At 45.9% G+C, this 143543-nt stretch overlaps 1 protein-coding gene and 1 long non-coding RNA gene across 5 annotated transcripts in view; both read left to right on the forward strand.

Moving 5' to 3' along the window:
- Positions 1-959: 959 nt before the first annotated feature.
- On the forward strand, positions 960-68095 carry LOC102148711 (uncharacterized). The gene is made up of 5 exons (XR_011428940.1): positions 960-1261; positions 2496-2693; positions 55931-56021; positions 56107-56311; positions 67614-68095. It is a non-coding gene; the product is annotated as an uncharacterized lncRNA (long non-coding RNA).
- Positions 68096-100960: 32865 nt separating this feature from the next.
- LOC102148661 (NACHT, LRR and PYD domains-containing protein 1b allele 3) overlaps positions 100961-143543 on the forward strand; it is a 49416-nt gene continuing 6833 nt past the window's right edge. The window contains exons 1-14 of one of the 4 annotated variants that reach the window (XM_023623219.2): positions 100967-101244; positions 111215-111246; positions 112467-112511; positions 120060-120101; positions 120385-120414; positions 120626-120832; positions 123543-123587; positions 123965-124012; positions 124368-124414; positions 124524-124573; positions 124845-125062; positions 125165-125415; positions 126569-126703; positions 129604-129742. In XM_023623219.2, coding sequence (XP_023478987.1) covers positions 101213-101244; positions 111215-111246; positions 112467-112511; positions 120060-120101; positions 120385-120414; positions 120626-120832; positions 123543-123587; positions 123965-124012; positions 124368-124414; positions 124524-124573; positions 124845-125062; positions 125165-125415; positions 126569-126703; positions 129604-129742 — 1321 coding nt within the window. In that variant the 5' untranslated portion in view covers positions 100967-101212. Of the gene's footprint in view, positions 101245-111214; positions 111247-112466; positions 112512-120059; positions 120102-120384; positions 120415-120625; positions 120833-123542; positions 123588-123952; positions 124013-124367; positions 124415-124523; positions 124574-124844; positions 125063-125164; positions 125416-126568; positions 126704-129603; positions 129743-143543 lie in introns of all 4 variants that reach the window. The other 3 variants (XM_023623222.2, XM_070243037.1, XM_070243038.1) reach the window with 3 other exon arrangements.

The raw sequence follows: 143543 nt of genomic DNA on the forward strand, positions 1-143543 counted from the left end.
GTCCTTCCGGGAAGGCACAGGAGGCGTCGCCTGGGAAGTGGGCGTGTCTGCCCTGCTCTGGTCTCGGGCTTCGCCTCCCGCTCGCTGCCCCGCGTTCACGCCCCGCTCGCTGCCCCGCGTTCACGCCCCGCTCGCTGCCCCGCGTTCACGCCCCCCATGCTGCCCCGCCTTCAGACCCCGCTCGTTGCCCCGCGTTCACGCCCCGCCCGCTGCCCCGCGTTCAGACCCGGCTCGCTGCCCCGCGTTCACGCCCCCCATGCTGCCCCGCCTTCAGACCCCGCTCGTTGCCCCGCGTTCACGCCCCGCCCGCTGCCCCGCGTTCAGACCCGGCTCGCTGCCCCGCGTTCACGCCCCGCTCGCTGCCCCGCGTTCAGACCCCCCATGCTGCCCCGCTTTCACGCCCCGCCCGCTGCCCCGCGTTCACGCCCCGCTCGCTGCCCCGCGTTCAGGCACCGCTCGCTGCCCCGCGTTTACGCCCCCCATGCTGCCCCGCGTTCAGACCCCCCATGCTGCCCCGCTTTCACGCCCCGCCCGCTGCCCCGCCTTCAGACCCCGGCACCGGCGGTCCCCTGAGCCGCAGACGCGCTGCAGCAAGCTCTTGCACGCCTTTACGCTTTCATCTCTGGTGACATACTTTCATAACGTTGTCCGTTTTTTCAGTGCAAACGCTTCCCCGGAGCAGCCCTGCTCACTATAATCCATTATCCAGGATAAAAGCCATGTACACTAACATATAATTATAAACACATACATATATATGTAAATGTTCAATAAGAGGCCGGTAAGCGTTTAACATTTCAAAATACAAAGTGAAGTCTCACATTAACTCAAATACAAGGTAATTAGCTTTCCTTTAGCTTAGGTTAGCTAAATCAGTCTCTAAGACAAAAAACAAAACCGGAAGTCCATTCACACTTGACCGGGTCTCGGTCAGCTGTCCTTTACCCGCTCCCGGCGGTGTTCTCACGACGTCTGCAGGAAGGGGCGGAAGTTACTCAGTGACACCGTGCGTGATCGTTAGAATAACGCGCGTGGACTCTTCAAAGGACTGCTAAGTCTTGCTAAATATATCTCATGGAAACTCAAGATTTAGTTGCTGTCAGACCTTGAGGTTCAATTCTAAAAAGGCACATATTCAAAGACAAGGGGAGTTTCTTTCTGGCTTAGAAACCTCCTGTCTCCGGCTCTGAAACCATTTTAGCAGCGAGATGACTCTGCAAGTTGGAACCAAATAAAAGGGAGGTGACTCATTCCGCTGTGAGTAAGTATTTCCTTTTAAGCTATGAAGAAAGACAATTTCAGCACTTACATAAAATTGTGATACTTTTCCTTCCCAGATTAGGTGATTTTTTTTCTGCCAAGTTAGACAATGTCCAAAAGCAAACTAAATAGCTTAACTCCATTAAATCTTGAAAAATACTGCAACAAAATCACATCGATGGGATATTGTCAGAGTCCCCAGATTCTGGGCTTAGGGATGCGATTTAATGTCTTTATTAATGTGTGTGTATAAGAATCATAATGATGATAATTTATTATGTTCTCTAATATTATGTTTTTGTCATACAATAAGTGGTTAATGTTTAAAATAATAAATGTCTTCACACCTTGCTGCAAAACATGGTGAGAATCCACCTTAGTCCAGAGCAACACATTGAAGGACAGCCAGAGTTGCTCTTCCCAATGCGCCATGCATATTAAAACCATACATCTTCAATCACTGAAATGTGTAAAGCCAATTACTGCATTTGTAAGCCTGGAAAAATTAGGAACAGTGACCTCATGTAATAACAAGAATGAAAAAGCATTTATGAACAGGTTTTCCAGACCAGAATTTTAAGCAGTCACGTTCCTCAGGCAGCATTAATGCTGTGGCCATGGATTTTCCAGAGAACATTTCACTTCACCGTCATTGATAACTTAGTTCAGCCTCTTTCTATTATTTGTACTTAAATATATAAAGAAATCTTTTCCCATTCTTCTTTCTTTGGATTTTCTCTTCAACACCCACACAAATCCATGAGTCATAAATGAGCCTATGAGGATGAATGGTCCCCATCACACAGGAACACTCTTTAGCTATGCATGTGAATTTAGATATTACAGTTGTCAAGTAAGTTCAAACTGCAAATGAAACAATGTCTATGTGAATTATCTTCACCAAAAACAAATTATGAAATTGGCCATTGTCTTTATGTTCTAATATAACGAAACAGATTTTATATACAAACACAGCCTTTTCTGAATTCTCACATACCTGCTGTGAAATATGTTTACCTCTGTGAGGCGGGATTTGGGAACCCAGCTTCTTGTCTCAGCTCTCTGCTTCCTGATTGGATGATTTAACTATGACCCTCCATGAGGCAGACGTCATGTGTGTCTGCCTGCCCCACAGAGTTGCTAAGAGGGTGGAATGTGATAAATCTTGTAGTTGTGTTTTGTGTACTGTAATGTGCCATCATAATTTTAGGATGTGTTTGTTACTGTTTCTTCAGCTAAATTAATTGTATAGCAGAAGAATGATGAGGCAGTGCAATGAACTGACAGTCAGACTATGAATTTGTCTGCTGCTGCAAACGTATTTAATGCTAAACGTAGTCCCCAAGGATTTGATAATGAATATGATCCTGTGATACCAAAAGGCATAATTGATCACCGTATGTCAAGTCCAATTCAAGCTGTGTGATACTGCGGTGAGTAAGTAGCAAATGTCCACTACGGAGAGAGCCATTGCTCTTGCAGCTGAACTCTATTTACTACACCCAAGGGTGAGCTGCCCCTGCAAACTCCATCTCAATGATTCTGCATCTTACAAAATCTTACAGATGTTACGCCATTGATCTTCATAATAATATCTCTGTTTTAGAGGTGGGGAAATTGAAGTCTTCAAATAACTTTCTTATTAAACTATGTATTAAAATTTGGTCATTATTATTTTATTTGGACAAAAGTTGTTAGAGTATTTGAATTGTATTTTTGTGTCTGTGTGAGGAAGATTAGCCCTGAGCTAACATCTGTTGCCGATCTTCCTCTACTTTTTTGTGTGTGGGATGCTGCCACAGCGTGGCTTGATGAGTGGTGTGCAGGTTCGTGCCCAGGATCCGAAGTAGAGTGCACGAATCCAACCATAATGACACTGGGCTGGCCACAAATTGTTTTCTTTTTCTAACTTATTAACTGAAATATGGTTTACCAAACATAGGGGTAAAGGTGTAAAACATAAAAAATTTTTGCAAAGGATAATAACGTATGTGGTAAACATTTCAACAATATTAAAGAATATGTACCAGAAAGCTAGCGACCCTGCCAGGGCAAACCCCCAGATACCCAGTTCCCTTCCCGACAAGAATGCACTTGTACCAATCTGGCGTGTCTACACTCAGATGCTTAAGTGTGTGCAGCATTTATGCGTATATTCTTTTAGAAACAGAATACAAAGGGCAGCGTAAGAAGCATGCTGGTTCACATCTATTTTTACTTAACAACATACCTTGGAGGTAGTTCCACACCAGTTCCTATAGATTTTGCTCCATATTTTTAATAACATAGTAATTCATTCCCTGTTCGGATGTATAATAATTTATTTAACCAGTTCCCTATTTATGAACAATATTTTGCTGCTACCAACAAGACTGAAATCCTTGTATATACATCCACCTGCATAACATTTTAAAAGGAAAGAATGAATTGATACTCACAGCTTTCATGAACTATAAATACATTATAAGTAAAATAGAAAGAAAAGATTATCCATAAATATTTTTAAGATTGGAAAAAGCCTCTAAATTGCTTTCTAGCCAAATAAGAAACCAAGAGTGAATGCTATAGTTTGGATAAATTTGACTCTATGCTGGTTAACACTTGGCTATCCCAGCTGACCACGCAAAAGTAAATGATTCGGGGCTGGCCCCGTGGACGAGTGGTTGAGTTCGTGCGCTCTGCTGCAGACGGCCCAGTGTTTCGTCAGTTCGAATCCTGGGCGCGGACACGGCATCGCTCGTCAGACCACATTGAGGCAGCGTCCCACATGCCACAACTAGAAGGACCCACAACAAAGAATCTACAACTATGTACTGGGGGGCTTTGGGGAGAAAAAGGAAAAAAATAAAATCTTAAAAAAAAGAAGTAAATGATGCTGCAGTCAACTTCAAATGAAACGCTCGTGTTTAGACAGTAGTAAAGTTCCCATAAAAAGTAAACAAGCCAAAGTCATTTCAGCAAGCAGAGGGGAAGTCTGTAAGAAGATGACAGTCAGCTTTGCTAAATGAAAAGAATTGGGGGATTTTGCTGTTTGTGCTTGCTTTTGGGGCTCTTCCGTGGCAAGTCTTGGGACATCATATAATTTTACAAAGATGATGTCAGGCGTGTCATTTTCTCTGAAGTGGCTCAAACACTGGCAGGAATGTGGAGTTAAATCTGGCAACCTGAGATTTGCAGGAGACTCTTGCATTGTTTTAAAACAACTTTGCTGAGATATAATTTGTATACCACAAAATCCACCCATTTTAAGTGTTCTTTTAATGCCCTTTAGTAAATTTAGTGAGCTGTGTGCTCATCACCACAAGTCAGTTTTAGGCCATTCTCAGCATCTCAGTGAGACCTCTTGTGCCTGCTTCAAGTTCATTCCCACCCTACCCCAGCCCCAGGCAGCCAGGAGCCTGCTTCCTGTCTCTAGAGATTTTTCTGTTCTAGACATTTAATATAGATGGAATCATACCCGTTGTCTTTTGTGACTGGCTTCTTTCACTGAACATAATGTTTTTGAGGTTCTGTCACGTTGTAGCATTATCAGTATTTTGGTTCCTTTTTATTGTTGAACGGTATTCTATTGTATAAATGGACATACGCATTTTGTTGATCCGTGGTTCTTGCACTGTGAAGGGAAGACTAATAGAGTTTGCCTATGGAGGAATCTGGTCTTCATTCACAAAGATAGCATATCTCAGCATCTCTGTTTTCAGGCTGTCCCATTTGCTAGTGGAAAGAAAGAGTTCAGAAAACCTGGGTTGGGGAAGTAGAGTCAGAATAATTTTTATTCTTGTTTTCAAACTGCCTGTCCATTCATTGAAGTCTCAGCTGGGAATGTTGGCAAGGGCCTTCCTCTATAAAGGGCCCACTGAAGACTGAGAAGAAAATATATTTTTCTAGTTTTTAAAAACTGAAGTTTTGTATCTATAATAAGGCATCAAAATTATTGGAACAATGTTGTCTTAAAATATGATAGCCAACTATTTTACCAACTCTTTGGATCACCTCTTTCTCTACCTTACTTTATTAATCTATTTATTCCCTCTTCCTCCTTTGGCTGAACAAGAGTAATGGACTCAGCTCGGAGTGAGAGCAAAAAGGAAGCAAGGGAGGTTAATTAGAAAAAGCAGAGAGGTGAGGTTTGTGCTGTGGATAGAATGAGAATTGAAATGAGGTGTGGGCTGGGCTTCTCCATTTTGTGGGCTGGCACTGAGGTTGGAGTTGAGAAAGGTGGATCTTATGCTTGATCTTGTCACTCAATCACCTTGAGGAATTTGCATAATGATTTCGCATCTTAATTTTTGCCTTTGTGAAACAAACATTGGCCATCCCAGAGGCCATGGTGGCTTCCTGGCTTCCAGGGGAGGAGGACACAGTCCTGCAAATGAGATTGGCAGGGGAGGGGCCGCCTTCCCAGTGTTCCCATTCTCCTCACATGTCAGGTCCATGGCAACAGAATGGAGAAGGGACAATGCCAAGTGCCAATAAGACTGAGACCCTCCAGGGCATTGTCACAACATTCAAATTTACTCTGAACCACTCTCCAAGATCCAGGGGAAGCCAGGCTGACTGATGTCGCCCTCATCTATGGCTTCATGCGTGGCCTCAGTTTCCGTTGCATTTTCTACGTGGTTCACCTACTGTCAGTCTTTCTTCTTTGGTAGATACACTGTTTATTTAGCTTTTCAGGAAGAGATATATTTTGCCTAAAAATAAATTGTACTCATTATTATTCTGGCTGATTCCAGGATGACCCTCTTTGCTAGTGGACACAAGACATTCTGGGTTCTGGTCCTGCTGGATCTTACCAGCAGCTTCCTCTTCTGAAAAATATGTTTCCCAGAGCTTTCGGAAGGAGCAGACGCGAAATGTGGTGTAAGTGGTTGTGAGAGACTCTGAAATTTGTGGATCACTGTGAAAACCTCAGCTATTCTAGTGATTATTTATCTTGTCTCTGTTACTTTTATGGCCGGGAAGGTTCTGAGGCCTGATGCGAACAAAGTGAAGTTCTCGAAAGCTGAGTTGACTTACCGCCTCTTCCTTTCCACAGCCAAACCAGTGTGATTTCACAGTGATGCTAATTCCTTTCATCGGCGTAACGGCCAAGTTTCCTACCATGGACAGGGTCAGGGGATGCATGTTTGTGTGGATTTCCTGGGAACGAGGCAGCCGCTCACAGACGCGGGATGAGAGCCTGCATGAGGCTGCTTGTTTCTGACTGGCCTCGCCTCTTCTGCCTACTTAAACAATATATTGTTTTCTTCTGATATGAGAAGTGAATAAGTGCTTGTAAATAATTCAAACAATCCAGAAATGTATAATTTAGTAATTCAAAAGTCATCTGTTATTTCTTCCTCATAACTACTGTTAAGGGTTTGTGGATTATTTCTCTAATGTTTTTTTTATGCACATACTAAATATGCATTAGTTTTCAAGGGTAGGACCAATTTAGACACACAGTTTTGCATCTTGCTTTTTCGTTTTACGTATGAGAGTTTTTTCTTATCTTGTTGAAAGCTGTCCTGTAGTGCATGGATGTGCCACACTTTAATTAGACCCGTACGGAAAGATATTTGGGTGGTTTCTAATATTTCAATATTATAAAAAGTGCTGAAGTAAATATTTTTGTTCATATTTCTTTGTAGGCTTGTGGAAGTGTTTTGGTTGGATACGTTCCTGGCATTTCTGTATACTCTTGAATAATGGCAAATTTTTAACCATAAATAAAACAAAGTAGGTTGAATTTTATTATTACAGTAACAACTGGGGAGTGAAGGAAATTTGGTCAAACTGAAGCATGTCAATAAAATGTGTAGGTGATTTTTCACGCTTCTTGCTGGCTTCCACAGTTATGGAGAACATAACAATTCCTAACTCTACTGGCTTAAGTTTTGGATTCCTTGTTAATAAGGGAAATGGATCTAAGACAAAAGGTGGATCTGGTATGGGGCCAGCCCAGTCGTGTAGTGGTTAGGTTCATGTGCTCTGCTTCAGTGGCCCGGGGTTTGACCTACCACTGCTCATCAAGCCACGCTGGAGGCATCCCCCATAAAATACAGGAAGATTGGCATAGATGTTAGCCCAGTGACAATATTCCTCAAGCAAAAAGAGGAAAATTGGCAAGAGATGTTAGCTCAGGGCCAATCTTCTTCACCAAAAAAAAAAAAAAAAAGGGAGATGGATCTGGTCTTAGACCTGATGTGATTTTATTCACTATTAGGGAGTCAGTGTGGCACAGAAGATGAGAAGCAAGGCTCTGTGGCCAGCCTGCCTCATCTCACATCCCAGCTCTGCTGCTTGTTTACCTTAGGATTCTCATTTATGAAGAGGCAATGATAATTCCTACTTCGTAAGATGAAGTAGGCATTCAGTGAGTTAATACCTTCTAAGACTTCAAACAGTGCTGATCACATCAGAAGTATATGTGGTCTTGTCTATGATTAGTACCAGAAGTAGCTCACCATTTATTGAGTACATATTCTGTTCCAAGCACAGAGCAGGCACGTCATGTGTATTGCCTACTTTAATCCACACAACACTCTACAATACTCTAGGTATTACCATCTCTACTTTGCAGAGGAGAAAATCGAGACTGAGTTTAAATAAGCTGCTAGGCTCTCTCCACCATTCGGGGGAGGAGATGAAAGTACTCTCTGTGTAAGGTGTGGTCAGGACATCCAGGGCTTGTAGACGAAAGTGGCAAGAAGAGGATTCCACGCTAAACTTTCCAGAGCCAGCCAATGACATATGCAGAGAGAGGAGCAGAAAACCACGTTCTTCCTCCCGTAGCTGCCGATTAAGAGTGCTATCAACAAACTTTAGCCCCAGATATTTATAAGAAAGCCCCATTTGTGTATGATGTTGGCTGTTGTGAAAATAAGAGTTTTGTGAAGTGACGGTGCAAGCTGTAGGCTTCATCGCTCCTGCTTTTGCTCCCGTTGTTTCCTCAGGCTGGAGTGATGTCCTTTCTCCCTCGAAATCCTTTGCTTCTCCTTCTGGTCTTTGAAGGTCCAGCAGGTGCCACCTGCTCTGGGAATCTTCGCCACTGAGAATGTGCTGCTTCTTCCTCCAAGTTCTTGCTCTTCCATGAAGTCACAGCGCTTGCGGTGGTGTCTGCTCGGTAGGGAGTGCTTCAGTCATCCGTCTCCTCTCTTTCGACTTGATTACTTTGAGGAAAAAGTCCATTGCTTACCTTCTTTTTCACTCGACACATCATTCTTAAGCCTCAGTTATGTGCTAGTCCTTTTGTGCATTAGATCCTGTCCCCTTCGGTATGTTCAAAGACGTTGCTCTTGCAGTTGTCTTTTTTTCTGTCCCACACCATTGATTCCCCTCTCTGTGCGGGAGCACTGCCATCAACACCCAAGCATGCCGTAGTTTCTCTCATGTTAAAAGAAAGTGCTTCCCTCAAATCAAGCTTGCCTCTAGCTGTAGCCCCATCTGTCTGCTCCCCTTTGCGGAAATGCTCCTCAGAAGGGGCGCCCGTACCGACATCTCCCTTCTTCACCTCCCAGCCCCTCTTTAATCCACTCCAATCTCATTAGTCTTTCCTCCCCATCACCTCCTGAAACCACTCTAGTCCAGGTCACCAATGACTCCCTCTTGGTCAGTTCTTCACCCTCGTCTTCCATGACTTCCTAGCCACATTGGACACAGCTGACTATTTCTTCCCTTTTGAAAGAATTCTCTGAATTTTTACAAACCCATCTGTTTTCTTACCAGAAAGTTCCACGTCATATCTTTCCATCATAGCTCCCTGCCCTCCCACAGTCCATCACTCATTCGTCTTCATCATCTCTGGTCCTAGGACACAGTGTCTGGTAGGAGGAAGACGGTACGAATTTATATGAAGTTACTTCATACAGACATGAGAAATATGCATGCAGGTGCATTTGAAAAAGCAGGTGGATTAGCCAGAAATTATTTAAAATTGTTCTATCTAGGCTTTAGTGGCAACTGGAGTGGAAGGAAAGGGACGGGAGCTTTGCTCTGTAGTTGTAACTCTTGAACTTCCTAAATGTTTTACATATGCAAAAAATAAACTTAGGACTACAATAAACAATCCTAAAGATTAAATAAAAAGGAAACTGTATTGATAACTTTGGAAAGAAAAGATAAACTCAAATAGTTTGTGAAGGTGGCACTGTGAGCGCATATTCTTGCTGGGGCGCAGTCTAAGAACGAAAAGAATGGCAAAGAAAGTTTGGACTTTACAAAGGGTTTGTGGTTGCTAGTGGTATTGGCGCCATAATTCTGAAACAATTTTGTGTGTGTTATGGAATAGATCAAATTAATGCACACGTTAATGTTTTTATGAGCCAGAGTTTTCACTATGGCTAAAGAGAGAGATGCAAACATGGAATAGGGGGAAAGCCAGGGAGAGCTGTGTTAGATTTGAATGGGAGATATGGAATAAACCTGTGTGTGTGTTTTCCTGGTGTTTATACTGAAAAGACCAAGAAACAGGGACACACATCTGTAGACAAGAGCCCAGACCTTAGTTTCTGAATACCACTCCCCACCAAAAAGAAACAGTGTTCCTTGGGAAAATGGCTGACTCCATGCCTGGGCAGAGAAAATACAAGGTAAGCCTGGAAAAATCTATTGTGTCGGAAAGTAAGAAAATGCTCAAAGACTAATGGGGTCATGTCAAAAAGCACAGCTTGAAGGGGGTCCCACAAGCCAAATCTGACAATATTTGCATCAAAAAGAATAATGACCACAGTGGGTGATAACATATTGAATACAAAAATGTATGAGAGTATGATGATAATAAATAAATAAGAAAGATAAAGGGGAAAAAGAAAGGAAAGCTTTTCTTTACAGTAGAATGCCAGTTAAGAAGTTAAAACATTCGAATTATAAAATCATTTTGCAACCTCTGATTTAATAATTGTGTGAAAGGGTTTTGGGAAACAGAATATTCACATGGTCTCACAGTATCGCCACAGATTACTTAGTAATTTCAAAGGGGAAAAGTATCTTTACAAAGGAGAGATCTGGCCGTCAGCCTTAACCAAATCATCCAACTTTGTACCACGAATAGTGAACGACCAGCATTATGGTCTCCCTGGTGTGACGCAACAAGAGGTACACAATGTTACCTACGGAGTGTTCTTGCCAAAAACATTTAATCAGAATGTAATCATAAGGAAGCAATCAGACTAATTCAGAACATGAGACCTTCTACAAGACAACTGGACTTGTAAAGAAAATCAATGTCATAAAAAGCAAAACTAGGGTAGGGAGACATTCTAAAATAAAAGAGACTAAAGAAATACGGCAGTTAAAGAGACTACTGCAAAAATCTTTTTGGAGACAATTTGGGAAGTTTGAATATGGACTGTATATTAGATATATTATTGAATTAAAATTAATTTTGGGGCGTAATGGGGAAATGGGGAGTTATTGTTTAATGGATATAGAGTTTCAGCTTTGCAAGATGAAGAAGTTCTGGAGCTCTGTTGTGCAACCATGTGCATATACTCAATTGACATTGAGGTGTGATAATGTTCCTTTGGTCACATAGGAAAACGTCACAGATAAGGAGGTGCGTGTCCAAGTGTTTCGGAATGAAATGTAATGCGAAGTGCAACTGACTTTCAAGTGGTTCAGCAGAAAAAAAAAGTATGTGTTTTTGTGTTGAAAGAAAGATGAGTAAGAAGCAAAATGTTAACAAATGTTGAATCTGGATAATGGGTATACAGATGTTCATTATTCTGTTCTGTCCACTTTTCAATACATTTGAAAACTGTCCATTTAAAAATGCGGAAAAAACCCACAATTACTCCAAACTGCATCGTGTTTCAATTTTCATTTCTTTCATGAATGAGGTTGAATATTTTTCTTCATGTTGACTTACTAATTCCCATTTTAATTATGCAGCTAGTCCGATAAGCTCTTTGCTCTTCAATAGGGTCTTCATTGTTTCTTACCTACTTCCATAAGCTGTTGGTAGATGTAGTTATTCGAATCCCAAGACCTATTGCTGCCGATGTCTGCTTCCCAGACCGTTTTCCTGTAGTATCGAAGAGCCTGGGTCTAGTCTGGGTCCTCTTCTCTGTGCATTCCTTCCAAGTGATGTTACTTAATCTCAAAGCTTATTGCATTTAAATATTATTTAAAAATTGATATTTGTTAACTGTAATTTGTATGTAGCCCTCTAATTTAATAGATAATTAATGAGAATAACTTTTCACAATAATATGAAAAATAATTTTGATGAAAATATATTCAAATGTTGACTGCTTTAAATATAGTTACATTTTATTATTTAATCCATTAAATCTTTGCTATTGATGGAACATAAATTCTGTGAACTCTTAAATATAAAACATAATTAGTGATTTTGCTGAAATGAAGGCACAAATAAATTTTATGGAATAAACATATAATATTTTGTGAACTACTTAGCTCTTTATTTTATTCATCCAAATATCGCTGGCGTGTTCGTAGACTATCCAGACTTATGCAATACTAATGAAATTCAGTTATCTTTGAATTTTTGACAATTTTCAGTCATACTAAAACCATAGCTTTCACATTTTTAAAATTTTTGCCCTTATGGCATTTTATTTGTTAAGTAGATAAAATATATTTTATTTTATAGTTTGCCATCTTTAAATATAAATTCCAATGGTTTAGATAGTGATATATGGGCCTCTACTGTAATACTGATCCACACTCCAACATTGTTAGGGGCTGACCTGGGTGGGAACACTTGCTATTCCATTGACTTCAGGAGAACAAATAGTAAAGAGCATTAGCCCAGAGGGACAATGATTTACTTAAGGTTAAATCTATGTATGTTCTGTTTCTTGTTATAATAAATTAGAATTTTTGTCTTTCATGTTTTCCGAGAACGTTAAGAAGATCTTTAAGGTATTCAACTATTAACTACAAAAGGCTTTTGTGAACCTCCTAGCAATATAACCTTTAACCATGAGCCTATGATGACCACAAATCTTGTCAAATATGTTTGTGAAGGAAGATGGTATTTATTGGAATATATTTGTTACAGAATATTGAGTTGCTCACTCGGGTTGTATAAGAACTCACTCCTGTGGTGCCATTACCTGAAGAAGAGAACACAGGAGGAGGAGGAGGTCTGGGGAAGGAGGAGTGGTTAAGGTGAAATACATTCGTTTTGTACTTTTGGAGTTTTAGGACATATGAAAGTCCAACAGGACATATGAAAGTGGTTGCCTATCTTGAGCTTATGAGGGGAGTCTAAGCTGGCGATGTAGATTTAGGACTCGTCTGCATTCAAGAGGTAAAGACTAGGGGTTTGTGCAGGGAGAGACTAGACAGCCTAGGGTGAAAAGAGGAGAGGTCCCAGGCTGGAGCCCTGAGGGCAAGACCAAGAGGTAAGGAATGGGGAGGAGGAGAGGAGCCAACAAACGAGGCCAAGAAAGCAGCCAGAGAAGGAGAAAGAAGCCTGGGAGTGGGGTGCTGCAGCAGAGGAGTTTCAAGAGAGAGAGTGATCCATCATCTCAGCTGTCAACATGTGTCGAAAAGAGAACGAGGACTGAAAATAAATCACTGCATTTGCTAAGCGGGAGGGAACAGGAGACTGGAAGCAGGTGACAGCACAGGAGGCTGACATCTTGAACCATGAGATCCCATAATTCGTAGCCTGCTTATGATCCCATGGAAACAGGATTGACCAAAGCAGAGCGGGGAGAGTCACCGCTGAGTGAGGGCAGACCCATTGCCGCATGCTCCACGGTTATGTGTCAAATTCCAGGGTTCACACTATACCTGCTTCAGATCCTCAGAGATGGGAGAAGGCAGTCCAGAAAAGCTTGAGATTGGTTTTGAGTTGGCTTTGAAAGAGTGGCAGGGTTTGATAAAATCTTGGCTCCCATTTATAAATGTGGGAACATCTTGGAACCCAGCTGCCCTGAAAAAGCATACTCTTGTTAACTAATAAGCACTTCTTTTTAAATTTTAAAATTTTTTTATTTTTCCTTTTTCTCCCCAAAGCCCCCCAGTACATAGTTGCATATTCTAGTTGTGGGTCCTTCTAGTTGTGGCATGTGGGACCCCGCCTCAACATGGCCTGGTGAGCAGTGCCATGTCTGTGCCTAGAATTCAAACCGGCGAAACCCTGGGCCGCCGCAGTGGAGCGCAAAGACTTAACCGCTCGGCCAGGGGGCCGACCCTTAATAAGCACTTTTTTTGTCCTAGGAACCTCAAGAATATGAAAATTTGGGTGAAGAAATTTGGAAAAATCCAATTTATTCTTTCCCATGAAGTCCTGTAATATCAGTCAGATAATTCCAGCTAAGAGTTTTGATACTGAATGATGGATTCTGCTCGCGCAGCAGCGCTGACAGGCAGGGTCTGTCATTGCTCCCATGAGATAAAGTATATGAGGGTGCCTCAGGAAGGCCGTGAAGACCATGGTAAGTTATCCCTGTTTAAATTCTAATGACTATGTGTGGAATTGTGTCCCCCCAAATTCATATGTTGAAGCTTTAACTCTCAATGTGACTATACATGGAGACGGGGCTTTTAGGAGGTAATTAGGATTAAATGAGGTCCTAAGGATAGGGTCCTAATCCAATAACATTGGTGGCCTTATAAGAAGAGGAAGAGAGCTCTCTTTCTCTCTCCACGTGCACATGCTGAGCGCACAGAGAGGGCAGCCTTCTGCAAGTCAGGAAGAGAGCGCTCACCAGAACCCAACCATGCCCCATCCTGATCGCAGACTTCCAGCTCCCAGCGAAAATGAATTTCTGTTATTTCAACCACCCAGTCTGTGGTGTTTTGTCATGGTGGCCCCAGCCGACTGAGACACTAATGAAAGGAAAAGCAGCAGCCATCTTGTTATTCTGTTAATAGCTTTCATTCTGCCGTAATATTCGACCAAACATCTGAGCAACGGGCCTCTTGCAAGCTTATATCTCTTCCCCACTGTGGCATGGAAAATTTCCTCACACTACAACTCAACTTAAATTTTAACTTGCCAATTAAGAACATCATCATCTCTTCCATTTAAAATAAGCCCCTTTGGAAGACCCTGTCTCCTTCAGATAAATGCATGAGCTTTCTGATTACCTCCTGTTTTAAAATGTACTTGGGATTTGTTTTAATCAGGTATGCTAAGGTTATAGACATGGAGACAACTGCCTTCAGAGAAGAATTTATTACTTACAATTCCCAAGAGGAGGGGGCACATCACACCACACTGGGCCGCATGGGGAAAGCTCCAGGGTCTTCAGGAGGCAGAAGGAGTGAGAGGAAAGCATGGGCCAGAGCCCTTACTGTGGTTTTCATGGGAAAAAATGGGTGAGGTGAGGTATATATATATATATATATATATATATATATATGGTGAGATATATGTATCTCCTGTTGGTTCTGTTTCTCTAGAGAACCCTGACTAATAAGTAACAGACCTCCCCTCCTCCCTCGCCATGACTCCTCTCCAAGATGATATCTGGGAATATTGGAGGCTTAATTGACTTTGTGGTAGAATAAGGGGAGAAGATGACTCTAGGTTCACAAGTATCCTCTGCATCCTTGATGGTCTTTGTTGCTGGTTGTCTGCTTGGGACAGGCTCTAAGCTGATGCATGCAGAGGAGAAACTGAACTCATTGGGTCTTCTGGGCCATCGTGTTAGCACATGCTTGAAGCCTCTGGCTCAGCCGTTTGTCTCCATTGTGAAGTCCCCAAACTTCATAACCCAATCTTAGGCTCTGCCAGAGATTCTGGAAAATCTCTAAGCTCTGCGTCAACCAGGTGTGCTATGTAGAAATGACCAAGAATGAGAATATGTTGGCTTGATGTCCCAGAATATTGTTCACCTTTTGGGTCCTTTCCCCTTCAGCTGCGAGTGTGTTGAAGGGTGGGGGCACACAGTCAAAATGGGGGAGCTGGGCTTCAGCCTCATGAGGCCTGAATGACTTGTTGCCTCAGTTTGCAAAAGGCGGGTACTTACATGGATATTAATTGTGAAAAAGCATTGTCTGAAGTCTCTGGAGAGATGAATGTCTAATAGAATGAGCAGACACATTACCTGAGATAGTTCTTAATGGAGCAAGGTATTCATTTGGTCCATTTGGAGTACTTAAAGGCAAAATGAAATTATAACCAGAGCATGTTGACTGGCCCCTCCCCAAATCACACCTCAGGCAGGGATCATGCTTATTCTGGAAGATCCCAATTTGCTGAGGTCCCCTGTTTCAGTAGAAAGCAGAAAAGGATGTGGTAGCAGCATATAAGAACCTCATCTTAGAAGGTTTGGGTTTAAATCTCTGATAGAGAAGGAAAAATATTTATTGTTCCTGTAGCTGTAACTGACTTTAAAAAGAAATAAATGGAAAGAGAGTGATTTGTCTTCTGTTTATAGTTTGTGTGATGGACATCTGTTTTTGGTTACCCACTCAGCCCCATTTCCTCTTCTGGTAGCATCACCTTTGTTTCCTCTTGGCTTGTTCACTCTCCACTGAGTGCGTCCTCAGACAGACAGGTGACAAGGTGCCCTGTTCTCCCCCGCCAAGGATTGGGGTGGGGGACAGTGGGTCAGGCAGACTGTCCGATATCCATGCTGTGAAAAATGCAGCAGGAAAAGAGAGGGAGAGTACAGGGGTGGGAGCACAATTTAAAATAAGGTGATCAAGAATGGCCTCATTGAGACTGAAGATTTGCCTGAGACTCTCTCAAGATAAACCCTGCTCCACCCACCCACGGTCTTCCCCATTCAGTTGACAGCATCTCCATCCTTTCAGTTGTGTGGGCAAACAGCAAAGAAACACACACAAATGACCAGCGACATGGACTAATCCCTCTCATTCATTCACACCCCATATCCAGTTGGTCATCATATCCTGTTTACATTTGAACTACATCCAGAATCAGACCATTCTTCAGCATCCACACAGCTACCAGAATGACCTAAGCCACCACCATCTCTTGCCTGGACGATTACAGTAGCCTCCTTGAGGGTTTCCCTGCTCCTGTCCTTGCTCCCTGTAGTCTATTCTCAACACCACAGCCAGAGTAACTTCTACAGGTATAAGTCAGTTGATGTCACTCCTTTCTCAAAATCTTTCAATGGCTCCCCATCACACTCAGAGAGAAGGCAGTCTTTACCATGGCCAACAAAACCCTAAATGACCTGGTTAGCTACTCACTTCCGTAATATCTTTGTCATGTTCCCCTTTGCTCATTCTGCTCAGTTTCATTTACTCTCATGCCTTGGGGCTGTTGCACGTGCTATTCCTAGTTTCTGGGATATTCTTCCTCAAGATATTATGTGACTCACCCTCTAAACTCCCTGAAGTCTTGTGTGTTTTCTGCAGACTCATTCAGCTGTGTGGGCACAGGTAGAATAGGCAGAGTTGAGTTGAGATTGGCCATGGAATTTAAACTAGGTAAAGAGAGAAGTGAGGGGAAGAGGAGGCTGAGGGACAATTAAAGGATGATAGAATAGATGGATTATCAGTCCAGAAGAGGTGCCAGAAAGCAGGAAAATGGAAAGATGGGGGATGGTGTCAGAGAGCAGATGAGGCAGGGCCTGTAGTTGTTGGTAATGATGTGACTGGAATATGACTCTGGACGTGAGCAGCCAGGGTAGGGTGGAGGGCAGATCATTGGATGAGAAGAAAGAAAAAGAAGGGCCAGGGCTTTGGGAGGATTATCTGAGTAGATATGGAAATCCCTGAGAAAAGGCAGGAGCAGGGTTGGGGAGAGTGACAGTGAGCCAGGAGCTGTAATCTTCAAGGTCTGAGGGAGTGCCCCAGAGTTGGTAGATGACTGCAACAAGGAGAGGCGTGGCCGGTCCCTCCAGATGCCCTGGGATTCAAAGAGGCAGGAGGGTGCAGATGGTGAGGAGGGAGGGAGGCAAGAGGAATCCCCTCCCCAGGGCCAGGGGTGTTTGGCCTGTGAGAGGGGAGTGGCTGCCACTAAAATGGGCTACAGGGGAGCAGTGTCCTCAGGGACAGCTGGATTCTTGGGAAAGCAAGATGGTGAAGGCTGCCTCTAGAGAAGAGGCTGGGGATACAGGGAGAATAGCTGATGACTAAGTTTCCTGAAGACCCAGGGGAGGCCTTTAGTATTTCGGGACTGGGGGCGCCATGCAGAGCTGTGGGAGATGCAGAGTTCTGGAAAGGAGGTGACCTGGAGTTGCGGGTTCTTGTAGAGGTTATGGGAAGCATTCCTCCAATCTAGCTGCCATTGTATTGTGACGAGGTCTGGCAATGGAAGGAGAATCGTGCAAGGCACTTCTCCAGGGAACATAATTCTTTAAGCAGAATCCTTTGTCCTCCTCTCTAAAGCCTATTACTGATTAACGTCTTCCCTCTGTCCTGGAAGCCTTGTAAAAACAGGCAGAACTAGCAATAAACATATCTCAAAGAACAAACAGCAGCCCCCAAGGATGAGGGGGTCTATATTCCGTTAATTATATGCTCGCTGCCCTCCTAACTTCTCTGAAGACCCTGAAACTATGTAACCTCTTCCTAAACAATCGATATGTATGCTGCACATCTGGTATGTAGATAACCACCTTTGATTATTACCTTTAGTCACGCACTGCCCCTCATCTATTGTTCCCATGACAATAGTTAGACCACCTCGTGTGATTTTTCCCTATATAAGTGTACCCTGTCCCTGAAATAAATTGGACTTGCTTGCAACTGCGTCGAATCTCACATCTAGCACTTACACTTTCGCCAACGCCGTCTCTCCCGCGGGAACCTGGACTCTGCTGAGGCTGGACCCCGGCAAGAGGTGACATAAACAGGCATAAAAGGCATAGGAGATGAGTAACGGTGGCAAAACCTAAGTTCCTTCCACTAGTTGAAACTTGAGAAAAAGATTTTTAAAAATTCTGCAGCTGGAGTGACTCAGCAAATCAACTACTAGCCTACTATTATGAACAAAAATAACTTTTTAAAAGTTTGCTTTTAAAAAATATAAAAGTAATACATGATCACGATTAGAAAAAAGACAACTCAAATAATTTAGAAGAGCATAAATGGGAAAATAAGAACCCCCCTCCCTGTCGCAGTCCTTCCCCCGACGGTAACCCCTACTGACAGCCTCCCGGGCATCCTTGCAGCCATTTCCTAGGCAGGTGCCAGCATACACAGTATGCAGCTTTTAAACAAATAGGGGGGAGCGTTATTGCTTTACAGATTGGTTTTATCCTTTAGCAATACACTTGACACGTTTTTCCTACATATATAAATTACCCCATTCTGCTGCATACAATTTTATTGTACACAATCTATAACCAGTCCCCTATTATTGGACACATAGAAGATTTCCAGCTTTTTTGCCTTATAAACATTGCTTCCATGAACATCCTTGAGCATAAATCTTTGTTTTACTTCCAGTTTTATTTGAAAGTACACAACAGATATCATACTTATGTGTACACTACTGTTACATGTTAATGTTCTACCATAATTGCTTTTAATCTTCACATTTGCTAGGTACCACCACCTTGCTCTTCAAAGCAGTTGTACTAATTCAGACCCCCACCAGCAATTATAAGAATCCCCTCATCCCCACGTCTTTGAAAACACATGGTATTTTCAGACTTCTATTTCGCCAGTCTATTGGGTAGGAAATTAGGTATGGCATTGCTTTATTTTCATTTTCCTGAGTTTCAAAAACTTCAAATGTTTCTTGGCTGTTTGAGTTTCCTTCTTTATGAATGACCTACCCTTCAAATCTTCTTGGTTATGTGCTCTTCCAAAAAGATGTAGGATTAATTTGCCAACTTCTCTGAAAAACCTTTGTCGGACTTTGTACCTAGGGTTCCTCGCCTTCTTTTGTTAGCGATTGCTCTAGAGATTACACTATATGGCCTCAACTTTGCACTGTCTTTCCAGAGTTCATACTGGATCACTTTGTAGAAAATGTAACAGTGTTGCACTTACAGAAGTCCAGGTACTCTCTCCGTGCTTTTCTTCTAGATCATCTATTTATTAAATCTACATTTATAAACCTTTTTTATTATAATAAATCTTGCAATTTTTGTTTTAAGTATTACTGTGTATTTTAAAGGAATTAAGGAGCTAAGAGGAAAAAAAACCTTTTATATTTACCCATCTATTTACTATTCCCAATGCTTTTTAGTCCTTCCTGGAAATCCTAGTTTCCAGATGGTACTATTTTCCTTTACTCAGGAGAAATTCTTTTAGCATTTCTTGGAGGGGTGCAGCTGGTGAGAAATTATCTTGTTTTGTTTTTTTAAACCTGAAATTATATTTGGCCTTCATTCTTGAAGGATATTTTTCTTGGATATAGAACTCTAGTTTTTCTTTTGTTTTCTTTAAATATGGTTATGTGCCACATAATGGCTTTTCAGTCAACAATGGATCGCATATATAATATGGTCCCATAAGATTGATACCATACAGCCTAGGGATGTGTTAGGCTACACTGTCTAGGTTTGTGTACGTACACTCTATGATGTTCCCACAATGACACAATCGCCTAACAACACATTTCGCAAAACATATCCCCAACGTTAAATGATGCATGAGTGTACTCTAAAGATATTGTTCCACTTCCTTCTGCCCTTCAGAATTTATGATTCAAATCATCAAAAACTTGAATCATTGTTCTCCTGTAATGTGTTACTTTTCTTTGGCTGCTTTTATCTTTGGTTTCCAGCAGTATCACTATAATGCGCATGGTGTAGTTTTCTTTATATTTATCTTGTGTGAAGTTCAATGAAATTATTTAATCTATTAATTTATGTTTCAATCAAATTTGGAAAAATTTTATCTATTATAGTTTCAAATTTTTTTTCTGCCCCATTCTCTCCTTTCCTTCTGGGACTCCCAAGGTATGCTTGCTTGACTTTTTGATATTCTACCGCAGATCCCTTAGATTCTATTATATTTTTTGCCATGTTTTTCTGTTCTTCACATTGGATAATTTCTATTGATTTATATTCAAGTTTATTCACTTTTCATTGTCATTATCATTCTGCTATAAACTTTAAATTTTAATTAAAAGCTTTGTTTCTGCCAGTGAATTTTTAAAGTCACATATCGTTGTTTTCAATTCTAGAATTTCCATAGGTTCCATTGGTTCTTTTTAAAGTTTCTATTAAAAATTTTTAAGTTTCTATTCTGTTGCAATTTCTTATTTTTTTCTTTACAAGGAGCATAATTAACATAGCTGTTTTTCAACCCTTGGAGAATACTGGAGTTGGTTTCCATTGATTGTCTTTCCTCTTAAGACTATCACATTTTTCTCACTCTTCATATATCAAGTAATCTTGTACATTGACTTTTTTGGTGGAGGGCAATTAACTTGACTGGACTCAAGCTGCAAACTCTGTCTTTTGGTTGGTAGCTCTAGTCTCAGCTCAGTTCTCTGTCTTTATGTGGGCTGTTTGGGTCTGCCCCATGATAGCAGAGAATTAGGTGCAACTGACACTCAGAATCTGGGGTCTCCTCCATTCACATTCTCACCTTTTTGGATTTCCCTCTCATTTTCCAATCAATGCCTGTAGCTACTCTAAGCTCTGTCTTTGGTTCTTTGGCCCACAAAGACTGTGTTTTTCTATGAGAGTTTTAGTCATTTTGTGTAGCACTGACCACCATGACCTCAGGCTAAAAGCCATAAAAAACACTTATTATTGTCTTCTTCCAAGTTTTAACTTTCCTTCAGAATATATCAGCTTTTGTTCTGTCCAGTGACTTCAGATCATTGTGTGTGTGAGTTTCTCCAGAGTTTACACCTGTTGTCTGAGGGAAAGTTAACTCTAGGAAAAGCTCCCTTGCTTTATTATACTGGAAGCAGAAGCCCTCATTCTTGTTTTATTTTGCATTTTTGGATTAGAATGTGGTGGAATATCTTTTTACATATTTGTTTATATTTATATAACTTTTATTTTTGCTTTCTTTTATTGTGGTCAAAATAGTTTATAACATTGTGAAATTTCAGTTGTATATTAATATTTGTCAGACACCACATAAATGTGCCCCGTCACCCCTTGTGCCCACCCTCCACCCCCTTCCCCCTGGTAACCACTAAATTGTTCTCTTTGTCCCTTAGTTTGTTTATATTCCACATATAAGTGAAATCGTACAGTGTTTGTCTTTCTCTGTCTGGCTTATTTCGCTTAACATATTGCCCCCAAGGTCCATTCATGTGTTTGCGAATGGGACGATTTTGTCTTTTTTTATGGCTGAGTAGTATTCCATTGTATGCGTATACCACATCTTCTTTATCCAATCATCAGTCGATGGGCACCTGGGTTGCTTCCACTTGTTGGCTATTGTGAATAATGCTGCCATCAACATAGAGGTGTATAAGTCTCTTTGAATTGTTGATTTCAAGTTCTTTGGATAAAAGCCCTGTAGTGGGATACGTGGGTCGTGTGGTATTTCTAGTTTTAATTTTTTGAGAAATCTTCATACTGTTTTCCATAGTGGCTACACCAGTTTGCATTCCCACCAGCAGTGAATGAGGGTTCCCTTTTCTCCACAACCTCTCCAACATTTGCTATTTTTTGTTTTGGTGATTATAGCCATTCTAATGGGTGTAAGATGATATCTAAGTGTGGTTTTGATTTGCACTGACCTGATGGTTAGTGACGTTGAACATCTTCTCCTGTGCCTCTTGGCCATCTGTATATCTTCTTTGGAAAAATATCTGTTCATATCCTCTGTCCATGTTTTGATTGGGTTGTTTGTTTTTTTTGTAGTTCAGTTGTGTGAGTTCTTTATATATTATGGAGATTAATCCCTTCTCAGATATATGATTTGCAAATATTTTCTCCAGTTGGTGGGTTGTTTTCTCATTTTGATCTTGGTTTCCTTTGCCTTGCAGGAGCTCTTTAGTCTGATGAAGTCCCACTTGTTTATTTTTTCTTTTGTTTCCCTTGTCTGAGTGACATGGCGTTCAAAAAGATTCTTTTAAGTCTTACCTTCAAGTCTTTGGTCCATTTTGAGTCTATTTTTGTGCAAGAGGAAAGATAATGGTTTACTTTCATTCTTTTGTGTGTGGCTGTCCAATTTTCCCAACACCATTTATTGAAGAGACTTTCCTTTCTCCGTTGTATGTTCTTGGCTCCTTTGTTGAAGATTAGCTGTCCGTAGATGTGTGGTTTTATTTCTGGGTTTCAGTTCTGTTCCATTGATCTGTGTACCTGTTTTTGCACCAGTACCATGCCATTTTGATTACTATAGCTTTGTAATATATTTTGAAGTCAGGGATTGCAATGCCACCAACTTTGTTCTTGTTTCTCAAGATTGCTTTGGCTATTTGGGGTCTTTTGTTGCCCCACGTGAATTTTAAGATTCTTTGTTCTATTTCTGTGAAGAATGTCAATGGCATTCTGATTGGGATTGCATTGAATCTGTAGGTTGCTTTAGGTAGCCTAGACGTTTTAACTATGTTTATTCTTCCAATCCACTAGCATGGAATCTCTTTACATCTCTTTATGTCTTTATCAATTTCTTTTAGTAGTCTTATAGTTTTCTTTGTATAGGTCTTCCACCTCCTTGGTTATGTTTATTCCTAGATATTTTATTCTTTCTGTTGAGATTATAAATGGGATTGTATTCTTGGGTTCTTGTTCTGTTAGTTCATTATTAGAGTATAGAAATGCCACTGATTTTTGTAAGTTGACTTTGTACCCTGCAACTTTGGTGTAGTTGTTGATTATTTCTAATAGTTTTCCGATGGGCTCTTTAGGGTTTTCTATACATGAAATCATGTCGTCTGCAAACAGCAAGAGTTTCACTTCTTCCTTGCCTATTTGGATTCCTTTTGCTTCTTTTTCTTCCCTAATTGCTCTGGCAAAAACCTCTAGTACTATGTTGCATAAGAGTGGTGAGAGTGGGCATCCTTGTCTTGTTTCTGTTCTCAGAGGGATGGCTTTCAGTTTTTCCACATAGAGTATGATGTTGGCTGTAGGTTTGTCATATGTGGGCTTCATCATGTTGAGATACTTTCCTTCTATACCCATTTTATTGACAGTGTTTATCATGAATGGATGTTGGATCTTGTCAAATGCTTTCTCTGTGTCTATGGAGATTATCATGTGGTTTTTGTCCCTCATATTGTTAATGTAGTGTATAAGATTGATTGATTGGTGGATGTTGAACCATTTCGGTTCCCTGATATGGATCCCACTTGATCATGGTGTATGATCTTTTTAATGTATTCCTACATTTGGTTTGCCAATATTTTGTTGAGGATTTTTGCATCTATGGTCATCAGTGATATTGGCCAGTAATTTTCCTTCTTTGTGTTATCCTTGTCTGGCTTTGGTATCAGAGTGATGTTGGCCTCATAGAATGAGTTAGCAAGTATTCTGTCTTCTTCAATTTTTTGGAATAATTTCAGAGGAATGAGTATTAAGTCTTCTTTGAATGTTTGGTAGAATTCTCCAGAAAAGCCACCTGGTCCTGGACTTTTTTTTGAGAAGGTTTTTGATTACTGTTTCAATCTCTTTGCTTGTGATTGGTCTATTCAGATTCTCTATTTCTCCTTGATTCAGTTTTGGGAGGTTGTAAGAGTCTAAGAATTTATCCATTTCTTCTAGATTGTCCAGTTTGTTGGCATATAGTTTTTCATATTATTCTCTTATAAGCTTTTCTATTTCTGTGGTATCTGTTGTAATTTCTCCTCTTTCATTTGTAATTTTATTCATTTGAGCCTTTTCTCTTTTTTTCTTGGTGAGTCTTGCTAAGGGTTTGTCAATTTTGTTAGTCTTCTCAAAGAACGAGTTCCTTGTTTCATTGATCCTTTCTACAGTCTTTTTTGTTTTAATTTCATTTATTTCTGCTCTAATTTTTTTTTTTTTTAAAGATTTCATTATTTCCTTTTTCTCCCCAAAGCCCCCTGGTACATAGTTGTATATTCTTCGTTGTGGGTTCTTCTAGTTGTGGTATGTGGGATGCTGCCTCAGCGTGGTCTGATGAGCAGTGCCATGTCCGCGCCCAGGATTTGAACCAACGAAACACTGGGCCGCCTGCAGCGGAGCGCGCGAACTTAACCACTTGGCCACGGGGCCAGCCCCTGCTCTAATTTTTATTATTTCCCTCCTTCTGCTGAGTTTGGGCTTTGTTTGTTCTTCTTTTTCTTTTTGAGAAAGCTTAGCCCTGAGCTATTATCTGCTGCCAATCCTCTTCTTTTTCCTAAAGAAGACTGGCCTGGAGCTAACATCTGTGCCCATCTTCCTCTACTTTTTATGTGGGACACCTGCCACAGCCTGGCTTGACAAGTGATGTGTAGGTGTGCACCCGGGATCCAAACTGGCAAACCTGGGCTGCCAAAGCGGAATGTGTGAACTTAACTGCTGCACCACTGGGCCGGCCCCTGTTCTTTTTCTAATTCTGTTAGATGCAGTTTAAGACTGTTTATTTGAGTTTTTTCTTGTTTGTCAATGTGGGCCTATATTCTATAAATTTCCCTCTTTTGCTTTTGCTGCATCCCATATGAGTTGATATAGTGTGTTTTCATTCTCGTTTGTCTCCAAATATTTTTTGATTTCTCCCTTTATTTCTTTGATGGCCCATTGGTTGTTCGGTAGCATGTTGTTTAGTCTCCACACTTTTGTTCCTTTCCCAGCTTTTTTCTTGTAGTTGATTTCTAGTTTCATGATATTATGGTCAGAAAAGATAGTAGATATGATTTCAATCTTCTTAAATTTATTGAGGCTTGCCTTGTTTCCCAATATATGGTCTATCCTTGAGAATGTTCCATGTGCACTTGAGAAGAATGTATATTTTTCTGTTTTTTGATGGAGTGCTCTCTGTATATCTATTAAGTTCATCTGGTCTAGGTTTTCATTTAATTCCACTATCTCCTTGTTGACTTTTTGTCTGGATGATCTATCCATTGATGTAAGTGGGGTGTTGAGGTCCCCTACTATTATTGTGTTGTTGGCAATATCTCCTTTTAGTTTTGTTAATCGTTGCTTTATGTAGTTTGGTGCTCCTGTGTTGGGTGCATATATAAGTGTTATGTCTTCTTGGTGGAGAGTCCCTTTTATCATTGTACACTGCCCCTCTTTGTCTCTCTCTACCTGTCTTATCTTGAAGTCTACTTTGTCTGATATAAGTATGGCAACACCTGCTTTCTTCTGTTTGCCATTAGCTTGGAGTAGCATCTTCCATCCCTTCCCTCTGAGCCTATGTTTGTCTTTAGAGCTGAGATGTGTTTCCTGGAGGCAGCGTGTTGTTGGGTCTTGCTCTTTAATGCATCCTGTCACTCTGTGTCTTTAGATTGGAGAACTCAGTCCATTTACATTTAGAGTGATTATTGATATATGAGGGCTTAATACTGCCATCTTGTCACATGTTTTCCGGTTCTTCTACATTTCCTTTGTTTCCTGTCCTGTGTATGTTGGACTACGGATTTGATTAGGTAGTTTTCTATGCTGGTTTTCTTCATTTTATCCTTATTTATCATATATGTCTCTCTTCTAATTATTTGTTTAGTAGTTACCATTAGCTTCCTATAAAAAATCTCGTAGATGAGGCAGTCCAATAAGATAGCCTCTTATTTCCTTAAACTAGACCGACTCCATCCCTTTCCTCTTACCCTTCTAAGTTATTTTTGTCACATCTTATTCCATCTTGTGTTGTGAGTTTGTGGTTAAAATGATGAAATTATTTTTATTCTCGTATCTTCCTTTTCTTTATCCTTGAGGTTAAAGTTAAGTGTTTACTAACCTGATCTGATAGAGAGCTGCCATTTTCTGATAACTGCCTACCTATTCATCTCCTTGCTCAGGGCTTGGTAGCCCCTTTCCTGCTCAGGGCTTTGTAGCCCATTTCCTATTTAGGTATGAGGGCCTTCTTTAGGATTTCTTATTGGGCGTAGTCTTGTGACCATGAACTCCCTTAGCTTTTGATTAACTGGGAAAGTTTTTATTTCTCCATCATATCTGAAGGAGATTTTCTCTGGACAGAGTATTCTTGGCTGAAAGCTTTGTCTTTCAGGATTTTGAATATATCATTTCACTCTCTCCTAGCCTGTAAGGTTTCTGCTGAGAAATCCACTGAAAGCCTGATAGAGGTTCTTTGGAAGTTATTTTCTTCTGCCTTGCTGCCCTTAGTATTTTTTTTTTTTTTTTTTTTGTCATTGACTTTTGCCAGCTTCACTACTATAAGCCTTGCAGTAGGTCTTTATACATTGACACAGTTAGGAGATCTGATGGCTTCTTTCATGTGGATTTCCATCTCCTTCCCCAGGTGTGGGAAATTCTCTGCTATTATTTCTTTGAACAAGTTTTCTACTCCAGTCTCCTTCTCTCCCTTATGTTGCATTTCCTGATTGAGTCAGATATTTCTCTGAGAGCTTCTTCATTTCTTTTTGGTCTCAGTTCTCTCTTCTCCTCTCTCTGAAGCATTTCTATAGTACTGTCCTCTAAATTGCTAATTCCGTCCTCCATATTGCCAGCTCTGTTGTTTAGGAACTCAGATTTTTCTTTATCTTATCCATTGTGTATTTCATCTCCAACAATTCTGATTGGTTCTTCTTTGTAGTTTCAATCTCTTTTGTGAAGAAGCTCCTAAATTCGTTAATTTGTCTTTCTGTGTTTTCTTGTAACTCATTGAGTTTTTTTATGATAGCTATTTGGAATTCTTTGTCATTTAGGTTACAGATTTCTGTGCTTTCAGAGTTGGTTCCTGGGTACTTGTCATTTTCCTTCTGGTCTGGAGATTTAACATACTTTCTCATACTGCTTTACAGTGTGTATTTTTGCCTCCTTATAGTGTTATTATCTGGTCACAGCTGCCACGTGCTGCCACTGTGTGGGGATCAGAGGCTGTGTATTCTGGGCCCAGCACAATCAGGAGCTCCCCAGCTCTGGCCACTGTGCTTTTCTTACTGTGCAACACTCTGGCCAATGGCAGATATGAAGCACTGGGCAGGGGGAGGTGTGCTCTCCTTCCCTTGTGCTTCCCTCAGCCTCCACCTCTCTCTCTGTGCAGAGCTCTGGGTGATAGCAGGACTGGAGTACTGGGTGGGGGAAGGAGCACTTTCTTATATCTGCATGCCTCCCCCAACCGATGCCTCTCTCTCCACGTGGTGCTCTGGGTGCTCACGGGGCTCCACCAGCTGCTGCTTCTCTTTCTGCTCTGTGCTCCTGTCAATCGTGGGGCTTGAGCACCAGGCAGGAACAGGCCACCTTTCCTCACTTGTGCACCTGCCCCAGCTGTGGCCCCTCTCTCTCCGTGGAGCTCTTGTTGATCAGCTGCCACTTCCTTTGGAGGATCCAGCCCCACCACCACCTTCAGATGTATGGCTGTGTGGGTCTCTCAGACATCTTTTGTGTTGTGCCAATGTCCTCTGTGTTTGAATGTCCTTTTGGTTGTACTTTAGAGGGGAGAGTCCAAGGGAAGAGCTCACTCCACCATGATGCTGACATCACTCTTTGTATTACTTTTTAAAATGAGCTATCTGTTCATGTCTTTTGACCATTTTTCCTTTTTTTTTGCTCTTTTTTTTGAAATATAAGAGCTCTTGTTATGTTAAGAATCTGTTGTACTTGTCACAGTTATTTTTTCAGATTGTTATTTTCTTTGTTTATTTTTTGCCCATGAACAAATTTAAATTTTGTGTGTAGTCACATTTATCTGTCTTTCATGTGTCCTGGATTTTGGTGTCATACTTACAAATTTCTTCTCCATCAAAGAAATATACATATTCTATGTATTTTTATAACTACTTTGCAAAGTTTTAACACTCAACCGTTTGATGTAGTTATAATTTATTTTAGTGTAAGGACTTAAGAGGTGAACAGTTTATTTTTCCAACTCTCTAGTTAATTGTCCCAATTTGACTTAGATAATTCATCTTTCCCTTACTGATCTTACAATGTCAACTATATCACTTATTAATTTCTTATATATTTTTTAATCTTTTTCAAACACTGTTCTGTCTATTCCCAGGTTATTATAGAAATTAACTTGGAATTATAATATGTTTATACTTTCTCAGTACCACCAGACTCTTCATAACTTAGCTTCTTCATTTCTGAATACTTAATTTAAATCATCCTTTGATTTCTGGATTTCATCAACAAATACATAAAATTATGTATACTGCAGTTTCAGTTCCAGACCACTGCAATAAAGCAAACATCACAATAAAGCAAATCACAAAATTTTTTGGTTTCTCAGTGGGTACAAAAGTTGTGTTTACACTAAACTGTAGTCTATTAAGTATGCAATAGCATTATGTCTAAAAAACAAAGTACATATCTTAATTTAAAAATACTTTATTGCTATAAATTGCAAACCATCATCTGAGCCTTTAGTGAATTGCAATCTTCTTGCTGTTGGAGGGTATTGCCTTGGTGCTGAGGGCTGCTGACTCATTAGGGTGATAGTTGCTGAAGGTTGGCTATGGCAATTTTCTTCAATAAGACAACAGTGAAGTTTGCTGCATTGATTGGTTCTTCCTCTCACAAACAATTTCTCTGTAGCATGTGATGCTGTTTGATAGCATTTTACCCACACTAGAACTTCTTTCAAAATTGGAGTCAATGCTCTCAAGCACTGCTGTTACTTATCAACTGTTTATATAATATTCTGAATTCTTTCTTGTCATTGCAATAATCTTCACAGCATCTTCACCAGGAGTAGATTCTATCTCAAGAAACCACTTTGTTTGCTCATCCATAAGAAGCAACTTATCATCTGTTAAAGTTTTATCATGAGGTTGCAGCAATTCAGTCACATCTTCAGGCTCCACTTCTAATTCCAGTTCTCTTGCTATTTTCACCATGTCTGCACTTACTTCCTCCACTGAAGTCTGGAACCCCTCAAAGTCACCCATGAGAGTTGGAATCAACTTCTTTCAAACTCATGTTAATGTTGGTATTTTGACTTCTTCCCATGAATCAGGAATGTTCTTAATGTCATCTATAATGGTGAATTCCTTCTAGAAGGTTTTCAATGTACTTTGCTCAGATCCATCAGAGGAATCACTATGTGTGGCAACTATAGCCTCATGAAATGCATTTCTTAAATGATAAGACTTGAAAGGCAAAACTACTCCTTGATCCATGGGCTGTAGAATGAATATTGTGTTAGCAGGCATGAAAACAACATTCATCTCATTGTACCTCTCCATCCGAGCTCTTGGGTGACCTAGTGCATCGCCAATGAGCAGTAATATTTTGAAAGGAATCTTTTTTTCTGAACAGTAGTTCTCAACAGTGAGCTTAAAATATTCAATAAACCATGCTGCCATTCAGGCTTTGTTTTTCCATTTATAGAGCATATGCAGAGTAGATTTAGCATAAATCTTAAGGGCCCTAGGATTTTCAGAATGGTCCATGAGCATTGGTTCCAACTTAAAGTCACCAGCTGCATTAGCCCTAACAAGAGAGTCGGTCTGTCCTGTGAAGCTTTGAAGCCAGGCATTGACTTCTCTCTGGCTGTGAAAGTCCCAGATGGCATCTTCTTCCAGTAGAAGGCTGTTTCGTCTATGTTGAAACTCTGTTGTTGAGTGCAGCTGCCTTCACTGATGATCAAGCCAGATCTTCTGGATGATGTGCTGCCCCTTCTACAGCAGCGCTTGCTGCTTCCCCCTGCGCTTCCAGGTTATGGCCAGGGCTTCTGTCCTTAAACCTCATGAGCCCACCTCTGCTGGATCACACTTTCTCGGGCAGCTTCCTCCCCTCTCTCGGCCTTCCCAGAACTGAAGAGAGTGAGGGCCTGGCTCTGGATCCACTTCGGCCTGGTGGAGTGTTGTGGCTGGTTTGATCTTCTGTCCAGGCCACTGAAACTTCCTCCATATATCAGCAATGAGGCTGCTCTGTTTTCCTACCATTTGTGTGTTCACTGGCGTAGCACTTTTAATTTCCTTCGAGAACTTTTCCTTTGTATTCACGACTTGGCTAACTATTTGGCTGGCATAAGAGGCCTAGCTTTCTGCCTATCTCGGCTTTCGATATGCCTTCCTCACTAAGCGTAACCATTTCTGGCTTTTGATTTGAAGTGAGAGACGTGCGACTCCTTTCACCGGAACACTTAGAGGCCATCACAGGGTTATTAATTGGCCTGATTTCAACATTGTTTTGTCTCAGGGAGTAGGGAGGCCTGAGGAGAGCAGGGGAGGGGTGGGAGGTGGAGCAGTCAGGACACGTACAACATTTATTAAATTTGCTGTCTTCTATGGGCGCGGTTCGTGGTGCTCCCAAAACAATCACAGTAGTAACATCAAAGATCACTGATCACAGATCACCATGGCAAAGTTTTAATAATAATGAAAAAGTTAAAAATATTGTGAGAATTACCAAAATGTGACACAGAGACACAAAGTGAGCAAACGCTTTTGGAAAAGTCGTGCCGATAGACTTGCTCAAAAGCAGGTTGTTACAAACCTTTAATTTGTAAAAAACACAGTATCCGTGAAGCCCAGTAAAGTGAAGCACAATAAAACCAGGTCTGTCTGCAGCTCTTTCTATAAGACCTCACGGGTTCAGTTTGTCTTGGGTTGTTGCATATCGGAGGATACCTGTTTTCGCCTCTTCTGTATGAATGACATGTGCATTGTGTTTACAATTCTTAGATCGTGTTTCTCTCAGAATTCTGTAGACGTTGCTTCACTGTCTCTAACATTACACAGTGCAGGACAGTGTGGAGAAGGCTGAGGCCAGCTTGGTTTATCCCCCTTTTTCTTTTTTTTAAAACTTTTTCTTTATTTTTTATTTTTTTAAAAGTTTTTTTTTATTTTTTCCTTTTTCTCCCCAAAGCCCCCCGGTACATAGTTGTATATTCTTTGCTGTGGGTCCTTCCAGTTGTGGCATGTGGGAGTTGTGGCATGTGGGACGCTGCCTCCGCGTGGTTTGATGAGCAGTGCCATGTCCGCGCCCAGGATTCGAACCAACGAAACACTGGGCTGCCTGCAGCGGAGCGTGCGAACTTAACCACTCGGCCACGGGGCCAGCCCCGATTTATCCCCTTTTTGAGCGACTTGCTCTTCTGCCTGGATGTCTGTAGAATCCTTCTTTTTTCTTTAATTCAAATAATTTCTTGTTTATATCTCTATTGTCTTCTTGCAAAGTATTAATATTCTCCTTAAAAATATTTTTTCCTGTTTTCAGCAGTGTCTATTCTACTTATTCTTTTTAATATGTCTTCATTTTTGTAGTGTTTATATCGTTATTTTTTTTTCATTATCCTAAATTCTGTCATCTCACTTTTCAACTAATTTTATTGTCCTATCAGATCTTATTTGATCTTTCCAATTTCTTCTTTGAGTTTTATTTTTCCCAGAGAGTCCATATCTTCTTTAACTTGTTTGAGAGCATGGAGAAATATTTGTCTGGCATTTTCTTCTGTTTTGAAGTGATCCTTCTTCTGCTGTGAACACAATCTGTATTTTGCTTATCACATTCCTTCCTCCAGCTCCCACAGGCTCAAACCTGTCTATTTACCTGACATTGAACCCCAGGTTACACTGAAGCAGGACCTAATAGAAATGGTGAGAGTACAGACACTGGAGCCACTCGGAGTGGGATGAGACCGCACCCACCAGGCACCCGCTCTGTGACCTGGGACAGCTGGATTGGTATATTACTTCCTTACAAGGCTGTTGTAAGGATTGCAGTGCTTAATACAGTGCCTGGTACAGAGCACCCAATAAATATTAGAGAAAGATGATTCTGAGTATTACTCGAGTATGCTTATCTTGTATCCTTCTGATGTTATCTAAGGAATACACAGGCCTAACAATGCTAAATTGATTTCTCTTTTGTTCATCCTAGAATGTTACAAAATAGTTCATTTGTGATAGTTTTGTTACTTACTAATAAAGAACTATCTCCATCTGCTGGCCACACTCAGGAATTAAAAATATAAGGGCTGTCCAATATGGTGGTTGAGGAAAGATTTCATTCTCTGGCCACTGTGACATGTAACTGTCTTCCCAGCAGGGAGCTCCCCTTTTCTCTCTCTTGCCCAGACACTGACACACGCTCAGAGAAACCAGCGTCTCGTCACATGGAGCTGGCTAAGTTGCTGACATGGTTATTTAGTTGAGGCAAACATTTCTTTTCAGTTGGCGTTTAGATTTGCCTTAGACGCCGGCAGGACGGTTTCCCTTCTGGCTGGCCTGATTGTTTCACAGACTTAGCCTTCAGAGCCTTGAATCTTTGTCCCAAGAAGGGGACTATATCTAATGTTTTTCTTTTTTCCTTCCTCAGACTCACTGAAGTCGCCCACTATAACCAGTAGGTGTGGGACGTAACTAATACTCACCGTATTCCTCGCTACTGTCAACGTTCGACAGGAAAGAAAATCTCTCTTAATTGGCCATTCCATTTTTTAATTGGTTGAAGATGTAAGAAAAGCTGTTAGATGAGCTGTTGGGAAGAGCTCTAGTTAAGCTCTGCCTGGAACTAAGTCACTGCAGACTGAATCACAGGGGCAAAGCTCAGTCTTGGCCTTTGAGTCTTGAGCCTTCCGAGATCAGTGCATTTCATCAGAGCTTTCCTTGGGGTGCAGGAAAGTGGCAGTCCGGACTCTCTTCTCTGGGGGGCTCCCATGGCTGTGGGGTGCAGCGACCTGCTCAGGCAGTGACTCAGATTGGCAGGGGGGGCCGAGGAGCACACAGCAGCACCAGCAGCTGATGTTGACAAAGCCCCAGCTCCTGCCTTTGACGTTTCTGCCTAATCTGTGCCTGCCTGTCTGCCCCCTGGGTGGCCTTCCTCTTGATACCAAAGCAACACTGGACCGACTCTGAGCTGGCTGAGAGGGCGCTGCCCTCCTCTGCCTTCCTAGAACTACCGTCTCCCACCCTCACGTTCGCTGTGGCCGCACTGTGCACCTCCTCCTGGGGCTCCTCTCTGAGGAACTCTCTCTCGTCCTCATTCAGAGGGAGAAGCTGTGCAACCCTACTTTCTCTCTCCAGCCCTAGAGCGTCCTCACGCTACCCACAAACCCCTCAGCCAGCTTCCTCCGTCTCTCCCAGATCCCTCCGCCATTCCCTCCACTCTAGCCCACTCTCTGCGCCTCCCTGGCCGTGCTCGGCTTCCCGCGCTCTTCTCTCCACAGGGTCTCTCTTCCCCAAGCTTCCTAATGTCTCCAGGCTGCTTTTTGCCCATTTATGATACACCCTGATTTTCTATTACTTCTTTTCCTTCCATGTTCCCATAACACTTCATTCATGTTTCTAACATAGCGCTCGTCACAACATGTTGCCAATGACGTGTCCGGATCCTCCTGGTCCGGACTGAGGCCGCGTGGACCGCAGGGCCTGTCTTCACCATTGACTCCCCAGCTCCAAGCACAGCCCTGGCAGACATTAGGCTCTCCGTTTGTGGAAGGAATGAATATTTCTGTTATTTCAAATCTTCATTTGTTGATCAAATTTGCATTAATGTTTATTTTCCCTTGATTTCATCTGTGTCTAAAGATTCTGTTAACTTTTCATCTTGAAGTACTTTCAGACTTAAAGAAAGTTGTAAAAATAGTACCAAAAAATCCACACACTCTTCAACCCAATTCCCTTGTGTTAACATTTTATATAATCATAGTACAACGACTCGAACCAGGAAATAAACGTTGATATAATGCAGTTAACTGTTCTACAGATTTGATTCAAATTTTGTTAGTTGTCCTATTAATGACCTTTTTCTGAAGCAGGATGCAAATCCAGGACCACACCTGCTGCTGGGTCCTCATGGCCCCTTGGTCTCCTTTAATCTGGGACAGCTCCTCAGTCTTTCTCTGTTTTCCATGACCTTGAAATTCTTGAAGGATATTGACTGGCTAGTTATTTTGTAGAATGTTCTCCAAATTGGCTTGTGTAGTTTCCTCATGCTTATGTTCAGGTTTTGCATGTTTGCCAAAAACACGCTTCTCAGTGTGTTGTACTCAACGGGGCGTGGGGGTCTGCGTGTGCCACCACTGAGGAGGTTAATGAGGGTCACTTGGCTCAGGGGGTGCTGGCGCATGTCTCCAGTCTAAGGTGATTGTTTTTCCTTCGTAATTAATAAGTATCTCGTAGGAATATGTGAATATTCTGGTTCTCATTGTACTGTTCACTGACTTTAGCTTCCTTTGATGATTCTGGACTTCAGAGATTATTATTGTGGTGTTTTCCAAATGACAGTTTTCTATTTCCAAGATTTTAAAAGGGGGCTGGGAAATGATTTGCCCATGGTGAGTCACCCAGGGCCAGCCCCAGGAGGGGCTGTGAAGCATTCTCCAGTGAGGCCTGAGCACTTCACGTAGCATCTTTCCCTGTCACCCCAGCCCCCAAATCTCCTATTTGTGGATACAAATAGGCTGTTCTGAAGGCTGGTGGTGTTCCTGCTGAGGCACCAAGAAGGGCTCTCACCAGCAAATGGATCACAACTCAATTATTAATTCATACCCCTAAAGTACACTCTGTGGGGATTGATGCTCCAAGTCAAACGATCCTTGGCTCGCATTCTGAGAACCACTGTCTCAAAGGACAGCCGCACAGGCTAAGATCAGGGCAGCGTGTGATAAACCAAACCCTACCGTCTTTAGGGAAACACTTCCCAACCCCTCTGAACTGTGTCATGAAGTTGATGACCTTGGGAATCTTCTCGAAAGCCTTCAGGCAGAGTTGCTGAGTTTGGGGGAGAGGTCGGAGGCTTTAGGAAATGAAGAAGTACTGAAACTGTGGCTCCTTCACAGAATGGCCTTCAGTGCCATTAGTCCCTGAAGTATAGAGTCTATTATCTAGAAAAATCTTCAGATCCTTAGACAGTATGTCTGAGAAGAAAAATCTTTCTTTTGTCACATTTGCAACGGTGAGTGTTCGGTATGACCACCTTTCAGTGAGTTACTCTCTGGTTACAGAGGTCAAAGTTGTGCAAGGGTACAGGCTTCATGGGGCTACAGAGAGGCCGCCAGGACTCCTCAGGGTAAACAAGGACACTGGGATTTACGGTCAGGATTGAGATGAAGAAAAAGAAACAATGGCTGCCTTGGGCCCTGGGGTCGTTAGGTTGCTGAGGAGAGTGGAGATCTCTGTTGAAGCAGAAACAGTCAGAGACACAGCCAGTCTCTGGAGTTCGTTTCCAGTTGGAGAGGGAGCCTGTCAATGAACCCTCCCCCCACCCCAACCCGGGATCGAAAAGGGGAGCAAACAAGCCCAGAGGCAGAGGGTGGCTGGGACACACGACACTTGGGGGACCCATCGCCCCTGGCTTCTCTGTGCGGGAGCACTGTTGGCTGCAGCTAAGGACAGTGTGTGTCATCTGGAACCTGTGGGCACGTGCTGGGGGCCGGTGGCAGGACTGGGAATCAGGTACTGCCGTGGGCGAAGCCAGGCCTGTGGTTGTCCTCCACAGCGGGGACGGCCCAGGGAGGCAGAGGTTACACCCACGAAGAAATTAAAAGCAAGAGTTTTCCTTCTTTTATGGAAATCCTGAATATTGATCATAATATCTTTCAAAATCTATAAGAAAAAAATCTTCCCTTGAGTGGGAACAGGGAGATTTTTACGTAAAAGGGCAGTTCCAAGTGACCGTTTCAGAACCCTCTCAGAATGCACTCTAAGCCTCCCTGAGGCCGCTCAGAGGTCGTCCGACCCGACACTCCTGGAGCTACAGGCTGGTGGCAGTCTCTGTGACTTGCGCATGCTTCTGGGCAGCGGCTGAAGAAGCCGTTTCTGGAGAGATCTGTCCAAAGGGAGGGCCCTGCTAGGAATGAAGACTCCTTTCTCTGGTTTCTCCATGGCATCTCTGGGACAAAGTTCTCATTTCACAGCTCTGAGGTCCAAGCTGACAAGGGCCACCTTAGGGCTTGGCTTCCCTCAGCTGGGTTTTCTGGAGGAGTGGCTTTGGGGACACTTAGACATACCCATCACTGTTGGGCATTGGGAACTTGAAATGACCAGGACACAGATGGTGTCCTCAGCTGGCACCAGTCCTGGGGGAGGAGGCCCCTCAGGTCCCACCCCGTATTCTCTGACCTGCAGACCAGGAGCCTCAGTGCGACCCAGAGGCCCTGTCCTGGAGCCTTGACTGGCGAGATGCTCACAGTGCTGTGGGGGTGCTGTGCTCAGGACCCCTGGGGACCCTGTCGGTCAGTATCTCTGTAGACCCGGCCTCGCTCTGCGACTGAGAGGCCTGGGCTAGAGAGAGGGGCAGTGACCAGGCCCCCGTCAAGGCTGTTCTTAATAGCCGTATTAATATGATTGTTTCCTCTGTAGGAACCATTACGCAATCCCAAAGGGTCCATCCTCTTTGGGGATGCCCTGGGGACACACTGAGAAGGGAAGATAGGGCAAGGTCACCTTTCACTGAATGTTGTTCACTCAGTCATTCATTCATTCAATGAATCATGCTGTCGTTCGGTGAGTATTTATGGGGTGCCTAGTAAACGGCAGGTGCTTGCTGGGTGGCAGCAATGACAGTGGTGACCAAGACAGACGAGGTCCCTGACCTTGGGGAGCTTTTCAATAAGATACATGCTAGTGTTGTGTGTAAGTGTTAGAGGGAAGTAAGGTAGGTGAATGGCTTTAGCCAGGGGAAGGGCCATACTGAGAGGCGGGCTCCAGCCCACGTGTGGGGACCTGAGGCTTGAGAATTCCAGGCAACGGCAGCAGCTCACGTGAAGGCACTGGGTTAGGACCACTTCAAGAACAGAAAGAAGGCCGGTGGGCAGAGCTCAGAGAGCGTCTGTGGGGCGGGCCAGGTGGCGGGGCTGGGACGGCAGATCCAGGCAGGGTCGGAGAGGCAGGCAGAGGCCGCCGTGGAGGGCCTTGCAGGCCGTGGCAAGGAGTTGTGATTTTGTTCTTACGGTGTCATAAAGCTCATCTTCCCGAGAGGGCGCGGTTTCATTGGAGTCCAAAGGAGCAGCAGGGTGGCACGTCCCCGCCAGACAACGCGCCTCGCTGCCTTCATCAGTTTGTACATTCAAATTCTGTGTAAGAGTTAGCCTTTCAAAGGTTTCAAAGTTGTGGCAGAGGAAAGATAGCCAGACTCTTTCACTGCCTCGTAAGGAGGTGGAGTTTATTTACGTGCTCTTGAGTCCGGCTGGTCCTGTGACTTCTTTACCCGGAGGACATGGCGGGAGTGGCGCTGCGTCAGCCTGTGAGAGCACCACAGCTCCCACTGTCCTCTTGACAGGTGGGCTCTTGGCGCCTTAGCTGCCACCTAAGAGGTCCTCCCACCGTGTGAGGAGACCATGTGGCTGAGGCCACGGGACCGGCCCAAGAGGAGGCCCGCGGCACCGACGTCCGCCCCCGTCGGGTGTCTCAGCCAAACCCCTGCCTCTGAGTCATCCTAAGGGACAGGATGAGGCCATCCTGGGCATTCTGTCTCCAGCAGACATCACGTGGGGCAGAGGCGAGCCCCTCCTACTTGCCTTGTCGTCGACCTCAGAATTGTGTTCAGAATAAAATGCTGCTTTTATTCCACCATGTTCTCCAGCAGTTTGTTACACAGAGATAGAAAACTGAAGCAGAGGTTTAATCAGAGTTTCAAAACCACTCCTCCAAGCAAAATCCATGGCTTTCCAAAGAACTCAGAGAGCTTCCGCATCACAGCCGGGGGACAGTGGAGGACAGTGGGCAGGGCAAGCACTTCGGAGCGAGACAGTCCTGGGGTCGAGTCGTGATAGAACTCTGACTCTTAGATTTCTGTTTCTAAAATGCAGACAACAACACACCCCTTCGAGGGTTAATGTGAGACTTCAAGGCAGACACCCTGTGTTAAGACACACAGGGCTGTAACGAACGGTAACCATTGCGGGTCGTTGGCACCCTTCCTGGCGGGGCTCGCACAGGGCGCCTGGGCTGGAAGCCCGCCTGCTGTGGCCAGTGCCCTGTCACTGCCAGCCCCGAGTGAGGTCACAGTGAAGGCGGCAGCGGGAGTGGGCAGGGTGCCCAGGCTTGCTGCTGGGTTTTCTAACGTGTTAATGTGTTACGTGATCACAGCATTTCTTAACACTGACTTAGTATTGAGAACACTTTTATTTTCCAGCCTCCTTCAGCCCCTCTGACAGTCAAAGCGTAAGGGCCACTGCAGCTTCGACACCTCTCTAACACCTGCTCATCCACCACCTTCCTTTTTTTGTTTTAGCAGAGAGAACTTCAGGAAACACACAACCTTAGGTTAGAGTATTGGGCAGGCTGCGGTATCTAGACTAACATTGCTAGATAACGTTGGTCAATTTTCATTCTATTTATTTTTTTGCCCATTACTAGTTTCCTTTTTCTTTTTTTGACCTTGACATAAAGATTTCCTTGAAAATAAATGAAGAACAGTGAGTCAGCTTAACGTGGAATATTAGACAGGAAACTGTACAAGTGGTGTGAGACGCAGCAGAGACCACGGTGAAGGCACACGGACGACTGACGCGAATACTCTCCACGGACTGTCCCCCAGACTTGGCCTCTGGCCCTGCTTTGGGTTGTCACAGTCAAGAAGAGCCGACAAACCCATCGTGTGGCTGTCCTTTCCCTCAGCTCCTCTGAGGCCCATGCACACCACAGTCCCGCTGAACACAGAGGGTCAGCCTGGGATCTCAGGAGAGGACGACAGCGTCACAGCTGATGCTCCCACACAGGGCTCCGGCATTTGGGCAACGGCCTCTTGGTTTCTGAGCCCTTTTTGGAGCCACAGTGGCCCATGAGCCACTGCACCTGCCAGGGTGGTTCTGGCGGCTCAGCTCTCTCTGACCACCCCGCTGTCTGCAGCGCTTGCCTGCCTAATGTGCTCAGCGCTTTCAGCCATTCTGTGATAGCCTCAAAGGGCACAGAGAGGACAGCTTTGCTGAAAATGTGCATCTGCAGCAAAGGGCCGTGGAAAGCGGAGAGAGGAAAAGGACAAAAAAATCAAACTGGTTTTGGAACAGAAGAGGGAAGGAGGGCCTAGAAATTGGAATGAAGAGCCTGGTGAAAAGAAGCAGGAGAAGAGAGAGGGCGACGGCTCTGCTCAGTGTTTGGAGCTGAGCGGGGAGAAATGACGAGAACAAGGATGGGAGATCTTCAAATGAAGGGCAGCTTAAAAACTAGAAATAGTAATGTCATTCTGAGCACAGCATCAAAACCAACCACAGAGTAGCGAATGTGACTGTAGCATTTTCTCAGTGACACACTGTGTCGATGGCTCCCTTATTCTCCCAGGTTTTCTGCTATCCTACCACCTGCTCAGTGAGGCCTTCCAGGATCACACCATTTAAAACAGTACTTCCCTCTCTCTCGAGCTCCAATCCACTGTGCTTTTCCTCACCACACTTACCGCTACGTGGAGCTCTGTTGGGTTGTTTATTCATTGTTTTTCTCTCCCCAATAGAGAGAAACTGCACGCGAGTAGGGCCTTCGCCTGTCACTTTGTATCCCCAGCTCCCCTGGCACAGGGGAGGCACCCAGTAAATAGAAGTTGGATCACTGATCATCAGGGAAATGCAAATCAAAACTGCAATGAGACGTCACCTTACACCTGTCAGAATGGCTATAATTACCAAGATGAGAAATATCAAATGTTGGAGAGGATGTGGAGAAAAGGGAACCCTCAAACACTGCTGGTCATTTATTTGCAAATGTGCAAACTGGTGCAGCCACTATGGGAAACAGTATGGAGATTCCTCAAAAAATTAGAAATACCATACGCTCCAGTTATCCCACTATTGGGTATTTATCCAAAGAATTTGAAGTCAACAATTCAAAGAGACTTATGCACCCCTATGTTCACTGCAGCATTATTCACAATAGCCAAGACATGGAAGCAACCCAAGTGCCCATCGACTGATGAGTGGATAAAGAAGATGTGGTACATTTACATAATGGAATGCTACTCAGCCATAAAAGAAACGAAATCGTCTCATCTGCACCAACATGGACAGACCTTGAGGGTATAATGCTAAGGAAAATAAGCCAGATAGAGAAAGACAGATACTGTATGATCTCACTCACATGTAAAAGATAAACAAACACATGGACAAAGAGAACAGAATAGTGGTAACCAGAGGGAGGGAGTGGGAGGAGGACGAAAGGGGTAGAGGAGCACATGTGTGTGGTGACAGATGAAAACTAGACTACTGGTGGTGAGCACGATGCAGTCTATACAGAAACTGATAAATGGTGATGTACACCTGAAACTTCATAGTGTTATAAACCAATATGACCTCAATACAATAATTTTAAAAAATAAAAATAAAAGCAAATGTTGGGAATGAATTCAACCGATTAAGGTTTATGAAGCCCTTAATATGTGCAAGACAATACCAGGAATAAAAGATGAGTCAGATTTGAATTTTGCCCTTGAGATACCAACGAGGATAACAATCGCTGCCAGTTTCAGAGGGCGTCCTACGTGCTAGGTACTTTGTCCGCGCTGTGGTATTTTATTTTTGGTAACTGAGGGTGATGTTTAATGTGAACATATTTCACAACATGTATTAGAGACACTGATCCCTCAGTTTCACGGACTGGCACTCAGTGATAGCCAATAGTGTTGCCAAACTCTGAGATCCAGGAAACAGCAAAGCCAAAATGTCAGTGACGGTGTGGCCGGCTCCAATGCACATGCTCCTAATCCCACGACAGGAGTCCTATGCCCCACTTGTCAATATGTATTGAGCACCTACTGTGTTCACAGAAATAAAATGATCTCCACCGTCAGAGAACTGTGGGTCTCCTGGGAGACTGAGGACTTTGGGTCCAGACAGCCCTGGGCTGGCAGGCCAGCCTCTTCTCTCGCCTGCACTTTAGCTCTAACAGATGGGAAGTCCAAAGTCCACGTAAACAGAAGCAAGCGAGAAGAGGGGGTGGAGACCTGGGCAAGCAGGCGGCCCGAAGCACGATTACAGGAGTCGAGGGAACCAGCAGAGCGTCTGGTCCCTGGATGGCTTGCTGCTCTCCACGGGGCCATCTCCTTGCTCACCCTCTCTAGTGGCCTTGTCCTGGGAGTCTGGCTCCAGGGGTGGCAGCAGGCCGAGTTCTCTAGCTGAGGATCTCACTGGCCCAGAAGCACAATTCAAATTTTCTTCTCAGATGCTGGCTGATGCAAACAATATCGCCACAGTCAAAGGACAGGAGGGGCCTGCTCTTCTCACGCCTGCAGCGTTGTGCAAATGTGCGTTTGCCCCCTCCGTCTCCCAGCCCTCCTCACAGCTCACGGTCAGCAAAAGAAACGTGCCGCTTCCAGTCTTAATTCCTCTCTTCTGGGCCAGTGGTCTTAGCATCACGTTTTCAAGTTTGTGGTTACAAGCAGGAGACAGCCCCCTGACTCAGGTCCAGCTTGACCCGCGCAGCATCAGCAACAGCAACAACAATGAACTTGTTTTAGGTCAAACCATTGAGAGCCCAGCTTGGTCTGCGGCAGCAGCTCCTGTTAATTCCTGGACCGACGTGTCTCCCGAGAGCGCTCTGCACTTCTGCTCAGTCTGTAGTGGTCACTGCTAATAGTATCTGTCATGGTCTTTCAGTATTAACAGTATTTGACTTAAACTTCCACGGGCTTGGCTGACGACACCATTCTATCCTGGAGTTGCTTTGAGAAAGTAGTGATGACAGAGTTAGAGCTGTGCTTCTGTCTCCCGTTGAGGTGGCACACAACTGTTCATGGGGCCGCCCCGTGGCCGAGTGGTTAGGTTCCCGTGCTCCGCTGCGGCGGCCCAGGGTTTCACGGGTTCGAATCCTGGGCGCGGACACGGCATCGCTCGTCAGACCACATTGAGGCAGCGTCCCACATGCCACAACTAGAAGGACCTGTAACTAAGATATACAACTATATACCAGGGGGGATTTGGGGAGATAAAGCAGAAAAAAAAGAAAAAAAAAGATTGGCAACAGTTATTAGCTCAGGTGCCCATCTTTAAGAAAAAAAAAAAAGGGGAACTGTTCAGTGGCTTCCTGAGATAGACCCGGAGGTTCTAGATACCACCTGCGTAAGCAGATACGTTTGTATTTACCCTGCCGGGTAAGTACCAGCCTCCTGGAGTTACAAGGGGAGGATGCGGCTGAGGGCAGTCAGTTAACTTGCCTGCGGTCACGTGGTGACTGAGCGGTGGAGCAAGGATCTCTGACTCTGAAGCTCACCCCACAGTGCCCTGCGGCGCTGACGGATTAGTTGCCCCTATTTAGTTCACAATGGGAGATAGTCTGCAAAAGGAGAATCCTGAGTGTTAACCTCAAGGAGAGTAGAGGACAGAGGAGATCATTAGGTGAACCAAGGTAACTTAGTCAAAAGGCAATATTAAAAAGCATCCGTGTGTGTTGAGGATTTTAGGCCAGTTAATTTTAAACTGCAGATAAGAAGCAGGCTCCGAGGAGCAGAGTTTGCTTGCCTTGGAGAGATATTTGCATTTGTGAAGGAAATCTCCATGCCTCCCCCTCTGCACCAGGAGGAAGGGGGGATGGCCTTATCTCTGGAAACTCTTAAAGGGGAAGGCAAGGATTTAAGTTGGTTACTGTCTGGCAACCTCATGTAACTGATTTAGGGTGGTGGCTTCTGGCCTTTACTTATCCGATTTGATTCTTATCTAAAAGTTGTGGGACCACCCAATGGCCAGACCCCACCTGCACTGATACCATTTTAACTTTTTTACATGTTCTTTTCTTTGTCTTGTAAAGAGATGGCTCACATACCTATGCCTTAAATTTAGCCTTACTCTGCACCCATGTTCGCTGCAGTAGCGGGGGCAGCAGCAGCTCCTCCTGCCCGTGGGTCCTGTCCCCATGCTATTCCACACTGTTCCCTAAATAAAAGAGCACGACTGCCAGATCTTGAGAGTCCAAGAAATCTTTCTTTCGACTCCTCGGCTCACCGACCCCGCATCAATGTGAATGAAACAGATTTAAGTACTGCAGGCACCCAGACAAGGGGAGAGATAGAGACCTGAGTGTCTGGGAGCACAAGGCTTCCCAGAGCTTAGAGAGCTGAGGGAGGCCAAAGGGGAGCCAGACAAGATAAGGAGCGAGAGGAGGAAGGAAGGTTGTACACTAGGGAGAGAACCCTTGCAGGGCCTGGAAGGGGAACCAGCCTACGGCACTCAGAGGACAGAGAGAAGACCAATCCAGCTGCGTGGAGATGAGTGGGGTGGAGGTCATGGTGATGCGGGGTCGGTGAGCCGAGGAGTTGAAAGAAAGATTTCTTAGACTCTTAAGATCTGGCAGTAGTGCTCTTTTATTTAGAGAATAGTATAGAATAGCATGGGGACAGGACCCATGGGCAGTCAGAGCTTCTGCTGCCGCCGCTTCTGCTGCCCCTGCTGGCTGCCCCGAGTTGAGGGTTAGGGCTAAATTTAAGGCATAGGTATGTGAGTCATCTCTGTACAAGACAAAGGAAAGAACATGAAAAAGAAGTTAAAATGGCATCAGTGCAGGTGGGGTCTGGTCATTGGGTGATCCCATGACTTTTAGACAAGAATCAAATCGGATTAAGTAAAGGTTAGAAAGGTTAGACGCCACCACCCTAAACCAGTTACATGAGATTGCCAGACAGCAACCAAGTTAAGTTCTTGCCTTCTCCATTAAGAATTTCTAGGGATAAGGTCATCTCTCTTCTTCTTCCTGGTACAGAGAGGGAGGCACCTTTTACAGATAGAGATTTACCTTACAAATGTAAGTGTGTCCCAACAAGGGCAAGTTCCACTCCCCAGAGCCTCCTTCCCTGTCCCAGTTTATCAAAAGCAATCAGCCCCAAACAATCCCGATGCCAAAGAGACATATCTTGGGGTGGCCAATTTCAGGTCCCTACAAGCTCATCCCCCCCCTTCCTTCACAAATGCAAATGTCTCTCGAAAGGGCAAGCAAAATTCCAGTCCTCGGAGCCTGCTTCTCATCTGTAGTTTTAAAAGTAACCAGCCTAAAATCCTCATCAATGGGACAAGTGGCCATGGAAGGCCTGGCTGAGGAGTTTGGACTTGACCCTGAGGCAGGACAGAGTCACGGAAACGAAAAGGAAAGGATCAGTTGCTGAGAAAGGGGATAATCTAAGAAAGGTTTTAGAATGTTGCATTTTCTTTAAAATGGAATCGACATGCGGGCAGTTAAAGGTGTGGGAATTGACTCAGGACCGATGAAGATCTAGAATGTCCGTCCACTTAGGAGACAGCCCGCGGCTGCAGTTTCTTCTTCTTCCTGATTATCTGGCCACCCCTTCAATAACTTCCCGTCTCCTAACTTTGAGTGAGAAACGCAGTGACGTCCTGTTTTGATCCTGTGGACTGGCGATCAGAGAGCTGTCCTCTGGCTCCTTATTCTAAGTCACGTCCCCTCTCTGGCCTCCCTTACTTCACTGGCAAAACCGTGGTGTTGGACCAGACAACCTCCAATGGTCACCATGGTGACTACGGGCTCTGGGGTCCCACTTTTTATTAAGCCATTCTGTTTCCTTTTTTTAAAATTATTTTTATTTCTGGGGCTGGCCCCGTGGCTGAGTGGTTAAGTTCACTCACTTCACTGCAGGCGGCTCAGTGTTTCATTGGTTTGAATCCTGGGCGCGGACATGGCACTGCTCATCAAACCACGCTGAGGCAGCGTCCCACATGCCACAACTAGAAGGACCCACAACAAAGAATATACAACTATGTACTGGGGGGCTTTGGGGAGAAAAAGGAAAAAAATAAAATCTTAAAAAAATAAAAATAACAAATAAATAAAAATAAAAAAATAAAATTATTTTTATTTCTACTTATTTATCAATCTTTCTCTCTTTCCCCACTTCATCATCTCTTCCCTTCAGTTGTTTTTTTCTTTTCCCCAAAGCCCCCCAGTATGTAGCTGTATATTTTAGTTTTGAGTCCTTCTAGTTGTGGCATGTGGATGCCGCCCCAGCATGGCCTGACGAGTGGCGCTGTGTCCACGCCCAGGATCCAAACCAGCCAAACCCTGGGCTGCCGAAGTGGAGCACACGAACTTAACCACTCGGCTACGGGGCCGGCCCCTGTTCCCTTTTTTCCCTTGTAGGATGCCTTGGGATATGTGATCAGTTTTGTGTGTGTGTGTGTGTGTGAGTTTTTTGGTTAGGAGGGAACATAAGCCACATGACCGTCTTTTCGTGTGGCCTGACTATCTGTTCTTGTGTTTCTGCCAAAGCCTCACGTCTCAGGGATGTGTTCTCTTCAGCCGCGGCAGATGAGGCTCAGATTTGGAGGACCCCCGCAGACATAAACATTCGAACGTCCCCTCTTTGAATACACACTGAAATATTTATGCATGAAATGATAGCATACATGGAAAGTGGGTAAGTTACAGAGGAAACCAGATCGACCACAACCTGACCATTGTTGAAGCTGGGTGATGATACGTGAGGCTTCATTAAACTATCCTGACTACTTTTGTATGTGGTTAAAATTTTTCCATAATAAAAAGCTAAATAAGAAATATACACACTTCTTTGTTTCGTGTTGCGGCATCCAGGAAGCCAAACTGTTGAGTATCCACAAAGCAGTATCCCAAAGCAATCTTGAGACGTGAGAAAACAGTAAAGTGGATGCAACAGAATAATGTAGTATACACGGCGGCGTCTCTCTGAGCACACTAGCCTAGGATGCCCTGCTGACAAGGGAGTCTCTCTTCATTGCAAGCTGTTATTTTCCTAGTTGCCTGAAGACTCGACCTTCCGCCTCTCCTTTCCCCTCCATCTCTCAGCTTGTAAGTTAACCTTCTCCCGTGGGCAGAGAGGGCTGCTCTTTCAGGAACCAGAAAGGAAGGATGACAGAGCCCTCCAAAGCAGTGGTTTTCTTTCTTTCTTTTGTGCCACAACTCAGAGTAAGAAATAGACTTTTTATCATCACATACAAACACAACTGACACATAAGTTTCACAAAATAACACCCTTTACTCAGTGAGGTATGTTCTCATATTTTCTGTTCTTGTTCTATTCTAGGCTAGTCTATTCCAATATTTTAAAAGGCTATTGTGATCCACTAAATTGATTTTGGGATCACTAATGGGTTGCAGCCTGCAGCTTAAAAAAAGTATGGTTAATGAAAAGATACACTGGGCGGGAAACTTAACATATAAAATATCTGGCAAGGGGGTGAAGTCTCAGGCAGTTGGATCTCATTTGTATCTGACAGTGGAAAAGGCCTCCACACTTTCTCTAAGTGGGTGGAAGGTCAGATCCACAGTGCTAGCCAAAGATTGACTCAAGTATTAAATTTCAGCAGATGTTAACTGATGTGCCTATCAGCAGGGAGAAATCCCAAGTCACAGGCTCAAGATGGGACTGTGGTTGCAGTGGGCTCAGCCACATACCATTTTGTAGTTTCATGGTGGTAAAGAAGGGAGCGGCCCTGTTGTTCACGCCCCACCACGGCTGTTGCTCAGTGGAGGCACCAGACGATGGTGTGAGGCCAGGCAGACCTGAGGTGCGACACCATAAACTCCTGATTGTGATTTAGAAAGATCACCTAACCTTCCTGAGTCTAAGTTTTTCTCATCAGAACAAGGATAATACTATATAAAATGAGATAAAATATAGCATCCAGACAGAACCTGACCTGAGGGCAAACCCTCAAGGAATGTCCTCAATCTCTTCTTCTACTAACACAGAGGCCATAGGAAGTTTCCTTCAAAGACTGCTCACTCTGGTGCTCTGTATGACACATCTGTCACCTCCACTTGGCCCAGAGGTTTGCTGGCCAAGAAAGGCAGAACTCACAAATAGAAATAAGCACAAAGTGCCAACTAACCAAGAGAGCAGCCACATTTCCAGGCTGTCACCTAGGGAACATCGCTCACCAGCTTTAGGACTCCAGTCGCTCAGTCACGAAGTGGAGACAGGGGAAATGCTACGTACTTCCAAAACTCTTGGCTTGTATTTGTTAAACACATTCTGCTTCCTGGACCCAGACTCAGACCCATTGAATCATAAGCGTCCCAAGCCAATGCCCAGTAATTCAGCAAGTCCTTTCAAGTCTGCTTCCTAAATCTCTCTTCGAGCCGTCTCATTGCTTCTCCGCGCTGCCCCACCTCTACACCTGTCGGCTGGACTCCTGGCTTCCAGTTGTGCTCCTTCTCCATGCAGTCTCCACTCTGCAGCCAGGGAGATGGTTTTACAATGCAAAAGTGACACAGAGACTTTATGCAGAACTTCCAGTGACTTCTCTATGCCCTTGGAACAAAGTCCAAACCCCTGACATGTCTGTCCCCAAGGCTCATCTTGATCTGGGTAGTAGCAACCTTTGCACCTTCCTTTTTGAGCACCTGCCCCAGCCTCGTACTGCCAATTGAGAGGCGGCAGGGACAGTGTCTCTCCTGCTATTGATCTTGGCCAACGCCCAGCACACGGCCTGGTGCACCCCAGGCACTGAGAGAAAGAGCAGTTATTGAGCACCAACTCAACCTTTTCCCTGAAATTATAGTAAGTGACCTATTTCTGGACACAATAACTTCCACATCCTATTGCAAACTGTCTCTTAAAGTCTCTATTGTATTTTCTGCTGGTTGGTTAGGGAATAAATCAATTGTATTATAGTTTCCATCATTTTATATTTCGCTACAAAGATGGTGTCAAGGATTTTTTTGGAGTTTGGAGAACAAATATAGTTTTGGTGCCTTTCCCACACTCCTCTAAATACTCTGCGTGAACACTCTCAGTTACTCGTTATTTCTAAAGCCTAGTCTTGCACAGACACAATGGCCGAAGGTTCCCTTTAGCAGGAAGAATGTCATGCCTTATGGTTTTTACACGCGTGTAAGCGTTTAAGTATTTAAGTGCTTTGTGCTCTGATTAGAGGTGTCTGTGTGTGAAGTGCTCTTGAACAAAAGTTGCGGGTGGTCAAATGCACTTTAATTGAATAATGTTCCATAATTAAGGCAAAACCACTTCACCTAAACAATTAGCGTGAAGTGGTAACAGCAGCGGAGTTAACAGATTTGCTTTTATTTCATCTGTGCTACTGGCGTTACGGAACAACAGAACTCTGGTGACTGCTGTCCTGCAGAACCTCAGCTCAGCAGTTTCGGCTCCAGGCCGTGCTAGGGCCCACCGCCCAGCTGCCTTCCTAAGGACGCGTCAAAGGCCGCGCTCACCGGGTCGAGTTCCCCCGACGGTTTATTCATAAGATTGAAGAAGCATTCAAAATGGAGAGTTCTGAGGAGAATGTGGGCAGTTTCCCCGAGAATAGTGGTGCATACTGGAAGAGATCTCATTCACAGATTTTTCTAGAATAGTGATTTCCAAGTCACTGCTGATTCAGGATGCTCCCAAGTCGTTGGTGTGGCAGCTACAGGTGAGACCAGCTAGCCTGGGCATCAGTGTAGGCAAAGGAATGGTTGGTTGTTAGTTAGTGAAGCAGGTAACAGAAAACAGATTTACAATGGCTTAAAGAACACTTTTCCCACATAACTATCCAGAAGTAGGGAATTATTTGCATTGGTTCAGTAGGTCAAAGATTTAGTCTGGGCGCTCTGGCACTTTCTCTTCTGGGTCTGCTGTCCTGAGTTTATTGGTTTCCTCCTTGGACCTGTCACCTGATGGTCACAAGCTACAGTTTCAGCCATGCATCAGCATTCCAGGTAACAAAAAAGGGAGAGGATACAGGCAAGCCACTGCATCCCCGTCATCAAGAGAACACAAAGCTTTCCCACACTCTCCTACCCGCAGGCGTCTGCTTGGCTGGAACTGGGTCACACGGCCTGCGGGCTCCAGGGAGGCTGGGATACTGGGGGACAAGACTGTCGTATTTTCCCTAAACCCATTCCTATCAGGACAAATCCCTCCTTTTAGAAAACAAATATTTTGTAACACTACTTTATCCTGAAAAGCAATGAAGATCATATAACCCAACTATATCCATATTTTCAGAGTAATGCCCTAACTATAACATAAAAATAAGAAATAAGAGGCAGGTAGTTTAAAATAAAATATTATGCATTTCAGTGCATAATTGCCTCAGTGTGCCTCCACTAGAAGACACTGTCATAGTCAGATGTTGCACCTATTTATAAGAAATGGTTGAGAAAAAAAAGAAAGAAGATCAGAAGATATTCCACACAAGGACGGGAAGGTGAAAGAGCAGAGGTTCAAGTGCTCACTAGAATACAAACCAGTGTAAGTATAAGTAGTAACAAACCAGACTTGTTTGCATATGACAAAAGAAAGAGGGAGAAAAACCTTAACAGTCCAGACAAATTACAGCCTATGGAAGTGGAAGCGGTGAGGACTGTGACATTCTCTCAGTAAGCTGAGCCTTATTGCTAAATGCAGCGTCAGAATAATTCTTTCTTTACTACATGGGACAGGGAACGAAGTGCCATAGAAAACCCATTTACTATTTATAGAGTGACGTCTCAAAGACACATCAAGATAGACGCTTAGCCTTGAGGACCTGAAAATCCCTTGGAGGCCTTGTGTTTCAATAAGCAATGGACTAGAAGGTGTTTTAGAAAAAATAATAATAAAAAGGGCTGTAGAGAAGGTGTTTGGTGCAATTCTGGCAAGAGGATCAAAATAAGCTTGAAAAACAATAGGCAACCCCAAAATAAATAAATGTCGTTATTCTCACAATAATCCTATCATTACGCTAAAGAAAAAAAATTTTAAATACGGATGACAAACACGAAATTATTTTGAAAACAATTTTTAATTATGAATTTAATTCAAATACTTGTGTTTCATGCCTCTCCCTTTATTTAATAACAGTTGAGTCTAAGTCTTTTAACGGAGACTCAGATCCCCTCAATCCCACGCTCACACGTGACAGCTGCCTTGTTGGGGTGTGGCACTGTCAACTCAGACGGAGGAGTGATGCCTGGCAGTGATGCTATTTTCTGTAATTTGAACAGCTCCTGGTAAATTTCAAAACATAGCACAAACAACAAAGCATAGCACAATCTTTCTTAAATTTACGCAATAGCTGCATTCTTGGAAAATTTTAGTGTTTGTTAAAGCTGTGACACAAATATTTTGTGCTTATATACAAAATGGAGTTAGATTGTTGGGTGCAGATGACACAGTTTTCTCTCCATGAATTTCCGGTGGGCTTAGAGCATACACAGGGCTGGGCTTTGTGCTACACAACTCTCCCACACACGCAGGGCACCCAGCACCCCCTGCTCTCTGGCACCCTTCAATCATTCAGACATTTACAAGCCCCTCCACACACACACACACATTCCAAAGCACCTCCTGGTGTGGTTAACAGCCTTCCCAGAGAACCACCAGCTTAGGTGAATCATGGCCACCTTGGGTTGCCCACAATGGCCCCAGGAACAAAAACACTGTTCTGGAGGCAAGGAGGAAGGGGGACAGACACTGCGGGCCAATGATGATGTCATGTCTGCCACAGGGAGTGAGTGGAAGGGAACTCAAGCAGGTCCCTTCTAAAACCCCTTATCCTGGAGAAGGAGAGGCTGCAGGGATGAGCGTCCACAGGGAAGGCGAAGGCGGCGATCGGAGGACCTGAGGTAAGGTGTGACAGCTCAGTCCCGCCCGTGCCAGAGCCCTGTACCGTGAGAAGGCGTCTGCGGCTCCCAGCAACGGCAGATGGTGTCTCCAAATGTGAGGCGGGTTCCCAGGGAGGGCGGTGGTGGCCAGGGCAGGGTAAGATGCCCCATGGACCTTGGGCTGCCCAACAAACTCGGAAAAGGAAGTGCAGCATGGGGCTGGACTGCTCCAAAGCTGCCTCCAGCTGTCGAGTGCACTGACTTCCCACTTGCAACCAGACTTCTCACGTGGGAAAGCAGAACCACAGACAATCTCGTCATTCCCCTCACTAGGACTGCGGGGTTAATGAGCCACACAGCTGCTGTTGGAATCTGTCTCACCTCCCAACACTGGGCACACAGGAACAGCCCCTCTTTGTGGAGAAAAACCACCTCACATACTGAAATATCTTTTTTAAGACGAAAGAGGGGGTTGGCCTGAAAAATCAGAGCAAAACTGTTCCCTTCTGGAAGTATCGCCTCATGCCCATTATGAAGCCGTAAACCACCTCTAATTTGTATCCTCAGAGTCAAGGGTGCATTGCCCCCAAGACGTGGGAGCAGTCAGACAGAAAAGGGGAGCACTGGGGCAGGAAGAGTGATGACAGGTAGAAGACACAGCCGCCACGTCTGGACATGCGTGGAGGCAGATGGACATGGTTGATGCTAAACCAGGGCCAGAAGACATGGAGACATTTCCCCACAGTTGAAGAGAGAGAAAAATGACACCAAGAGGTGAGAAACCACGAGGCAGAAGTCCAGGAGATCTACACATATAAAATAGAAACTTCCAGAATGAGCAAACAGCAGATGCAGCAATTAAATCTGAGTGCAAAGTCACTGTTCTTTTCTTTATACTTTTTGCTTTGCTTTCTTTTCCTTCAAATTTTCATTGAATGTGCCACTTATAAACTCAGAAAACTATAAAAGCACACAATTAAGACAAGAGAATCTGTTAAGAGGCCCTATTGTCTTCATCTTTCAGAAGAGAAGGTCTTACAGAGCCAGAGGGGATCCCAGGCTGAAGGCCAGAAATGATCAGGTGTGACCCGTTTCACCCAAAGGGGAACACGAGCTCCGAGAGAAAGGTCTTCGCTTGTTCATGTTTGCTCCCAGCTTCCCTTGGCCTCTGGGGAAGGCAGACCTGGTTCCCTGCCTGTGGTGCCCCCAGCAGCCTTCCACTCAGTCCAGTACAACCTCCCTTATCTCATTGACTGGGGCTCCCAGCTGGAGGGGATCCAACCTCGTAATGTTTAATTCTAGAGCCTCTTGCACAGCCAGAGCTAGGGTCTGGAGTCTGGGGCTGTGAGCTTGATAGCGAACCTGAAGTGAGTTCGCTCACCCCTTGCGCAGCAAGCCAATCTTTGACTCCGGGAAGAAAGTAGGACTTTACTATTGCACAGCGCTGAGCAAGGACAAAGGGCAGTGTGGGGACCTGGAAACGGCCACCCCAAGATATGTCTCTTTGGCATGAGGATTATTTGAGGCTGGTTTCTTTGCAGACAGGAAAGCAACTGAAAAGTAGAACTTGCTTACCCTTTTGTTAAGAGACAATTACATTGTAAAGGAAATCTCCATCTGTAAAGATATCCCCCTCTCTACCAGGAAGAAGGGCAGATGACCTTATCTCTAGAAACTCTTAATCAATAACAAAGGCAAGGACTTAAATCTGCATTTTATTGTGCTTGTCTGGTAACCTCCTGTAACTACTTCCCTCCCCCTCCCAACATTGGCATTTCTTTAAGGATTAAGCATCTTTCCTTAGGCTAGGAACTGATTGCTGCGCTCACCTGTGACCGCCCAGCTCCAGACAATTGACTTGCCTCCTGCTATGCCCTCCGAGATAGCAGACCCACTGTGGGAGGGACATTTCAATCATATGTGAAACGTCCTGTTTGGGGGTATATAACCACTCTGTATACCTCACTTCTTCAGTGCCCTTTCTTCCTTCAGGAAGAAATTCCCCGGGCTGTGGTCCTCATAAAGCTTTGTTTAATTTTCTCTTGCTATTCTGTCTCATGTGAATTTAATTTGTTCTCCGGCCAGATGAACCCACATTAGGTAGAGGAAAAGTCTTCCTCCCCTACAGCAGCTAAGGCTGAAATCCCAAACTCCCTGGAAAGCTGAAAGAAAGGGTTTTTATTTGGGGTTTTAGGTAGGGGGAGCATATGGCCTTGCTGGTCGGAGCTTTCCCACCAGCCTGTCTTTGGCCTTGAGACAACTTGCAGAGAGGAGGGAGCCTGTGACCTTGGCTGGTCAGCAGCTTTTGCACCAGCCTGTATCTCTTTGTGGGGAAGAGATAGTGAATGCAGGTGCTTGTCCTTGGCCATTTGTCTCCAGGGAGGATAGTGGATTCTGGAGCCAGGAAACCAGGGAGTAAGCAGGAATAAGTTCTTTGGTTTTAACTTCATGTATGCTGGGTTTGATGTAGGGAAATTGATAGCAGGGCTGGTATCAAGCTCATATGGCTGACGGGGAAAAGTTTGGAGGTCTGATATCTGGATGAGTCTGTGACTTTTATGCAGTGGAAGCTCCAGACATTCTGTCTCAGGGAAGCCCTGGCCTCAGTGGCTGGTCCTCAGGTATTCAGGTTGCAAGATAGGGCCTCAAAGCAACTCTCACAACTGGACAACAGCGTGAATCACTTGTTCTGTTGGCAGTGTGTAGGTGAAAGGAAGAGTCACTTACCGAATGGATTTTCCAGTGGTCCACAGTGTTCTTTTAAGTAGAGGTCCATCTACTGATGAATGGATAGCCAGAATGTGGTATATCCATAAAATGGAATATTATTCAGCAAGAGAAAGAAATGAAGTACTGATACATGCTACAGTATTCGTTGGACCTTGAAAACATGCTAATTGAAAGAATCCATTCACAAAGGACCACATATGGTATGGTTCCATTTGTTTGAAATGTCCAAAATAGGCAAATCTATAGAGTCAGAAAATAGATTAGTAGTTGCCTCCGGATGCTGGTGGGGTGGGGAGATGGAGTGATGGCTAAGAGGTAGGGGTTGTCTTTTTAGGCTAATGAACTGTTCTAAAATTGACTGTGATGGGGGGTGCATAACTGTGTGAATACACAAAAAGCCCTTGAATGGTACCCTTTAAATGGTTGAGTCATATGGTATATGATTATATCTCAATAAAGCTGTTAATAAAAAGGAGCTACAGGCTGTCACCCTTCTCTGGGCACGTGCTTACTTGAGAACGTTGCTGTCATCTCCCCTCCATGATGCTCAGAGTCCTGGATCGTGCTTCTGCTCTTGACGCCTCACTTGTGTTGCCCTATTTAGAATCTCCTGTTTTTATTGAGCTCAGCTTTTCAACTGACTCTCAACTGTGCTTGCTCTTAATTTTGGCAGGTCTGCCAACCTTGGGTGAGAAACCCCTGTTGCTTCTCCAGCCCCCTGGAGCCTCATCAGCAGCCTCACCCATGATCTTACATCACAGATGGGGACTTCAGCAGAGACAGACTGGCAACTCTCTTCGTTAATGGCTTTTCCTTAGAATAGCTAAAGGAGCTAGGTTATTTATCATCACTGCCACCACCTTCTGCGCATACTGTCCTTTCCCAAGCAGCTTTCCACTCACTGTTGTAGTTGTTTTTTACAGCAATCCAGTGAAGTGGACAGACTGAGTATTGTCATCCTTGATTTACAGATGAGGAAACCGAGCCCAAAGTGGTCAGCTGACTTGCTCCAGGTCACACACTGGATCACACAACTCAGACCCTCTGATTCCGGCTCCACTGTTCTTTCCACTGATGCAGGACTCTACCACACGAAATTCTTCAGCATGAATCCTTTACTCTAAATAAATTAGTTTCTTTGATCTCTGCTCTGCACATGTACTGAGCAATTACTATGTAGCAGACACTGCCAGGTGCTGGAGAAACATTTGGGAAAAAGACACGGTCTCAGCACAACAGACTCTCAGAGGCGGTTGACATGCCACCTGCTTCTCTTTCTTCAATGTTACCACAGGTGCCTGCCACATCCCTCACTACTACCCACACATGGCATGACTTCTGTCTCCTCTCCACCAGCTCAGTGACCACTTCACCTCAAAGGCTCCCTCCCTAGGACAGCACACCTTCCTGATAATACACAATCTTCAGGGATCTTTCTCTGCTTTCCTTTAGTGTTCCTTACAGTTTTTAAGTGGAGGCTGAAAAAGGGAAAATAAATTATCCTTTAAGTTCAAAAGGGCTCAGAGCAGAGACGTGCAAAGTCACTTTAGAGATAGATAGTGGCTCCCAGATAGCCAGACTGCTGATGACTTAATCAAATGTCCTAAAGAAAGAAAGTGTCATTAAGAGGGAATTGGTTGGCCATGGAAATTAGAAGAAGAAGAGTGGCTGAAGCAAATATTACTAGCGCCCACTCAAACACTACCCAGGGAAGTGAGTGCCCAGTCAATGTTGGGGACAGGAAGATCTATTGTAGAGATCGTCCAATGGGCCATCCAAATCTGCTGGGACCAAGCCCCCGACTCCTTTAATCCTGCCCCTTGCTCTGACTCTAGACAGATCAGATGACCACTAGCTAAACTGGCTTCCCTCGCCTGCAGGAAAGAATGGGCTGCTCGGGCTGATGTGTGCATCTAGCCCAACTGACTGCTCTATTTCTCACTGGAAATTACTAAGTGAGTATGTGGCTTTGTACGTCAGCCTTTTATGACCATGAGTCAGCCTTCAGTCAAATCTGGGGCCCTCTCAAGACTGAGTGTCTGACCAGCCAAGGCCAAAGGCAGGACTCTGGACCACTATAAATGGCCAAGGAAAATGGTACCTCAAGCAGCTGAGTGAGTGACATGCCTACTTCCTTCAAACCCCTAAACTTAATGACAAATGCTGGTTGGTAGATGCATTATCCCAGGGGGAAGGTTTGAAGTAAAATCTTTACCCTTGCTTGCCAAAGGCCTAAGCACCTCTGTAATTTTAGTTGTTGTTATTGATTTTGCTTGCTATTGTTTCAGTAAAGCCAAACCATCGAGGCTATGACATTTGACAAGGATGGAAAGGATGATCATTTAAGCAAACACGCATTTGAAAATATATTTAGTCGGGCCGGCCCTGTGGCCGAGTGGTTAAGTTCGTGCTCTCCGCTGCAGGTGGCCCAGTGTTTCATCAGTTCGGATCCTGGGCGGGGACATGGGACTGCTCATCCAGCCATGCTGAGGTGGCATCCCACATGCCACAGCTAGAAGGACCCACAACTAAGAATATACAACTATGTACTGGGGGGCTTTGGGGAGAAAAAGGAAAAATATATATATATATATTTAGTCATAACCATATTTGGTGGGCAATGTCTTTACTCAATATTTGATGTTATTTTCAACAACTGGCCTTCCTGAATCCATTTTAAAGCTCCAATTTCGCAACTTCAGCAAGAGACCATCTGCAGAAGTGGGCTGTCCACCGTCTCTGTTTCGCTGGCGTACGGTTCGCCTGTGCAAGGGTAGGAAAGTTTTTTGTTTTTAAATGGGGTTTTTGTGGTGATTTATCTAAATCTTATTACCTATTCGACCTTGTGTGTTTTATAGAAGTTCATTTAAGCCATTTATTGGAAGAGGAATGTCTGGTTTAGTCCATGGCGACTGCCAGAGGTCACCGTGAACAACCAGCTGGCATTCTGAAGACAGCTCTGTGCAGATGCAGAAGGCATGCTCGTGTGGCTGGGCTCAGCGATGGATGAGGAGTCACTTACGATCAAGACTCTTCGAGCCTCAGAGAGAAGCATCAGAGTTGGTAGGCCCATCATTCAGGGCTGTCTGTGTTTTTCAGGCACAGACAAAACTGGAAAGAACAATGAAGATTAAAGGAACCTTTAGAATTTTCTATACTATATACTGTGTTCTAGGAGGAACAAAATAGTATCAGGTTGAGGTAAATTAGCTTAATTCTGTTATCTAAGATGTGTTCGCTGGTAGAATTTTCCTTCCATTTGTTGCCTAATTGAATATAAATCCCATTAAAAGGCATTGGATCCACGTTTCATCTAAATGAAAGGGGCTCAGCTTCCTACCAGAACCAGCCCGCTGGGAATGCCCACCACTGCTCAGCCTGCTCGGAACATGCAACCGAAACCTCCAAGGGTGCCAAGCCTCACATGATGAATGTGTGGTGTGATGAGTTAAATCTTAAAATATTTACTTTATGAAACACATTAGCTGTCAAGCCCTTGCAATGATCTTGTTGTGAATTACAAACCTTCTGAGGGGGAAAGGCTGATTTCAGAGCTTCCTTCTTCCCTCCGAGCAAGGCACACAGGCTGATGTAGGACATGCTTTTAGGAACTAAATGGTCTAAGGGATGATTGTTGGATTTCAAACAGCTGGAGATTTTTGGCCAAAGAAAAAAAAAAAGAGGAAATTTAAAAACATTGTATTGTAGGGCCGGCCCAGTGGTGCAGTGGTTAAGTTCGCACGTTCCGCTTCTTGGTGGACTGGGGTTCACTGGTACGGATCCCGGGTGTGGACATGGCACCACTTGGCAAAAGCCATGCTGTGGTAGGTGTCCCATGTATAAAGTAGAGGAAGATGGGCACGGATGTTAGCTCAGGGCCAGTCTTCCTCAGCAAAAAAGACGAGGATTGACAGCAGATGTTAGCTCAGGGCTGATCTTCTTCAGGAAAAAAAAAACATATTGTAACCTAGAAGCTGAAAGTTTGGGATTTTCATTGGGTGTATATTTGAACAGGTGAAATTGTAGCGTAAACATTGGTAAAAGTGGATTTTAATCTGAAATCAAACCCTTACGGAATTGCACTATCACTTGCCACCCCATGTCATTCAATCGTCCGTTTTTACGTGAGGTTTATGTTATGGCAAAAGAGAAAATAGATATAATTCCTCCCATGATAACTAAATGTATGTCCTTTTTTTAAGCACCTGTCGCAGAAATGTCTGAGTTGGACACACATTCTCTAAGGTCTCTCCCCTGGAGCTTCCCTCCAGTCAGACAGATGGAGGGTTTCTCCCCTGCACTGCCGGCGGGGCCTCTCGGGCCCAGGGCCTGGCTTTGCTTTGCTCCTGCTGAGTCATCCAAGTCAGTGCGCTTGGGCTGAGCAGATACCCGCAGAGTTGCAGCATGCAGCTTGGCAGCATAATACATTCGTCTGGACTGTCTCGGGCGTTGTCCTAGTCCTGATCGACGGGCAAGCCGGGCCTTTTAACCTGAGTGCTGAGTGGCAACATCGGGTCCACTTCCAAAGCGCTCCTCCACAACCTCCCAACAACCCGGGCCGTTGTCCCAAGCCTGGATGTCTTCAGCTCCTTCCTGGTTCTTCAGGGTTTCCCCAGACTAAACCTTCACGCCATCGGATCTTGGCCTTAGTCTAGTTTCCCAGAAGTCTCTGCTCCTCTTTATTTCAACCTTCACAAATAAGATCTTGGGAACTATATGTGAAGATGAGGAGAAGAGAAAAGAGTCCTTTGGGCTCAGAGGCACTGGCAGATATATCTTTCCTTCCTCCCTCCTCCCCAGAAGAGGAGGAGGGGAGGGTTTGGTGGGTGGGCAGGAATTTCACTTGGAAAAGTGAAGATACTATGAAAGCTAGTGCGGCTGTTTTGGTGAACTCTTTAGAGACTTCTTGGCAAAGGTTGGTGGGAGATCATTATTGGATGGGGAGTTTTGGGGTGGTGCTTCTGATTGGTGGCACAGATGGGAAGAAACCAAGACTAAGCTTCTTAGGTCCTGGGCTCCAGAAATAAACAGTCTCCTAGTTTCCTTCTCAATGGTCCCACCCACTTCCTGAGCCTGGAGGAGAGGCAAGGATTCTGGGGAAAGCCGGGCCCTGGATCTTCCTGTGGATTTCACGTTTTAGGATTCTGAGCCATTAGATGTGGTGCTAACGAGAAAGGAATCCCAAGCAGTGTAGGGGAGAAAAAAGCTCTCCTTGACCCTGTTAGGGTCTCTGCTGGGTCTGAAAAGTAAACTGGCAAAGACAGGTGAACAGGAGAAAAGCAGGTAACTTTATTTAAGTTTTATGGGACATGAGAACCTTCATAAGGAAATGAAGACCCAAAGAAACAGCCCTGAGTGTTTTTATGCTGGGTTCGATGAAGAGTGGGCAGTCATATAAAAATATGACAGGTTGAGGAGTATGAGGTAAGTGTGGTAAACTAGGGGACATTTAGCAAGGCCAGTTTGTTAAAATTCTTCTTGGTGTCCTTTTTTTGGGGGGGGGAGGAAGATCAGCCCTGAGCTAACTACTGCCAATCCTCCTCTTTTTGCTGAGGAAGACTGGCCCTGAGCTAACATCCGTGCCCATCTTCCTCTACTTTATACGTGGGATGCCTCCCACAGAATGGCGTTCCAAGCGGTGCCGTGTCCACACCCGGGATCCATACCGGCCAACCCTGAGCCACCGAGAAGCGGAACGTGCGCACTTAACCGCTGCGGCACCGGGCCAGCCCCTTGGTGTCCTTTTGTCTTCAGAGATTAGGATGTTCCTTTTCTCCAGGTATAACAAGGGCATGTCTCACATGAGGATTTTAAGTCCTTTTGCTGCCATTTTCTCAAACTCCTTCAGCTTAAAATACTCAGTATTCCAAGGTGCTATCTTTTGGGGAGTGTGTTCTGAACCCCATCAGCAGTAATGACTTCCTCTGCCCGACAGTCTGCGGAGTTATCGGTTCTGGCCCTGAATCCCCTTGGCACTTCTCAGCCCTCAGTGGAGAGATCCTGCAAATGGAGTTCTATCAGACATTCACTGCCTGGCATCGTCTCCAACCACTGTCACCACCCAAATGTCTCTGCCTTGCCTTCAAATGTCAACCAAGTCTGTTGGTCACCCAAACCAGCATGCCACGTCTACTGAGAGGCCAGGAGAACGCCCTAAGAACCATTTCTGTCTCTTTTCCTGCAGGTAGGGGGAAAGTTGGCCTCTGGCATGATGTTCCTAAAGCCAGCCCCAGCTGTCTACAACTCCCTCAACCCCCGGACCTCCTGAGGCCACTTTATTTTGGACTTTTCCCTTCTATTCCACGTGGATATTCACATCCATTCCCACAGGGACTACTGGGAAACACTCTGTTGGCAGACCCCAAGTTCTCTGTGACCACGGCCGTGGAAGGCTGCGGGGCGGGGCCCATTGCTTCCTTTCAGCTGCTCTCAGTGAGCTGTGGCCATTACAGGCTCCCCTAGGAGAAAACCCTTCTAATCTTGCATCACAAAAAACTTGACTTCATGTTTATGGGGCCTCTTCTTCAGCCTGAAGCTGTCAGGGCACAAACGCGCGTCATCTGGGGGCGTTCAGTCAGCACAGCGCCTCCACCAGCCTGCACCTCACTGCGCGGGCAAAGGAGTTGTACGTTAAGCTCACTAGCATTGATGCTTCGGTCCCTTTAGGTGTATGTGTAACTGCTGAGGCACCAGAAAAGTAATAGACGTGCATTCCAATGTGCACGCTTCCAAAGGATTTGGCAGAAAAGTGCCTACAGCCTCTTGAGCTCTTCCCCTGCATCAAGGCCACATGAAGGACCGAAGGGAGTAGAGATAAGAGAGGGGCGGGGAAGCAGATTTTTGGAAGAGCATTGTTGGTTCACTGGAGTCTGATTCCAGCCAAGGGGCAAGGATTGCTCCCGTCTCACACCCAGTGCAGAGCTAGATGGGGGCTCCACAACTGAGTCATGGTGGTCTGGAGTCAACTCTGGCCTGGGAAGTGAACCTCAACGTTGAGGGGTGGGCTGGCCAACAGCTTTGGGGGTGAGCAAAGGAGAGAGGTTAGGCTGGGACCAGAGGTCACTCAGACTTTGTCAGGCTAATAACACGTGTTCCCTGTGCACCAAATGTGGGTCCCAAGAGGAGAGAGAGCGGGCACGGGGATACCTTAGGTCGCACCCCAGAGGTCCACGTAGGGGCAGACCGAGCTGAGAGGAGGTCTGGCTTGTTGCCTAGGGGCTGGTATCCTGGGTCAGGTACCAGTGTAATAATGTTGAATTCATTCAGGGCAAGAGAGCTGCAAGTTGGATAATTTGTGTTTTCTTTCGAAGAGGAGCAGAGCTCTCCAAAGAACCGCAAACACCTGAGAGGAAGCATCTGCTCTGAATGCCTGCCACACTGAGAGAGCCTGGAGCCAGCAGGCGACAGGGCCAGTCCATTCAGAACTTTCCTGGGACCCTGAGACCCCAGGGAGGCCAGAAACCACAGCAGGCAAAATGGAGGAAGCAGAAATCAACAAGGCGGGAATAGGAGAGAAGACAAACACGGCCTCGGCCCCAGGCAGAGCCTTCCTGTCTGTCCCGGGCGGCCACATGCCCAAGAGGAGCTGCAGGCCTTTAAATCGCAGGTGGAGTTTTGGATTTTATCTGGCCTAGACATATTATATACTGAGTTTGTGACTTAGGACATGGACAAAGAAGTCACAGGAAGTGCCTGACTTTTTACACAGGGCAGGGGAAGAAGTGGTGCGCTGGGCCAATTTATAGACAGCAGAGAGCAGGATGGAGCTGCTACCCCACATTCTAGGAGTCCCGTTTCCTCACCGTGCCATAACCTGTGTTATGGCTGGCTTCACAAGTCGGCACACATTCATCGAGCACATCTTGTACTGGGGATACAAAGAAGAAACACCAGGGTCCTTGCCCCTGAGGAGTGACGTAGTCTCTGCATGAGATTCAGAGACTTGAGTCACTTACAACCGTATCTGCTGAAGAGGTCTCATGTGGTGCGGACTCAAAGGGAGAGCCGCGGAGCCTCTCTCCCCGAAGTGCCAGTCTACAGTGCCCCAACTCAGGCAGGGTCCATTGTGCCCAACCTCTATTCGTCATCTCCCAGCGCCGTGCCTCATCGCAGGTGGCCCTCGCTGCGTGCCGTGTTACCCTCTCGCAGGGGGAGGACGCGGGCGGCATGGCTCCTCCAAGGTGAAGTGCAGGATGCCCGTGGCCAGCCGTGAGAGCTATTCGTGTGGACGCCAGCTCTGGAAGCCAGGCAGCAGCAGTATCTGGACATCCAGATTGCCACACTCACTGCCCCGAGAGAGGCAGGAATTGAAAAGAAAAAGGTTAATGCGGAGCCCCGTTACATAATAAACAGGAAAGAAAAGAACTGGGGCGGGGAGGAAGACTGAGCAGAGGAAGGGTATGGCAGGCCGATGTGTCTTTAGGGCTGCCTCTTTACAGCCTCGCTGAGCTGCGTGGTGTTGGAGCAGCTGATTAAAGCAAGAAGCCAGGGGCCACCATTGGCACATCAGTTAAATGTGCAGGTTCTGCTTCTGCGGCCCGGGGTTCGCCGGTTCAGATCCCGGGTGCGGACATGGCACCGCTTGGCACGCCATGCTGTGGTAGGCGTCCCACATATAAAGTAGAGGAAGATGGGTACAGATGGTAGCTCAGGGCCAGTCTTCCTCAGCAAAAAGAGGAGGATTGGCAGCAGTTAGCTCAAGGCTAATCTTCCTCAAAAAACAAACAAACAAAAACAAAACAAAAAACCAGATGTCCATGGCAGTGAGGCTGTGGCTCTGCAGAGAGACGCTCCCGAGGAGCGAGGCTTCAGGCCTGTCATGCTTTCTTCCCTGAATGTCCCTGGAAGAATGAATCCCCCCTTGGATCTGGCTTCCTCCAGGAGGTGTGGGCCCTCCCTGTGTGGGGACTCAGGCAACCAGGAAAGCCCCGCCCCGTGTGACGGGCTCCTCGCCCTCCTGAGGCAGCAAAGCACCAGTGAAGAAGCCCGGCACTCTGGACTCATGCCACCACACAGGGGACAGTGCTCACAGAGCCCAGAGTGATGCCTGAGTCACAGGAGGAAAAGGGAGGCCCATTTCAGCGGAACAGTTGTCGACTCAGTGGATTTCCATGTTAGGGAGTGAGGTGATTAAGATGTTGGCTCTGGAGTTCAAATGTCTGGTTTATGATCACAGCTCTGCCACTTACTAGCAGCAAATCTTGGGTTCATTACATAAACTCTCTGACCCTGTTTTCTCATCTGTATAGTAGGCATTTCAACAGTATCTGCCTTCTGCAGTTGTTACAGTGAAGTAAATGAGATAATGCATGTGAAGCGCTGAGCCACAACACGTGCCCAAGGGCAGGTACGGGTATGGGTGTATCTGGCTGTCTGTGGAGGGGGCAGCAGAGAGGGAAGAAGGGCTGATGGGCATCTTTGCTCTTTCTCAGCTTCATGGTATAGGGAAGACATTTCTTCTACCCACTCTGGGTCCTTCTGGCCAGACAATGAATTAGATTCATGTGAGATAGAATAACAAGAGAAAATTAAACAAAGCTTTATAACATGTATACATAGGAGAGGCTCAGAAAAACTGAGAAACTCGCCAAAATGGCGGAAGCTCTCACCTTAAACACCATCCTCAACTAAAGACAAAGGAGGATGTTGGGGGCAGGGGGAGTCAGTTATGGGAGATCACCAGAAAAGTACAGTAAACAAGAGTAAGGTTATTATGCAGACTTGAGTCCTTGCCTTCCTCATTGATAAGAGTTTCTAGAGATAAGGTCATTCCCCCCTCTTCCTGGTGCAGAGAGGGAGACACCTTTACAGATGGAGATTTCCCTTACAATGTAAATGTCTCTTAACAAAGGGTAGGTAAATTCTACTTTCCAGAGTTTCTTTCCTGTCTGCAGTTTTTAAAAGTAACCAGCCCCAAATAATCCTCATGCCAAAGAGATATATCTTGGGGTGGCCAATTCCAGTCCCCTACAATGGACACTACTCCTGAATGCAGAAGCTCAGTTCCTGGAGAGAGAAGGGCCTTTCCGCAGTCAGGGGCATTGGAGAAACTGCAGCTCCCTGCTTAAATCCCTTTCAAGGTCAAGCGTACTTGGATAGAACGATTTTACACCGGGGAGGGATCACTCACTTGCCTGTGAATGAAGCCAAGTCTGAGAGTGGCAAACTCCAGGTGGCTTTCAGGAGGAAAACCAACCCAGTGTGGACACACTGCACTTGTTCCTATTCATAGTTTTGAGAGCCTAAATCACTTAGAATTTGCTCACCAGCAGCTTCCAGGAAGAAAAGGATTTTCTGCTTTTTGCAAGAGCAATTGCTATTCTTCAAATTGGCCCATGATATTTTAAAATCAACTTTATTGAAGTGTAATTTCATACAATAAAGTGTATCTAAAGTTCAATGAGTTTTGAAAAATTATGCATCTGTGAAACTACAGCCACAATCAAGATAAACAACTATTTGCTCATTGCCAATAGGCTCCTCGTACCCCTTTGCACTCTGTCCTCTCTCCTTCCCTATGTCTAGGCTTTACTGTCACTATGGATTAGCTTGCATTATTTAGACTTTCAGGTAGGTGGAGTCAGACAGCGTGTCCTCTTCTGTGTCTGGCTTTCTTCATTCAGCACAATGATTTTGAGATTTGTCCATGTTGTCTGTATCAGCAGCTCATCCCTTTGGGCTGACCCCTCATGTGGATGTACCATATCTTGTTTACCCATTCTCCTGCTGATGGACATTTGGGTTGTTCACAGTTTGTGCTATTATGAGGAAACCTGTCAAGAACATTTGTGTAAGTTCTTGTGTGGATATTCGTTTTCACTTCTCTTGAAAATATCTAGAAGTTGAATGAGTGGGTCATACAGTGAGAGTGTGTTTCATAAGAAATTGCCAAACTGCTTTCCAAAGCAACTGTTCCATTTTTCATCCCCACCAGCAGTGTGTGAGAGTTCCAGTTGCTCTACATTTTTGTCAACACTTGGGATTGTCACTCTTTTTAATTTTAGCCATTCTAGTAGGTATACAGTTGTATCTCATTGTAGTTTTTTTTCCCCCAAGAAAGATTAGCCTTGAGCTAACATCTGCCAATCCTCCTCTTTTTGTTTTTCTGAGGAAGACTGGCCCTGAGCTAACATCCATGCCCATCTTCATCTACTTTATATGTGGGATGGCTGCCACAGCATGGCTAACCACACAGTGCCGTGTCCGAACCCGGGATCCAAACTGGTGAATCCCAGGCCGCCAAAACGGAATGTGTGCACTTAACCGCTGTGCCACTGGGCTGGCCCGTCTCATTGTAGTTTTTATTTGCATGTCCTGATGACTAATGGTGAACATATTTTTCCTGTGCTTTTTGGCCTTTGGTATATCTTCCATTGTGAAGTGTTTGCTTGCCCATAATGTTTTAAATTAAAAATTATGCTTCGAATAGTCTTGTTAAAATATCCATGACCACACAACACAACTACCAAGAAATCACCAGCGCATCCTTCCCATTTGTGCTGCGTTTGTGGACCCAGCTTTAGAGTGTTGCTGACCCTGCCTCCCCATCTCAGCCTCCATGCGTTTTGCTGGTCCCTCGATGGTTGTTGCTATATATCGGCATTAACCAGGCCTGCCTGTTAATGAAATAACATTCCATTGATTAATTCCACAAATGGTTGCATACCTATTCTCTTCAAATTGGAAATTTGCACAAAATGGAAGCTTTACAACCTGTGTTTCAACTACTCTGCTTCAAGTTCAGAGATTCCATAACCAGATTTGATTTGATTTGTGTCTTCAGGGAGGATGATTATGGATGGCTGGAAGGAATTGAGAAAGGCAGGAGATGGTTGGAGAAACATCTCCTCAGATTGAACCTGTAACTGGAAGCTCAGGGGCCTCCCTTAGGGCTTGGCACTGCTTTGGCGGAGGCTTCGGTGCAGTTACTCATCACCAGGCCCTAGAGAAAATTCAACAGCCAAGGGATCGGGGGGAGCCAAGAAATGGGACGTGCATATTCAGCCAGACACGCAATGGGGAACAAGAGCCGGGCTGGGTTCCTGTAGAGTCTGAGGTGGGGGCAGGAAAATTGAGGGACTATTAGGAAAACATAACCAACAAGGTGGAAGAAACTGAGGGGCTTGCAAAGAAGAATTATTAAGGGAGAAAAGCATGAGCTACGCAAATAGCAGGAACTTGACAAATGTGGCTGAAGCGGGTTGAAACTGTTCTACTAACGATGACGGAGAGCCAACCGTGTGTAGGCACGATTACACATTCCAAATTGTTAGCATTACAGATGGGAAAGGAGTGTTTATCACAACTTTGTGTGAATCGCTGCAGGGCTGAGAAAATCACGCATAAGGAAATGTAACAGGAATATCGGGGGAAGAAGAGGAGAACTTTCCAAACTGGTTTCACCAGGGACTAGCCTTCCAGGGCTGCCGTGGTGATGCCTGGAGTTCAATAGTCTAGGAGCTACAAGCCTTCTCCTTGTCCCCTTGGTAAGTGGATGACTTATGACAATCGCCCTGGCTGTCCCCGGCAACTTAGCCCAGCTGGTGGACCTCTAGAGATTCGGCCAGCCCGACGTCCAGAGTTTCCTTCAGTGAAACACCTCTCCTCCAAAACTTCCAGTCTGTGGGACTGTCAATCATGTCTCCTCGTCTGCACCAGCGGTGTGAATGCGTGTGACCCTGCTCCCAGATCACTCCTGGGACTCCTGGTCACACTTACTGAGCACACGCTATTTGCAGGAATTATTCTCAGGGCTTCACATACATCAACTCATTAAATCCTCAGAACAACTCCATGAGGCAGGTACATTTTACAGATGAGCAAATGGAGGGAAAGAGAGTTAAGCGACTTGCTCAGGAAGAGGCAAAACCAGGTTTGATCCTGAGCATCTGGTTCTTGCTGTCTGTAGGGAAGACAGAAAGAGGGGTTATTTTAGCTTTTCTAGCCTCTAAAGTAGAGGCAGGCAAGAAATATGAGGTTGGGAGACGTTGAATGAGTCACCTCTAATGTCTGCCAAATCTGTCTGCTCAGTTTTCTTTCTCTGTTATTGACTGTTTCCTCCTGCCTGTCATGGCTTTGTGCATGATTCAATTCTCCAAGGTCAGACTCATTGCTTCACAGACTACATCTTTTAGAAGACTTCCAATTTTCATTTTGCAACTGATTTCACTGTGGTCTTGCATACATAGTCACAGATGTCATCTGAAAATGGCAGATACATTTACAGTTTCTGACAGCGCAGGAGAGACTGACCACAAGTCTTTGATTGAAAGCCGGTGTGGATGCTAGTGCGCTTCAGGAGGAATGTTCCACTGAGGGACGTCTAACTAAATGGTCAGCTCAAGAGGATGTTTTTTATGTTATAAGATAGTTGCTTTCCTATGCAACCTGTTGTCCCAGGTTCTTGCATTAATGAACACCAGATCAGGAGAGCTTCCTGAAGACAGTACAGTGTAACCTAATCCTTGATTCCCTCCTCAGCCCCACATCTACCTTAAGAAGTGTTAAAGGACAAAAATTCAACAGAGTAAATTTAAAGATCTAATTGGCTTTCTTCAGCCATTTATGAATTGGCAAATATGTCCAGCAAATAGACAGCAGCTCCGAGAAGTTACACAAAATGGAAGGTTTTGTTTTTGTTTGTGTTTTTCCCAATAGGTCATGTGGTTTATAGCATTGTGTAAATTTCAGGTGTACATTATTTTTTTTTTTTTGAGGCAGATTAGCCCTGAGCTAACATCTGCTGCCAATCCTCTTCTTTTTGCTGAGGAAGACTGGCCCTGAGCTAACATCCATGCCCATCTTCCTCTACTTTACATGTGGGACGCCCGCCACAGCATGGCTTTTGCCAAGTGGTGCCATGTCCACACCCGGGATCCGAACCAGTAAACCCCGGGCCGCCAAAGTGGAACAGGCCCACTTAACCACTGCACCACCGGGCCGGCCCCAGGTGTACATTATTATTTATCAGTTTCTGTATAGACTGCATAGTTCTCACCACCAATGGCAAATTTTTACCTGTCACCATGTATATGTGCCCCTTTTCCCCTTTCACCCTCCCCCCAACTCCCTGTTAACCACTAATCTTTCTCCTTATCCATAAAATGAAAGGTTTTTATAGGCAGAAAGAGGGTGGACAAAGAAGTTAAAAGTGTGGATTGTTTCAGGCAAGGTCACTTTCCCTTAGGGGAGGGCAAGGGGTCTTCTCAGGCAGACCACCTCATTAGCATCGATCAGGAGATTCCAGGCTGATTGGTTTAAAAGTCCACTCCTGGGAGAGGCTGAAACTAAAATTGGGTTAAGATTAAGGCTCGGTGGTGCTTAGCATAAGTGACTGCATTTGGGGTCTGTTGTTTCTGTTTAACAGGAGGCTATTCAAAGAATGTGGGTAATATTAACAACGTCAACAAGAAGGATCTGTAGGTCCGAGGCCCACTGAGCTCCCGGGCGCATCCATTCCTCAGTCCTCCACTTTGCCCTCTGTCCACTGCTGGTCTGATGTCCGTGGAAGTCCTTCCGTGCCAGCACTTCTGAATCTACGGCTGCCGCGTCACAGAACCTGACTTCTGGTGCAGCCCCGCTTCTGACCTACCTGGGGCGCGTCTGCTTGTCGACGTTGACCGAGGGGTAGCTGTTGAGCGGCCGGTTCCGTCTTTCTGGGTGAAGAAGGGCCCCTCTGCTAACATTTCGCGACTCTTTTTCAGTCCTGAAATCATGACGTCTCTCCCTCGGTCTCCTTTGACTCCCTGAAGATGCTGAGACAACATCTCTCTGGGATGATTTGGAAGAAGTTTGGTGGCGCCAGACAGTGTCTTACGCTCTAAGATAATTAAAATCATGATCCATATACATATATGTTAAACATCTTATTTTACTCACTAATCAATGAAGGAAACATTGATTCAATGAATCAATGAAATAACTCAAAGAACAGCTATATTTATAGATCAGAAATATTGAAATGAATGTGTAAATAGAAGCAAACTGATTTCACCACAGAGGCTGGGGAAATCAATGAGAGCCCTACCAGACAGGACAGAATTTGCATGTCAGAGGATTATTTTGCATTACTATCAATTACTTACAACTGAAAAGGTTGTAAAGTAGCTCAAAGGTAATGAAAGATTAGAATCAGACGACCCAAGGGCTTTCCTCCAGACAATGCCTAGTTTCCCAGTAAAGCACAATTCCTTTCCTACAACCACCACAGCATCTCTCTCCCCCGTCAGCCAAGCAAGTGCCAGGCACCGCTCACACTGAAGAGCCTTAATGCCAGGTTGCTCGGGATTAACACTAGTTCCAACATTCCTTTTTCCTTGTTTCTCTCAGGACCACCTGGTTCTTATGTAGATGGGGCTCCGGGAGGCCTGCCACGCCTGCCAGGGTTCCCACACGGGGCAGAGAGGTGAGGCCTCCTGTGGGACAGATGCTTCCTTTGTGTTGCTGTATTGGGCAGGGGAATGGTGGAGGTCGAGGACTAGGGGCGGAAGCTGCAGGGGACAGGACAGGACCTGGTTGTGAAGTGTCTTCTGTGCTATGCTAAGGATTTTGGTCTTGACCCCAAAGGCAGTGGAGAACAACCATAGTCTTTTGAAGAGGTTAGTGAAGTGATCAGGGCTGGATTTGAATGAGATAACTGGAGGTGGCACGAAGGATACACTACAGTGAGAAAATGGAAAGTGTTTCAGGGGTGGGAGAGGGGAGGTGAAAGGGAGAGATGGCAAGTCTTAGCTCGTGGAACGTCCTGAGTGAACAGAAATGACTTTCAGAGAATTTTCTGCCCATCACAGGCACACTCTCACTCTTCTCTTCAAAATATCTCCAGAGGCCAGCCCGGTGGCGCAGTGGGTAAGTGCACACGTTCCGCTTCTCGGCGGCCCGGGATTCACCAGTTCAGATCCCGGGTGCGGACGTGGCACCGCTTGGCACGCCATGCTGTGGTAGGCGTCCCACGTATAAAGTAGAGGAAGATGGGCACGGATGTTAGCTCAGGGCCAGTCTTCCTCAGCAAAAAGAGGAGGATTGGCAGCAGATGTTAGCTCAGGGCAGATCTTCTTCTTCAAAAAATCAAAGCTAAAATAAATTTTAGGAAAACATATCAGGAAAATGACAGGTCATCAGTTTGCAACCTGTCATGTAGATGTCACCCAGCTACAAACTCACTTGATCTTACTTAACTCCTCGCAACCCCCGGAAGGAGGGGATGGCAGCGGTGATTGCGTTTGCTGGGGGAGAAACAGCATTGTAGAGGGCTTCACTGAGTGGCCTAGGGTCACCCAGCTGACAAGTTTTCTTGCCGGAGTTGGCACCCAGCTCTCTGCGGCTGCGCCCGCTCTCGCTGGGTACCACACAGCGTCCCTCACGGTCCAGGCCCAAGCTGCCTATTCCATTAACAGAAAATGGGAGGGGGCACGTATTCTCTGGAACAGTGATCTCTTCCCCTTTCAATTCTAAAATTCTGGCAGCTTCTCTTATTCTGTTTGCAATTCCATGGAGGAATTGAGCTGGTTTGTAAGTTACATCCTGGCTCACACATTTTAGAAAATGAATTTTTATATTCACTCTCAGGCTGGTTATCTGATTTTTCAGAAGCTGCTCTTTCCCAAGGTGCAGAACCTGAAATGACACTCAGGATCTTAGGAGACACGAAGGTGCAGAATAGACCAAAAAAGGAGTCATTACTCTATTGGTCAGTTGGCCAATGACCAAGACAAAAATCAATGACAAATAATGGCTTTTAACTCATTGAGTTAATTTTTCTCTCACAATCAAGATAAAACTGAAATTGAAGATGTCTAGAAATAGGACAAATTTTAATTTCCAGAAAGGCTCCTTCAGCCATTGTACAGGTAACAGATAGCTTCCCAGCCAGTTATCTTATTTATTTGGCTCTTAAAAGTATGAGCTGCGGGGCTGGCCCCATGGCCCAGTGGTTAAGTTCAACGCACTCTGCTTCAGCGGCCCTGGTTCACAGGTTCAGATTCTAGGCATGGACCTACACCACTCATGAGCCATGCTGTGCCAGTGACCCCCATGTGAAATAAAGGAAGATTAGCACAGATGTTCACTCATGTTGGATCTTTCTCAAGCAAAAAAGGAAGATTGGCAACAGATGTTAGCTCAGGGCTAATCTTCCTCAGCCAAAAAAAAAAAAAAAAAATCAGCTGCAATTAGAGATCCTCAGAAAGCCTCAAAAAAGATGGCCTTTAGAAAGGCACATTTCAGGGCTAGCCCCGGTGGCCTAGTTGTTAAGTTCAGTGCACTCCACTTCTACAGCCTGGATTTGGTTCCTAGGCACAGACCTACACTACTTGTCTGTCAGTGGCCATGCTGTGACAGTGGCTCACATCCAAAAAGAAGAAGATTGGCAGCAGATGTTAGCCCAGGGCGAATCTTCCTCAGGCAAAAAAAAAAAAAAAAAGTACATTTCATCAAGCATGAGCCTCTGTCTTCTCATGTTCTCCAGGTCCCTGTGGAAACTTTCATGTGTCACATAAAACTGATGTAACAACATAGTGAGATCAACGCAAATGGTTTCTGTTGTCCCTTTTGCCCTGCTTTACTAGGAAAGTTTGATTTCTCTGTAGTGTGTGAGTAACAGGCTAGAAGTTTGAGACTCTGGAAAGACAGCCAAGAAATGTCACCCTCTGAAAAACAAAAACCACAGGAATAAAAAGGATGACCTTAACTGACTTCTGAGGAAATAACACATGTAAGTGATGATGGGTGACTGGCACGCGGTAGCCCAGAGCAACAGTGCTCACAGGCAACTGCAGACAGAAACCCGCCAGAAAGACAGCTCTGTGGCCGGCACCTTCTGCGAGGCCTGGAGTCAGTGACGCTGAAGCACATTCTTTACTGCAGGCCTTCTCAGAGCCTCTCATGTGTCCCTGTGCACTGTGGACGTCTGAGAGAAGCCAGAGCGTGCGGTGTTTACAAGTGTGTTCACCACAGAATCATCCTGTGTACAGAAACCTACCCCGGCCAGCTCCACACTAGAGGGTTTTCTTAGTTTCACCAAGAGATTCTGACTACCTGCTTGTATATATGTCTACAAATAAATTTATTCATAAAAATAGTTTCTTACGCAAATCAGTTTATACAAAAAATTTATTTACCCAAATGGACTGTAACATGTCTCTGTATGTGCTGTAACTACAGTTTGAGAAGGCGAGTTGAAAAGAGAATTGTCCCGGGCTCTCCAGGCCTTTCTCTGGGGGGTCCTGGCTTGCCAGGGCGGCCACAGCAAAGCACCACAGATGGGGTAAAGTACCACAGACTTACCAACAGAAATTCATTTTCCCATAGTTCTGGAAGCTGGAAGTGGAAGATGAAGGTGCCAGCAGGTCGGCTTCTTCTGAGGCCCCTTTCCTTGCTGCAGACGCCGCCTTCTCTCTGTCTTCCTCTGAGACAGTCTTCAAGTCGTCTTCCTCTGAGCTTGTTGACGTCCTCACCTCCTCCTCTTATAAGGGCGCCAGTCGCACGGGAAGAGAGCCCGCCCTAATGACTTCATTTTACCTAAGCGCCTCTTTAAAGGCCTCGTCTCCAAGTACAGTCACACTCTGAGGTGCTGAGGGCCAGGACATCAGCACGTGAACTTTGTGAGGATGCAATTCAGTCTGTAACAGTGGACCAGGAACGCAAATCATCAACAGCCACACGTTCCACTGAGACCCTAACTTCCCTTGCACTCTATCCCAGTCCTTCTGGAGCAGGCTTCGGAGCCTAAGATGGTTTCCCAAGAGGACATTCCAACTGGGAGGAACTGGCCTCACGGCCAGACACAGTCTTTTTTAAAATTTAATTTAATTTAATTTTTTCAAGCTAACTACTGTCAATCCTCCTCTTCTTGCTGAGGAAGACTGGCCCTGAGCTAACATCCGTGCCCATCTTCCTCTACTTTATATGTGGGAAGCCCACCACAGCATGGGTTTTGCCAAGCGGTGCCAGGTCCGCACTCAAGAACCCAACCGGTGAACCCTGGGCCACCGAGAAGCGGAACGTGCGCACTTATCCACTGCGCCACCGGGCCGGCCCCACGACACAGTCTTTTTTGACCATTAAATTTCCCGAGAAATGTAAAACATCAGCCTGCTGGTTGTGAGCTAATCTCTCAAAAGTTTGGCTAAGGTGATTCAGTTTCCCGGATCCTGATCACACCTAACAAGATGGATACGCTGTGGTTTTTATTTTATTTATTTATTTTCTTTCCTGTGAGGAAGATTGTGGCTGAGCTGACATCTGTGCCAATCTTCCTCTATTGTATGTGGGAGGCTGCCATAGTGTGGTTCCGCGAGCAGTGCTAGTTCTGTGCCTGGGATCCGAAACTGTGAACTCCAGGCCACTGGGGCTGAGCACCTGCACTTAACCACTAGGCCACAGGGCCAGCCCTAAAGTGTAGTTTTTGACTAACAAAGCTCGGGACTGGATACTGCCCCTGTGCTGCCTCCACCAGGAGAGCCAAGGAGAAGGGATGATCATCTCTGACTGAGGGCCAACAGAGCCCCAGCGACTGTGGACAGTGACGGTGCACATGTGCTGGACTGCGGTGGGCATTTCACGTCAACATCTCACCTATTGCTTACAGCACGTGTTGGAGATGAAGGTACTATCATTACCTCTAGATGACAGATGAAGAAACTAGATTCTAAAGAAGGTCATACAAGGTCTGATCACAGTTATACAAATAGGAAATCCTTTGAAGCTTCTGTACTTTTAGCTGCAATCTCACACATAGTTTACAGGATCTCACTTGATTCTGTAAGGCAGCAAAACCTGTTCGTCTATCCTCTCAGGTTCCTTAATGAGGGCCTGCGATTTAAACTGTTAAAAGACATTATCAGGAGAAAAGGCAGACAGATTGTATAAATATTTTTATGTACATGGGGGCTTTGCAGAAAAGAAATGAAAACCCAAAGAAGCAGTTAGATTTGGGGGCTTATATATCATTTTAGCAAAAGGTGATAAATTGTGGAGAACTTATTAAATAAAGGAAAAGAGGGTTGGGGCTCTGAGGGGTGGTAAATTGTGGGAGGTTGACTAAGAAATGTATGGTCGATAAGGGTTGTTTAGTAGGATTTGTTATGCTGACTCTGACTCCCGGTGCTTCTCAGGTGACTAAGCCAGTTCTTTTCTTGGAATGGGGGAAGGGAACACCTGAACAAATGGAAATTTATATCACCTTCATGAAGGGAAATTATGCCTTTAGGCAGAAAGGGAGAGGGCAGAGAGCTCTTCCTGTGTCTGCTCTTTCTCAATTGCTCTTGGCTTAAAATAATCAAAATAATCCTTATGCCAAAGTGGCATATTATGGGATGACACATTTGGACCCCCTTCAGTTTCTTTTTGTTCTTTTTTTGAGGAAGATTAGCCCTGAGCTAATATCTGCTGCTAATCCTCCTCTTTTTGCTGAGGAAGACTGGCCCTGAGCTAACATCCGTGCCCATCTTCCTCTACTTTATATGTGGGATGCCTACCACAGTATGGCTTTTGCCAAGCGGTGCCATGTCCACACCTGGGATCCGGGTGGGCAAACCCCGGGCCCCCCGAAGCAGAACGTGCGCACTTAACTGCTGCGCCACCTGGCCGGCCCCCTCCCCTTCAGTTTCTACAACACTTAGAGACGAGGAAAATGAAGGCAAGAGCTGTCCAGGGTTACAAGGTTAATAAGCAGAAACTAGGTTATAAGCTGATCTCTCTGACTTCAAAGTCAGTAGTAGATGGAGCATGTAAACAGAATTTTTAAAAATAAACTTTTAATTTCAGAACAGTTTTAGATTTACAGAAAAACTGCAAAGGTAGCACAGAGTTCTCATGCACTCTGCACCCAGGTTCCCGTGTTACGCACGCACGTCTTCCGTTAGCTCAGTACATTTGTGACAGATAGTCGATACTGACGCATTCTTGTTACCGAAGCCTATCCTTTCTTCAGGTTTCCTTAGTTTCTCTCCAGTGTCTTTGTTCTGCTCCAGGGCCCCGTCCGGGACGCTGCGTTACCCTCCGCTGTCATGTCTCCCTGGACTCCTCTCTGCGTGACAGTGTCTCAAACTTTCCTTGCTGTCGATGGCCTAGGCCACCTTGAGGAGGACTGGCCAGGTATTTGTAGCATGTCTCTCAAGTGGGGTTTGTCTCATGTTTGCCTCACGATTAGACTGGAGTTGTGTTTTGGGAAAATACCGCGGAAGTAAAGCGCCATTTTCATCACATCGTATCAACAGTACATACTGTCAACGTGACTTCCACCGCTGATGTTTGTCAGGTCTCCCCACTACAGAGGACCGGGAATTTTATCTGCCTTTCTCTCCTGGGTCCTGCGCCCCTCTCTGGGTTCCGCGCAGTCAGCCTGCAGTCCTGGCCGTCCCTCAGCTCCGCCCTGTGGATGTGCGGTGGTGGCGCGTGTGGCTCTGCGCCCAGGTGAGCCGCGTGCTCTTGCCTCGTCTTCTCCGGGACAGGCTGGGTCCTCGGGGCCTGCGTGGGAGTGAGTCAAAGGGACAGGGCCTCGCTGGCAGCGCGTCAATTCCAGCTGCGGGCTCTGCAGACCGAAAGCATCGCGGCGACAGGCGCTGGCCAGGCCGCAGCAGCGGGGAGGGCGCGCTTGGCAAGAGCCAGACCGCAGCGCCGCCGGGAGGCAGGAAGTTTAGAAAAAACTCCCCGTGGGCCTCAGTTTTTCCAATGATAAAATAATAAGATGGAGGAGTTAGATCCTGTGAATTGCAAGGTCCCTTTTCGCTCCGAAAACAGGGACCTGGGGTCTGGGAATAAGAAAATAAGGTTGATCTCTTCCCGTGTCAACTTTCTTAGTTCTTTACAAGCTAAGGCATTAAAAAGAATCCTGATTCCTAGTCCCTGGAGGCATTTCTTTGGCTGGAGCCTCAGGTTTAATGAAGATATAAACACCTCTTGTGGGAACAGATCCCGGCTGGCTGCTTTGCCCGCACTTGCTTCCGCCAAGAAGCCGGCCGTTTCTTCTCACCTCTGCTGGGTTCTCGGCTTTCCCGCTCCTTCACACCCAGCTGTGGTGACGAACCCTCCACAGGCTCCTTGTTCATCCTCCGGGAGCGGATTTGTGAATCCAGCTGGGAACACACCCAGCACATAATCCCCTTTTTGGCCAAAGATGCCCCACTTCTGCCTTTATTTTAGGGTAAATGTCAGAGTCCAAAAATTTTCGTTCTTGCTTTGTGAACCTGAGAAAAAACACAGTTCATTTTTTTGTGTCCTTGGTCATTTGCCACAAAATAAAACTTTGTGAAATTTGTGCCTGCTGATACCTTTTGTTATGTTTCTTTAATTAAATCCTATACGTTATCTCAATCACACTAAATATTTACTGTAGCCTGTGGCAATATGCCCTTTTTTTGACAAAATACCCTAACACTCTTCTCTGCAACAATTAACTTTTGCAAGTTAGCAACTTGTCAACTTGTAATAGGCAATGAATCTGCTAATTATGGCTTCTGGGTGGAAAAGGAAAAATCCAGGAAGATGTCATCACACCCCAATTTGTCTTGCATTCATTTGCCCTCCTTGGGAATGGAGAATGAAGGTTATTCTTCTACCTATTTTTGTTTGTTTGTTTTTCCATACCCCTATTTGAGAAAGAACTTTCATTTTGTGTGTTGTCAATTCCTCTGGGTTCGCTTACGTCAGCTTTGGCTGAGCTGATGTTTAAAACATTTTCAGAAGGGTAAATAATTTATTTGAAAGCTAGTAGAGAAAGGCACTTAAAAAAATTAAACCAACTCTGTGGATTTGAAAGAAAAGATGCTACTGGGAACCAAGATATATGGTTTAAAGAAGAGGGAGAGAGTGCCATTTCAAAAGTAAATGTCATTTAAGCGTTACCTGTGTACACATTGTTTCATGAATCTCATTTGAGCGTATCAATATGGATCTAAATATGTCTGAATATGTAAATATGTCTGAAAAATTGGCTTAAAGAGATTATGCTAAGCTTTTCTTTTTTTAGATTTTTTTTCCTTTTTCTCCCCAAAGCCCCCCAGTACATAGTTGTGTATTTTTAGTTGTGGGTCCTTCCAGTTGTGGCATGTGGGACGCTGCCTCAGTATGGCTTGATGAGTGGTGCCATGTCTGCGCCCAGGATTTGAACCCATGAAACCCTGGGCCGCCGAAGCGGAGCGCGCAATCTTAACCACTGAGCCACAGGGCCGGCCCCCAGTATCTTGTGACTTACATTTATATCATTTTGATGAGGATCAAGGCTGCCCTAGGGAGAGAAGCCCAAGGCCTCCTGCCCTACATACTGATCTATATCACCCTCCAGGAAGCATAGGATGTCCTGAACTGATCCATCTGATTCTTATCTAAAGTTATAGGACCACCCAATACCCAATACCCAGACCCCCCCTGCACTGATACCATTTTAATGATTTTTCTCATGATCTTTCCTTCTTCTTGTAAAGAAATAACTCACGTACCTATACCTAATAAATTTAGCCCTAACCCTCAACACATTGTAACTCTTCACTGCCCATGGGCCCCGTCCCCATGCCTGTAGCTCTCACTGACCATGGGTCCTGTCCCCATGCCTGCAGCTTTTACTGCCCATGGGTCCTGTCCCCATGCCTGCAACCCTTCACTGCCCATGGGTCTTGTCCCCCATGCTACTCCATGCTATTCTCTGAATAAAAGAGCACTACTGCCAGAACTTGAGAGTCCAAGAAATCTTTCTTTCGACTCCTTGGCTCGCCAAGCCTGCATCAATATCACAATTGTGAGCAAACTCACTAGCTCTTTAATTAAACACTTTTCATGCCCAATTTGCACAAATTCTCTGGGATTTTGAAAAATTATCCTGGACTTTTCCTATTTTGCTTTTCTTCTAGACTCATCACATCTTACTGTACTCTGATAATGTCTAGAACTCATTCTAGACACTTTCTAGCAACTGTCATTTATAGGGCCTATCCTCAAAGCTTTTCAAAAAACATTCTTGTTGATTTGCCAGAAAAAACCCTGAGGTGCCGAGCTCACGAGTAGTCCCAGCGCAGTCGGGAGAGGAGCTGGGACGCCCCCAGGGCTCGCTGGATTTTAGGCAGCAGCTGGCCTCTGTGTGGCCTCCGCCAGGCCCTCGGTGGGCCCTGCCCGGCCTGGGAAGCTGGAGGCAAGCCTGGCCCCAGCCTCGGGAGCTTACCGTGTGGTACCCTCCATTGCCCGCTTTAATGTCATGGCTTTTGCATATATTATTTATTTGAAAATAATCTCAAAGGTGAAAACGATTGAAAGGCAACCGAGTTTACCATATTTTATGCCTTGGGAGTCTGTGAAAGGGTAAAAGATGTAGTCCAAATCTGTTCAGGGCAAGGTCTGGGCTAGAATCTAGCAAAACTGCCGGCTGGAGGAGAGTTGGTCTGTGATTGTCCTTTCCTCTCTGTGCCTCCCACACGGCATGTAGTGTCCTTGAGCATGCCGTCCCCTTCCCCTGACCAGCTATGGCCAAATCTGTCCTGCATCCGTGGACTCTAAGGTGTCAAAGAGTAATAGGGGACTGATTAATTTGTCACCACTGCCTCCTGAGGCAGCAGGTCCCAAACCTGATAGAACTCCCTGGAAGCTTTTTTTTTTCTTTTTCAAAATTAACCATTTAATTTTAATTTTTTTTTTTTGAGGAAGATTAGCCCTGAGCTAACTGCTGCCAATCCTCCTCTTTTTTGCTGAGGAAGACTGGCCCTGAGCTAACATCCATGCCCATCTTCCTCTACTTTACATGTGGGACACCTACCACAGTATGGTGTGCCAAGTGGTGCCATGTCCACACCTGGGATCCAAACCAGCGAGCCCCAGGCTACCGAAGCAAAATGTGCACACTCAACCACTGCGCCACCGGGCCGGACCCCCTGGAAGTGTTTTAACAATGCAGATTCCTGATGCCACCCTGGATGTTCTGAATTGGATCTCCTTTGGGTGGAGCCTGGAAATCTCTACTTTGAAAAGCATCTCAGATGGTTCTGATGCACAGCCTGGTTTGAGGACCAGGTCCCAAGGGTACCGCATGTGGATGTCAAAAAGACAGAGCTGAGAAGACACCCACCAGCTCTTCTAGGAGGAGCAGAGGAGGGAGATATTTGTGGGCCATGTAGCAAGGACAAATTTTGATGAATATATGATTGCAAGTTAAACTGTTTCTATAATAATAATATATCCACATGGTAAAAAAAAGTCAAAACATACATGTGGATAGAAGATGGAAGTAACTTCCCGCCCGCCTCCAGGAGGTTGTCTCTTCTGTGCCGGAGGGAGCGCCTCATTCCTGACTGCCCTCCATGGCGATCTGACCAAGGACAGGTGTCCGGTTCCCTCTGCAGGGCTGTGCGTCACGGTGCGTGGGGATCTGAGCAGCTGGGTTCTGGAACGTCTAGAGGTGGTTCTGACATGCAGCAGCTTTGAGAGCCGAGGGTTCACATGCTCCTTTAATTTAGTGCTTATTTACAATGTTGTCAGGTATTAGGGTTGGCTGGGAGTCTTTATTTCTGTCTCAAGATGGCTCAAAATTCTGGGCTCTCCTCTTGGTCTCTAGGGGGAATCCTTGCTAATCTGGGCAAGAACCCACTTGCCCACAGCTGTTTTTGTGTGACACTGAATCTTTTTGGCTCTAGAGAAGCACTGTGCAGGAAGCATTTGTGAAAATGCAGTTGTGAAATCATGGTAATAGTAGCAACATTCACATAAATCAAAAGAAAAAATTACCCATAAACCCTCCCAACCCTGGTAAATCAAACTACTTTCATTTTTGCCTGTGACTGTGTCTGTCGGCGTAGGCATGGACACATAAACAATGGAAAAGTCAACGCGGCTCTCCAGTGGGTGTTTGCGTCTCTCTGAGATCAGACCAAAACAATGAAAGGGTTGATATTTCCAGATACTTAAGCAATTACCCCAGATTACTTGGCTTTAAATTTTTTAGCGAAATAAAAATACTTTTCAAACATCTTCTACCAGAAGCTAAATGTGACAGTGTTTTATTCTCAATCCAGCTACTTAAAATCTCCAAAGAATGTATTTTAAAGTTCTTCCAAAATACATTTTCCAAAAGTTTCAAATCTATCTTTTTCTTTCTTTTATCAGAAGCTGATGAGCGTCTGAACAATGATAACATATTGGAGGCTTTGTTTTAGAGTGGGCTGCTCTGCGTTTGGATTTTTTTTAGGCATTTATTTTCACATCTAAATTTCTCTTCAATTTATCTGCCATAGGTCCTAAGAGATGAAAGTGACAGTAAATATTTTAAAACCTAGAATTTCACTTTTTTCTTTATTGTTTGAAAGACTGAGTCTCTCTCATAATCGGAGTTTGCACAGTGCATTTGTGTTTTAGTGTTCTTAGACATATGGCTAAGCAACTTTGCAAAACCCACAGGCTGTTGGGCAATGTCAGCCTGCGAGTCCCTCGGGTTCTTTTCGGCGCCATCGATACTTCCTGGTTCCCCGTTTGCTTCCTGGTTTGGAGCGCTTCCTGCCCTCCTCTCCACCCACTACAAGTCTGCAGTTTCAGCGGCCGCTTCGGGGCACGTGGGGGCGAGGGTGGCTGGGGTCTTTGAAACGGGGCTCAGGGACAGGTGTCTAAGTCTGGGTTCAGGGAGCCTCCGGGACTCCTAGGCCCCTGAAAGAGCGTCTGGGGAGCTGGAGTTGAAATGCAGGAGACTGTGCGTGTTATGAAGCAAATCTTCTCTGATTCATGTGGAACTTCAGTGTTTCTAACGTAAAACTGTGACCCTTAGAAAATCAAACTGTACTCAAAAATGTTTAAGAATTTATAAGAATGTTCTTGAGACAGACTTTATAAACAATAAGTGAATTTAATTGAATACTGGTTTTATAAATTTACAGGGTACATTTCTTTGGCTACTTGCCCAATAAGAAGTGGGATTTTTATTCTGAAGTTGCCTTGGGCATCCAATAAAAATGTCTTTAATTATCAATGACTTGGACGGCTTCTGTCGCTGTGTGCTACACACCAGGCCTTTGTAGGCGACCTTTCATGCCAGTAATGAGAAGTTCTATCTTCATCCTCTGAATACCATCCCTCGTTAAGAGCAGATTCAGCTTGTCCCACGGTGCCTGAGCTGGCACCCATCTCCAAAGGCCCTTTCTGTCCTGTGGGCCAGTGTTGTTGAAACCACCAAACACATTGTTGTTGCTGTGTACCAACGGCCTGGGTGCAGGCAGGACACGTGTCTCGTATTCAAGAACGTCGTGTCCCCTACACTAGGGTGAGATGAGTGGCACTCACGCCTAGACCGGTGGAGTCTGAGAACGCCGTCAGGGCTGTCATGGCCTTCTTCATCTCGGGGCGGAGCCATTCCCCAGAGGAACTCCAGTCCGCCCCATGTGGCTCACTGCTTTACTCTCATCAGAAACTCATCGTCTTTTCCTATTCTGTTTAACAGCTTTCCATCCACAAAAACAAGGGTAATACGTATTTGTGCACAGTAGGCTATGACATACTGGGCATGTCGCTGCTATATTTTGACCATTATAACGGGAGACCTTTACAAACATTTGATCATCAGGTTTATTGTTACACAGTAATCAGTCAGCGAAAAGCTGTACATTACGTGGTCCAATGGCCCAGTACAAAGTATTTCCTGGAAATTATTATATTTTTTTTGAGGAAGATTAGCCCTGAGCTAACATCTGCTGCTAATCCTCCTCTTTTTGCTGAGGAAGATTGACCCTGAGCTAACATCCGTGCCCGTCTTCCTCTGCTTTCTATGTGAGACACCTGCCACAGCATGGCTTGACAAGCGGTGGGTACGTCTGCACCTGTGATCCAAACCAGTGAACCCCGGGCCACTGAAGCGGAACATTCCAACTTAGCCACTGTGCCACCAGGCTGGACCCCCAGAAATTCTTAACTTAATGAGGTCCTTTGTAGTAGATATAACCTTAAAAATAGGAGACAAAAGACACTGGAACATTCCTAAAGCTCCACTCAGCCATTAGCAATTGGTTCAGTTCATCACTCTATAGGGTGACTAAAATGTCTCCCAGAGCAATGCCACTCGGGTTTGCAGATTTCCACTCACCTTGTCAGACGCCGAGAGCAGAGGTGCTCTTGGCAAACACACGGCTTTGCCCTGTCAAGCATCTGATATAATTGTGCTAAGAGACAATCTCCTTCTGTTGCTCCGAGCCTCTCTAGAGGCACCAATGCAATATTGGATTTCCCCTATTGCATAATAATTTATTAATTCCTTTACCCCAGCTACTATTTCTCCTTCTCTTCATTCATCATTGATTTTTTACCCAAACTTTTCCACCTCTTGCGGGGATGTTAGGTTCAGCCACCGTGCGAGTCCGGATTGCTGACAGCATCACTGGTCCAGCAAATACCCCGTCCTCAGTCCACTCGCCTTCATGCAGGGTGGGTTACACAGGTGCAGAACCAGGGGGCTGTCCTGACCGCTGGGCAACACAGCTGCATTCACTGTCAATCTGAATTTTGCCAGACAGAGTGAAGACACAATGCAGCCCATTAGGCCCTTAGGAATTCTGCCAGAAAGATTTAAAAGGGATAGTTACAATTTCTCTCTTAGGGATCATCCCTGCTTCCTCCTCTTCCAGCACCCACACTTGCCGTCCTGGTCTGAGAACCACCGCATCAGTGAGGAGAAAAGGAAGGTGTGGCGCAGGGAACGATCGTGCAGTCGCACCAGACTTCTCCCCCCCACTCCGCTCCTGTCCCCCAGAGAGGCAGGGGAACCCGGGGAGTGGGGAGCCCTCCTCGGCCCTGCCCATGTTGACTGTGAGCACACACTCATGAAAGTGTGTAAACCAGCACTTCATGCCTTTATTGCCCCCAATTTTAGACCTAAATGTTTCAGTTGCCCCTGCCAATTCTCTGTCAAACCCCTACCCTGAGGACGAGGAGCAAAACGCTGTGTCCATTTGCTGTGATATTTCTGTGCCCACTCTTTGACTCTGTGGGCAATAAAATGTGTCCCTTGGTCTGAGGAAATGTAACTCAGAGGTCCAATTGGTGCAGTATCTTCTGCTCTAATCCTTTTCTGGAGTTTTGAGCATTTATGTTACCACTAGGTGTGCAAAGCTGAGTCCAAAGCAAATGTCTATTTCTGTCAGGACCCAGCACTACGGGCAGGGGCCCGAGGCAGTGTACTCGCCAGCTCGGCCCCAGGGTCGTCTCCCTGGGAAGCTGCCCCACTGCCAGCCGTAGTCCCTATCTTTCTTGCTGGCAAACAGGACAGTTCTGGTTCCAGTTGGCACTTTGTGCCTCTGGGACTGCAAGAGGAATATATAGATGGTCAGCCTATCTCTGTGTTGCTGCCGCTCCCCCAGATCCACTCGGTTTGTGGACCCAGATGAACACCTCTGGTGAGCGCACCACGATATCCACTTGCGGATTCCAATCACCTTCCACTTGGAAAGAGGTTATTCTGATGGGCACGGACATGTCCTACTTAAAGCACTCCTTAAATTCCATAGTGATTTCCACAGGGCTCTTTTCCATTGCCCATCTGCCTGACCAAGCCACTGGCCACTGCCCGTGAGTCAGAATACGCTCCAACTTCGGAGATCTAATTGTTGAAGAATTGCTCCCCTCACTGCAAGGAAGACAGATGCAATCCAGCGCACAGGGCTGACTTGTTCTCACCTTCTTCAATTATAGTTTTTCCATCAGTTGGGACATAGCCTTCCAAAGAAATTGCTGCTTGTCATCTTTAGAACTGCCATCCATAAACCATGCAGCTTTTGGTTTATCAGTCAAGAGCCATTCATAAGACACCACCCATGTGTCAAGAGGATCTGACGGCTCCTCAAATGGTTCCAAAGTTGGCGCTAGAGGAAATGAGACCACCTGCTCCTGAATACGATGAGAGCTTCTTTGCATTCCTACATAGCAAGTTCCTGAATGAACCATTTCCATTTTATTATGGAGCTCTTCTGGGCACTGCCGTCTCTGTTGGAGTGTTTCCCTGATATTATCCAAGATATTATGCATATTTCAGGTTTCCAGATTATTTTATGCCCTTCTGTCATAAAAGAAGTTTCAATCAATGCCCAATAATAGAAACCCAATAATTGTCTCACAAATGACATGCACCATGCTGTTGCATTTGGAAATTTTCTGGTCCCAAATCCCAGTGGCCACCACCAGGCAGCCTTCATGGGCTGTTGCCATAAGCTCCAGTGTATGTTAAGTGTGAGTTGCAGATACTTCCCAAACTTTATCTGAGTACAAATCATAAGGGCCCAATATTGATTGAAGCATCACTTTTTGCTGCTGTTAAAGCTGCCATTCAGATACAGCTTTCTTTCAGGTGGCTTTATGATGAAGCTAGAAATATTCCCAGATGTGGAATATGCATCCTAAATCCAGACCACCCAGCAGTTGCTGTGCTCCTCACTTAGTTCCAGGGTATGTAATGCCAACTGGATATTTTCAGTTGCCTGTGGAACGTCAGGGGTGGCTCCTGCCCATGTTACTCCTAAGAATTTGTGCATTTGGGAGGCCTCTGGGATCTTTGCTGGATTCGTTACCCAGCCTCTATCAGTCACGTGTGTCACCACTGCACTTCAGTCATCCTGGCTTGTTCCTCAGTTGCTGATATTGTCATGCTATCATCAACGTAGTGTATTGTCAAACCAAATTATGGCAGTAAGCTGATGAGTTCCGATAACCCTGTGGCACTACAGTAAATGTCAACTAGGATCCCTCCCACATGAAGGCAGACTATGGTTAACTCTTTTTTGAGACTGTAATCAAGAAAAAAGCACTTGCAAGATCAGTCTCTGAGTGCCAATGTCTTTTGGCTTGTATTTTTTGCAGTGTGAGAGCCATATCAGGGACTGCTAAAATTACAAGTGGTGCTCTTTATTCCAGCCTCAATAATCCAGTGTTACTGTCTGTCAGCCACCCACCTTTTCAGTGGTCACATGGGGCTAATGTGCAGAGAGCTTGTTGACATCAGTGCTCCACCTTCTAACATGTTGTTAATTAAAGTGGAAATCTCTTTTTGTCCATTAAGTACCACTACTGTGTCAAATTAACCACCTGTGTGGGCTCGAGAAAATCTATAGGTTCTCATTTAGTAAGTCCAATTAATAATAGCTGAAGGGCAAACTTACATGCCTTCCGTTTTACAATATAAGACATAGGAAGTGTTTCCCAGTCAGACACAAATCCATTCCAATGATACATTCAGGTAAAGGAGACACGACAACTTCACATGAAGTCTGTTCACACATCCCGATTTTCCTCACGTCAATCCCATCGCCACTGCACCCCGGCATGCTCCCAAGCTAACTGTAGCCACCATTAGGACCTCACCAACAGGTTTTGAAATCACATTGCATTGGGCACCTGTGTTAAGGAGTCCAGAAAAGCTTTTGTCCACACTTGGCCATTTTACCTACACGTATGTTCACGGCCCTGGGTGCCCAGCTAGGGATTGATGCCAAACCTCTTAATCTCAAGTTCGTGTGCCCAATGCTCAGCAAGCCCAACACTGAGACATCAGCGCTTGGAGATGGAGACAGTTTTATTCAAATTGGCCAAGACGAGAAGGTGGGAGCATGGGTTCACTCAAATCCACCTTCAGCAGAGCACAAAGCAGGGGGTTTTATAGAGCTAAGGGGGTTGGCAGGAGATCTTTGGAGAAACAAAGGGGTCACTCCTGATAAGCTGCTGGCGCTGGCCATCTGATCGCAACCTCCCCAAAGTCACTTCCTTTCTTCTGCAAAACAAATTCACAAATCCTCAAGGCCTGAGTCAACCTTCAAGTTAAAAAAAAAAACCCCAGCAAATTGACAAGAGTCATTTGTGTTTGTGCTGGGAACAAGATCAAAAGGCAATCATGTCCGTAGTGAATATCTCAGGTACCTGGCTTCAGGATCAGGCCAAGGGCTTCTGGCCCTTTCATCAATCTTCATCCTGATTAATTTGCTTGACCACCCCTGGGATATTGTGATTTACAATAAGAAATACATTTTAGGTCTTCGTCCCATTCCTGGCACAAACCTCCTAAAACCCTTGGAGTTTCCTAAGCGTTGAGAGCCGTAAAGCTGTCCTTTGTTACGTGAACGAGGTGACTTTTGGAAAGCACCTAAGGATGGGGCTGGGTGCCAGTGGAGCCAACCTGTGGTTGGAGGGTTGAACTTTCAGCCCCGCCCCCCAACCTCCGGGGAGGGGAGGCTGTATTAAGATCTTTGTTTTGATCCCATTAATGTCCTCCATAGTCATTCCGTTTCTTAATAAATGTTTAAAGAGCTCCTTCCCGCTGGGACAAGTCTTGACTATCCCCTTTGTTTTCTCCATTCTTTTGTGACTGGGTCTAATTTTCTTAGACTAAGGGTAAGCTGAGATGAGAGTTCTGACGTGGTTTCTTGGATTATTGCTTGATTTTGCAGCACTAAGTTTGCATGGGGTACCTGTGCAAAAGGGTCCCCTTTATCACAGCATTTGCTGTGACCTGGGTAAAGGCATATTAAGTGGATGATCATCATAATGATCATCCCGATCATTAAGAACGATTAAGTCCCGATCATCACAATGCCTCTCCAGTCTGGACTGCATGCACGGCACAGGAACCGTCTCATCTGGGATCTCCTTAGCATTTACAGAAGGGAACAGTCCATTCACCATCTCAGGGTAAACACACTTTACAGAGGCTTCTGTTCAGCCCACCAGGCCTGCTGTGCCCTCGGGAACAACTTGCTGTGTGTTTGGATCATGTCTGGTTGTTCAGTAGTGAGCTATGGGTCCTGCATCAACCAGACATGCTCTTGTACCCTACAGCACTCAAAATCAAGACGACTTCTCCTGAGTCAGTCACTCTCACAACCTGTGTTAGCAAAGGGGCCTCAGGAAGTTGCTGATGCTGATCTGCAAAATGAGACGGCTTCTTCACACTGTGTCTTCTGGTTTGATAGTTTCTTGGTTTTGCACATCTCGACATCCCTTCCCCTCTGCCACCTGGGCTACTTTCTTGGTGACCAGAGGTTGTACAGGTGTTATCTGTCAATCCAGCACACTTTGTCCCTGTGGCAGTGGCCTTGAGACTGGCAACCATAGCTTTGACTGGCCAAAATCTGAACATGGTACAGAGCCAGGATCTGCCGCAACACTCCTCATTCACTTTCATTTTAGTTATTACAGGTAAAAATTACCAAGGGATTGTATTTTAATTTGTTTCTCGTTATTTTGCATTTTTAAAATCTATCCAGTGAGCCAGTTCTTTGGGAGTTGCATCTCCCATTCAGAATTCCATGGGACACCTTTATCTTCAGTAACTGATGACAGTGCAGCTGCTGTCTCATCCTCATTTTGAGAGAGGAGGCACCAAAGTGCGGAGAGGTTATGCAGCTTGCTCAAGGTCCCACAGGCAGGGAATGACAGGGCCAGTATTTGAAAACAGGCCTATCTGACTTCAAGGACTTGCTCTTAACCTTTAGCAACACTGCCTCCTGTGAACAGATTCTAAACCTTAAGTACTAGAAGCTTCTCCCATCCCATTGGGCATTTCTTGCTTTATTCCATGGGAATTCCCTGTTTCCAACCACACTCCTCTTTCTCTCCCTTTGGGATTGGGCAGTCCACTCAACCTTGCTCAGCTTCAGATGTGTTTTGGGGGCCAGGAACATCCTCTGGGCTCCTCTTTGGGCCTCTTGTCTATTTCTGCCCCGGGACCTCTGCCGGACAGGAGATGGCGGTTCAAAGAGATCAGTGATTCTGAAACTTCGCTGCACATTGGAATCTCCTGGGGAGCTTTAAAAATATCAGTGTCCAGGTACCACCCTTGAAAGCCTGATTTAATTGGTTGATTTCTGTCTTAGTCACTTGGGGCTGCTATGACAGAATACCAAAGATCGGGCGGCTTACGAAGAACAGAAATTTGTTTCTCACAGTTCTGGTGGCTGGGAAGTCCGAGGTGAAGGTGCCGGCAGATTTAGCGTCTGGTGAGGGCCTATTTCCTGGTTTACAGATGCCGCCTTCTCACTGAGTCCTGATGTGGCGGAAGGGGTGAGAGAGCTCTCTAGAGCCTCTGTTATAAGGGTGCTAATCCCACTTTTGAGGGCTCTGCCCTCGTGACCTAATCACCTCCCAAAGGCCCCACCTCCAACACTGTTTCACTGGGGTTGGGTTTCGGTGTATGAATTTGGGGAGACACACCTTCAGTCTATAGCAGTAGTAGGGGGTTGAAAGGTTGCTCTGAAAAAAGTATGCTTACTTCCCAGAATCTGTGAATGTAAACTTATTTGGAAAAAGGGTCTTTACAGGTGTAATTAAGTTAAGGATCTTGAGATGAGATTGTCCTGGGTTATCCTGTGGGCCTTAAATCCAATGACAAGTGTCCTTATAGGAGCCACTCAGAGGAGAGACACATGGAGGAGAAGCCATGTAAAGATGGAGACAGAGATTGTAACTATGTAGTCACGAGCTGAGGAGCATCTGTAGCTACCAGAAACTGGAAGAGCCCAGGAGGAATTCTCCCATGGGGCCTTCAGAGGAAGTGTGGCCCTGTCGACACCTTAATTTCAAACTTACAGCCTCCAGAACTGTGACAGTATACATTTTTGTTGTTTCAAGCCACTGTCTGCAGTAAGTTGTTGCTCAGATGGATACAATTGGGGCATGGCGTGGGCAGCACATATTTCCAAGAGCTCCCTGCGCGGCTCTAACGTGCAACCAGGGTTGCGGACCGCTGGAATAGGGCATCTAGGAAGCATGTCCCCTGCAGTTTTCTTCAGCTCAGGGTCTAAACGCTTTTTTGCAATATCATGATGTCTTAATTGTACTTTTTATTGTCTTTTATCAGAGTAAATATTCGATGCACTATGGGAGCTGCCAGGATATATAAAGTTTATGGTAAGGAAATAAAAAGCTCTATGCACAGGTATATAGGCATCTGTATCTTAAGTACAAACCCTTGCACCCAGTTCTTTTTCCCTGAGGCTATTTGGGCTGGATCTGCAGTGGTTTTGCTACTTCTGTGTCTGATTTATGAGTTATCCTGCCCCTTTCGTCTCCTGCCGTCCTGCCCGCCTCCTGCTGCTTGTTTGGGGGACAGTTTATTCTAGGGCTCACTAGCACCTCTGGAAAGAGTGGCCTGAGGAAAGAAAAGGGAGCAGGCCACGCGCAGGCTTATGGCCACTGTGGCTGCAGGGCTGAGGAAGGCAGGGCGGGCTGGGAGGAGACAGGCGCCGTGAGCTCCCGGGGTCTTGCCCTGTCTCTGAATTGCTGGACAGGGAGAAACTGTTGCTGATGGACAGCCACTTTGCAAGATAAACCTTGAGAAAGAAGTCAGGGGGGCTGAGATCCACACAAGTCTGATCATCTCTGAAGCCTATGAATTCTCCACCATACCTGCCTCTTCAGAAATATATATATTTTGATACTGATAGATATATAAACGTATGTACAAACATATTCATATACTGATACTGGCATGTGTACTGACGTGTTACAACATGGATGGCCCTCAAAAATGTTATGCAAAGTGAAAGACAACAGACACAAAAGACCACATATTGCCTGATTCCGTTTATCTAAAGTGTCCAGAAAAGGCAAACTTACCCAGTCAGAAAGCAGATTAGTGGCTGCCTGGGGCCGGAAGTGGGATTGGGGACTGACTGTGAACGGGCAGCAGAGGTCACCTCGGGGTAATGGAAATGTTCTAATGGATGAAAATGTGCTGGTTGCACAACGTGGTAAATTTACTCAAAATCATGGAATTGTACACTTCAAATTATTTTACGGTATATAAATTTCACCTCCATAAACTTGTTTTCTAACAGTATAGTAACTAATTTACCAGTGTTACTCTCAGAGTGCATGTTAAACCTTTACTCTTTAGTCCAGCACGCTGAGGGCAGAGCCGCCTTCCTTCTCACGGGTTGGCACCGTGCGTGGGGCTCATCCTGTGAAGTCGGAGGGCGCTGTCTGATGGATGACCTGAGGTCCAGGGAGTTTTGCTCACCAGATCTTTAGCTTAGTCCGAGGCCTTTCTCCTGGCAGATAATTTGGAGCAGTGGCACTGGTTTTCTCTCCTGTCAGCACCATACTGGGATATATACAAAAGTTTTATTATTATCATTCATAGGGAAATCATGAAAACCATATTCCTACGACAATCTAGGGTCTCGGTTTGCTGGCTGTGTCGGTCAGGATGCCTCAGTCATGCTGCAGAAACAAACAGCATCCGAATCTCAGCAGCTTAAAGAGCAAAAGTTTATCATACACTCGGACTACACGACTTCGAGCGCTGGGGGCACTCTGCTCCACGTCATCCTTGCTCAAGGACTCAGGCTGACAAAGCTCCACCCTCTCCAACATGCCAGTGCCACGGCAGGAGGAAGGAAGGAGAATCACATGCTGGTTCTTCAATGCTGCTGCCCGGAAGTCACAGGCGTCTCTTCCACTCACTCATGACAGAGCAAGTCACGTGGCATCCACTAACTTGGAAGGAGCAGAGAAGGGCAGTGCTCCCTCCTGCTGGGAAACAGAGGCACAGGAAGTGAGTGGACAAGAACAACGCCTGCCACACGCTCTTTCACCAGGAGAGACACCCGAGTGGTCAGGACTCACAAGCTGCCCTCTGCTGCGTGAAAAAATGTCCCAGTTAGCCCAGGGCTGAGAGCTTCCTCAGGATGTGGTACTTTCATTGCTAAAATGGGAAGTTTCATGCCAGTCGAGATGGTTGGTCACTCTCGCTGGGTTGGGTCTTGGGCTGTGCATCCCGTGTATGAAGGATGCCAGGACCTCTCTGCCCACGAATACTCCTTTCAGAAAGTCTGCCCCAAACTCTTTAGGGGCTTTTAATTAAAATTTGAGCTTACTTACAGAGACTGCCCAAAGAATTCCCAGCGGGCCTCAGCTCTGAGAGAACTGCAGTGCTTGTCCTCCCTGGCAGGGTCTGAGCACGGGCTGGGCTCATTCCAAAGCCAGCACAGCTTGAGTCTTCACCACCTGCCGGAGGCTTTGGCTGGTGAGAGCCCACCCCTGCTGCGGCAGCCGTGTCAGGATAGGAGAGGTCACACTGTGAACGGGGGATCTTTGAACCACCACCCAAAGGAACAACTTCCCACCTTGGAGGAAACCTGCGTCTCATAAAAGGACAAAGTCTTTCCAAAAGCTTTAACAGCCATGCGACTAGTTGCCACTCCTCATTCCAGCTGCTGACATACACTGTTTTATTTAAAGCTTTTTTTAATCCCAAAATAGCAAACCAGGAAAACCAGATGTGCCCAAGTTCACAGAGTAGGGAGTGGCAGAGAAAGGGGCCAGTGTAGGGTAGCCTCTCAATCCCAAACTCAGATGCTTTGCTGTGTCCATTCCGGACCACGCAACGGGTCCACCCTGGCCCGAGCGGGCACACACGGCTGCCGCAGCCTGAGCCTCAGAGCCTCGCCTGTGCGTGGTCCGTGATGTGTTTGCGTGGTTTTGTGTTTTTGTAAAATTTGCGAAAGGAAGGTAGTGTTTATATCCTTTTTCTGAAAGAGGGCTTCCAAAAGTAGCTACTCTTCAGGCCCCACAAAAGCTGGATTGAGTCCAGCTTGTATCAGCACACGTCCTCTGTGCCCCTCATCAGCTCTTCCTCGTGCTGCAGTCGGCCAAAGGGCACTGCTTTCCGCAGGAAAACCTTCCCCATCCCCCCCGTAGCCATTTTCCCCTATTGTTCACTTTCAGAGCACTGGGCACCTCTTGTCCATAACACAGGAGTTGCAATTTTAACATTGACTTGTGCAATTATGTGACTAAAGTCTATCTCCCCTAAGAGACTGCACACGCCACGAAAGCAGGACACATATCTACCTTCGTTTATCACTCTGTCCAGTGCCTACCAGGGTGCTGGGTACATGGCCAGAACTCAATAGATGTCACGTAGAATAACGTCAGAATATTGTGGATACCGCATGCATAAAAATTTATTTTATCTAACTTTATTTTGAAGTATTTGTCATATCCTTAGAAATAATTGAAGACAACCTGAAATTTTGCAGAACTAAGGCTGAGCATCCTGCTCTAGGTTCACATCTAAATGTCGTGTCTGAATATGTCCAGATGCTGTAGGGTAACACACACGTGCCCTAGTGGGGTCACTGTTGCTACCTGGGAAATTAAACCTCAGTTGTCTAAGAGTCTGAAAACGTCTCCTTTTAATACTCCATCTAGCTCCCGGAATTCCTTGAAATCAGATAGGAGAAAGCTCAGCAATTAAGCAGTACCCAGCAAAGAGCCCTTGTGGTCTGCTGACAACGCAATTCACGCAATTCACGTTTTATAGTCCTCACACAGCTCACTTCGTGATAGCTCCGACCTAGCCCTTCAATTACACCGTCCTTTTCCAGTCGTGGTCGTATTCACATTTATCGGGCACTTGCTGCGTGCCGGGCTCTGAGCTTGGTACTCTACACGCACTAGCTAAATCCTAACATGCTTATGATACTCTCATTCTCATTTTACAGAGGACAAAACTGAGGCTCAGAGAATCTAAGTAACTTGTCCAAGGTCAAAGAGTAGTGAAGCTCAAAGAGGACAAGACTCCTGGTTATCCTAAAATCCATTCTCCTCTTCTTTCTTTTTTAGTAAAATCTATATATTTTAGCTGAGCACATGGCTGCCGCATCTAAAGCCCGCATTCCCCAGCCTCCCTTGGATCTAGCCATGAGACCACTAGTCTGACCATTGGGCTGGGGGCATGTCATTCATGCTCTTAAAAGGAAGGAGTGTGTACTTTTGTTCTTTCTTCTTTGCCCACTGGCGGCTGCAAAGCAGACTTGGCAGTAGAAGTGGGAGAAACTGTCCTGATGGTTACCGTCAAACTAACTCCCTGGGATTTGAAGCCAGGCCTGTCTGATGCCAGCACCTGTGTTAAGCTAGGCTTTCAAAGGCCTTTCAAAGGCAACGGTGTTGATGAAGAAATTGGCAGAACTCAGAGGGAGCCTGCTCTGGGGAAGCAAGAAGGCTTTGACAATGGACCTAAGGGGGATGGATGTCGACTCCAAAATTTATCAATTGAGTCTCCATGAGCAAATTTCTTAATCTCTCTGTCCCTCACTTTCTTTATCTGTAAAATGAGAATGATAACAGTAACTGCTTTGTAAGACAAATGTGAGGACCAAGAAGGACAATGCATGTGAAAGAGCTCAGCACTATTGCCAATTACACGGTAAAAAGCAGTAAAAGTGAGTGATTATTATTATCGCAATTATTCAATGTATAATCACTTGTACAATGTTGATAATATTGTTGATATTTGATAGTACCAAAGGGGATTTCCGATAATAGATGTAAAATCAGCATAGCCCTTTGCGTATAAGAGGCACAAAGGCGGTTATTACAGATACACATTCAAAAGAGAAAAGGACCCCGTCCCTGCAAGCAAGGCAAATGAATGTGAATAAAGACATTTCAGTCTAGATAGGATGGTGATAGTATTTATCATTAGGTATTTGCAGAGCAGAGACTTCATAGCAGCAAAAAAATGTAATAATCCTTAGTCCATTGTGTTCGCTTTTCAGCTAATCAGTTTTCACTGATTTCCTTGGGCAGGCTTTGCCCAAGACACCTGACCTTGAGACCTCACCCAATTTAAAACCCTGTTGAAAAGCCTCTCACTTGATGTAACATCAACAACAAAGAAAAACTAGAGTAAGTGGAATTTATAACAGATGATAAGAACCACAGGGTGTGATCTGCTGTTAAAAGAGAAAAAAGGGGGGGCCGGCCCGGTGGCGCAGCAATTAAGTGCACGCAGTCTAGTTTGGCGGCCCGGGGTTCGCCAGTTCGGGTCCCGGGTGCGGACATGGCACTGCTTGTCAAGCCATGCTGTGGCAGGCGTCCCACATATAAAGTAGGGGAACATGGGCACGGATGTTAGCTCAGGACCAGTCTTCCTCAGCAAAAAGAGGAGGATTGGCAGCAGATTTTAGCTCAGGGCTAATCTTCCTCAAAAAAGAAAAGAAAAAAGGAAACTATTGTGTCTTTCTAAAGAAAACAATAGAAGAAACTTATTGAGAAACCCAAAATAAACGTTGATTTTTGAGACAGAAGACCTGAATTCTGGCCTTACCATTGTCGTGGTCCTTTAGCCAGCTTCTAACCTCCTAGAACTGGAGCAGGACTTTGTAGAACTTATAAAGTGTGAGGACAAATAACAAATAATTGAAATGTTCTTTATTTTAGTTCTTCAAAATAGGTCCAAAGAAACATTTAAGATTTTCTCGGTTACTTTCTGCAGAAGATTTTTTTTTTAAAGATTTTATTTTTCCTTTTTCGCCCAAAGCCCCCCAGTACATAGTTGTGTATTTTTATTTGTGTGTCCTTCTAGTTGTGGCATGTAGGACGCTGCCTCACCGTGGGCTGACAAGCACTGCCATGTCCGCACCCAGGATCCGAACCGGAGAAACCCCTGGCCGCCGAAGCAGAGCTGGCCCCTCTGCAGAAGATTCTAAACAATGAAACAATTGCAGTTTGAACAGTTTCTTCCATCTGGATTTCTGTGGTGTTCCTTTATCTCTCATTTATATGCACTTCACCACTGATATTAATTATTAACTTTTCCTGGTAATAGTTTTGCCATACACAAGGAGAGAAGGGGGTTGCCGATTCCGGAACCAACAGAATCATGGTGAGTGATTCAACTCAGATGGAGCCATACTTGTGGAGTGTTGCTAGAGTAATAAAGAACACCTCTTACTGGAATACCCCGTTACAGTTCTCAGCTCCCTTTCACACACACTGCCTCCTCTGACTGTGGTTACAAGGTTACAGTGTGGGGAGCTTGAAGATTGGTGGGCTCAACATCTCAGGCGGGTCACTCTGTGCCTCTGTTTCCGGTCTGTAAAATGGGGCTAACACTTCTTTCTTTATCACACAGAATCGTCCTGTAGCTCAAATGAAAATATACGCATGGGAATGCTTTATAAACTGTAAAGCTCTGTATAAATAAAATCCATTATATTAAAATTAAAGATGAGGAAACAGGCTGTGAGGTGTTCCTGGACTTGCCAAACGTGAGTGGGCACGTCATGTCAGAGCTGGACTCCACCAGTCTTCCATGAAGAAGTATGTAGGGAGTGGGTATCTGTCATCTTTTTGGGCCAGCCAGCAGCAGAACCCCCTTGCCTATGTTTTGAAGATTTCCTCCCTTTGGAAGCACACCCCTCATCTCATTACCTCAACTCTCACTACCGGAACTGGAAATGCTACTCCCTTTCCTGGCCTCCTCTAAGCTGGGGGTGGGCTGTGGCCTGGGCCCCAGCAGCCTCCCGCATTCACCTCATGCCTTAGATGGGAAGCTAGAGAAATGAAGAAGGAGCTGGCACGCGGGGGCTCCAGTGGTGAAGTCCACTGCACACTGTCAGCAATTCGGGCTACTGTCCTCAAGGAGCCCCTCTGTGGAGTCAGGAGATGTCCCACATCCCCACGTCAGGCTCTCTGGCCCTCCTGGAGAGTCTGTGAACTACCCAGGATCTTTTATTTTGTTATTTTATTTATTTATTTATTTAGAGGAAGATTAGCCCTGAGCTAACTACTGCCAATCCTCTTTTTCGCTGAGGAAGACTGGCTCTGAGCTAACATCGGTGCCCATCTTCCTCTACTTTTTTTTATATGTGAGACGCCTACCACAGCATGGCTTGAAGAGTGGTGCCATGTCTGCACCCGGGATCTGAACCAGCAAACCCCGGGCCACCGAAGCGGAACGTGCACACTTAACCACTGCGCCACAGGGCCAGCCCCTACCCAGAATCTTTTAAATCAGTGCCTCTCAAATTGTAAGTGTGCCTACAGATCACGAGGAAGTTGTGTTAAATTGTAGATTGGTACTCAGTCGGTGTGGGTGTGCTTGAGATGCTGCATTCTACAAGCTCCCAGGTGATGCTGATGCTGCTGGCCTGCAGACCCCACTTTACGTAGCAAGGCTTTCCTACTTTTGTTTTCAGCTCAAACTAACACCCTAACTGATACTTACAGGTTCTATCATCAAAAATTGGGAGGCAGAAGTTTATACATAAAATAATACCAAAACACACAAAAAGGAATTTTCCAATTTTTCTGTAACTATAATTATTCTGTTGTCTTCTGGAAAAAAACGCAAATGATATTTAATTTTTAAAATTAAAGTGAGTTACAATTTTATTGAGCAATATTTTATTATTCTGCAACAGCCCTGGAGTTGACTGGAGACAGTGCTGTGTCTCACTTGGAATCCCCCTGAGGGGCACGATTAGAGCAGGGTGGAGGGGTCGGGAGGGAAGAATGATAACCTCCTGGCTAAACTTACTTTCCTGGAACCCCTCCTCACACATGCCCTGTCTCTTTCAGCAGCTGAGGCAAAGAGACAATGCTCTGCTAGATAAAGGCAGGAGCAGAGTAGTCCTCCCCAAATGATGGTAACATCTGCCAACAGCAGAAGCCTGGGGACTAGTGTCTCAGTCACTTAGGCTGCCATAACAAAATGCCACAGACTGGGGGCTTACACAACAGACATTTGTCTTCTCACAGTTCTGGAGGCCGAGGAGTCCGAGAGCGAGGTCCCGGCAGATTTGGCTCTTAGTGAGGGCCCTTTTCTTGCCTTGCAAACGGCTGCCTTCTTGCTATTTCCTCAAATGATGGAGAGAGAGCTCTGGGATCTCTTTCTCTTCCTGTAAGGACATGAATCCCGTTTTGGAGGCCCCACCCTCATGACCTCATCTAAACCTAACTACCTCCTAAAGGCCTCCCATCTAATACCATCACACTGGGGGGTTTGGGGCTCAACAGAGGAATTTTGGGAGGACAGAAACATTTAGTCCATAACAGTTAGCTAAAGATTCTTCTAGATAAATGATTTAGCTTCAATGCTAGGAATCTGTCAGTTCTGGACAAAGATTCCTGTTGTCAGTGGTGGTGTGTTTCACGGTATGCATGTACACCCTGGTGAGCTCTGATCGGCAGGAGACCATTGGGCCACACCGCCCTTTCTCTGTGGAACCTGGAAGATCACATGTGTTGTCAGTTGGAGAAGCATATGCATAGCAGGCCCTAGGATGCCACGAAAAGTACCTTAAACAAGAAATGGAATGCCCTTGTTGTAGAAGACAAACACCGCCAGCTCCGAGGGAGCTCAGAAGCCAAGAGAATACACCAAATGGTCTTTAGGGAGAAAACCAAGAGCTGCCTGAACACGTAACTACAGAGTTCCATTGGCTCATGTGTTCGTCCAGGGAACCTCCTGGTGGTGATTTCTCGGCCACGTCTGCCTTTCCAGGCCTGATACAGAAGATGAGAGTCTGCAACACACAGAAAACAAACATGGGGGAGAAGTGAGCAGTCTTTGCCACATTTAAATCAGAAAATGGCTGGTCTTCTCTCATTCACAGCTTAGATAAGCAATTCTCACTCCGATACTGCAGTCTTTAAGGAATTCTCCAAGATGTCTTCAGGAAATACGTTCTCTTCAAGTTCTCTCCACTAACATTCGTTCTCCAAAATTAAATAAATAAACTTACATTTTTAATCTGAAAACATGCATGACTCACATATATATTTCGTATAGTATATTTAGTATCAAAATGAGGCAATTTAAGTGCTTTATAAATGGAATAGCATTAAATACGTAAACAGCAAAATTTGCTATTGATGAACCTTTGAGATATATTGCAGACTAAAAACAAATTGAAGAATAGCATATATATCATACAATTTTCGAGGCAAACACACACACACAGTGCTTTTTATAATATATATGAAGATGTGGGGAAAATGGTCTGGAAGGGACACTCCCAACTGAGATAAGCAATTGCCCCAGAGAAAGATTAAACAATAACCATAACTCAAAAATACAAGCAAGGGCTTGACTGGCAGAGAGTCCCAAGAACAAGCCCCAGCTGGGCCTGAGAGAGACAACGCCCCATCAAATGTGTCGGCCAAAATAATAAACAAATATATTTAAATCCAAGGAGAAGGAGATGGAAAAATCATCACTTTACCCTATTGCCCTCCTCTCCCATTCAAACAGTGCCTTGTCTTCCACTCCCTCAGGCGAAGAGAGGCCAAAACTAAAAAGTAAAATAAAATAAGGACCAAGAAGTTAGTTCTTGGCTAAGACTGACTGGTCATTTGCAGGACGCTGGGCTAGAGAACAAGTGGATGCCCACATGTAACATAGCTAAATACTTAAAAGTTACGAATCGTGCTAACACGCTGTTAAAGGAAATACATTCTGTCTTCCTGCCTTGACTGATATTCCTGTAAAATGATGTGGAAGGCCTGGTCAAGTTAGGGTTCTTGGAGTCCGGCCCCAGTGTGAGGCAGTCTGGGGAGAGCTGGCTCGGGCCCACAGCCACCTCTCTCGTTTTCCACAGCTGGCTCTGTCCGTGTGGCGACAGGCTTTGTGCACATGTGTGACCACTCAGCCCCCATACACAAGCCCCATCTGCATCCCTATAAACAGCTACCCCTTGCTCTCTCCTTGCTCTGGAGTGTGCACTCTGGCGGTATGTTCCACCCATGGAAAGCCGGACTTGGGGAAGGGGCTCATGTAGGCCCTGGAAGTGGGCTCAGGGCCATTTGGACAGGGAATTGGGGTCTCTCAACCCCTAAGCTTGGTCTAGAAGTTGGGGGGAGGCACAGGATCCGGAAGGGCGCATCCCTGGGGGCTGACCCCTCACCCCTGGGAACTGCGATTGGAGGCAGGCCACGGTACAGCCCTTTGAAGGAAGGGTCCCAGGGCTGCCCCTCCTACGCTGGTCTAAGGTCAGTCAGTACCATTCTTGGTTCGGAGGAATCCTGGGCTCAGGTCCTGAGGAGTTAAGGGATTTCAAGCATCATTTTGACTACATTACATATAGAACCCACAGCAGCGAATTAGCCTCATTTTTCCCACTTTGTACAAAACATGGATATTTAAAAATATGAGCAGCCCAGGCAACATCAAAACTTTCTCCTCTCTGAGAGATGCCCAGCACTGGGACAGAGGCTGACTGATGAAACCAGACTCCCCTCTTTCATGCCCTCATTGCATTGTATCGGAATAGCAGGCAGAACTGTCAACACATAAGTCGTTCTGTCTCCCTCTTCTGCAGAGCGGGTACGGTTGAATTTACCTAAAAAGGGCAAATGATGCGATTTTACTGCATCAACTATAGACTCTTGTTTCCTGTTTGTATTAATTACTTATTGCTGCAAAACAAATTACCCCCAGATTTAGCAGTTTAAAACAACAAACACTTATTATTTCACAGTTTGTGGGGCAGGAATCTGGACGTGGCTAAGCTGGGTGGCTGTGGCTCAGGTCTCCCAGGGAACTGCCGTCAAGCTGTCCACCAGGGCTGCAGTCACGCAAAGACTGACGGGGCTAAAGGGTCCGCTTCTAAGCCCACTCACATGGCTACTTTCAGGCTTTGGTTCCCAGGCTGTTCGATCGAGAGCCTCGTTCTTAATGGGCCTCAGGTGCTTGTCACACCATGAAGGCCTCCTGGAAGTCAAAAAAGAATTTCAGGAAGGAGAGAGCAGTCCAGTGAGTCAACGGTATACAGAAAAGAGCACCTCAGATCCAGCAGCTGCCGGGAATGGTGACCCGAGCAAGAGTGGGGAGCGGGTCAGGGACCATGTCACAACCGGTTGAGAAGCCAATGCGAGGGAGGGAAAGTGAGATAGAGCCAGAAGTTCCCAAAACAGGGTCTGCCAACAGGTGCTGGGTTGGGCCACCTGGGGAGCTTGTAAAAAATGTACCTATCTTATAGTTAACAATACTGTATTGTGTATTTGAAAGTTGCCGAGAGTAGATCTTAAAAGTTCTCATCACAAGAAAAAATAATTTGTAACTGTGAGGTGATGGATGTTAACGAGACTTATTGTGGTGATCATTTCACAATACATATCAAATCATTATATTGTACATCTGAAACTAATATAATGTTACACGTCAATTAAAAAAATACCAGTTCCTAGACCCACTTTTTTTGTTTTGCAAGGAAGGTGAAGTTGAGAAAAGTTAAATGACTTGCTCAAATTCCCATAGCTAGACAAGGGCAGAGCTTGGGTTGAAATTCAGGCTCATCTGGAAGCCAAAGTTCATGTGAGTAAGCAGCATGCTAGCCTGGCTCCCCCAAACCCACGTGAACACACACCCAGGCTCTCCATTGGCAGCTGGGTGGCCCTGTGCAAGTTCGAGCCATATGATCTATAAGAACTCCAGTTGCTGACAGGTGAAGATGGTGTAATATCTACCTAGTGCTCTTATTGCAATGATTAAATAAGATAATTTATTTTTAATGCCCTTTCACCAAAGACTGCTAAGAATACACCTAGAGTTAAACAAGGTGGGTCTATTACTCATTGCAGTGAGGGAAACGCACACCATGGGAAACCCTGGAGAGGTCTCAGTGAGAGTGTTAGAAAACATTAAAGGACTAGGGCTTTTGTTAGCCGACTCGGGAGGCCTTGAGAAAGCAGGGGTAATTCTATAAATATGTATCTTCATAAGTCTTATCCATAGAGAGGGCACACTAGTAAGGCCACAGTTGGTGAAGAAGCAACTGTCACTCTTATTAGCCAGGATAGCTGTATTTTGTGGCTTAGACAAAGTTCACCTTTTTTCTTTGTTCAAATACGGTCACGGAGGGGTCTTGCTCTTGTCTTGCTCCATCATGGTCACAGAGGAGCCTTGTCTGATGTTGGTGTTCAACAGCACAACCCCAAGGCCCAGCGGGAGCGCCAGGTCAGCTTTCTCGGAACGTAAAGAATCCTGTCACAGTGGCGGACTCACGGGTGTGCCACCCACAGGGCTATGGCTCTACTGTGTGCACCCACGCTGCAGCATCAGACCTGTGAGTAACAGGGGCAGGCAGGGACATTCTGGGCTGAGACATTCTAAGGAATCTAGACGACAGGTCTCTCTGTAAACTGCAATCACCATTTTATTCCCCATTTAATACCCGGCATTCCCTGAGGCCAATTCCGTGACGTCAGGGGTATTTCAGCCTGTGGAGAACCTCAGAAACAGCAAAGACGGGGCTGCAAGCTGGAGGACCCCTCCTGGACTCCGCTTTTACGTCCATCCTGCAGTGAACGTGCAGTGAGCCCCTACTGTAAGCTACACCTGGGCCAGATGCTGTGACACCCCCCACTTCGGGGAACACACAAGCAAAGGATCACGCTGAAGAAGGGAGTGAAAGGAAACCTACAGCGAGGCACCGACAGTCTAAGCAGCGTTCCCGACAATTTCCTGAACATTGCAATCACCTGGATCTTTAAAAATCCTGATGCCTGGGTCCCCTCTACGGATGTAATTGGTCTGGGATACCACTCAGGAGCACCGAGATTTAAAAACCCCTCGGTGACCTAATGTGCAGCAGTTCGGGAACCACTGGTTTACTCTATCCAGCCTTACAGCTTGGGGCGGGGGAAGGGGTGTCACACAGCGGCTTAATCAGATGAAAGCTGTGGTCCTCACTACAGACATTGTATTTAGAAACAAAATCTGGCAAAGAATTTCAGAGGGCTTACAGACCCTAAAAAGCGAATCTGGGAACCCCTCGGGTGGTGTCTCGAGGTCCCCGGTGAAAATGCAGAGATATAGGAGTATCCAGGCCCAACCAGGGTGACATGAGCTCTCCGTCCCCTCCGGACTGGCGCTAGCCCTACTCCTTCACAGAATCCTCGCCGGTAGTGTCAATAAGTCGAGGCCCCGCAGGGGAGGGCGCCGACAAGCAGCCACGGCGCCGCAAGTTCGCGCACGTGTGCGAGTGTGCACGGCGGTGTGCACGCGCGGGGCCGACGGCGAGCGCGCGTTTCCCTCACGGGATCCCCGGCCGCCTCCGCTGCAGAGGCGCGCCCGGCGCCCCCTCCCGCCCAGTCCCCTCCCCCGCTGGCTCGCGCTCGCCCTCTTCCCTCCGCCTGCAGCGTCTGCCGCCTCCGGGTGCGCAGGGCCGCGCTCCGCACGCGCACGCCTCCCGCTGCCGCCCGGGCGCGCGCGGCGCCCCCTCCAGCTGCCCGGCGACCATGAGCTGCGGCGCGCGGGTCGCGGGGAGCAGGTGAGCGCAGCCGCGGGGCGGGGAAGGAGAAAGGGCAGAGCGGGGTGGGGGCGGCTGGGCCTACCCGCGCGCGTGCGAGGAGGCTCTGCCCTGGCCCCGGCTCGGACGGCGGCGAAAGCTCCACTGCCCCCGCCCCGGCATCCCCGCGCCAGCCGCGCGAACAAAGCGCCCTTCGGCGGCGGCGCCTGCCCGCGCGGGGCCCGGAGCGTGGGGAGGCGATGCGGCCCCGTCCCGGACTGTGCCCCGTGCCCGCGCCGGGCCCCGGGGCCGCACCTGGGGAGGGCAGGCGGCGCCTCGGGCGCGCGCAGGTGCCCGCGCGGGAGGCGGCGGCGCGCAGCCCGGGAGGCCCGGAGGCGGGGCCTGCAGCGCTTCCCCGGCGCCCGCTGCCCGGCCGGGGGCGGCGGCAGGTGGGCCGGATGGGCCTCGTCCTCCTGGCGGCGGCGGGGCCCGCGGGCGCGGACGACGGCAGGTCGCGCGGCGGAGCCCCTTGCTCTCCGCGGGTAGACTCGGCCCTTCCCGCCTCCGCGGGTGCCTCCCCGCCGCCGAGGCCCGGCCTTTGGTGTCCTCATCTGTCCCCAGCCTCGGGCTCCGGCTCTCCGCAGCCCCTGCGCCCTCTGACCCCGGAGCGGGGCTGAGGAGGTCGCCCTGGCGGGTGCCCGGGAGTTTTCTGAACAGCGTCGGCGCTTTGGCCACTCAGCTTTCAAATTGTTTGAGTCGAGGGCAGGATTAGTTCCCTTCATGCCGCCCTTCGCCGGTGCGTGGAGGCCCCCGCCCCCATCAGCCCCCCACCGCCCATGTGGCACTAAGAACGTCTTGGGCGCAGAAGGCGCGAGATCAGCATTGCTTGAAGGGTGTCTGCTATTCCTGTGAGGGCGGCCAGTGCCTCTGTCATCAACGTCCCACAGACCTTTAAAGACAGCTGCTTTTTACACGGGAGTGTGTTAGGAGCGCGTTTTGGGATGCTGTAGTGGTGCGCGGTCGCGCTCTCCGGAGGCCCCACGTCCCCCGCAGCGGCGGGCTCCAGCCCGGGTGTGGCGTTTCAGCACGAGACGCGCGGGGCGGCCGCAGCTTGTCCTTTCGGGAATCTCATTGCGCGAGTGCGCGCAGGAAGTCCACCCAAAGCAGCGCGGAAACGCTCCGCAGAGGTTCGGGCCGCTGGCATTTTACTGTTGGGACAGTCACTGCTGCAAAACACAGTTTCCGCGGGAACAGCTAGAGGAAGAAGTTTCGCAGCTTCAGTTTTTCCTGGATTGGTAAACGTCAGGCCCAGCTTCTCTCGAGGAGGAGGGAGGGCTTTTCACCCCCCTCCCCCGCCCCCCTTCAAACGTTGTTGCAATCAGGAAGTCAGCCTAGCGGAGTTTGTATGCCGAGAGGTTTTGCTGTTTGATTTCTTGAGGTTAGAAGCACGAAAAAAACCACACTGGGACGGAACTGAGTCTGCTTGGAATATCAAGAACACTTCTGGAGAGCTGTTCACTCAGCAGCGGTGCTTGTGAACGATTGTTAAAGCCAGCTTTGAATCAGATTATGACTGAAGTTTTTCGAGTCAAGTTTCTCCACCAAAAGCAATAAAGAGAGGAGGTGAATTGAAATGTAGTATGTGAAACTAGCACGGTTAGTTACACCAACAGGGCTAACTAAACTTCTCTGCTTTCCCCGCTCCCGAACCACAGCCCTCCTCGTACAGTAAGATGTGGGTGCCCCCCCACCGCTTCCCGTGGGAACTTGTTAGTCCACCGGCTCTGAGCTTTCTGGCCTCTTCGGGCAGAGTGTTGCTAACGTGTCGTCTTCACACTTCAGTGTGGCAGCCAAGTCCGCGTCCTTCTGTGTGGAGAGGGCGCTGGCGGTTCTCAGTCACCTGCACAGACTGAGCGGCTGTTGCTGAGTCGCTGCACAGTGTGCCCTCTGACACTTAGCCCTGCCCATGGCTTTGGCTCTTTAAGCTGTTTATTACAGATTTTTTAAGTACTGAGGAGTAGTGTCTCTCCTTTATGTCTGACTACCATATTCTGTTATTTATTTGTCAAATGAACATTTTTTTTCGGTGTGAACTGTATGCTGGAGATGTGGCATCGTCGCACAGACGTGCACACACACCCACTCACTCACGCTTCCGCTTCTCTTTTAGTTGCCGGAGGCAACTGACCTGTAAACAAAGCACGGCAGAGCAGTGCAGTGAAACCAGTAATCTGGGCGTGTCGGCCATTGTTGGCTCGGGGAAGGAGTCGAGAAGGGAACGCTTCCCCTGGGCTGGGTCGTGGGAATCCTCCCACCGCATCCATCCCCAGCCCAGGTGCGCGCCCCTTCTTGCCCACCCTGGGCACTTAGGATTTCATTCTCTCTCCTCCGTCTCTCCCCTCCTTGTCCTCTCATTGCTGGAAGTGCTCCAGCTGCTCCTTTCTCCCTGCCAGCCTAGTTCCAGCACTTTCCCCTCTCGGCCTCACTTCCCTTTGGAGTCCAGGATGCAAAAGACTCACTGACAGTTACAAGAAGGAAGAAGGGAGTAAGCCCTGAAACTGTTCCCCCAATTCCTGCCGCCCCACAGCTGCCCTTTAGATCTTATCCCCACTGCAATCAGACTCTCCTCCTTGTCCCCCTGCCACCCAGGGTCATTCTCCATTCACAGCTGTAGCCCACAAGCTAAAGCCCTAAATACTTTTCCTTTCCCGAGATGCTAAAAACCCTTCCTGTGTGTGTGTGTGTGTGTGTGTATGTACAGTCATGTAGAAAACACAAGCAGCTTAAGTGTACAGCTTAATTGAGTTATCACAAAGTGAACACATTTTATGTAACCACCACCCAGGTCAACAAATAGAACATGGTGCTCTGGAAGCCCCCTCATGTTCCTTACCGTCCTATCCGTCCTCACCAAAGGAACCGGGTGTTACTTTCACTTGTTTGTAAACTTTATAAAAATGGGATCATATACCATAAACTCTTTTGTGTCTGGCTGCTTTTGTGCACCATTATGTTTGTGCGGTTTTGTCCACGTGGTTGTGTTGAGCAGTTCCTTCATTCTCCTGGTCCACGGTACTCCATTATCTCACTGTATCTCATGTGTTCATTCGACTCTTGGTGAACGGGATAGTTGTTTGCAGTTTTTGCCTGTTACAAATGTCAACCTACAAAAACAGAGACCAGTTCAAAAAGGAAAGCATTTATTTGGAATCAAGAATTGCGATTCAGGAGCACAGATACAAGTAGAAACCCAAATAGTATCCTGACTGCACGAGGGGGCTCAGAATCTTTATGGAAAAGAGGAGGGTGGGGTAAGACGTTTCTAAGAACAATTCATTGGTGCTACATGAGGAGAGACTAGGACCACTTCATAGACTGGTTAGTTATTTGGTCATTGGCAAAGTCCAGTTTCATCACTCCTTACAAACTGTGTATCTTTGTTTTTACTGACTTCTTGCAATATTGGCGGTTTGGTCCAGTTTGGAAGATAAGAAGACGTGTATGGCAATTCCTCTGAAATGGCTGCTCCGGCTGTATTTTAATACAGCTCTTCTCATGTCTTCTTTCTCACAAATAGTGATGCAGTGAATCCTTTAGCCTTTTGATGCCCAAAGACCTACCAATTTCACCATTATTTTTGCCACTAACGTAACTGAAAAAGGGTAGGTGAAGGAGCCAGCCTGGAGAGCCAGCCCTCTGGGCCTCCCATCTGTGCCAGCGCCAAGTGCCTCAGCAGCACTGGAGACTGCACTCATTCAGGGACCGGAGGGTAGAAGAAAAAAGCTGTAGGACGGCTTCTGTCATGGCTGAGCTGACTGGAGCGGTGATCTTTGGGCTGCTTAGAGGAAAAGAAGCAGGGTGATGATGGCCAACCAGCCTGGCTTGGGAAGTATTCCTTGCGGGCATGGAAGCTGGTGATTCAGGGTGCCCACGCCTTTCCCACCCCTCACCTGTCCCTACCTGCCCCTTGTTGAGTCCCTGATCCCCCCCAGGGCCTGGTACTAGAGGGTTGTGTTGTTGGCTTCCAGAGCTCGATTCTGAATGAAGGCGGTTTCCTTGGGACTGTGGTTGAAAATTGCCTAGCCTCCTGAGAGGCATTTCTCGTCTAGTACTGCAACTTCTGGAGCAGCTTTGGTGGCCTGGGCAACTGAGATTTTCTTTAGGGAAATGCTTGGACTTGACGCAGGCAGTGTTAGAACCTGCGGGTTGTCAGGGGGCTGCACAGGATCAGGCAGTCTCCCTGTAAGATGTTGAAGACAGCAGATTCTGGGACACTGCGTGATTGACCTCTTCCAGTGCTCTCAAGTTTCAAACCTGGCCAGAGTGGAACTGCAGAGGTACGGCAGAGGGACGGTCACTGCTCAGTGTCCTGGCGGTTGCCATCAGTTTGGTTACAGAGCCGAGGTTTCTCCACCCCGGGCCCCTCCTCGTCTCCTGCCTGTCTGCCCACCACACTGGCTCTCCTCCCGTTCCTGCACCTTAGTCAGCTCCTTCCTGCCTCAGACGATCCCCGTGCCCCTTCGTCTCTGGCCCATTCCTGCCTGTCCTTCATGGCTGGCCCAGGGAGCTCTCCTTGACTCTGCAGTCTTAGACAAGCTCTCTCAAAGCCCGTGCTGCCTTGGGTGCCGTTCCCCTCGGGCTGATGGGCTCTTGAGGGCACAGACCCAGTGCTTTGTTCACTTGTGCCCAGCACCTTGTGGGGGAGCAGAATTTGCCACCCCAAAATGCTCTTTGGCATAAGCATTATTTTGGGCTGCTTATTTTTTAAGAAAGAGCAGACGTGGGAGGAGCTCTGTAAACCAAGTAGAAGTTACCCTTTGTAAATAAAATACATTTACATTTGTAAGGGAGATCTCCGTTTGTAGGAGTGTCTCCCTAGCTGTCCCAGGAGGAGGGGGCTGACTCTAAATCTCTGGCAATTGTTATCCACGAAGAAGGCAAGGACTTCAACCCGCATAACAGCCTCACCCTTGGTGATCTGCTTTTCCTGGTCACGTCCCATAGCTGACTCCCCACCCCCAACATCTTTTGTCTTTAGCCGAAGATGCTATTTAAGGTGGTGGCTTCTGCTGTTTTGTCGAGTTACTCAGTTTTCCTGGGTCTCTCCCGTGTGTACATGTTGTTAAACTTTCATTTTCTCCTGTTAATCTGTCTCATGTCAATTTAACTTTTAGACCAGCCAGAAGAGCCAAGAAGGGTAGAAGTAAAATTTTCCTCCCCCACAATATAATCCATACATGTTTTTTATTTTGTTTTATTTTTTATTTTTTTGAGGAAGATTAGCCCTGAGCTAACTGCTGCCAATCCTCCTCTCTTTGCTGATGAAGACTGGCCCTGAGCTAACATCCATGCCCATCTTCCTCTACTTTATATGTGGGATGCCTGCCACAGCATGGTGTGCCAAGCGGTGCCATGTCCACGCCAGGGATCTGAATCGGTGAACCCTGGGCCGCCGAAGCAGAACATTCAAACTTAACCCTGTGCTACCGGGCCGGCGTCATATATTTTTTTACTTTATTTTTTATTGGTTTTATTTTTACTTTAAGAATTATTAACATCTTGACCTGGAGAATTATTACTTATTGAGCCAGAGTGGAGTGAGACCATTTGGATGCCCAGTGTCACCCATCCATGCCGCTGAAAGTCAGGCCAGGTGCTGAGCTGGAAGAAGGGCTCCCTCAAGGTCGGGGTCTCTGGATTCTAGTGCTGCCCGCCCTTTCACCACCCTGCATGGGCTTGGCCAAGCGACTTTACCCCGCTGAGTGCTGTGTCCTCCCTTGCGTGTGAGATGGCGGTGCCTGTCCCTGTTCCCTCTGGCAGAGGTCCCGTGAGGGGCTGGGGTGCTGTGGCTTTGAAAGAACTTGGGAACCTCTAGCAGACTCTGCCTACGTGAGGATTTGGTTTTGCTCTCGGGGTTCATTTCACTATAGCCATGACTTAATTCCAACAATTGGTTTTACTCATTTGCACTTATTTTAATATATTCCACATTTTTTGACAAGCGTGTAATACATACCCTCCTTTAATATTACCCCTTTGAGGTCTGAAGCCTGTTCTTTCAGTCCCGTAGTAACTTGGAGATTTTACTGTGCCAAGAAGCAGGGCTTGCTCCCCTCCATGGGGGGAGAGGAACCCGCAATAAGGTGGGGCCTGGGAGCTGGTGGGCATGAGGCAGCCTTGAGATTATACTCAGATATGATGATTGAGTCCGGATCAGAACTTTGGGAGTATTAGATGCATTTAAGTGAAGTCCGTGCCCCTTTTCTGCTCATCCCCAGTGCCTAGATGCACTGTGACCGTTTGCAGTCGGTGCTGTCTCCCCAGGCTCGCTGTGGTTTTCCTTATAGCAATCCACATGGAAAGAGCAGAAAGGAAGGGAATGTGGGGAGCTGCATCCATGTAGTGGCCAGGGTCTGTGGGGGCTCTGGGGTCTGTTTCCTCACCTGGCTGTACATGGGGCTTCTCTGGGGCAGAGGGCTGGTGGACTACCCTGCAGCTTGACTAAGCTCGTCTTGGATACTACTCGCTCATCTGCTTCATGAAGAAAATGAAATTTTTCCACTAAGGTTTTCTGGGTTTTAGCAGAAGTTTTAATATCTAAGCAGATGTGTACATGTCTGGAAATAGGGATAAACAGCTGTGGAAGAGGGCAGGTGGAAGTGCCAGTGAAGAGGAGGATGTGACTTTGTCACTGAGGACTCCGAAGTGGGTGTCAGCCGACGTAGTTGTGCAGTGAGTGCTCACTCTCAGTACACGCTCTCCTAATTATTTTAAAATTGAAAGGCATGTGACTGCGTTATAAAAGGCACGCGGCTGGAGAAAAAGGACACAATGGTGGGCTTGTTCTTTTTTTTTTTTGAGGAGGATTAGCCCTGAGCTAACATCTGCTGCCAATCCTCCTCTTTTTGCTGAGGAAGACTGGCCCTGAGCTAACATCCATGCCCATCTTCCTCTACTTTATATGTGGGACACCTGCCACAACATGGCTTGACAAGCTGTGCCATGTCCGCACCTGGGATCCAAACCAGTGAACCCCGGGCTGCCGAAGCTGAACGTGCGCACTTCACCGCTGTGCCACTCGGCCGGCCTCTGGGCTTGTTCTTTTATGCATTTCATTGGGACCCACAGTTTAGCCTTTCTTGGTTTCTTGAAGCATTTCCTAATTTTAGGTTCACCCCTGCCCCTTGACCTTTTGTGGGAGTTTAGGATTAAAAAAAAAAGGAGGATTTAGGTCTGAAAATGAGAATACATGTATTCTCTAGAATCATGGAGCTTGGGAAATTCCAGCTACATGGGAAAGTTTACCAGTATAAAATCTTGAGTCAAGGAGGTTTGCAGAATCTGGGGGTCCCTGACAGCCTTGGGCGAGGAAGAGAAGAGAAAGGGCAAGCAGTTGGTCTGCTGCTTTTGCTCTTTTCTTCCTCAGTTTACTTTTACTACCATGATTGGGATTTAGGGGGGAAGCGGTGTAAAGTGAGGGAAGACATGGTACCAGGCAAGTGCATGGGCTTCCAAGTTGTAATGGCCTAGGCTCGTGTGCTCCTTTTCTATTTGTTAGCTGTGTGATCCAAGGAAGTTAGTTAACGTCTCTGAGCCTCAGTCTCTGCATTTTTAAAATGGCCTTCATAGGCTTATTGGGATGATTAAATGAGAAATAAAGATCTTAAACTCCCATAAGTACAAGCACCATTGTTGTTTTCTTCCTGCTTTTTCACGTATTCATTGAATTTTCTGATTCAGGGGGCCCAGAAGAACTTTTGGAGGGCCCCCTGTAGGGTTCTAATGGTCCTCAGACTGCACTTTGAGAAATGCTGTTTTTAAAGGATGAGTAGATGTTTGGGCATCAAGGGGGCAGCAGGGCTGTCACTTCCATGCACGTACAAGTCCAGGAGGTACCCCAGCATCATGGTACTTGTCCGTGGAGCACCCAGAGTTGGGGTGCATGACCTGCAAGGCCACGGGGGGGCCCTGGAGGATGCAGAGAGTGGTGTGTGTGTGTGTGTGCACGTGTGTGTGTGTGATATGCAGAGTGTGCTTGGGACATGGGAGATCATTCACCCTGGGGGAGCGTGCAGGGCGCGAGATAAGGGGTGGGGTGGCGGTTCCTGTGTGCCATGCCAAGGAGCTCTCAATAACAGAGACCCAGCCGAGTCAATCGAAAGGTCTAAATGGCTATGCTGAACGATTCGTGAATCAGGCAGCATCCCATCTAGCCAGCTCCGGGGCTGCAGAAAGGGAAAGGTTTTCAAAGGCAGGACAAGGGAGTCATAAGTGGAAAACGGTTTATTCTGGGTTCGGTCATCTCACTTTGGGAACAAAAGGGTCTTATTAGGTGGGTTACCCCATCTCCCTTTGGCGGATGGGGAGGCCCATGTGACAGATCACCTCCTTGGTGCTGACGGGAAGATTCCTGAGTGACTGGCTGAGACGACATTTGTGATGGAGGTCGAAGCTGCAGTTAGGTGTTAAGCCCCTGTTTGGTGACACCGGCCTAGCAGGAGTGACTCGGTTTTGGGCCTGCGGTTTTCTTTTAACACAACTCAGGCTTTAGCCAGGAGGCCATGAGGAGCCACAGAAGGGTGTAAGCGAGGACATGAGTAGGCCATGCTGATGGTCCTGTGGGTGTGCGCCGAGAGCGTGGGCCTGCGGGCAGGGACGTGAGCAGGAGGGGGTTGTAATCAGGCAGGAGAGCGGTGAGAGCGAGGCTGCACTGAGGCAGGAGCAGTGGGTGTGGAGGAGGGCCAGGTTGAGGGAGGTGCAGGAGGAGGCCGGGAGGACTGGGGTTGGCTGCTTGCCCAGGAAGAGGGAACAGGAGCTGGTGATGCCCTGGAGTTCCAGCTAGGTGGCCTGCTGATGTGGCTCTCTGCGAGGGCACGTCTGGACGGGCAGGGAGAGCTGCGGTGGGCTCAGTGCTGACCATGTTTGATCTGAAGTGCTGAAGTGACACCCAGGTCCCAGGCACCTGGAACTCAGGGAAGAGGCCTGGGAAGGAGGTAAAGATTTTGGAGCTGAAGGCTCGGCGTGCAGACGAGCTCTGAGGCAGTGATGGCGGGAGGAGGGGGGCACGCGATTGCAGGCCCTGTCAGTCCCCAGGAGGCCAGGACAGGGGAGCACCTGGAGAGACAGAGGAGGGGGGAGGAGGGAGCACGCCAGGTGAGAGGGCATGCAGAAGCCATGGAGGAGCCTGTCACCTGCTCCATCCAGAGACAGCAGCCACCCACCCGGGACTGAAGGAGGGCCCGTGGGGTCTCCCAGGCAGGAGTCATTGGCGGCTCCAGCTAGAGTGGTTTTGGTGACGGGGGAGGGCAGAAGCCAGCAGGCCGTGGGTCTCGGGAAGGACGGGGAGCGGGAAGTGGAGGCTGTGGTTCTTTTGTGAGACTGGCGTGAGAAGGGCAGAGAGCGTTCAGGCAGTCGTGAGGCTGGACCCTGCTCCAGGGAGGGCCTCTAATCCAGTGGCAGCTCTCCGAGCCCCAGGGCATGTCTCAGGTGTGCTGGATGGAGGGGAGAGGCAGGGAAGCGAGTGACGAGGCCTGGGAGAAGAGGTGACTGAGCAGCGGCTCCTAGGGGAAACAGAGGGACTGGAGGCAGCGCAGAGACGGCGGCTGGGCTGCCCTCCGGGGGGAGACAGGCCACAGGGGCCGCGTGGCTGGGCGGGGTGGGGCAAGCCAGCACTGAGCCCCTGGGCAGGGGTGGCAGGACGGGAGGGTGTTGGGGTGCACGCTGGGTGAGCTCTGTGTGTGTGCACGTTGGGCTGGGCTGTAGGTGCAAGTCAGTGGGGCAGGACGGGAGGGTGTTGGGGTGCACGCTGGGTGAGCTCCGTGTGTGTGCACGTTGGGCTGGGCTGTAGGTGGAAGCCAGCGGGGCAGGAAGAGCCCGCAGGACTGGGAGAGCTTCACTCAGCCGGTTGCATTTCTGGAGAAACATAACATCATAATCATTTCAATGATTTTCATAATTATTGTGTATAAAGTTAGTATCTGTTTATAAAACTGTGTTTCTTTTCTTGTTCTAGTGAGGATCACAATGCCTCTTCAGAAGAGAAAGGTACGTGCTCTGTGCCGGAGTTGAGTCATCAAGAACGTTGACTTAGGCTGTGGAAACAGTTGCAGTTTTAGAAAGTGATTTCTTCATTCATTTTATTTATTGGCTGCAGTTGCTTTGTTACATTCATGCTTTCACCGACTTACAGAAATAGAAATGCGTTGAAAGAATCATTAGGTTAAGATGATGAACTAATGACATTTTTTCAAAATTTTAGCATTATTTTTCAACAGATATTTAAAAAAGTGAAATGTAAAGAATTTAGGTCTTTTTAGCTTTTTACAACTTGCGAATAGAAAATAAATGGTCTTATATCTCACTCCTTTTAAACTCAGTCTAATGTTCTTTTTAACTTTATTTTAAATTCAGGTAAGGTAAGATTAGGGAAGTATTATCAACTGAATTCAGTAAACTTTCCGTGAATAATAACTAGGTATTTTTTTTAATACTTGAGTGTTGTTGTCCATTTTATACACTTAATGAAAAAATGGCAGCACATAATTCTATCCTTGAACCTGGCTCAAGTGGAAGCTCTCTTGTTGAGGCCTGAACTCCGTCTGGGCGTGGTGTGGGCCCACCGAGGGCCCTCCTCTTCTTGGCCTGAGCCGGCAGCACCCTCACCCTGTGCAGGGTCTCCCGACTGCCCTCAGGGCCTGCCCTCATCTGGGGCCGCCTTGTCTGGCCAACTTCAGACCCTTTTCTTCAACTTGTGTGTCCCCTCCCTCGATTGTTGGCGTGTTTGCCTGGATCGACTGTTAACTGGGGAAGGATGGTGATTCTTTCGTGTGGTAACTCGAGCCCTGGTCGGCCAGGTGCTCTTTTCCTTTCTGATGTCAAGTTACTTACTTGCCAGGCGCTGTTTAGGGGCTGCTGAGCTGATCAGAGAAACAAGACAGCTTCTTTGGCACAAAATTGAGAGATTACTGGGAACCAACCAAGTGTAATTATGAAGTTTGTTGCCTTTCTCTTCTCTGTACTGGAAAGGCTTATGGTTTGTTGGTGTCCATCTTTTTTCCCCTGAGAATATGGCATCGTTGGCCATTGGTAACAGGGCATTGGTTACTAAAGGCTGCTCTGCATCTAAAGGGTGACTCACTTCATAGCAGAGGGGGTTTCTATTACTGTTGACTTGTAGCTTTTACAAAAATGAACATAATGTTATGTTTTATACTTATATTTATTATACACTTATGTTTATGAAACTTTTTTTCCTCCAAATTTAGATTGCCCCACCCCCAACCTAGATACTTCAAAGGACTCCAAATCAGGTAAGGGATGTGGTTTATATTGGTAAACACCTAAATGAAATTTTTACAAAATAATTCATAGCAAGCTAAACTATAGTTTATTTTTCTGTTTTATTTCAAATAATGTGAGTAAAAGGTAGGGACTTTAATTTTTCTGCTTGAAAGAGTTGAATAAATCTTGAAGTTTTATGATGACTTAGTGTAGGAAATCACCGCCTTTGAAGTTGGGTGATAAAGCTGTACTTAGTGAAACTGAGAAATTGTCTGAGGAGGTGATCAGGGCATTTTGTAGTCTGACCACACTAACCTAATACAGGGTCCTCTGCAAACCCAGCCAGGTGGGGGGACACTTGCCTGGGGTAGTCCTGAGAGGCTTCTCTGAGGAGGTGATGAATTGGGTAACGGCAAAGTTGGGGGAAAAAGTTGTCTTAGTTCAGGAGCCTTGCAGGGGTCAAGGCCCTGCTATGGGAAGGTGTGCAGTGCTTGCCTCCAGAGCCGGGAAAAGGTCAAGTGACTGGAATCAGAGAGAGAGGGAAGGGGGCCGGGCCTGGTGTGTCTGCAGAGGTAGGCGGGGCTAGATTACACGTGACCTTTGCATTAACAAATCTGTTTTCCAAATAAGATGTCCAAATGGCCAATAAGCGCATGAAAGATACTCAATATCATTTCAGGGAAATACAAATCACAACCACAGCAAGATCCCACTTCACACCCACTAGGATAGCTATAATAAAAAAGACAGATGATAATAAGTGTTGACAAGGATGTAGAGAAATTAGAACTCTCACAGACTGCTGATAGGAATGTAGAGTGGCATAGCCACTTGGGAAACAGTTTGGCAGTCCTCAGGTCGTTAAACATAGTTACCATTTGACCCAGCACTTCCTCTGGTCGGTATATACCCAGGAAAAATGGAAACATAGGTGCACACAAAAGCTTGTATGAATGTTCATAGTAGCATTATGTATAATAGCCAATAGTTGGAAACAGCCCAGAAGTTCATCAGTGATGAATGGATAAACCAAATGTAATGCACCCGTAGTATCCGTTTGCTGGGTCTGCTGTAACAAAGTACCACAGGCTGGGGGTTAACAGAAATGACTGTTTCACCGTGCTGGGGGCTAGAAGTCTAAGATCAAGGCTTTGGCAGGGTTGGTTCCTTTGAGGATCGTGATGGACAAATGTATGTCAGATTCTTTCCTTGGTTTATAGATGGTCATCTTCATGATCTCTTGATGTTCTCCCTGTATGCATCTTTGTGTCTGAAGTTCCCCTTTTTATAAGGACACTGGTCATTGGATTAGGGACCACCCTAATGCCCTCATTCTACTTGGTTATTTGGAGAAGACCCTTTCTCCAAATAAGGTCACATTCTAAGGTACTGCAGGTTGGGACTTCAACATATGAACTTTCGCGGGACACAATTCAACACAACACCATGTACTGGAGTATTATTCAGCCATAAAAAGGAGTGAAGTGCTGATGCTTGCTGCAATATAGTTCAACCTTGAAAACATGCTAAGTGAAAGAAGCCAGACCCAAAGCCCGCATATTGGGTAATTCTGTTTATATGAAATGCCCAGAATAGGCAAATCCGTCAAGACAGAAAGTAGATTATTGGTTGTCTAGGTCTAGGAGGAATGGGGAGGTTTGGAGGGATAGGAAAAGATTACAGGGTTTTATTTTAGCAAGTGGTGAAAATGTAAAATTGTTGTGATGAATGTACAACTCTGAATATAATAAAAGCCACTGAATTTATACTTCAAGTGGGTGAATTGTATGGTATGTGAATTAGATCTCAATAAAACTGTTACAGAAAAAAAAAGTTATATAAAAAAAATCCAGGGCCAGCCTGGTGGCGCAAGGGTTAAGTGCGCAGATCCCGCTTCGGAGGCCCGGGGTTCGCTGGTTGGGATCCCAGGTGCGGACCTACACACTGCTCCTCAAGCCATGCTGTGGCAGGCGTCCTACATATAAAATAGAGAAAGATGGGCACGGATGTTAGCTCAGGGCCAGGCTTCCTCAGCAAAAAGAGGAGGATTGGCAGCAGTTAGTTCAGGGCTAATCCTCCTCAAAAAACAAAACAACAACAACAAAAATCCAAAGCTTATTGACCAGAAAAAAATCCATGTTGTTTTCTTGAAACCTTTGAGCTCAGCCGTGTCTGTGCCCGGGCCTCCTTCCCAGGTTTGCTGGCACTGTGGGGTTTGCACACTTGATTTATTCTATGGTTAGGTTTATGCAGAGTAGAATATACTGTAGGACACACAAATGGCACAAGTTGTTCCTCTAATTTATTTTCCTTACCCACGTAGTTTCTGAGACAGGGGTCAATTGGCAGTCTTGTTGCCAGATGGATGAGTTTTTATCTTTACCTATATCTGGAAAATTAAGTGTCTTTTCTCCTCAAGGCAGTTTTGTATGGATTTGATGGTCATCTAGGCCTTCTTTCTGGAGTTTTCATACTCCTAGTGACAAAAGGGGAACCAATGGCACCCCCTCAGGATATGTAATGTTATGCCAGTGTCACCGCAAAATAACCAATAATTAAGGTGAGTTTACTTGAGCCAGAGTGAGGGTTATAATCCGGAAGGCCTTAAAAAGCATTCTGGAGAAGTGTGGGTTTCTGTACAGTCTTATATCTTCTTAGAACAAAGAACATACATTAAACACACCCGGGATACATTTTCATCAAAATTTGAAAGAGGTATTCAGTTGCAAATTATCAGGTCAACATGACAGTGGCGGCAGAAAGGGCCTAACCTGGGCGTTCCCAATCAGGCGGGTGAAGGAGGGGAAGCTCGGCCTCATCTGAAGAGAGGGCCTTCCTTACTGTAATGATTGAAGCAGAGGTGCAGTGTATGTTTGATAGGCCTTAAGTCAGCCTTTTTAGTTCAAGCAGAATCAGTTTTGAACCCGAATAGTTACCCCGTATACCTCAATGTGTGAAAATCTCTTGTCACCGGATACCCTTTGGCTTTAAGGTTAAATAAAAAAAGAAGTTGAACTATGATTTTGTAAGATGGAACCAAAATGGAGATTCGAATGGGATTGTGCAAGGCTGCTTCTCCCCCAAGCTGTCTGGGAAGGGAGGAGAAAGCCTGCTGTGGGGCTGTGTCTGAGGGGAAGCGAGGGTGGCCGTGTGCCTGCTGGGCTGCTCGGCAGGTGTGAACGGCGGCACGGCTTCCAGTTGCCGAGACACTTCCACTTCAGGCCAGAGCCGGCTGGAGGGTGCTCTGCTGAACGAGCGCAGACTCATCCAGAAGCCTAGGGGGGTTTTTGTAAACTGAGGACAGAGCTGATGTGGTGGGAAGGGGCAGAGGGCAGACAAGGACCTCCCAGTGGGCAGTGGGGTGGCCCTGCCCCTGGCCTCTGGGTGGAGGGGTGTGGGCTGTGTGCCTCTGTCTAGGCTGAGGGACCTTGGAAGAGGCGCAGGTCTCCATCCTGCTGTGTGCCCCTAGAGGTGTCTGTCACCCCCCTCGGGTGGGGGGGATTAGCTGGCTCCTCCAGCAGGTGAGGAAAGGAGCCAGGTGGGCGGTGCAGCTGCTTCAGGTGCCCTGTTCCCTTTCTCACCTTATTTTCTGTTAAAGTTTATTTTGAAAAGTTTAGCCTTTTTTAGTTGAACTGAAGGGTCAAAGTGATGCAGGGTCAGTGAGCCGAGGAGTCAAAAGAAAGATTTCTTAGACTCTTAAGATCTGGCAGTAGTGCTCTTTTATTTAGAGAATAGAATAGCCTGGGGACAGGACCCATGGGCAGTCAGAGCTTCTGCTGCCCCAAGTTGAGGGTTAGAGCTAAATTTAAGGCATAGGTATGTGATTCATCTCTTTACAAGACAAAGGAAAGAACATGAAAAAAGTTAAAATGGTATCAGTGCAGGTGGGGTCTGGTCATTGGGTGATCCCATGACTTTTAGACAAGAATCAAATCGGATTAAGTAAAGGTTAGAAAGGTTAGAAGCCACCACCCTAAATCAGTGGCATGAGATTGCCAGACAGCAACCAACTTAAGTTCTTGCCTCTGGCATTAAGAGTTTCTAGAGATAAGGCCATCCCCCTTCTTCCTGGCACAGAGAGGGAGGCATCTTTACAGATAGAGGTTTCCCTTAGAAATGTAAATGTTTCCCAACAAAGGGGCAAGCAAATTCCACTCCTGGGAGCCTGCTTCTCATCTGTAGTTTTAAAATTAAGCAGCCTAAAAATCCTCATCAAAAGGAAGGGGTATGGGTTTTGTCCACATTTAGGCGGGCATTCTGAAGGACAGGCAGGTGTGGTGAACCTGACTGCAGTCCAAATGAGAAGGTGGGAGGGGAGGAGCTCTGGGCTGCGGGCTGTTTGCATGTCCAGGGCTCCCCCAGCAAAGGGTCTGCTGCTGCAGCCCTCCCCCGCACAGGGGTGGGGGGGCCCCTGCTGTGTAGTAACAGGCTGGGCCCGTGCCTGTCGCAGGCCTTTAGGAGGGAGTGTGACCTGTAGTAAAAATAGCTGTCGCTTCTTAAGTGCCTCTGTGCACAGAGTCTGGCTGATCAGTCTTTACAGTAAGTAGCACTTTTAATCCTCAGATTTGTGCCGTGAGGCAGAAAAATGGTCCCGGGGGCTTTAGGGAGCAACGCTAGAACCAGGAGTCCTGGGACCAGAACCACTGGGAAGGTGAACTGAAGGGGTGGCCCAGAGTCACACCCACTATCCCCCTGATGGAAGCACCATCTCCCAGGGACTGGGGCAGAAGATAGGGCCTCACCTGGGGCTGGGGCTGGTCCAGGCAGAATTACAGTTCTGCAGAGACTCGGGCAGGGCCTTCATTTGCTCATTTATTTGAATATGCATTCATTCATGGAGCAGCTGTGTGGGACGGGGGCAGGGAATCAAGGTGATGAGACCTGGCCTCAGTCCTCCAGGGCTCACAGAGCAGCGGCTAAACAAGCAGCCTGCCAGGGGGGTAAGTGCCACAGGACGGAGCCCAGAGGCGGCATGGCCAGCTTAGCAGGTGGAGGGAGACTCAGCAGAAGTCCCTTTGGGCTGGGTCTTCATGGAACCCTTGAGCTCTGGGGGTGGGGCCTGGGGAGGGATTTCCAGGCAGTGGGAAGGCATCTCTAAGGGCTCGGAGGAAGGGGGGCAGTCACCCTGGGGAACAAGTTTAGGGAACAGGCGAGTGATTAGGATAGGTTGATTCTAGTCCAGTGGCTCTCAACCGTGGCTACACATTGGAATCGCCTGGGGGCCTTAAAAAAGTACCGCTGTTCAGGCTGCACACCAGACCAGTTAGATTAGAGCTGTAAGGAAGGGCAGAGGGTCAGGCATGGGTGTGCTCACAACGCTCCCCAGGTGACGCCAGTGTGCAACCAAGGTTGGGAACTGCTGCTCTGTGCTTCCAGTCCTGGAGGACCGAGGCCTGTGTTCCACCCTGAGTCCCTGGTGCCTGGCCCTGCACTGTGAGTGCCTGCGCTACGCTCGGCCACCCTCTCCTGCGGGAACTCATCTCCTGCTCCCCCAGCACATCCAGCCCGGCTGCCTCCTGGGAGTGAGCTGCCTGAGAAATGACGAGCGTGCTTGTGAGTGTCACAGTGATGAGGATTTTTAGGCTGCTTAATTTTAAAACGGTTTATGACGAGGATTTTTAGGCTGGTTACTTTTAAAACTACAGATGAGAAGCAGGCTCCGAGGAGTGGAATTTGCTTGCCCTTCGATCAGAGACATTTGCATTTGTGAAGGAAATCTCCATGCCTCCCTCTCTGCGCCAGGAGGAAGGGGGGATGGCCTTATCTCTGGAAACTCTTAATGGGGAAGGCACGAACTTAAGTTGTTTACTGTCTGGCAACCTCATGTAATTGACCCCCCACCCCAAAATCCTCCTTTGTCTTTAGTTGAAGATAATATTTGAGCGGTGACTTCTGCCATTTACTCAATCCGGTTTGATTCTTATCTAAAAGTTGTGGGACCGCCCAATGGCCGGACCCTACCGGCACTGGTACCATTTTAACTTTTTTTCTTTGTCTTGTAAAGAGATAACTCACATACCTATGCCTTAAATTTAGCTCTAACCCTCAACTTGCAGCAGTAGGAGCTCTGACTGCCCGTGGGTCCTGTCCCCCTGCCAGCGGGGGCAGCAGAAGCGGTGGCAGCAGAAGCTCTGACTGCCCACGGGTCCTGTCCCCATGCTATTCTATACTATTCTCTAAATAAAAGAGCACTACTGCCAGATCTTAAGAGTCTAAGAAATCTTTCTTTCGACTCCTCGGCTCACCAACCCTGCATCAACAGCACGGTTAGGAGTGCAAGCTCGGGCCACACTGTCCCAGGTGAAATTTAGCTCCAGACTTCCTGGTGGTGGGGTGGTGGTGGTGGTCTTGCATAAGTAAGTTAACTGGCCTCAGCTTGCCTCACTGGGCAGTTGTGAGAACTCGTGTAAATATGTGTAAAGCACTTTCATAAATATATGCGGGGTGATGGTGTATATATATGCAAAATGAGTGACTATATGTAAATAAGTAGGTATGGTATAGTGCCTGGCACGCAGCACTCAAACAGCTGCTATTAGCTGCTGTTATTGTTGTTCTCAGCGTTATTCTCAAATCTTTCCTTCCTTCCATGTATCTATTGTCAGTCCTTGGTTCTGGTGGTCGGTAGTTATATGTAGGTAGGGGGAGACTAGAGAATAATGCTAATAGCTTTCCCCGTGTTTCCTTATTGAATGTGGAGCGTGAGTCGAGGGTGAGGCAGTGTCAGAAAACAGGAGGAACGACTGAAGAGTGGGAGCGGAGGGGCTGAGCTTGGCGGGGCAGCTGGCACCTGGGGCACTTCTGTCTGCCAGGAGGGGTCCCGGGGCTCCTCGAGGTGGACATTGGGCTCATAGATTTGGGAGTAAGTGAAATGCACCCCCAGGGCTCGGGAGGCGGCAAGGAGGCTGGGAGGCGGAAGTGGGGCGTGGGGGGTGGAGAGGAGCTCGGAGGCGGTGGAGGGCATCGGAGAGGCAGGCGGAGAGCCGGGCAGACGCCCCGGAGGGGCCTGGAGGGCCCCGGGGAGCCGGGTGCGCCAGCGCCTCTGGGGACATGAGGGAAACGATTTTGAAGTAGTTGTGGGAACGGAGGCCTGACTGCAGTGGGCCAAGGTGCTGAGTTGGGGGTGAAGAGGTGGAGGGAGGGTTTTGGGGACCACTTTCTTCAGAACTAGCTGAGCGCTGTGGCTGAGCTTGTCCTGCGCTTCGGTGAAATGGCGGTGCCCTCGGGGACCCTGCGCCGGGCGCCCAGATGTGCGGGCGCAGGGCCGGAGCTGCCCAGATGTGTGGGCGCAGGGCCCGGGCGGTGGGCCAGCCAGGCGGGGGCCCGGGCGACGCCCACACAAAGTGATCATTGTGGCCAGAGTGCCACTGGAGCTCATGTTTAAACCATTAAAGTATATTTTATCCATTTCCAGAGAAGAATGAGCCCCCTTTTATGTGAACCGGACTAGTTTTGGGCTTCATGAGAATTGATTAAAAGAAGAAATTAGTTGGGTTTGGATCTATTTTATATGTATAATTAAATAAAAACTCCCGGTTTTTAGTCACCGTGTACTGCTGGCATATGCTTTTTTTCAGGAGAGGACAGCAGTTCTCAGAGCAGTTCTGAAAGTGAATCTGGTATGTAATATATGTATGTGTCTCTAATTGTAGAAATCTAGTTAAACGTATAACCTTCTGTTTCTATTTTAAAGTAATGCACACATCACTTACATTGCTTGAGGACGTTTTAGTTACTAGGTGGTTTTATACGGTCCTGATAAAGTATTTTTGTGGTAAACAATTTCTAGTTGGCCTGCAAAGTGGCAGAACAGGACGCCTGCGGAGGATAGGCAGGAAGCTCCGCGCCCACCCGCCCCGTTGTCACATGAGTCTGATTTAGACTTTTTTTTTTCCCCCGCAGATAATGAGGAACCAAAACCAGAAAAAACAAGTGAGTGTATCCTTCCTGTGAATTTTATTCTTTGTTGAAAGGGGGAAGGGGAAGGAAAGATAGCCTCTGGGATTTTTAAGTTGCAAGTTTCTTGTTCATTATCTTTTTCTGTGCAAAATTGAGTCGAACATCAGGAAACTCGTAAGCACTTTGAAGATTTGAGTTCACTGCACTTGGCGTTCCAGGATATGTTCTTATCTCGTTCATCCAGGTGCTGCGTGTGCGCTCTGCTCTGTGCCCCTGAGAGAAAAGGTTGAGAGCCGGCTGGCCGGCCGGGGGGGTGGCCGCGGGCGTGGCGGCTTCCTGCCCGGGCTCTGCCCGCACGTTGCTGCGGAGGCAGCTGTTGCTGCTGGAAGTGTCGGACAATGTCATGTGTGGTTTAGAGTTTTGCTGTTCTGGCTACTTGTGAACAGCTTGAGTATGAAACCACTTTAAGAGCATAGATTTTAAATTTAAAATATGGTTTTCATATAAAGTTTTGTAACTAAGCTTATATTTTAACTGATTTTATGTTACTGTAGGATTTTTTCCCCAGTTCTTAAAATATGATCTGCCCATGAACACAAATACTGCAGCAAGGCTGTCTGGGCTCCTTTGTTTTAAAATAAGTAGAGTGTGTTCACTCAAGTCCTGCTTTCCTCTGATTCTCTCTGCAGTTCCCCAGTGGGGACGCTGGAGGTCATCGTAAGGTCATTGTAATCTCCTGGCCATCATGTTATGTGTTGATAAGAACTGTAATTATCTCTATGTCACCCTCATGGAGTAGATGACACATGCTGATACCCACAAGGAAACAATGTACCCACTCTCCTACTCCCGGTCTTCTTCATATGTTATGGATTATTTCATCCTCCAAGATGTGGTCGAAAGTCCAGCCTCCGTAGATTGGATTAGGATAGTAACGAAATTAGAAAAGTGTGTATTGGGATCAGGTCTTTTTTGTCCCAGGCTAATAACTGGGTAAATGACCACAGGGACCCAGAGTCCAAAGGCAGGACCCTCAGAGTCCAGAAGCCAGGCCTGGGCCAGGGCCTCACCAGGGCAGGCAACCCAGGTGGAAGTTAGTGGGGTTCAACATAGGCCCCCAATTGGGCTGGAGGCTGGGGTCACTGAGGTCAGACTGGGCAGATGGGGCAGGGAGGAGCTGGCCCCGGCTCTTGGCTGGCTTAGACACCTGGGTGTTCTTTGCCAGGGGAAGTGCTCCGCGTCTTCCATAGGTGGGCTGAAATGCTTGTTCTTGGAGCCCCAGGTTTATCCAAGGGCCCTGCCTTCCCCCAGGGCCATTCTCGTTATGAAAAGGCCTGCCATCCTCCACACTGGGGGAGAGATGGGAGAGGCACCTTCCCACTCACCTCCGTTCCCAGGCCAGAGGGAAGGAGCAGGTAGGCACCCTCAGATGCTTGCTTCTGTGTAGGGTGGTGGCAGAGTGCTCCCTGAGATCGTTTGCATTGTTTGTGGTGGGAGAGAAGCTGTGGTTCTAGGTTGGGGAGAAGGGCCTCAGTTCTCTGCTTTGGCCGGGAAGCCCTGGTCAGAGGCCCTGCGTCTGCTGGCTGGTTGGGACTCTAACCCCTTTGCTTCCTCTGCTCCCAAGGCAAGTAGCAAGACAAAAGGACGTGGGGTGTGGAGGCAAAACCGTGCAGATGTACAGCCGCTGTGTAATTTGGAATTCGTGATGCTTTAAAGGATGCGCGGCTGAGGAAGCAATATGGGAGGATTGTGTGTGGCAGGAGTCGGGGCAGTCTTCAGACCCTTCGGATCTGTAGTGTTCTGAGTCCAGCATCCTGGAGACTTTTAGTCTCTATTTGCCATTTCTTCTGAATGCTGTTTTCAGAGCTGGTCGTCTCTGCCAGCCCTGGTCCCTGATACAGCCCTGCAGCCCGAGCGATCAGGCAGCTATGTGGCCAGGGCAGGTGCACTGCCCCGGGGGCCTGCCTGTCCTGGGCGCTGGTGATGGCGTAGGACCTGGCACAGGTAGTGAGGAGTCCTGTGTGAGCCTCAGGGTGACCTCCCGAAGCTTGTTCAGACCCTTAAAATATAAAACCAAGCCGTCGACACACAGGGTCTCACCCGAAGTGACAGAGTTGTTATCTCCTTCAGAGTTCTTGAATTTTTTAATAAATCCCACCCATCACCATAGCAAAATAGTAGTTAACAACAGTTCGCTATACTCACTGAGCACTTGCTGAGTGTCAAGACAATCCCTACTGGTAATTTAATTTTCCTGGCTTTGTGGAGGTGGTATTATTCTAATCCCCATTTAACAGATGAGGGAATTGAGGCATGGAGAGACCTAGTGACGTAACTGGAGAGCCCACGCTCACGCAACCTGTGCTAGTATAGATAATAGGAAAATTCAGCGCTGTCCCCTTTCCTAACCCTTTTTGTATTATGGAATTCTAGTCATTCAGAAAGTGGTCACTGAGCACTCACCAGGCCCTAGGACCGTGGTCTTCATGGAGCGTACGTTCTGGTGGGGAGAGAGACAGGAAGCAGAAACGCTAAACTGCACGGTGTGCCAGGTCGGGGGCCTCGAAGGAAAGTGAAGGGGGAAGAGTGAGTCTGCCTGGCAGGTCCTGTTTCGGGGGCGGGGGAGCAGCTGCAGGAAATCCTCTCAGGTAAGGCGACATTTGAGCAGAGGCGGCAAGGCTGTGAGGATCCATGTGACACGAGCATTTGTGGGAGTGGACAGTAAGGGCGAAGGCCCTGAGTCGGGAGTGTGCTTTGCTGTGAGAGATGCCAGGGAGTGCCAGGAGGGCGGGAAGTGCGGGGAGGCTGGAAGGACGTGAAGTGGCTGGGAGCCGGATCACACAGGGCCTGGAGCCGTATGGAAGGAGTCTGCATGCTAAGTCAGAGACTCCTACACTAGTTCCAGTTTAGATAGGCTAGAATCGGATGTTAATTCCTTTCTTCCGAGCTAGTCTCTCTCTGTAATAGCTCGGGGGGCTGATGCCAGACAAGCATTATCTTGGGAATGATGACTCCAGCTTAATTCCCGACCCCCGCTCCCCGTGAACAAGGCTTGAGTGGGGGCTGCAGCTCTCCAGTTGAGACCGTGGCCCAGGTGATGAGTAATTAATGAAGCGATTATTCTAGACCACCTGTACCTTCAGCCCTTCTTGTCTCCACAGATGGGGAACTAGGAGAGTCTTCCGCCGAGGAAGCTTCCGCTCAGGGTAAGGGGAGGCCGTGGGCGTGCCCTCTTGTTCTCTCCCCCATGCATGCGGTGTGAGAGGAGGACGGAGGGTCCAGTCTGAAGGATGGTGAGAGAGCTGTTGGTGCCGGATAAAATGATCAGATAAAGACTTTTGTGCCAAAATGGGGTGCATTGAAGCTTAGGAGTCTCGTTCAAATTTGTTTTCCTGCATTAGACCTATAGTGACAGTTGCAGACATGATAACGCGTCATGTGTCATTGAAGTGACCCATGGGGATGTTTAGATACATGAATAAAGTTCTTGTTGGTTGTGAAGCTGAAGGTGGGAGGTTAAGTGGTATGTGATTTATCCCGCCATTGGCTTGTGCCAATAATGTGTTGACAGTGTCTTTTACAGGTGAAGAATGGGAGGATAAAGAATCACGCACAGATCATTTTAATTCAGGTATAAACTTACCTTTTCCAAAAAAGTTTTTTTTTTGGTGAGGAAGATTGTCCCTGAGCTAACCCCTGTGCCCGTCTTCCTCTATTTTGTATATGGGATGCTGCCACAGCATAGCTGCTGATGCCTGGCGTAGGTCCTCACCGGGAACTGAACCTGGGCCGCCAAAGCAGAGCACGCTGAACCTGCGCAGCAGGCCATGGGGCCGGCCCCCAAAATATTCTTTTAAATAGTATTGCTGAGGGGCGTATCCCTTTGAATTTTGTAATCTGGTCATGTCATATATGTTTATTAAAAAAATTTTATTTGAAAATGCCAATCACATTCATAAAAGTAAAACTTTTTCTCCATCATTTAGAGTTTAATAAAGTCCAGCCTTACTGTGAACACTGTAATGCTGAAAGTGTAAGTTTCTTTTAATTATAAAATATGGTTCTCTAATTTGCTTTATTTAAGAAAACATTTACTTATATGTTCCTTATTTATATATTATATATATATACCTTTTCTCCAGAAACATCATGAACAGGTGACCCCCAGGCTCCTTTCCCGGGGACAGTTTCTGTAAGTAATTGTGAATGCAGAAGGCTTAACATCATCACTCATTTAATTTTCTACATAAAAGTAACCCCAAGTAGGGGAAACACAAACAGCATAACTAATTTCACACATTTTATATAATTACTTGGATTGTTTTCTTTTATAATGATGCTTCCTCAAAATGCTGCAGAAGTTCCCTTAGTGCTTTTGAATGAAATTGAAAACGTGCGTCAGTGTAAGTCCTCTGCTAACCCAGCGTTAGGACTAAACAGGTGTTCTTGTCTGTCCAACGCAGACTGAAGGTGGACACAGAGGGGATTTACCAGTGCACGGAAACTGGTTTGATATTCGAGGTTAACAGAAAAGTTGACATCAAGTATTGCGTTTTGTCCTGGAGCAAATACGCAGACCTGGTTGTTAAGCCCTGGGCTGTCAGTGGACCTTTGTTTGATGTTAAATGTGACCCAGCCTGTCTTACCTCCATTCAGTTTCCACATTCCCTCTGCTTGGGTCGTAAGTACTTGTTTACTAAAAGTTTAATTAGCACGTGCGTGTGTGTATGTGTGCAGTCCATTACAATGCCTAGAACGCTAATTTACCTTCATATTTTAACAGACCATGATGCCAATATGACGTTCAAAGTCTTACATGTGAAAAGCTCTGGGGCATTGTTAGAATCTACTGTGGATCATTCTGCAACCCATGTCAAATGGCATGTGAGCTCTCTTTCTCCTGTGGGACCTGTTATGCAAAGCGAAGAAACAGTATACCACCACGGGGCCGTGATTCTGTACAAAGCCATTGACCATAATCCATCTTTGTCTTTTCGAGTGTACATAGCAACCAATAATGAGTCCTTCATCAAGGTAAAGTCAATGAAAATAAATCATAAATGTTGAATACTTTGTGTTCAAACATTACGCCATGTTTAGGTGGATCCTGTCCCTATGATTTAAGTGTTCCCCTACTGTGGGTCTAATTTGTCACTTACCTACAGAGGTTATAAGGTCACTTCCTAGGTGTGTGCTGAGTTCTCAGATCCGTGGAGTGTGGTTGTTTACACACATAAGCAGCGTCGAGAAGGTAACAGATGGGGAAATAGCCCTCTGGAGGTGGGGATGGCGGGCAAGCAGGCCTGGCCTTGGAGGGAGTTGCCTGATGGACAGCCTAAGCCGTGTGTTTTCCACAGCCTTGCTACTCAAATTGTGATCTGGGAACCAGGAGGCTAGGAGCCCGGACATGACTTTTTTCCTGTTTAGGAAAAGATTTCCTTGCACTTTACCTTCAAGAAACCTAAATTGCACGTTCAGCTGTACAGCTGCTTTACAAGTGAGCGTGGGCCACAGGTTACATTAACCTCCTGGGGCACTCGAACAATACTTAGAAAATCACTGTCCCATTGAGGGCCCCGTCGGAGGATGGAAACAAATTCTGAGTGAACTGGAACTGCGTACAGTAAAATAGTTGCTTTCCTTTCACATGGTGGGCATGTCGTTCATACAAATGGATAATGCTAGTGCTAATTTAATTTTCTCAAATCCTGCAGAAGCAAATGGCTGGTGCCACGCAGGGTATGTGTTGCTTTTGGCTGTAGTGCTTTTGCAGAAAGGTGTTTGGAGACCTAGGAGGCTGGAGTGAGGGTCAGAGGCGCCTCAGCCCTGTGGCCTTTCTTTTCCGAGCACTGGGAGCCTTCTTGCATTGCCGCCCTCGGAGGAGGACATGAAGGCGGTGCTGGCCGGCACGTGCACTGCTTGGCCAATTACAGTTCTTTCTTTTTTTTTTTAATTCTTTTTTTATGGTGGTAACAGTGATTTATAACATTATGTAAATTTCAGGTGATGTCATTACATATTTCGATTTCTGTGTAGATTACATCATGTTCACCGGGCAAAGACTAACTGCAATCCATCACCACACACATGTGCCTCGTCACCCGTCGCCCGCCCTCCTCCCTCCCCCTTACAGTTCTTACAGTTGTTGCTGATGAATTTCAAAACCAAAACCTATTTCCACATTTAGGATATTTCCAAGTCTATAAAGCACTCCTCTAAGAAATTCATGAAAATCGACAAGCCTCCTGTTTGCCAGAAGTTACTGCAGAATGGAAAGAAATACAGACTGATCAGTGAACCAGAAGCTGAAATTACCCCAGAGGTATATATTTTACAAAGCACTTGGAGGAGCAGCAGGGATGTATAGTTCTTAGATATGATATTTTGAAGGTTTTAAAATAATGCATTTTGTTCTCATTTTTTATTTCTCTGTTTATAAGAAAGCAATTGTTTTGTTAAATGTGTAGTTTATTCCAAAGATGCTGTTGAATTTCAGGATTAATCTGCAACCATTGCAAAAATTGACTGTCTATTCTCTTTCCCTTTAAAAACCTTTTAAATTTTCTTGAATTTTTTATTAAATGCTTAACAGCGTTAGCTTCACAGGAGTAAAAACCTTAAGTTTCATTTTAAGTCACAGAGCATCGAAGGTTAAGGGAAAGGAGCTGCTAATCAGCAATATTGGGCTTTTTTTTACTGGCAGGCATTTGAAAAATAGTTATGGGAACAAATTGTCACTGAATTTAAGCTCTTCACTGTACACACTGTGACATTTGTAAGTGATTTTGGTTTCTCGTAAATGACGCTGTGCCCTGAATGTGTGCCATAGCTTATCTAGCCGAGACGTCTCTGTGGAAATTCCTTTTGTACACCTCTTTTTGTCTGTCTGTCTTCTAGTTTATGAAAAGTTGAAAACACGCTTTGATTTTGTTATGTTAAAATGTGAAACAAGAGAGTGCTGCCTGGGATGATTTGATCGTATTGTTTGGGGCCCAGGGCCCTGGAGAAGCAGTCGGCTTGATCAGACAGTCTGCCGTAACCTCCCTTTCTGGTTTCAGAGGATCTCTTTGAGCCTTACAGCAATGCAGCTTAAGAAACTAATGTGTGAAGCAGGCGGGTCCTCTGCCCACGTCACACACCCTGGCCTTGCGAGAGCCTGGCCTGGCCCCATCTGCCCTTGGCTCCTGAGGGGTCTGAGAGGTTGCTTCTCAGCCATTGCCACCTGATTGAGCGCTGGCAGATGGCACATCAAGATAATCATGAGAAGCAAACTGTAGCCTTGTTTGGGAGGTGGGATTAAAATGGAAGCGTTTGCTTAGAACAGTGATTCTTGGCCTTTGCTGCATAGCGGAATTCCCTGGGGGCTTTACAAAAGTCTGGTGCCACCTCCAGAGACACTGACTTAGTTGGTCTAGGAATGGCCTCTGCGTTGGGCTTGTCAAAGCCCCCTGTCGTGTGCTGCCAAGATGAAGAACCACTGGCAGAGAGAAGAATACCTGTTGAGTGGGCGACTCTAGGCAGGAAGAGACTGCGTGGTCCTGAGAGTTCTTCCTTACAGGCGAGAGTGATGGCTGGAGCGCTCCAAGCAGTCTAGTTCTGTCCCTAGTCGTGTGCTCTCTCTTGGCCAAATTTCTGGCCTATAAAATGAGGATAGTCTCCCAGGATTGCTCTAAGGATCATGCAAGATAGTGGTTTGGAGGCACTCTAAAAGTTGTAAAACTCTGTATACATCTAAAGTGTTCTTAGTTTTATGCCATTAATGATTTTTGTTTAACTGACATTTATCAAAAGTGTCTATCAAAAGGCTACCAGGTCAGCCTGGGATAAGAGCTAAGATTTGAAAAACGACTGTCAGGATCTTTTCCCTCTAAAGATGCTAGCGTAGATGGTCATGTACAGAAACAATTTTCACGTAATGTGGAGTTACCGTAGAGTGGGTGCAGAGTGCATTGGGTTTCCAGGAGGGCGTCCCACATGGTGGCATTTGTTCTGGGTTTGAAGGGAGAGGGATTCAGCGGAAGAGACGAGCTCTTCTGGAAGAGAGAACCGCACGTGCTGAGTGAGGCAATGGGAATGTGCGGCTGGGCTCGAGGCGCCAGGATAGTTCTGGGGAAGGGGGAACACGGGGGCTTTGGAAGGAGTGGGCCTGCGGGAGGCATTGTCTCAGCTTTATGGGCCCTCGTGACCCGGTGAAGGATGTGAGGATGCTGCTAGTGATTTGGAATGGAAAGGGAGAGGGGCGGGTTCAGACCATTGGTTTATTTATTTATTTACTTTTAATATGCTTTTCTTTTTTTTTTTTTAATATTGGCACCTGAGCCAACAACTGTTGCCAATCTTTTTTTTTTCCCTGCTCTTTCTCCCTGAATCCCCGCAGTACATAGTTGCGTATTTTAGTCGTGGGTCCTTCTAGTGGTGGCATGTGGGACGCCGCCTCAGCATGGCCTGACGAGCGGTGCTGTGTCCGCACCCACAATCTGAACTGGCGACACCCTGGGCTGCCGAAGCGGAGCACACGAACTTAACCACTCGGCCATGGGGCCGGCCCCCAGACCATTGGTGTATGATAGCGATGCGCACTGATTTTTTTAAAATGTATTTCTCCCTCCGGGTTTACTAGCCAGACTGGAGACGAGTGGAGGAGGTCAAAGGCAGGAGATGGTCTGTTGTGGTTAAGGGCTCACACTTTGGAGTCAGAAGGGGTGGATTCAAATTCAGTTCTGCCACCTCCTAAGATGCAGACTTGGGCAAGTTAATTAGCTTCTCGGAGATTCTTTATCCATAAAATAGCAATAACAGGACTTGTTAGGGGAGGGTGCTATTCAGTGAGAGAATGTGGATAAAACAACTCAGTGTGGTTCTGCAGATGCTTTTGAATCAATTCCAGATTGTGGGATGATCTAAGCAAGAGAAGATGAGGAAGTTTAAAAGCACTTAGGACAGAGCGCTTGGGCGGGGGGACACGCTCCAGTTTGGGAACATGAAGCACTGAAATCAGGAAGGGCTGAAAAGTTAGGCTTTGGGAGAACGGGCCCGGGTCCTCGGAGCCTAAGTGATGCTGAAAGGCAGGTTGGAGTGAGGAGGGGCTGGGACAGGGTGGTGGCTTCAGATGGGGCTCCCACGGCCAGGGTCCTGGGAGCGTCCAAGCGGGCACTAACCCTGCTGTTATTCCTTATTTGACATTTTATATTGTCAATTAATGCACTTTTTTTTTTTTTAAAGGAAATTGAATTTGTTGATGGTTCACTTTTGAAATTGAAAAGTTATATTGAGGTGTATTTGGAGCAACCAGTGGAGTTTAAATTACTTTTGGTTGAAATGGATTCTGAGGAAATTGTATGGAAAGCAAAACTGAGAGAATGTAAGTGTTTTGAATCCTGAAGGGAACTCTGGTTGTGGGGTGCGGGGGTGGGAAAGCACATAGAGTCCTTGTCTGTCCTGTCACCACAGCCTTTAGAAGTCTGAGCGAAGGCGAGGTGCTGGCTCTGGTTCTCGGCGCCCACCGTTTGCGTCTGGAGCTGGAGGCTGCGCGTAGGGGGTGGGCTTAGCCAGGAGAGGGCTGTGTTCTCCCACCGCTCTGAGGTTTGGATCTCAGATATTTTACTGTGAGTGAGGGGCACTGCAGCCAGGTCTCTCCCGTCCCCCGGATGTCGACCTGCATTTTGGCTGATTGCAGTCTCTGTGGCCTGCTCCTGCCTCTTTGGTCGTCAGCTGATAGCTACTGTCCGTGTGACCGCAGCTCTGCGGTGGGGCCCCTTTCTCCCTGTGTGGGTCGTGGTGCTGGGAAGCCCTCTGGCAGCCACCTCTAACCTCCTCTCCTGCTCTGGGAGAAGTGGGAGAGGGCTGCAGCCCCTGTGGACTGCCTCTGGGACAGGTGACTCAGTGACACCAGCAGCTGCCCCTGGCCTCCTCCTCAGGCAGATCTGAGCTTGACCTCCACTTCTGTTTGAAGGAAGTTACCAGAGCAACAGACGTGTGTATAGTGAATGCGTTTTGGAGCCAGAAGGAAGCAGAAGCAGGGGGTTGGGAATGAGATCATATGGGTTCTAGTTCTGGCCCTCGAATTAGCTCCATGTGGGAGTGTGAGCAAGTCTTTCAACGCACTGTGGCTGTGGTATCCTCATCCGCAAATGGCACTATGGGCCCTCCTGCTGATGCCACATGTCTGTAGTAGATAGGATTTTGCATCATTCGCATTTTGTATTATAATACCTTCACTCTTTCCTGGTGTCACACCCAATCCCACGTAGACTACAGTATCATTCTGAAAAGCAGCACAAGTGGTGAGTGCCCATAGCTGGGCGTTAAAGGGGTTTCTGTAGTCTTCTGGTCCTTTCATCCTCCAGAGTGTTTATTTTGCTGCACAAATGTAATAACATCAAGGGTCTCTTAAGTATTCTGTAAATCTCTTTATCAGCTGAACAGCCTTTGAATCCTTTTCCAGCTTGTTTCTTCTGTATCTGTTGGGTTACTTGTGGACATGTGACTTGACAACTGCTCATCATGACACAGGATGAGTGCTGTGTCCCAGTCCTATGTTATTTCTATCTTTCCAAAATACAGATGAAGTTCGTTAGATACTGTGTTTCCAATCAGGTCTCTATACTCTAGAAATGAAACCTAACGTGGCATGTTGGAATTCTCAGTCCTAGTTTCAGTGTGAGCCTTTTCTGTAGATGTGATTGATGCTTATTCTTAATGTTTTATCCTTAAGTCAGCCAGTTTGAAACAGGCCCTTTTAGCCAAGTTAAATGACCTAACCCATGAGGAGTTCTGGTTGGGACTGTCTCTTGGGGATTGTATTGTTTCCCTTGATATTCATTATTCTAATAAATGAACCTAAAAGATGTTACTTTTATTTATTTATTTCTTTTATAGGGGTCATTTTGGTTTACAACATTGTGTAATTTCAGGTGTACGTTATTATGGATCAGTTTCTACATGGCTGCATCGTATTCACCCCCATAGTCTGGTTTTTATCCGTCACCATCCATATGTGCCCTGTACCTCTTGCACCCTCCCCCACCCCCTTCCCCTCTGGTAACCACTAAGCTGCTCTCCTTATCCATGTGTTTGTTCATCTCCCACGTACGAGTGAAATGATGTAGTTCTCTTTGTCTGGCTTATTTCACTTAACATCATACCCTCAAGGTCCATCCATGTTGTTGAAAATGGGACACTTTTGTCTTTTTTTATGGCTGAGTCATATTCTATTGTGTGTATATACCACATCTTCCTTATCCAGTCATCAGTCAGTGGGCACTTGGTTTGCTTCCACGTCTTGGCTATTGTGAATAATGCTGCAGGGAACAGAGGGGTGCACAAATCTCTTTGAATTGTTGCTTTCAAGTTCTTTGGATAAATACCCAGTAGTGGATGGCTGGGTCATATGGTATTTCTATTTTTAATTTTTTGAGCAATCTCCATACTGTTTTGCACAGTGGCTGCACCAGTTTGCATTCCCACCAGCAGTGGATGAGGGTTCCCTTTTCTCCACACCCTCTCCAATATTTGTTATTTTTTGTCTTGGTGATTATAGCCATTCTAATGGGCATAAGGTGACATCTAAGTGTAGTTTTGATTTGCATTTCCCTGATGATTAGTGATGTTGAACATCTTTTCATGTGCCTATTGGCCATCTGTATATCTTCTTTGGAAAAATGTCTGTTCATCTCCTTTGCCCACTTTTTGATCAGGTTGTTTGTTTTTTTTGTAGTTCAGTTGTGTGAGTTCTTTATATATTATGGAGTTTAACCCCTTCTCGGATATATGATTTGCAAATATTTTCTCCCAGTTGGTGGGTTGTCTTTTCATTTTGATCTTGGTTTTCTTTGCCTTGCAGAAGCTCTTTAGTCTGATGAAGTCCCATTTGTTTATTTTTTCTTTTGTTTCACTTGTCTGAGTAGACATGATATTTGAAAAGATCCTTTTAAGTCTCATATCAAAGAGTGTACTGCCTATATTTTCTTCTAAAAGTTTTATGGTTTCAGGTCTCCTTCAAGTCTTTGGTCCATTTTGAGTCTATTTTTGTGCATGGGGAACGATAATGGTCTACTTTCATTCTTTTGCATGTGACTGTCCAGTTTTCCCAGCACCGTTTATTAAAGAGGCTTTCCTTTCTCTATTGTATGTTCTTGGCTCCTTTGTTGAAGATTAGCCGTCTGTAGATGTGTGGTTTTATTTCTGAGCTTTCAATTCTGTTTCGTTGATCTGTGTGCCTGTTTTTGTACCAGTACCATGCTGTTTTGATTCCTGTAGCTTTGTAATGTGTTTCGAAGTCAGGGATTGCGATGCACTAGCTTTGTTCTTTTTTCTCAGGATTGCTTTGGCTATTTGGGGTCTTTTGTTGCCCCATATGAATTTTAAGATTCTGTGTTCTGTTTCTGTGAAGAATGTCGTTGGGATTCTGATTGGGATTGCATTGAATCTGTAGATTGCTTTAGGCAGCCTGGACATTTTCACTATGTTTATTCGTCCAATCCATGTGCATGGACTATCTCTCCATTTTTTTGTGTCGTTATCGATTTCTTTCAGTAGAGTCTTACAGTCTTCCTTGTATAGGTCTTCCACCTCCTTGGTTAAATTTATTCCTAGATATTTTATTCCTTCTGTTGTGATTGTAAATGGGATTGTATTCTTGAGTTCGTGTTCCGTTAGTTCTTTGGTAGAGTATAGAAATGCAACTGATTGTTGTATATTGATTCCTTTTTTTTTTTTGAGGAAGATTAGCCCTGAGCTAACATCTGCCACCAATCCTCCTCTTTTTGCTGAGGAAGACTGGCCCTGAGCTAACATCCATGCCCATCTTCCTCTGCTTTATATGTGGGATGCCTGCCCCAGCATGGCTTGACAAGCAGTGCCATGTCCCCACCCGGGATCCAAACCGGCGAACCCCGGGCTGCCAAAGCGGAACCTGCGAACTTAACCACTGCACTACCAGGCCAGCCCCTTTGAGTGCATTCTTTAGGGTTTTCTACATATAAAATCATGTCATCTGCAAATAGTGACAGTTTTACTTCTTCCTCTCCAATTTTATTCCTTTTATTTCTTTTTCTTGCCTGATTGCTCTGGCTAGGACTTCCAATACTATGTTAAATAAGAGTGGTGACAGTGGGCATCCTTGTCTGGTTCCTGTTCTTAGAGGGATGGCTTTCAGCTTTTCTCCATTGAGAATGATATTAACTGTGGGTTTGTCACATATGGCCTTTATTATGTTGAGGTGCTTACTTTCTATACTCATTTTATTCAGAGTTTTTATCATAAATGAATGCTGTATCTCATCAAATGCTTTCTCTGCATCTCTTGAGATGATCATGTGATTTTTATTCTTCATTTTGTTAATGTGGTGTATCATGTTGATTGATTTGTGGATGTTCCATCCCTGCGTCCCTGGAATAAATCCCACTTGATCATGGTGTATGATCCTTTTAATGTATTGTTGTATTTGATTTGCTAGTATTTTGTTGAGGACTTTTGCCTCAATGTTCATCAGTGATATTGGCCTGTAATTTTCTTTTTTTTGGTATTGTCCTTGTCTGATTTTGGTATCAGGGTAATGTCGGCTTCATAGAATGAGTTGGAAGCCTCCCCTCCTCTTCAACTTTTTGGAAGAGTTTGAGAAGGAGAGTTATTAAGTCTTCTTTGAGTGTTTGGTAGAATTCGCCAGGGAAGATGTCTGGTCCCAGACTTTTATTTTTTGGGAGGTTTTTGACTACTGTTTCGATCTACTTACTGGTGATTGGTTTATTCAGATTCTCTATTTCTTCTTGATTCAGTTTTGGACAGTTGTATGATTCTAAGAATTTATCCATTTCTTCTAGATTGTCCATCTTGTTGGCATATAGCTTTTCGTAGTATTCTCTTATAATCTTTTGTATTTCTGAGGTGTCTCTTGTAATTTCTCCTTTTTCATTTCTGATTTTATTTACTTGAGCCTTCTCTGCTTTTTTCCTTGTAAGTCTACTTAAAGGCTTATCCATTTTGTTTATCTTTTCAAAGAACCAGCTCTTAGTTTCATTGATTTTTTTTCCTATTTTTTTAGTCTCTATATCATTTATGTCTGCTCTGATTTTTGTTATTTCCTTCCTTCTATTGATTTTGGGCTTTGTTTGTTCTTCTTTTTTCCATTTCCTTTAGGTGCACTGTCAGATTGTTTATTTGGGATTTTTTCTTGTTTTTTGAGGCAGGCCTGTATTACTCTAAACTTCACTCTCAAAACTGCTTTTGCTGTATCCCATAGATTTTGGCATGTCGTATTTTCATTTTCATTTGTCTCCAGCTATTTTTTGATTTCTCCTTTGATTTCTTCATCGACCTAATTGTTGTTCAGTAGCATTTTGTTTAATCTCCACATTTTTGTGACTTCTGATTTTCTTCCTGTCGTTCATGTCTAGTTTCATACCTTTGTGTTCAGAAAAGATGCTTGGTGTTACTTCAGTCTTCTTAAATTTATTGAGACTTATTTTGTGGCCTAATATGTGATCTATCCTGGAGAATGTTCCATGTGCATTTGGAAAGAATATCTATTCTGTGGTTTTTGGATGGAATCTTCTCTATATATATCTGCTAAGTCCATCTGGTCTAATGTGTTATTTTAGGCTAGTGTTTCCTTATTGATCTTCTTTTTGGATGATCTATCCATTCGTGTAAGCAGAGTGTTAAATCTCCTACTATTTTGTGTTACTGTCTATTTCTCTTTTTATGTCTGTTAATAATTGCTGTTTATATTTAGGTGCTCCTATGTTGGGTGCATAGATATTTACGACTGTTATATCCTCTTGTTGGATTGTTCCCTTTATCATTATATAATGCCCTTCTTTGTCTCTTGTTCCAGTTTTTGTTTTAAAGTTTATTTCATTGGATATAAGTATTGCTACCCCAGCTTTCTTTTCTTTGCAATTTGCGTGGAGTATCTTTTTCCATCCCTTCACGTTCAGTTTGTAGGTGTCTTTAGGTCTGTAGTGTGTCTCTTCTGTGCAGCATATATTTGGGTCTTGGTTTTTTTATCCATTTGGCCTCCCTATGTCTTTTGAATGGAGCATTTAGTCCTTTGACATTTAAAGCAGCTATTTATAATATGTACTTACTGTCATTTTGTTACTTCTTTTCTGGGTGTTTTAGTAGTTCTTCTCTGTTCCTTTCTTTTTCTCTTGCGCTCTTCCCTTGTGGTTTGATGGCTTTCTTTAGTATTATGTTTGGATTCATTTCTCTCAATTATTTGTGTATTGATTATTGGTTTCTGGTTTGTGATTACCATGAGGTTCATATGTAATAATCCATGTGTATAAAAATCTGTATTGAGTTGATGGTCTCTTTAGTTTGACCTCTTTCTAAATGCTGTACTCTTTCACTCCACTCCTTCCACATTTTGTGTTTTTGATATCAGATCTAACCTCTCATTTTGTGTGTGTGTGTGTATCTGTCACTCTATTATCATTTAGAAAGGTAATTTTAGTACTTTTGTCTTTTGACCTTCATATTATCTTCATAGGTGGTTGATCTGCTACCTTTTCTGTATTTTTGCCTTTACCAGTGATTTTATCACCTTTTTTTGGGGGGGGGGGGGATAATTTCCTTGTTCCTATTTGTGGTCTTCTTGTTCCTACTTAGATAAATCCCTTTAGCATTTCTTGTAAAACCAGTTTCTTGGTGATAAATTCCTTTAATTTTTGCTTGTCTGGGAAGCTCTTTATCTCTCCTTACATTCTGAATGATAACCTTGCTGGACAGAGTATTCTAGTCTGTAGGTTTTTTCCTTTCAGCTCTTTAAATATATCGTGTCACTCCCTTCTAGCCTGTAATGTTTTGGCTGAGAAGTCACCTGATAGCTTTATGGGCTTTCCTTTGTATGTCACTTGTTGCCTTTCTCTTGCAGCTTTTAGGATTCTCTCTTTATCTTTAATTTTGGACATTTTAATTATAATGTGTCCTGGTGAGGGCCTCTTTGGGTTTATCTTGTTTGGAGCTCTCTGTACTTCCTGTACCTGGATGTCTGTTTCCTTCCTTAGGTTAAGAAAGTTTTCAGCTATTATTTCTTCAAATAGATTCTCTGCCCCCTTGTCTCTCTCTTCTCCTTCTGGGACACCTCTAATACGAATATTAGTGCACTTGATGTTGTCCCAAAGTTCCCCTTAGACTGTCCTCATTCTTTTTAATTCTTTTTTCTTTTATCTGTTAGGCTTGGGTGGTTTCCTCTAGTCTTTCATCCAGCTCACTGATCCATTCTTCTGTATCATCTACTCTGCTATTGAGTCCTTCTAGTGAATTTTTCGTTTCCATTATTGTAGTCTTCATTTCTGATTGGTTCTTTTTTATATTTTCCAATTCTTTGTTGACATTCTCACTGTGTTCATCCATTCTTCTCCCAAGATAGTTGAGCATCCTTAGGGCTTTTTGTTTGAATTCTTTGTCAGATAGATTGCTTATTTATGTTTCATTTAGTTCTTTTCCTGGGGTTTTGTCCTGTTCCCTTGCTTGGAATGTATTCCTTTGTCTCCTTGTTTTCCCTTTTTCTCTGTGCTTATAGCTATCTTTTAGGTGGATCAGCTACGTCTCCTGATCTTGGAGAGGTGGCTTTATGTAAGAGGTGCCTTATGAGGCCCAGCAATGTGCTTCCCTCTTGTTACCAGCTCCAAATGTTCCAGGAGTGTCCCCTGTGTGGGCTACATGTGTCCTTGTGTTGTGGCAGGGTTGCTCTTGTTGCAGGTGCCTCGGCGGGCTAGGCTGTTCCCTTGACCTGCTGGTTGTAATGGTCAGCTGCGTGTAGCTGCTGTGGACCCTTCAGTCACTTTCTCAGGCATAGGAAGCCCCAGCACAGTTGGCTGCAAGGTCTAATGGCACGTTCTTGTTGTAGTTTTTCTGTTAAGTGATTAGGCCCCCAGTGTGGCTGGTTGCAAGGCGCAGGGGCTTACGGTTGCTGTAGGCCTCAGGCCTGCAAGGCTGTTGTCAGCTCTCAGGATTGCAGCTGAGTGGGGCTGGCTCAGGCATTGGAGCACCCACTTTTTTCAGGCTTTGGAAGGTAGGGCTGATTCCCTGTGTAGCTGTTTGAGTTGCACAGGTCTGCTGCAGCTGATAAGCCCCATGACCCACAGGTCCACACCCACCGTCAACACAGTCCTGGCCCATGCACACTTCCCAAGCCCCTGTAGTGGACCCAGTCGCCCCACTGCAGAGGCCCACACAGACTCCACCAACACCCCACACTCTCCACCTGCTCCTCACACGTGCCTTGCCTCACAGAAGTGGACCCACTTGCCTGCCTGTAGAGGATCAAGGCACCCAGTCTATGCATGCCAAAAAGTTGCCCAAGTGCTTGCTGTTGGCTGTGGCCAGTCCCTAAGGTGGCCCGCCTGCCCTGGCTGAGCTGGATTAAATCAGTGCTCTAGTTGGTGGGGCAGACCCTGGGCTAACGGGCCAGGGGAAGAGCTCCAATGATGTCAGCCAGCACACCTGTACTGCGTCACAACAATGGCTGCCACCAATGTCTCAGTCCCTGGAGAGGTCTCACGTCTCACCAGGATGCACCCAGAGCCTACCAGGTGAGTCTCTTTTCACCAAAGGACTTTGTGTTTTTCTTTCTGGTGATTTTAGGTTGCTTTCCAAAACAGGTGCATTTGTGTGGGGACCCTTCAAGAGCTAGCTTTTTCCCACTTATGTCCAGTAGCTTTTCTGGGGGTATTCCCCATGCATTTAACAGCCAGCAAAGCCAGATATTATGAGACCCATCTCAGCTGTGCTGAGTCCGAAGGATGCTTATGGTAGTAATGCTCCCTTGCTCAGGTACCCAATTCTCCGGGGATGGCTGCATACCAAGGAGGGTGGCTCCTGGCTGGCTGTGAAGCTCCACAGCTCATGAAGGTGGCATTTTTCTCTCCGGAAGGAATTTCTGCCTCAGTCAGGACTGTCCGTTGTTGTGGGGGTTTTCTTTATCCCGTTTTCAGTTTTCTCTCCAGGGTAGTTTTTCCAAGAATAGTTGTTACCTGGTTGTGTTCATGGGAGGAGGTGAGTTCAGAGTCTGCCTACACCACCATCTTGATACCCTCCTTCCTACTTTCATTCTGTTGCATGTGGCTGTCCAGTTTTCCCAGCACCATTCATTGAAGAAACTCTCTTTTCTCCGTTGTATGTCCTTGGCTCCCTTGTCAAAGATTAGTTGTCCATAGATGTGTGGATTTCAATTCTGTTCCATTGATCTGTGTGCCTGTTTTTGTGCCAGTACCATGCTGTTTTGATTACTGTAGCTTTGTAGGATCTTTTGAAGTCAGGGATTGTGATGCCTCCAGCTTTATTCTTTTTTTTCTCAGGATTGCTGTGGCTATTTGGGGTCTTTTGTTGTTCCATATTAATTTTAGGAGTCCTGTTCTGTTTCCATGAAGAATGTCATTGGGATTCTGATTGGGATTGCATTGAATCTGTAGATTGCTTTAGGTAGTATGCACATTTTAACTATGTTTATTCTTCCAGTCCATCACCATGGGATATCTTTCCATTTCTTTGTGTCTTCTTTGATTTCTTTCAATAACGTCTTATAGTGTTTAAGTACATAGATCTTTCACCTCCTTGGTTAAATTTATTCCTAGATATTTTATTCTTTTTGTTGTGATTGTAAATGGAATTGTATTCTTGAGTTCTCTTTCTGCTAGTTTGTTATTCCTGTATAGAAATGCAACTGATTTTTGTATGTTAATTTTGTACCCTGCAACTTTGCTGTAGTTGATTATTTCTAATAGTTTGTGGTGGATTCTTTAGGACTTTCTATATATAGAATCATGTTGCCCACAAACAGTGAGAGTTTTACTTCTTCCTTTCCAGTTTGGATCCCTTTTATTTCTTTGTCTTGGCTAATTGCTCTGGCCAAAACATCCAGTACTATGTTGACTAGGAGTGGTGAGAGTGGGCACCCTTGTCTTATTCCTGTTCTCAGAGGGATGGCTTTCAGTTTTTCACCATTGAACATGATGTTGGCTGTGGATTTGTCCTATATGGCCGTTATTATGTTGATGTACTTTCCTTCTATACCTATTTTATTGAGGATTTTTTAATCATAAATGGCTGTTCGATCTTCTCAGATGCTTTCTCTGCATTTTTTGAGATGATGATGTGATTTTTTTCCATATTTTATTAATGTAGTGTATCACATTGATTGATTTGCAGATATTGAACCATCCCTGTGTCCCTGGAGTAAATTCCCCTGGAGTGTGGTATGTGATCCTTTTAGTATATTGGTGTATTCGATTTACCAATACTTTTTTGAGGATTTTTGCATCTATGTTCATCAGCGATATTGGCCTATAATTTTCCTTCTTTGTGTTATCCTTGTCTGATTCTGGTATCAGGGTAATGTTGGCCTCATAGGATGAGTTTGGAAGTGTTGCATCTTCTTCAGTTTTTTTGGAGTAGTTTGAGAGGGATGAGTGGTAAATCTTCTTTGAATGTTTGGTAGAATTCTGTGTACAAGCCATCTGGTCCTGGACTTTTGTTTGTTGGGAGGTTTTTGATTATTGTTTCAATCTCTTTACTTGTGATTGGTCTACTCAGATTCTCTATTTCTTATTGATTCAGTTTTGGGAGATTGTATGAGTCTAAGAATTTATCCATTTCTTCTAGGTTGTCCAGTTTGTTGGCATATAGCTTTTCATAGTATTCTCTCATAATCCTTTGTATTTCTGTGGTATCTGTTGTAATTTCTCCTCTTTCATTTGTAATTTTATGTGAGCCTTTCTCTTTTTTCCTTAATGAGTCTGGCTAAGGATTTGTCAGTTTTGAATCTCCTCACAGAAGTAGCTCTTAGTTTCATTGATTGTTTCTATTGATTTTTTAGTCTCTATTTCACTTATTTCTGCTCTAATTTTTATTATTTCTCTCCTTCTGCTGACCTTGGGCTTTGTTTGTTCTTTTTCTAGTTCTGTCAGGTGTAGTTTAAGATTACTTCTTTGAGATTTTTCTTGTTTACTGAGGTACACCTGTATTGCTATAAATTTCCCTCCTAGGACCACATTTGCTCCATCCCATAAGAGCTGGTGTCTTGTGTTTTCATTTTCATTTGTCCCCAGGTATTTTTTGATTTCTCCTTGGTTTCTTCATTCATCCAATGGTTGTTCAGTAGCATATTGTTTAGTTTCCACATATTTGTCACTTTCTCAGCCTTTTTCGTGTTGTTGATATCTAGTTTCATAACATTGTGGTTGGAAAAGATGCTTGATATGGTTTCAATCTTCTTAAATTTATTGAGGCTTGCCTTGTTTCCCTACATATGGTCTATCTTTGAGAATGTCCCATGTGCACTTGAGAAGAATGTGTGTTCTGCTGTTCTTGGATGTAATGTTCTATATACATCTATTAAGTCCATCTAATCTAGTATTTCATTTAAGGCCACTGTTTCCTTGTTGATTTTCTGTCTGGATGATCTGTCCGTTCATGTAAGTGCTGTGTTGAGATCCCCTGCTATCATTGTGTTGCTGTCAGTTTTTCCCTTTATGTCTGTTAACAGTTGCTTTTTATACTTTGGTGCTCCAGTGTTAGGTACATACATATTCTGAAGTGTTATGTCTTCTTGGTGGAATGTCCCTTTTATCATTATATAATGCCCCTCTTTGTCTCTCATTGTCTGTTTTATCTTGAAGTCTACTTTGTCTGATATGAGTATGGCAACATCTGCTTTCTTTTGCTTGCCTTTTGCTTGGAGTATCATCTTCTGTTGCTTCACTCTGAGCCTATGGTTGTCTTTCAAACTGAGATGTGTTTCCTGGAGGCAGCGTTATTGTTGGGTCTTGTTTTTTAATCCACCCAGCCACTCTGTGTCTTTTAATTGGAATTCAACCCATTTACATTTAGAGTGATTATTTATATATGAGGGCTTGGTAGTACCATTTTATCTCTTGTCTTCCAGTTGTTCCATATTTCCATTGTTTCTCTTCCTTTGTCTTTCTGATTGCCATTTCAGTCTGGTGGTTTTCTGTGGTGGTTTTCTCTTTTTTTATGAATTGTGGCTTTGCTCTGATTTTTTGTTTAGTCATTACCATGAGCTTTGCATAGAAGATCTCTTAGATGAGATAGTCCATTTTCTGATAGCCTCTTATCTCCATTAGCCTAAGCAGGTTCCATCCCTTGCCTCTTCCTCCTCTCAGTTATTGTTGTCATAAATTGTTCTTATCTGTGTTGTGAGTTTGTGACTAAATTGAAGTGTTTTTAGTTATTTTTGATGCTTTCCTTTCTTTTGTTTTTGTGTTATAATTAAGTATTTACTGACCTATTCTGACTTAGAGCTGCAATTTTCTGATTCTGTGTGTCTATTGATCACTTGCTCAAAGCTGTGTAAGCCTTTGCTTTTTTGTTTCAGGTAGGAGGGCTCCTTTCATCATGTCCTTTAAGGCAGGCTTAGTGGTGATGAGCTCCCTCAGCTTTGTTTGTCTGGGAAAGCCTTTATTTCTCCTTCATATTTGAAGGATAATTTCACTGGATAGAATATTCTTGGCTGAAAGTTTTTGTCTTTCAATATTTCGAATATATCATTCCACTTTCTCCTAGCCTGTAAGGTTTCTGCTGAAAACTGCTGAAAGCCTGATAGGAGCTCCTTTGTAGATTATTTTCTTCTCCCTTGCTGCCCTTAATGTTTTTTCTTTGTCGTTGACTTTTGCCAGTTTTAATAGTATATGCCTTGGAGAAGGTCTTTTAGCATTGATGGAGTTCTGTTGGCTTCATGTCCTTGTAGTCCAGTTTCTTCTCCAGGTTTGGGAATTTCTCAGGTATGTCTTTGAACAAGCTCTCTGTTCCTTTCTCCCTCTCCTCCCCCTCTGGAATACCTATAATTCTTATGTTGCGTTTCCTAATTGAGTTGGATATTTCTTGAATAATTTCTTCATTTTTTAAAACTCGTGGTTCTCTCTCTTCCTCCACCTGAATCATTTCTTTCTGTCCTCTTAATCACTAATTCTATCCTCCGTAATATCAGCTGTATTTTTTAAATCCATTCTACATTATTTTTATCTCATTGATTTTGTTCTTTATCTCCAGAATTTGGGTTTTTTTAGAGTTTCACTCTCCTTGATGAAGTATTCCTTCTGCTCATTAATTTTATTCCTGTGCTCATTGAACTGTCTTTCTGAGTTTTCTTGTAACTCACTGAGTTTCTTTTGATAACTATTTTGAGTTCTCTGCCATTCAGATTGTAAATTTCTGTGAGTTCAGGATTGGTTTCTGGAGACTGGGCATTTTCCTTCTGCTCTGCACTGTTACTGTAGTTCTTCATGGTGTTTGATGAATTGATCCTTTGGTGGTGCATTTGTGTTTGTATCAGGTTCACAGATTCTACCTGCCACTACCGGGCTGAGGTAGGAGCTCTGTTTCTGATCCCGCCCCATCTGCTGGACGTTGTGCCAGAAGGGCTGCTCTGCATTTCACGCTGGCTGCAGCCACTTAGCAGATCACACACGCACAGGTGGAGCGTCTGTGCTCTGCCAGCAGGTTGCTCTCGTGCAGGACCACTGTGCTTGGCAGGGGACGGGGCGAGCTGGTGCAGAAGGCAGGAAGAGAAGGGCACTTTCTTTTGCTTGAGGGCTGGCTCTGTGCCAGTGGGCATCTCAGCTGAACTGGTGTGCTTGGTGGGGGCTCCTTCACAGGAATGGAGCTGCATCACTCGGTGGGGAGTGTTTCCACGGGTAGGGCTGCTGTGGCATGGTGGGCACTCCCACTGACCAGGCTACAACTCCAAAAGTGTTTGAGCCAGCCAGGCTGCCCCGCCTCCTCTTGCAGTCACACTGGCCACCGTGTGACAACCCATGACATAGGTTGCTCTGCTGGGGAGCGGGAGGAGTGCACTCACCTAATTCCACTGCCTCCCAGGGATCCAGTCCACCCACCACCTGATGCACAGCTGCATTGATCTCTCAGATGCCCTGTTGTGCTGTGCTGGGAATTCTGCTGGTTGTTGAATCTTCATTTAGCTGTAACTTAGAGGGGAGAGATAAAGGGAACAGCTCACACCACGATGATGCTGATGTCACTTCTTGATTTATTCTTCAAATACATTATTCTTATCTCAGCACTCATGGTGCCTCCACCTTCAGCTTTTTCAGCTTCCATGCCTCCTCAGCTGCTCAGGTGTTACTTTTTAATCACAGCAAATGCCACAGTAATAGAGGTCTTTAACATGCAGCAACCTGAAT

This window comes from Equus caballus, chromosome 19 (genome assembly GCF_041296265.1).
Source record: "Equus caballus isolate H_3958 breed thoroughbred chromosome 19, TB-T2T, whole genome shotgun sequence".
In the NCBI taxonomy this organism is placed as follows: Eukaryota; Metazoa; Chordata; class Mammalia; order Perissodactyla; family Equidae; genus Equus; species Equus caballus.